This window comes from Terrapene carolina, unplaced genomic scaffold (genome assembly GCF_002925995.2).
Source record: "Terrapene carolina triunguis isolate 2854851 unplaced genomic scaffold, T_m_triunguis-2.0 Scaffold374, whole genome shotgun sequence".
Lineage (NCBI taxonomy): Eukaryota > Metazoa > Chordata > Testudines > Emydidae > Terrapene > Terrapene triunguis.
The window spans coordinates 10,822,326-10,957,419 of record NW_020664725.1 but is presented as its reverse complement, the minus strand read 5'-3'; the positions used below and the strand labels follow the sequence as shown (position 1 = coordinate 10,957,419).

At 44.9% G+C, this 135,094-nt stretch overlaps 1 protein-coding gene across 2 annotated transcripts; it reads left to right on the top strand.

The window, feature by feature from the left end:
• Positions 1-28,760: 28,760 nt before the first annotated feature.
• SORL1 (sortilin related receptor 1) lies at positions 28,761-127,433 on the top strand. Of its 2 annotated transcripts, none has more exons than XM_024196660.3 (48): positions 28,761-29,152; positions 44,874-44,990; positions 47,229-47,354; positions 48,936-49,097; positions 56,420-56,487; positions 58,187-58,367; positions 62,333-62,434; positions 63,841-64,010; positions 64,640-64,832; positions 66,754-66,871; positions 67,406-67,479; positions 70,368-70,456; positions 73,343-73,521; positions 75,736-75,922; positions 77,328-77,456; positions 77,829-77,914; positions 79,689-79,861; positions 80,480-80,611; positions 82,167-82,258; positions 82,839-83,085; positions 83,942-84,080; positions 86,306-86,479; positions 86,667-86,780; positions 87,556-87,678; positions 88,902-89,021; positions 94,749-94,871; positions 95,271-95,378; positions 96,455-96,586; positions 97,783-97,914; positions 98,781-98,915; positions 101,750-101,905; positions 102,630-102,779; positions 104,506-104,634; positions 106,578-106,704; positions 108,618-108,787; positions 109,660-109,772; positions 111,311-111,415; positions 112,773-112,845; positions 114,405-114,487; positions 115,767-115,863; positions 116,861-117,045; positions 118,294-118,413; positions 118,517-118,681; positions 119,466-119,640; positions 120,210-120,316; positions 121,436-121,628; positions 121,721-121,933; positions 123,150-127,433. In XM_024196660.3, exons 1-48 carry the CDS (start codon positions 28,862-28,864, stop codon positions 123,215-123,217), a joined length of 6,645 nt encoding a protein of 2,214 aa, XP_024052428.2. In that variant the 5' UTR covers positions 28,761-28,861; the 3' UTR covers positions 123,218-127,433. The 2 variants fall into 2 exon arrangements, with proteins under 2 accessions (XP_024052428.2, XP_024052427.2); XM_024196659.3 differs by having other exon boundaries at positions 94,746-94,871.
• Positions 127,434-135,094: the final 7,661 nt, after the last annotated feature.

Below are 135,094 nucleotides of genomic sequence, written 5' to 3'. Positions count from 1 at the left end.
AAAAATGTATAAAGAGACTAGAGCCTGCAGAGGCCAACAGTGCTGCAGTGCCTTGAAGATTCAGAAACAGTGTAACATAAGGAAGCTGGCTGTCTTCATTCTGAGTAGAGCTGGCTGAAACTTTTTGTAATGGAACAGTTTCCTGCTGGGAAAAACGCAGTTTTGTCAAAATCAAAACATTCCAGGGGAACATGCCAATTGTTTCCACTTTCTCATTTCCTCAGTGTCCAAAGGTTTTGTTTCAACAAGATAAAACATTTTTGACTCTTATCATTTTGTTTCATTTCGTTTAGACTAATCTCCTATTAAAATATTGCTTGTAATATGTTTATGTGTTTTTTAATGTTTATATTACAATGTTTCAGCATTATCCAAGTGAAACATCTTTACCTTGTTGAAACAAAAGGTTTCAACATTCTCCAAACGAAACAACTCCGCATTCTCAAACTGGAAACATTGAAAGGTTTCCAAATCAACATTTTCCTGAATTTCTCTGCCACTGTCAATTCTGAAATTTGAACTTTTCGTTCCGAATGGGAATGAAATCAAATTTCAAAAGGCTGGACCTAGGGTGACCAGACAGCAAATGTGAAAAATCGGGACGGGGGTGGGAGATAATAGGAGCCTATATAAGAAAAAGACCCCAAAATTGGGACTGTCCCTATAAAATCGGGACATCTGGTCACCCTACCTGGACCTTCCTGCAGAATTCAAATCCCCATCTTCCAACCAGCTCCTCTTATGAGAATGGAAAGCTGGGCTGCTTTCTGGGCTTAGTAACTATTGGTGGTGGCTGAAAAATGCTGAGACTGAGATGAAAGCATTTTAAGTCTGACCTGACATAAGTGATATACAGTAGTGCCAACCTTAAGATTCCCAACACAATGAGAGTGTGTTAAAAAAAAAAAGCTATGATTTTTCAGTCATTAGGGCTGTTTTTATTTGCCTTCTTGTTTCTGAGCCTTTAAGGTCACATACTGGGCATCACTGCCAGGGCTGGCCCTAGATACATGCCCAGCTGTGTGGGTCCACAGGATCCCAGTATTTGGAGGTACAGCTCCATCAGTACCCCATTATGTTGTAGCCATGATCCCCACCCCAACCAGAAGAATGCCCTGATAACCACCCGCTCCAAAAAATGGTTGAAATTCTCTTTCCATAACCACATGGGTAAGCACTCCCTGACCCCATTGCATTGTCAGACTCTCTCAGGGTCCCACATGTTGTTCTTTTTATTCCCCGCAAGGTCAGCACAACAAAGCCAGCAATCCAAGGACTACAAACACACGATTTACGCAGCAATGCCTCTGGACAGGCTCCAAGAAACATGCTCGCGAGCTGATAGACTGCACTGATTCAGTAATCTGAAAGGCTTGGGGGAGTCCCCTGCAGTATAGCATTACTGTTTGTTATTTGTGGCTGGCTCTCTCCATGTCTGTATCACTAAGCGTGTGGAAAACCTGTTTAATTATTAAGAGAGAGTTTAATATTTTATGAAGGGGAAGGCCAGATGCTAAGAATCTTTGACCTCTTTTTAAACAACAGTTTCACAGGATGGACGAGAAGTGGTTCAGATTTTTCCTTGTAAACTCACGCTTGTTACTTAGACCTTTACTCTGACAACAAGATGTTAATGCACAAGTAGAAAAATCAGACACCCCCCGCCCCTCAGGACACTGATTTATTAAGCTGACTGCTTACCTATAAATGGAATGGCATACCCTAGAAGGTAAAGGGCTGGCAGCATTTGCCTGAAACACCCCACCCTGCTTGCAAGTGTCGATCCTGCTGTGAAAGAGGAAGGATGAGAAGAAGGATGGTTCACTGGTTAGAGCACAAGCTTAGGACTCAGGAGACCCCTTTGTGCTCTGCCATAGACCCCTTTGTGACCTTGGGCAAGTCACTTAGGCTATGTCTACACTATGGACCCTACAGCGACACAGCTCTAATGAGCGGCGGTATCAGTTTCTCATCTGTAAAATGGGGCTAATAGCACATCCCTACCTCTCACAGACGTTTTGCAGATAAATACATTAAACATTGTGAGGTGATTAGATACTAAGTACCAAGGATTAAGAAGGTTCTGCTGACTCACTGAGGGAGGCAACTTGTTATTGATATAAGAGAGATGGGAGTGGCTCTCTAGACATTGAGGAACAGGGTGTGGGCTGAGCAGCCCTGAAGGAGGAACTCTAGGAACAGCAAAGCCTGGGGAGAAGGTTTGAGCTAAACTTTGTTACCTTATTGGTGATTTCTTGGTTAATAAAGACAAAGCTCAGCAACAGGGTGAGTGAATTTTAGTGCATGGAATGGATTTTATACAGCAGGTTGTAAAAACCTTGCCTTCAGAAAACTACACCAGTAAAAGCATAACTTATGCCTAGTTGTGCATTTCACCACAGAACATATCTGCAACAATCCTGGTGGAAATTGGACACTTATTCTTTGGCAACATACCACAGCTGTTTATAAAACACATCTCATACTCCACAATGAATAAACGGCCCCCAACAGGGCCACCAATAAATCATATGATACCTTATCTCCTCTAGGATGCCCTTAGCAGAGAATATTATAGACTGTGAAATGCATACGTGGTATTCGTGGGAGAAACTTTGGAAATGCCTGAAGGCTTCTGAACAGAATAATAATTCTAATGGGTCCATGACAGATGGGTCCATGTTTCAGCCTAAGACTATGCTATTCAAATTCCAGGCAGGAACTTATCCATAACAGACATTTTACGAGGTTACTGTGCTTCTCAGTAACTTAAGCAGTAGAATGAGCAAAGAACAGAGAATTAGGACTCCTCACTTCTATTCTCCATGTGGACAATGCGTGCATGTTGGGCAAGTCACATCAGTACCAGTGCTGAGACCGCTGCCTGTCGTGCTGACCCAATATTCTCTCATTGTTTCCTTGTGTCTGCCCATCTCTCTCTCTATATCCATCTGTTGTCTCCTGTCTCATAGTTAGGTTGCAAGCTTTTTCCAGCAAGGACTGTCTTATTGTTCTTTGTTTGTACAGCACCTAGCACAATGGGGTTCCGGTCCATAACTCGGGCTCCTCGGCACTACCACAACCCAAATCACAAGTAATATACGGGGCTGTTTGTAAGGATCCAGGGGTCTGGAATCTGGATCTGCTGGCTCCCGGGTGGCTGCCATGACCACACCGCCACCCAACAGCTCTGGCGAAGTGGAAACAGCAGCCTAGGAGCCTATGGGTTCAAGCACCACTGGATGTTCTGCCCAGAGAGGCCCTGACTGGCAGAGTCTACCACTTTCCCTGATTGGCTCAGGCATGCTATTTAAGGCTAGGGAAAACACCGAGGCAAATCCCTCCCTGGCTTGTGGCTGCAAACAGCCCCTGCTGTGCATTACTGATACTTTGCTTTGCTCCTGGTTCCTGGCCCCAGCCCTGCTCCTCATACATGGCCTCACTCCTCGTCCTGGTTCCCTGCCCTACTCCTGACACCTCACCCAGCCTCAGTTCCTAGTCCCCTGCTCCGCTTCTGATGCCTCGGTTCCACTCGGCTCTACTTCGGCTGGCTCACTTAGCTCCAACCCGTTGTAGCTCACCAACCTCGACTCCAAATGGCCCCGTCGTGCGACACTGATACAGACAGCTGCTGCTGACCTTGCCCCTCTGGACTGAACTCGGGCCACGTTCTCGAGCCCCCTGCAACCCAGGCCCTGGCCTTGACCTGTGCCTCCATAGCTGGGGTCCTGAGACTGCCATCCAAAAGCAGAGTTTCCATGCAATGGTGAGAAACGTACCTCCCTTTGCCCGCAGACTACAGTCCCTCTAGTCCTGCAGGGGGTAGTGGCCTGTGGATCCTGCCCAGGACTGGGGTTCCTGGGAGCTACTGTCATAGAAATAAACAACAATAATACCCAGTGCCTCAGTTTATCCACCTGTAAAAGGGAGATCATATTTGCCTAATTTGGAGTATCTGGAGAGCCTCAGAACCAGCCTGCTAAAGAACTGCAAACAAATCATTCTTCCCTTGCACTAAAGAACGTTTCAGCAGCATGTCCTGAAGCAGCTGCTTGGTTTGGGCCTGATTTGCAAAGATGATGCACACCTGCTGCTCCCACAGACTACATGAGGAATTATGGGAGCTCAGCACCATTGAGAGTCAGGCTCTCTGCCTTTTATGAGGCTGGCTTTGGCTGTGGGTAAGTAGAGCACTCTCTCATCTGGAGAAGAGTACGGTTTCCCGTTGCACTCTTAGAAAAGGGGCCACAATTTGGCTAACAATAAAATTATTCCGGACTAAAATTTGGCCTACGGTCAGTTTGTCAGCCTGGGAGCAAGTGTTTCGAAACAAGGTGGGGTGGGATTGCCGTTTAACGCAAGCTGTTTTGATCCTGAAAGGCCCGAGTTGACAGGCCCCGATTCTGCAATTGTTTGGGAGTGGGTACAGCAGTCCACCCTCGTGCGAGAAGCTACAGAACTGGGGCTTCAAGGCCTCTCCATAACAAGTGTGGCGCAAGCAGGGGCAGTTCAAGCTCCACACTGCATCAACCTTGACCTGAGAGATCCACTGGGAAAGGCTGAGAATGTTTCATGGGCTCATTGACTCCTTGATCCCTTCCAAAGACTGCTGGCAAAGGCCAGCCAGTCCCAGCTGCACTGTGGGTTGTGTGACACCTTTCTGCCAGGACTAAGAGCAAGCAACCATTTCACATCCGCCGCCGAACAGCTGTCGGCAAACTTTCTGCCATCACGGAGCTGAGCTCAAGCGTGGAAGGCTCCATATTGCATTACCAACTTCCTGAACCAGCCAATCCTTCATTTCATGCCCAGTTCCAGGGATATAAAAGGAGTGTTTTGCTGTTTGACACACTGCAATGCTTTAATAACCCAACACTCATTTCTTAATACTGAAATTTTATAGCTAATTAGTGCATAACGTGCACGAACACCTTTGGGTATTTGGAAGAGAAAAAATGGCAACATCAAGCCATTTGGGCTGCTGCACATGCAAAGCAAGTTTTACAAAGATCATCAGGATCGTTAGATGTGCTGGACAACTACATTGATGGGGCCCCTGTGCTGCATAAATTCATGTGTTCCAGGAGAATTACTGACTTGATTCATAAGAACTACTGTATTTGTAAGACAGATTTTTAACACCCAGCAGTCCCCAGAGTGCAACTCAGGTCCACTGGGTAAATATCATCCAATTTCCAAAAGACCAATATGTAAGTAAAGGATCTGCGAGCCACTGCAGTTTTTGCACAACAGAAGAGCCTAAAAGATGTTGCAGTGACATTTGCAAAACACACATCGACTTTAAGAAAATGCATAGTACATAGCAAACAAGTTCTTGGAGTTAACAGCATTGCTGACTGGAACAATCAATTCATTCTCTCGTGCACAGTGACTTTACACTTTTTTAGGCTCACAGCAATCATTCATAATACCAACAGGCAGATGGACTAGTGAGTATTCACACATGGACACAACCTTGCTTTTTAGCATTTGATGCCGGTCAACACTTCCCTTAAAAATAAGAACAGGCTATGAAATGCCAGGGGACCTGTATAACTCCCATCAAGGAGTCAGCATGGGGAATCCACACCAACAGGTTGTTTACAAGTAGAAACACATTTGTCTTATTCAGACACAACCAGTCTGGACAAATGGTGTAATGGCATCAGGGCTGGCCTTTAGTACTTGCAAACCCCAACACCACTTCCAATTTTAAGAGCCCCCCCACTGAAAGAGTGGAAGCAGCTTTCAGTGTTTCTTGGAAGCTGGGAGGGTCCAAAAAGTAAGTACCATTATCTCCATTTTACAGATGGGGAAACTGAGCCATGGAGTGCTGACGTGACTTGCCCAAGGTCACCCAGCAGGCCGGTGGCAGAACTTGGACTAGAACCAGATCTCCAGAGTCCTGGTCCAGTGCTCTATCCACTAGGCAATACAGCCAAATGATGTTGCCCTAGAGTCACTATACCCAGAGAGAGGATGTTGGACCTGATATCACTATCAGTCAGAAGGGTGTCTGCTAGCTGAAGTGGCAGAGGCCTGTGGTTTGGAGTTGACGGAACAAGGTTCTGGTGCCAGTTACCTGCACGGCTGTAATTCCTATAGTAATTGTGGTTATTGTCTACAGCGCATGACTTCACATCCCCGAACAGCAGTACAAAAAGAATGGCCCTCAGAGGTATGCACACCCCCAGCTATTACAGGAAGAGCTCTCTGTGGCATTCCTGCATCTAATCTACAATGGCTTGAAAAAGTGAGGGCAAGCCCTCTGTGCGGATCACTTTGGAAATCTATGCTACGGTGCACAGCCTTCTCTGGCCAGCAAGCAGCAACAGCTCTGTGGGAACGAGCGGCCTACGGAAAAGGAGGACAGAATGGCTCTTCCACCAGAAGCACAAAGAGTGAGGACAATGGTATTGCCCACGTGATCTAACCAAGCCGGGGCAAATGTCAGAATAATGCAAAAGGGGATGGTATCCTGCCACCAATGGGATTATAATAGCAGCTAGGACAACAGCAGCTGCAGCACAGCCCTTTCTTTGGCAAGCAGAAGCAGCCACTGATCCTCTTGGTTTTTGCATAAAATGACACGCTCCAGCCTATGAACTGTGTCTAGCTCTTCCCAGGCCTGGCTCATAGGAGCTTTGTTGCAAAGAAGCACACACGTCACCTGCGGTGGACAACGACACGGAGAGCGTCTGCATCAAGGGTCAGTTTTAAATGGCAGCACAAGAACAAATAGATGTGAACTGACCATCAATAAGGTTAGGCTTGAAATTAGAGGAAGGTTCTAACTATCAGAGGAGTGAAGTTCTGGAACAGCCTTTCAAGGAGAGCAGTGGAGGCAAAAAAACCTAATTGGTTTCAAGACTGAGCCTGATAAGTTTATGGAGAGGATGGAATGAGGAGGTTGTCTACAATGGCATGTGGCCCATCTGCAATTGCTCACAGCAAATATCCCCAATGGGTGGTGATGGGACACTAGCTGGGGAGGGCTCTGAGTTACTCCAGGGAATTCTCTCTCAGGTGTCTGGCTGGTGGGTCTCACCCACATGCTCAGGGTCTAACTGATCACAATATTTAGGGCCAGGAAGGAATTTTCCCCGAGTTCAGATTGATAGAGATACTGAGGGGAGGGGAGGGGTTGTGTCTTCCTCTGGAGCATGGAGCGTGGGTCACCTGCTGGTTTGAACTAGAATAAATGATGGATTCTCTGTAACTTGAAGTCTTTCAATCAAGATTTGAGGACGTCAGTAACTCAGCCAGAGGGTATGGGCCCATTGCAGGAGTGAGGGGGGTGAAGTTCTGTGGCCTGCGGAGTGCAGGAGGTCAGACTAGATGGTCATGATGGTCCCCTGAAAGTCTATGAGTCTATGATTCAGAGTCAGTCTCAATAGCTGCTGGCTCAAACTATGTGTGGGATCATGACTGGGAAGAAACCACTGGTGCAACAGTCACAGACCGAGTTGACCTGAACTTGGAAAGCCAACAGTAAGTGACATTGTAACAGATGCTCCTACTGGAGCACATCATAGCTGAACCCACTTGAAGCTTGGGAAAAGGGATCCAGACTCATCTGTAATCATTACTAGCTCAGAACTATCTAACTCAGATCTATTATTATTCTGCGACTGCTCATAAAATTGAGTAGCTGTACTCTTGTTGCCAAGGCGCAGGACTGGGCCTTGGGAGATGAAGGTTCAGTTCCTGACTCTGCAAGTCATTGAACCAACCCTGGGCCTTTTTGCTCATCTGTAAAATGGAGATAACAACTCTTCCTTTCTCACACCCTCTGCCTTCTTGGTTTAGATTGTAATCTCTTCAGAGCAGGGAGGGGCTCTTGCTCTGTGGCGAGCCCGATGGGGCCTCAGTCTCGGATTCTAGGTGTTACCTTAATGCTACTAATAAAAACGGATTTAGAAATGACGACACTTCAGACCCAAAATATAAAAGCCAATGTGATGTGTTTTAGGGTTAAATCGGGGTCTCAGAATCAGAACTTCCTGGCATCTATTCCTGGCTTTCCCAATCACTCATTCTGTCGCCTTGAGTAAGAGCTTCGGTCTACCCCTCCTGTACAATTGGGAAATGGACTTCTTAACTACAACTGAGGGTTGCGAAGCTTCATTAATTATAGTTTGTAGGGTGCCCTGAGCACCCGGGGGGAAAGGCGTTACAGAAATGCAAAAAGCATTATTTTATTTAGATTGTAAGCCCTCTGGGGCAGAGACCATGTCTTCCTATATGGTTATATGGCTCCTAGTACAATGAGACCACTGATCCGGACTGTGCCCTTTGGATGCCACTGTAATACACTAACAACAATAAGGTTGCCACTGTATCCTTAAGCTACTTCATTAAACCACCACTATTGCAGTAGATAGGGGAGCTACTATCATAAAGTGCTTTTTGGTTTCATTGCTAGGCCAAACACGGAGCAGCATCTTTGGCTCAAATTTTATCTGATTGTCTTTGATGGCTTGTTTCTAAACCAGAACACATTGCTTCAGAATTTTTTTTGGGGGGGGGGGAAGAGGGCAAGGGGGGATTTAATATGTGGTCCTGATACTGCTATTTATAAGGATGCTAAGTAAAGCACCCCTGTTTCTGAAAATGCTAATGCATTGGCTGGTACTTTGGTGTGAGGATTTTAGCTTGTAATTAACCTGAGTGGCGTATTCTAAATGAGGAAACGGCAGCAGACATTGATAATGGCTCTCGCTTCATACGCCAGGAAATCTGAGGCAAGGGCGGGTTATTAATGAGAGTGCGCCAGGCGAAAGGAACAAAATTAATTGCAAGCATCTTCAATTTCCCTACTGGAAATGACAGACTCTAGAGCTGTTCATTTCGGTTCCATCGATAGGATCCATTTGTGCTGTTAGCCATACATCCGCATTTGGCACTTCAACTGTATATCCTGAGCCAGATTCAATTCCTGACATCAGTGGAGCTTTGCTGATTTACTCCAGCTGAGATCTGGCCCTCCATGAATACAGATATGCATGAATCAGCATGTAAAAGTCTGGGCACAATTATCTCTTGCCCCTTTCTCCAATTACTCTATATTTCTTCACACTTCTCACTTCTGTTGGTTCAAGAGCCTTCTCCTCTGCAGCTCCTGCCATCTAGAACAATCTTCTGGATTCTCTCCACTCCACTGACTCTCCAGTCTGTTTTCAAATCTTATCTGAAAACACGGGGATTGGGGGAAGTTCCTGGTTGCATCTCTTATTTTTTCTATCCCTTGGTATGTGAATTTAGATCTTTAAAGTATTTTGGGGTACAAAATGCAAGACAATGCATTGAATATATTTTAAAAACATACCAGTCAAGCAGAATTACAAGTAGTGCCTGGCTTTGATTTCTAAATGCATCTGGTGGAGGGTTTTTTTGTGCACATATTGAGGGGGTTCCAGCTGATGTTTGTGGCATAACATGGGACACATTTGATTAGTGTCCACCTCTGTTTAGAGCTGTATGAGCCAAGTTGCCACACAGGCAACGTTTTCCGTAGAGCTGCTGATGCTCTCAGATTTTTGATTCAGTGAGTTAGTCCCTAGCAGCTTGTAGGTATCCATCTCGTGTTGGTTGCTAGTTTTTTGCTGCTGTCCCATCTGTGTTATCCAGCTCCTTTTGGCCCAGTTTGCTTTATGTCTGTTTGGAACTAGATGGGGCCATCTGGCTAACTTCTAATTATAGACCTGTGGGAGTTATGAGAGCATGGCAAATACTGCTCCACCTACTCTTTTGTCTATGTCTGGAGTAAGCAGGCAAGTTCTCCATCCTGTGAAATGATGAGTGTGCTCATCCTCCTCTGAAATCACATCAGAGTTGAGGGTGCACAGCATTTTGTTGGATTGGGTACAGCTCCTGGAAATATCAGTTGTTTACTTGAAAGGACTGGTGCCAGGAAATTTAGCTGGATAGTATTGCACCATCAAACACCTGTGCAACCTAATCTTCTAAGATACTGCAGTGCTTCCTGGAATGATTCTAGTGGTTCAGCATGACTTGAGTAGATAATTATTTTGGGGGTTAACCTACAAGCAAAGTGAATTGTTAGTATCAATTTAGGACACTCTACATCCAGATGCTCAGATGCTATGGTAATAGAGGCTATAGGGATATCTAGAGAGAGAAACTATGGGGATTAAATTTGCAAGAGAGGCTAGTGATTATGAATGTCTCCGTTTTTGAGTCTCCAACCCAAGAGACCTTCAATGGGCTTAATGTTCTAAGCACTTGCCTTCTGAAAAACAGGCCTAGATGTCTCAAGTTGGGCACCCAAAAAAGGTCTCCAAAATCAATAGGCACTTTTGAAGTTGTGTAGACCAATGGGTCTGACCCTACAGGCCTCACTCAGAAAAGATGTACTTTGAAGGCAATAGATGTTTATAAGGACAATATGACTGGGCACCAACGACACTTAATTCATTCTGTACTTAAGGAAATCAGCCAATGAGGCTAAAAACGATTTACATTAACAAAGCATTTATACAGAGAGATATGTACTTGATTAACAAAGGCACTGGAATCATTTGAACAACTATCCAAGAGGAATCATAGGTGTCTTTTAGATCACACTTGTCTAATCCCATTGGGATCTAGTGCAACATTCTTCCCTACAATATGGTCTCCTGGACTCTCTTTGATCTGGTTTAAAGTAACTCAAGCTAAGAAGCCTCCACACCACTTTCAGAATAAAAGTTTCTTCAGAAATATTTTAATAAACAAGAAGATTGTTGAGGGAATTTTTTTCTTTCATTTCCCACCCCCCCTTTAAATGAAAGAAAATTGAAGGCTCCTGTAAAGAATTATATAAATAGCAAGAGTGAACTAATCCCACAATGTTAATGCTCCATTCTAAGTGACATGCTAATCGCTGACTGAGCAATCTGTGAATAAGTTGTGTTTAACTTTGTCATTTCATAACAATAGGATGCCTGAGATGAGGATAAATTTATCTTCTTGACGCAAAGTGGAAATGTTAATAAGGGATGCAAAAATATGCCCTGCCAAATAGTAGTAGTAAAAATAAATTAAAAGCCAGAGGACTAAAAATAACAAAGGGAAAGGGAGGAAATTCACCCATACTGTAATAATTTGGGAGCGCTCAGGACCTGATCTAATAAGTCTTTCCACTGACTTTATTGGATCAGGCTCCTCAGTCTTACAGAACAGATCAGGATTCTCTGCAAGCCAAATGTAACAATTCTCATCTCCATCTAAGTGCATTAAGGGGCAAATCCTGCCTTACCTCTTTCTTCCTTGGGAATAGCATGCTCCAGACACAGTAGGGTCAGTGCAGTTTCGTTGCACAGGACAAAGCAATAAATTTGGTCAGCCGACAGCCAGTGCACAGAGTGCAGCTCCCCTGTGCACTAAGCAAGCTGCCTGTGTGCTGGGATGGAGGGAAGATAAGCCTCGAAGGCGCGCGCACGCACACACACACACACACTTTCCCTTTCTTGTTGCTCTGCCTAACTCACAGCAGAACTACTCTGGGTCTGGTTTCTCTGCTCTTTTCATCTCTCTCTCTCTCTCTCTACACCTTTAAAGTGGGAGGATGCTTCCAGGATTTCTTAGGATCACTTATCTACCTCTCTCCCTCCACTATCAATTCACCAGCTTCTGGTGCTGGAGGGATGCAAACTGGAATTTACCCATAACTTCAGACAATCTGCACTGGGAAGATCTAACGCATCCTTTACAGAACACATGACAAATTGTATATAGTATCTTTTCTCCTCCTGGTACAGTATCCCTGCTGTGCTGAATACAAGAGACTTCGCTAAAGCCGGGTGAAAATGAATAGTCCCTGGTGTTTACATGATTAAATAAATACGCTATATTCCCTCAAGAACTGACTCCTGTTTTGTTTGGCTTATCTGTTGTCTTTTAGAAACACAATAATACTAGGCCTACATGCCTCATGCAGCAATAACTTCCTCTTGCAATAGCAGAAGGGTGGGCGATAGGGTGACCAGACAGCAAGTGTGAAAAATCGGGACTGGGGTGGGGGGTAATAGGCTTCTATATAAGAAAAAGCCTCAAATATCAAGACTGTCCCTATAAAATCGGGACATCTGGTCACCCTAGTGGGCGATGATATTTTCGGTATTTTTTTCACTCATCTAAGAGGCTCTGAGAGCAGGGGCGGCTCCAGGCATCAGCACAGCAAGCGCGTGCCTGGGGCGGCAAGCCATAGGGAGCAGCCTGCCGGTTCCTGTGAGGGCGGCAGTCAGGCGGCCTTCGGCGGCGTGCCTGCGGGAGGTCTGCCGGTCCCACAGTTTCGGCGGCAATTCGGCGGCGGGTACGTCGAAGCCACGGGACCGGCAGACCTCCTGCAGGCATACCGCCCAATCTGTGTGGCTGCAGACCGCCCACAGGGGTGCCGCCGAAGGCCGCCTGACTGCCGTGCTTGGGGCGGCAAAACTCATAGAGTCGCCCCTGTCTGAGAGCACAAGTTTGCCGGGAAAATGGCCCCCTCATAAAGGGCAAAATATATTTCTAAACACACACACGCTGCTACTTTTATGTGGATGATTTTTTATCGCAGGCTACACGTCTGCACTGACACAGCTGTGCTGAAGCTGAAAAAATTTGGATGCAGATTTGACCTTTCCCGATTTCAGGCTCAGAGTTTTGGTTCAAGCACCATCCCTGGTGAGTTCTAGCAGACTTTTAACCAGTAGCTATGCACAGGAAGTTGTATTACTACAAGGCCAGTAAGTAGGAATCGCTAACAAGACTCTAGCCTCATTATGCCCAAATAAATCTGTTAGTCTTTATGGTGCCACCAGACTCTTTGTTGTTTTGTGGCTACAGACTAACACGGCTACCCCTCTGATACTTAGCCTCATGATAGTGCAATTCTGAAAGCTTCACATTAAAGCAATGCAATCTCTTGCCACCTCTGCTTTACAGCTCGTTCACCACCACAGAAGGGGCAGTGATTTATCCTGGGTTCTTGAAGCTCAGTGAATTGCATGGTGTGACCATGGCTTGATACGACGTGATCATGCAAAAGATATTTTGCCCTCCATTCTGCAGAATTCCTTATAAGCCTCTTGTGGACGTTCCAAAGTGCTTTTATTTCAATTAAATAAAAAATAAGCAGAATGTTTGGGCAAAAAGTGGGTGCCCTTGGCTGTTGAAGTTCTGCCAGGATCCAAAGCCAAACCCTGGATCTGCTTATGCAGCGGCGAACAAAAAAGCAGAGAAGGTCAGGAGGACATGTGATAATGCAGAAGCTCGCTCTGAGATGGATTGTAATGTATGTACCGGGTTAATGCAGCACTAAATCCTGAGACACTTTCCCCCCCTGTTCCCTTCAGAACAATTTGAGCAACAGTATCTTTGTACAAGGAAAGGCCAAACAGCTCGCCCCCATCAGGCACCCCACTGATAGAACTGGTCTGGGCTCTGGGAGTGCTGAGGTCTGGACTAAGCAGGCTTTGCTCTGAATGGAGGCCAGATTACTGCCCACTGGATGTTCTTGGGGTATAACATTTCTCAGATGTCAGGAAGCATTTTGTAACCCATGGGCCCAAGAAGAAGCTGTAACCTGAGGCGGCCTTAAGCACAAGAAAGCCAGGCAGACATTTGGGGACCCTGCTGTTTTTTAAGTGGGGAGAGGGAGGCAAACCCAAAGGAAGGCCCAACTTGGCAGTGAAGCAAGATGAGAAGCACACACCAGCCACCATGATTCCCTGCAGCAGAGTGACCAGATGCGAAGGCAACTCCTGGCCAGATATCTCCATCCCCTCCTTCACTTGCAGCAGGCTGGGGCGTGTGCAGACTGTAAGACCCTGGCTGAAACCAAAAAGCCCTGAGTGATGGCCAAGTAAAGCGTTCTTCCAAACTCAACAGGGCTAAATATTTAAGCTGCGATACCTTTGCATTCCTGCTAGGTGCTGCAGCCACTGAATGGGCCCTTTCCTTGCAGGGCTTACAATTTTTACAGTGATCTTATTCCATTCCTACCTGATCCAAAGTCCCTGGAAAGACTCCCACACACTTGGATGAGATTTGGATCAGGCCTGTAAGATCCAAACAATTAAGGATACCCAAGTTAGACAGGTCTGACTCATCAGGCATCTCGGGACCTGGGGGAGTTGTTAAAACACCCAGCCCCAGCGGGTTGGTTCAGTCACTGGACAACTTTGATCAACCTCAAATCAGAGTGGAAAGAAAAAACAAATCACGTCTCTACGTTCACAGAACCTCCAAAATGTTGACACAATAACAATGCAGGGGGAAAAAAAACAGTCTGTGTTCTTGCAAATAGTGCCGTGGCTTAATAGCTGCTTTATAACCTTGTATTCAAGTTCCCAGCAAAGATATCACTGGGCTTGCCCTTGGAGCCAGTAAAAAAAATAGAAAGGGGATGGAAATCGTTATTCAAACATTTATTTGGAAAGAATTATTTCCTCCAATCAAAAAACCTTACACATTCTGAGCAAGGCCCTATTCAGACTGGCCAGGGAACCACATAAGCAGCTTGAGGGACAGACTGTACTTAAGTCGAGTTTGTTACGGAGATGTGAATACGGAGCAAGCCAGTATGCAACAAGGCTCGCCACCACATTCACCTACCAAAGCCAAGCATATGCCCCTGTGAGAGGTGGGAGTAGGTTGCTTTCAAAGCTCAGGCCTCTACAGTCAGATGGTATGGTTATATCTTGTGATTCTGCCAGATGTACCTAGAAGGCTAAGGGACTTAGGTAATTTCAGCTATAATAATGAATAAATAACTCACAGCACATGGCTTCAAAGAGCTGAACCACTAACAAGAGTGTTAATCCTCTCCCTTCCATGGTGCCTTCCATCTAAAGATGGCAAAGCACTCTGTGATCAATAGTTAAGCCTCACACGGCATCTGGGACGGCTTGAGGAGTAACGTAAAGAGGAGTAACCATGAGAATGGTGTGGCAGGAACACGATTTTAGACTGCAAGCTCCTCGGAGCAGGAAATGTCTTTGTCTTGTAAAGTGCAGAAACAGATCCTCGGTGTTCACAACGAAACAGCAGCCGCCGCCAATCTACTCCCTGCCAGGCCATTTTATTGAAGATGGAGGGGGAGGATATTTTGTGGTTTGTAAAAATGCCATGAACGCCAAGATGGTTAGGTTGCATTATAATAAATGAGGTTTCTTGAACTCTTAGTTATCTCCGTCAGGACATTTATTTTGTAAATTAAAGACTTCTATGTTTAGAGCCACACTGCAGATTACAAAAACCACACGCAGATCCCTTATTGGTCCCACCACAGCAATAAAACTAGATACAATGTCAAATGGGCAGCCACAAAAGTATCAATTGCTGTGCAGTGGTTTTAAGCAGCAAAGCTGGCAAACTCCGATTGTACTGCAGGTCAAAAACAGCAGGAAACATGAGATCGAATATAACATGGCGGGAGGCATCTTACAGAAATATTACAGTTATACAGCAGCTGTTGGAGGGATTCTATAGAAACCCTTGCAAAGAAATATGCTACCAGAAGAGGAATCTGCCCGTGAGTTTCTCTGGAGGATAGAATACTCTTGTAAAACACAATATAAAGGGGCAACTAAACAAGAGGTAGGCAGGTTTTAGGTGTTATTTTATGTGGCTGGATTGTCACAATCCTACGTGCGATAACGCTCCCACCAAAATAAAATTCACTGGCCCTTTAAACACATTCTCAAGGAGGACATTGGCCGTTTCTCAAAGTTTGTGTTGACCAAAGCATCTCACTTCCTTAAAAACCAAACTCTCTGGGCACGTCTACACAGTGATCAAAAATCCATAGTACCGTATCGCAAAGCCTGGATCAGCTGACTCGGCCTATGGGGCTATAAAATTGCCATGAAGACGTTCAGACTCAGGCTGAAGCCTGGGCTCTAAGACCCCACAAGGGAGGTTTCCAGCTCAAGCCTGAATTTTTGTGAATTTTTTCACTGCATTTTTATAGCCCGAGCCTGAGTCAGCTGACCCGAGCCAGCCACGGTTGTGCTGCAGGTTTTTTTTATCATAGTGTAGACGTACCTGCTAAGGTCTGACAGTTCTGATGGGAATGTAAACAAACTGCAACTATGCAAGCAGCTGCTTGGTAACATTTATGCCTATGGAAAAAAAAAGACTTATGGCAGGTTCCACTTTTAAAATGTACTATTATTAATATTATTATTATTTCTATTACAGTAGTAACTAAAGGCCACAATCAAATTTAGTGTCCCTTTGTGCTAGGTGCTGTACAGACACATAGGAGAGACAGTCCCCTGCACCAATGAGTTTACAATCTAAATAGATAAGACAGACAAAGGTTTGGGGTAGAAACAGAGGCACAGAGAGGTGAAAGCCCAGATCTCAAAAGGTATTTAGGTGCCTAACTCCCATTGATTTCCCATTGATCTGGGCTGAAGTGATTTGCCCACAGTCATACAGCAGGTCAGTGGCAGAAGAATCTTCTCATTCACTCGTTTTTGTCCTAAAGATAAGGCTTCCCCCTCCATAGAGGCCCACTTCTCTGTCCACTTCACCACCACAACCTCAGGAGCAGGCATCATGGCCAAAGGTGCCTAGATGTGAACATATTCACAAACAAAACACTTTGGATGATATCCTGGTTCCACTGAAACCTATAATAATACTCCCACAGACCTCAAACGGGGCAGGATTTCAGCGCTTGTTTGAAAGAGAAACCAAGAGAGAGATGAAAGAGTATTTCAGGCAAATCCAGTTACCACCAAAGTATCCTTCTGCAGTGCTTCCTAGATGTTGCCTGCTGGCAGGACCAGATAGCAATTGACAAGGACCTGTTCCAATTCTGTCTGTCATTCTCATTTAGGGTTCATCTTGGTCTCCCTGCCAGAGTCCATCACAAGTTTTGCATATCTTAATTCCCCAATCAGATCCCTCTAGGAGTTTGCTTTACCCTCCTCTGAAATCAGAAGTGGCTTTACCATAGCTCTATGAATAGTAAGATCCAAGACCTGTGGGAAATGATTATATTACATTGGATTTCAAGCCAGGGAATCTTGGCATGAGAGTGCTGGGGGGTGGGGGGGAAGGAGTGAGAGAAGGATTAGCTGCCTGCAGAGCTAGATTTGTGCCATGCTGAAAGATTTGGCACTTGAGGAAATAGGTTGCTAATTGCTCACATAAAAGCTAGACGACCCGTAAAATACTGCATAAGTGGGGTCAAATCTGCACCTTACTGAAGGGTGGGGACTTTGGCACATGGTCCCTACTCTGCTATTCCAATAGTTCTGGTTCTTGTAGCATGTTCCACCTACGCCAGAATACAAACATGCTCACTGCACCTGAAGGCGACATCGCCACTCTTTAGGTTTCCTGCATCCCAATACAAGACGTTTTCTCAAAATTCAACACAGGGAGGCTCTGCAAGGAGCTGGAAGGTTCAGGGATATGGACCCTGTTGCTTCTTGGATGTTGGTTCAAATCCAGTTTAAGCTAAACCAAAATCAACTAGTCTTAAACTGAAATCAGTGTCCACACAGGGGCTGGTTGTACTGGTATAACTACATCCGTTTTATTGATTGCAACAGTTCAGTTGAACTGGTGCAAGTCTGCGTAGAACAGGCCCAAGTCCTGTTAATGTCAATGAGAGTTGGGCAGCCAACTCTTTCAGGCTGCAGGGAAAATTCCAGCGTTGGCAAAGATCTCATTTTCTGATGTGGCACCAAGAAAAGCAAAGGCATATAAACATGGAGGAAGTTGTTTCTCAATCCCCCAAGATTAGAAATTGATGATAGGACATGTTGATACAAGCGATCAAGGGAAAAAAGGCAGGGGAAAGCACTAACACTGAAATTCTCACGCAGAGGTATAATCCTCTGTAATATCATAATCCCTTCTTCCTGTCTCATCTCATAGCATGGACAGAAGACAACTTCAGGTAGGGAGCAGCCAGCTGACACAGGGGAAAAAATGCACTTACCATGCACAAAGAGAAAACAAAGATAGAAATGTCCCATTGTTCATGTATAAAAGGCCATATCTTGCCAACCTCAGTGCAGTGTCTTACTGTGTAAAAGTCCGATTTCCATGAAACCCCTCACAGAATAAAGTGCTATTTGACACGAGGAAGCGTGGAAGAATGTGATCCAAAAGGAGAACTGTTTCTCAATTAAAATGTTTTTGGAAGATGTCATCTGCTCTTTAATGCCCTGTCCTAGAACTGTGTTTGAATAGAATGTTAAAAAATCCTAGAACCTATTAGCAATAGTATCCTAACATCCTATGCTATAGTACTCTGCTGGGTCATGAGTGAAATATTCAGTGGCCTCCAAACAACGCTTGTCTGTGTCACCAAACCAGCTTATTTACTACAGTAGGTCTCTCTGCCGATGGGACTCATAGATTTTTAAGGCCAGATGGGAGCATTATGAGAATCTAGTCTGATCTCCTGCACAACACAGGTGAGAGGATCCTACACAGTGATTCCCCGGCAGCAGGAGCGGCGCCAGGGTTTTTGCCGCCCTAGGCGGCAGCGCTCCTCCTCAGAGCATTCGGCAGCGGGGGTCCTTCCGCTTCGCGTCTTCGGGGCGCTTCGGCGGTGGGTCCCGGAGCGAGTGAAGGACCCGCCGCCGAAGAGCCCAGAAGACGCGGAGCTGAAGGACCCCTGCCGCCGAATTGCCGCCGAGGATGGCAAAATGCCGCCCCCCAAATCCTGCCGCCCTAGGCGACTGACTAGGGTCGCCTAGTGGAAGCGCCAGCCCTGCCTGGCAGGGGGGAAGAATTATTCTTAAGCACCATCTAGCCCAGTGGCTCTCAAACTTTTGTACTGGTGACCCCTTTCACATAGCAAGCCTCTGAGTACAACCCCCCCTTATAAATTCAAAACACTTTTTAATATATTTAACACCATTATAAATGCTGGAGGCAAATCAGGGTTTGGGGTGGAGGCTGACAGCTCGCGACCCCCCATGTAATAACCTTGGGACCCCCATTTTGAGAACCCCGATCTAGCCCAATAACTTGGGGCTGAGCTAGAGCATCCCTCTTTAGCGAGAGATCTAATCTCGATGTAAAGACCTTAAGCGATGATGAATTCACCACTTCCATTGCTAAAATGTCCCTGTGGCGGATTAATTTGTGCCAGAGTTGAGCCCCGGCACCGCTAGTCTTGGTCATTCGTAGCCCTGGCACCTCTGGGCTTGCCGTGTCTGTTATGAAAGTTAAAAAATTGCTTGAGCCCCGGCATGTCTTTCAATACAGATTAAGCGTTGGGATTACCCTCATTAGAAAATCATCTGCACAATGCAGGCCCCTCACTTTTTTTCTTTGGGGAGAGCGGGGGGGTTGTGTGTGTGTGTGTGTGTGTGTGTGTGTGTGTGTGATCGTTACAGGTACGTCTACACCGCAATAAAAAAAAACGGCAGCACCAGATCTCAGAGCCCAGGTCAACCGACTCGGGCTTGTGGGGCTAAAAATAGCAGTGTAGACGTTTGGGCTCAGACTGGAGCCAGGGCTCAGAGACCCATCCCCCCACACGGCATTTCAGAGCCCAGGCTCCTGCCCAATCCGAAACATCCATACTGCAATTCTGAGCCCTAGTCAGCTCACCCAGGCTGGCTGTCACCAGGCCACACGTCTTTTATTGCAGTGTAGCTGGACCCTAAAAATTCTGTCTCCCTCCTAGCACTCCAAGGAGTTTGGCCTCTGACTGCTCAGGGAAAGGAATCATGTTCCATCTCACTGCCTACTTAGAGTGTATCTTTTTACTCTGTTTCTCACCTGCAAGCCACTGCATGCATCCGATGAAGTGGGCTGTAGCCCACGAAAGCTTATGCTCAAATAAATTTGTTAGTCTCTAAGGTGCCACAAGTCCTCCTGTTCTTTTTGCAAATACAGACTAACACGGCTGCAACTCTGAAACCTGATAAGAAAGACGATTGTTTCAATTGCTTTATCAGCTTTATCCTTAAGCCTCTGTAGACTCAACTCTAATAATGGCCGATGCATTTTTTCTTTCTGCTCCGTGGCTAGAATGCAGTTAAACATTCCTCAAAGCACGCAAGTGCCTTTAAGAGACTGGAAAAGGAAGGGGTTGGGGGGAGCGCCTTACCTCAAAGCTCTAAGTGTACATTGTTCATTGCCAATGAAATCCAGATGTTCCTGAAACTCTGTCGTGTTGTCCCCCTCCCCTTCATAATATGGGATGGATTTTAAAACCTGCTTGAGTGAAAGGATAGGCTAGTTCCCTCAGCATTACCATTTTACCAGCACACTAAATACACTCAAAAGGTCCTTGGCACCTTCCCCCCACAGCTAAACAAAACAACCTCAAACAACTAAGTCCTTTAAGAATGAAACAGGCATTCTCGTCTCTCCTCTATGTACAGTGGATGGCAGATAACTTTGTCCACTATATAAAAACCACTATATGGAGCATGGATGGTAAAAGCCAGTTCTGACAGGGCATGATCTAACAACCATTGAACTCAGTGGGAGTCTTCCCATTGACGACAGTGGATGATGGATCAGGCCCATAATGCTTAACGAGATCAGAAACTACTAAAACAAGGGAGGATGGAATTCAGCTAGCTTAGAACTTCCACATCCTTCACAAGAGGCAAGGGGAGACACGTATCTAGACAAAACATGACTAAATTACCCTTCTTCTTTCCAATTAGGGGAACATCAAGCTATTTTAGAAATGTAGAACCTAAATATTGATTTAGGAGCCTACCGTAGGCAGCTGGTTTGAAAATCTTGGCCAGAGCATTTATGAAATACTATGATATGGTGGAAGAAAAGCTCTATCTAACAAAGCCAATCCCTGTATAATTAAGCCAAAGCCTATATAAGCCAAATCATAACAGGCAGAGCTGTTAGTACTGCCTATAGGTTGCCTGACACTTTCCATTATAAGACCCTGTATTCAGTTGTTTATACCTTTGCCAAACTTTAACCATTTGGGCTGAAATACATAATAAGCTAGTTACTGTAGTCTTAATTGATCCAACCCACACATGCAGAGTATGGGTCTTGGTCTCCATATAATGGCTGATCCAGGTGAGAAGTTGAGTCACCTCTAGCTAAGGGAATTACTATTTTAGCTCATAAAGTCTCATGATTTTAGTTTGGAAGGGCCTGGGTTCAAACCTTGACTACGGTCCAAGTTGGGAGTGTTGTTATAAAGACTTCTCCATATTTATTTGTAAAAAAATGGCCTTTTGTTAATTCATGGGAAATGGCCTAAGTAATCAGATTCTAGCAGTGGTTTCCAAATAATGACATGTTTCCCCCACTTTCTCTTATCTGCCCTGCACATTTGTTCTTGATAGGATCAGTTTTATGGATTCTTGCGCAACAAAAATCTTATAAGCATGACAGTTGACTCTGCCCTTATCCATCCTGACCTCTAATCCTCTAGAGAGACATTTACACTGAATCAAGATAGCTAAAAGCTTTATTAGTAAGGCTTATAATTGAATTAACTCAGTAAGTGAAATACATTAACTAGGTTTCTAGGAGAAAAGTACCCCAGGGAAAGATCTGGACAACACTTCTGCTGTTAATATCAACGAAAATATGGGGGACTGAATGGTTCAGGGGTCATTCGTGGGATTTATAGACTTTCAGATGTCGGTTGCCAGTTTGAATCTTTTTATATATTTCCCAGCAGTTGGAAGTCCCAAGACAGCAGCTAGTGCATGAGAAGCAAGAAGGGAAATCTACTATTCTGGTTTCAATCTCCTAGTTGGAAAACCATGAATGGAAAAGACTTCTCCTAGTGGGGCAGCTACCATTCCTGAAAGACATCCGTGGTTTCCCAGTAACAGACAAAAAAGTGCCAAGCGAGAACCAAAAGCCATGGTCACATCTTTTTAGTCATTCAGGGTCACTGATATCTTCTTCTCCAAGTAGGAACACAGAGCGCTGCAGATGGCTAAGTACCTGAGAATGGTTGAGCCTGCCACCCAGGAGCCTGCCACAGGAAAAGGGAAGATCAGCAGAAAGCAAGAGCAGAATCCTAATCAGACTCCAGGACGGTAAGAAGGGGCTGCCAAAGGTGGCAAGAAGGAGGAGGATGAGAGAGGAAGGATGGGTCAGTGGTTAGATCAGTAGTCCGTGACTTCAGAGTGCTTAATTCCCTGCTCCATCACTGATGTCCTATGTGATCTTGGGGAAGTCACTTAATCTCTTTGTGCCTCGCTTCCTCATATGTACAATGGGGGTTGCCCTGCCTCACAAAGGTGTTGTGAGGATAAACATATTGAAGATCATGAGGTGCTCAGACACTGTGATAACAGGGGCCAAAGAAGTGTCTTAGAGAGAGGACGACAGCGATGTTGCAAATTAGCTACTAAAAGGAAATTTTGAAAGGTGACCATTAGCCAAGGCTAAGAATGAACTCCATGCAGATGAGAGTTTTAAAAGAAAAACCCATACAGTAAATAAGTTTTTTTACATTAATTTTGCATTGTGCTAAGTTGATATGTGCTGCAGTTTGGCACTGTACATTTAACAAATTTATATTGTAGTAATTTGCAATAGCTAGGTGCCCAACTGACATTGAAAGTTAATGGCTGTTGGTGGCCTAACGGTCATTTGGTCCTTTGAAAAATCTCTCCCTTTATCACCAGTTACTGAAACAGGGCTTAACTCTATTAGTGAAAATTAAAACACTTGTTTTGTGTGTGTGTGTGTGTGTGTGTCGTGCGGGGGAAATAGTAAAATAAACGTGATGCAAATTCTCCATCTTGGTTTCACTAGGTTAAGACGTTATTAATAAGATGATAAGGAGTGGTTTGAGTGTGCTGATTTGAGTATGATTTAGTCTTATTATTATAACATTGATTACTTGTATTGCACTAGCACTTAGGAGCCCCAGGCATGGACCAGGATTCCTCCGTGCTAGGCGCTGTACAAACACAAAACAAAAAGACAGCCCCTCCCTGCCACAGAGAGCTCACAATTTAAGTTTTGAGTCTCCCTTTAAGCATGCGGGTGAAAATCTACTGCGTGGAGTACCCTTCCTTGCATTCTGCAATAAAGAGTCCAACACCCCCAAATACTCCTACAGTATAAATGAAACCAAGCAATACACACTTTAGAAGCATCCCTGATGGACAGTGTGCTGCCTGGGATATCCCCGGAGGAGCTCTATTAAGTTGTTGGGGTCTCCTCATGCCCCAAGATTGTGCAAGACAACGCTGCTGAGCCAAGACAGGTGGAAGAACCCTCATCTAATGTGCTTCTGTATGTAACATATGTACATCACCATTCTGCTCCTATGTAACCTATGTACATCACCAAGGGCAGGCGGATGAATTCTTTGGCTGTGTGGATCACGTTGCTACACCCAGTCTTTTGTGGTGGCGTATATACCTGACAGAACAGCAGCAGTGCACTGCCTTGTGGTTGGCTGGGTGTTAGGGGGAGTGAGTGCGCTGGGATGATAGTGGCACAATTCAGATGAAATATAGAGCTTAAAAGTGAGCCGGGCCGGAAGGAAAAGGCTGGGTTTCTGATGCATGAGCATACTGTGCCAGCACAAAAGTAGTGGGAGGATGATTAATTGTGAAGGGCAATAGCCTTTTTCATTTCCTCTTTGCCTCTTGGCTAAGATCAACTGTATCAGTTTAATATCTGAGCCCTTCTGTAGCCAGAAATTATATCCTATTCTTGCAGGGCCGTGGACTCCTATCTAGCTGTTCTTCATGATCTTACATCCCTGCTAAAAGGACTCTCTCTCGTGGGTTGCTAAGGAGCAGTCACTGTTCCTACCTGACGTTATGATCAGATGAGGAAAGAAATCATAGTGGGTAATTCTAAAAGAGTGTTAATATTCAGTAATAGAACCTCACGGTATGCAAGGGGAAAGTCAATCAATATAGCAAGTACAACAAAGTTAATCACATTCTCTCCCTCTTAACATAGGAGGAGAGTTTGAGTGCCTCATTCCAGTGATTTTTTCAAACAAGCTAGAGATGGAAAAAATATCTTAGGTCACCAAACATCTCTTTGCCAGGGTGGAATTGCTCCTACATTATCATCAATCATGTGTCTTATTTGCATTTAGGTCCTGATCCAACTCCCGTTGAAGCCAATGAAAAGACGTTGATCGATTTCCTTGGGAACTGGATAAGTTCCTTTACTCCTTACACCCGTTAAATGCCATAGCGCGCTAAGAGGCTGTATCCAGAACTCCCTGTGGAATTCAATGGGGAATTTTGCATTCATAAAAGCACAACAAAACAAACACAGGGCAGTGGACAGACCTAGGCCCAGATCCTCAGATGTATTTAGGCTCCTAAGTCCCTTGAAATCTCAATAACTTTGAGAATGGGGCCCTAACTCCTTATTCACATCAACACTTTCCTATCACACAACTCCGCTTTCAACCAGCACAGCAGCATCCTCTGCGTTTCCATTGCTTCCCGAGCAGCAGCGTCCTTTCCTCCCCGCCCCCCACACACTGTTCAGCTGTGGCACTCAGGTAATAACCATGATGAACGACTATACATGTGCCAGTTCAGTAGGCTAGCAAGCCACAAAAGCAGAAAGCACATTGATTTCTGCTGGGCGGCCTTGGCCTAATTCTATTTTGATACAAATGTTCTAGCCTTCAAAATTATATATCGTTAATGGGTAAAAAAGGAAGGTGTGGTCTTAACTCATGTAGTCATTTTATCCATGTGGGTGAGCAGCTCACACAGACAGATCCAACCCATGGTGGATCTTCTGCTTTGTAGATGGAGAATGGGTTCCTTCCCCCTAAGCATGGGCAGAGAGAGGCTTTGGCTGTAAAAGCTTTCATCAGTAGACAGCCATTTAGTGATTCATATGGTATTCTCTGGTGATAACAGGCTAGTGCCTAGAGAAGAAGTATTCAGGTCTCCTTTAGCAATACTAAGCACCCTCCCTAGCAGACTCAGTAGAAAGGTTAGGGCAGTGGTTCTCAACCTTTCCAGACTACTGTACCCCTTTCAGGAGTCTGATTTGCCTTGCAAAGCCTCAAGTTTCACCTCACTTAAAAACTACTTACTTAAAAAATCACAAATAAAATACAAGTGTCACTGCACAGTGTTACTGAAAAATTGCTTGCTTTCTCATTTTTACCATATCATTATAGAATAAGTCAATTGGAATATAAATACTGTACTTACATTTCAGTGTATAGTATATAGAGCAGTATAAACAAGTCATTGTATGACATTTTAGTTTGTACTGACTTCACTAGAGCTTTTTCTGTAGCCTGTTGTAAAACTAGACAAATATCTAGATGAGTTGATGTACCCGCTGGATGACCGCTCTGTACTCCTGGTTGAGAACCTCTGGGCTAAGACATGTCTACGCTACAGCTGCACCACCATAACGTAGATGCTGCCTACACTGACGGAAGGGGCTTTTCCATCAACGTAGCTAATCTTTCTCCCCAAGAGGTGGTAGCTAGGTCAACAGAAGAATTCTCCATTGACTTAGCCATGTCTACACTGGGGGTTAGGTCTACCTAAGTACGATGCTCAGGGCATGATATTTTTCACAGCCCGGAGCAACATTGCCAGGTCTATCTAATTTTTAAGCGCAGACCAGACATAAGTTCTGAATGGGGCTTGTAGACTTGAGTGCCCTATTTGCACGACAAACAGCAATGGCTCTTTTACCTTGCTATAGAGTCTTCAAATGAAACCAGGTGCAGTCTAAAAATTGGGCTAACTCACACACTTCCATGGATATTTCCTGGCCCCCCACGCGCCCACAAAAAATGGTGAAGAAAATTCATGTACAAAGTAAACTGTGCTAAGAATAACATGATATGGCTGACTTAAAAACTGCCAGAAAATGTAGAGTTGTCACTGCAACCATATTTTAGCCCACTGAGTTTCATCACGTATACGGCTGATATGCTATTCCCTAAAGAGCCTCTAACTCACTGCATTCCCTTCTATCTTTGAGAAAATGCATTAGCTAGGACCTCTTTAGTTATGGTATAGTTCAAACATCTTGTTATTTTAATAATGTATTATGCGTTTGGGGTTTGGCTTAGTGTAAAGAGAAAATTGTCCCATGAGCGGGTTCTCTCATTAGCAATTTCTACTTGAATTCCAGAAGGAATAAGGAATTAAATTTGTGGCTAGAGTAACCGAACTTTGGTAAAACAACTTATACTAAAAAAATGCCAGTATGATGAACCTGCTCAGGGAAGACTTCATGAGTAGCATAAATACAGGCTGTATTGAAAAAAAGTAATCTGCATAATAAACACATCATGTCCTGGCTATTATCAACATACAGTATAAATGGTTACACAGAGAATGACTCAAAGCTTTAAAATACTTATGCATATTCTTAGCTTTAGTTCTGCGAGTAAAATCAAAACTATGTTTACAAGGTCAGGGCCAATGTTTGCAGATGCTCTGGCCCTAAACAGGAGTCAATTTTGACCTGAAATATTCTCATAATTTAATCGTTTATTCGTTTTATATCATCAGACTCTTTTCATTAACTACTTACACATAAGAAGCTACTTTGGTACGAACTAAATTAAACCACTTTATTTATTCAGCTAAGCAAGGAGATGCAAATGAACATACATCGAGGACAAATGTGATTGGGATGAGAAGGTTGTGCCCTCATGAAGTATTTTATCATTTAAAATCTTCCAAGATTTTGCACAAGCCACTTGTAGGCATCCACAGCCCAAGTCTGGGGTGATAGGTGTGCGGGGTGGAAAGGGGACATGGACCCTTCACAGCATGTCTGTGATCTGAGGTAAACGGATTCAAATCTAAATAAGAAACCCACCCCAAATACAGTCAGAGAGGTTTGAACTGTGAATTAATTGAAAAAATTAGCATTCAAATCTTCACACTAAAACAACAACCTTTTTTTTTTAAAAAGACCTGCTGCCACCATGGACCATCCTGAGGTTAAAAAAAAAAAATCATTCTTCCACTAAAGACTTAATGGCCACGTTTTCAAAAGTGGGGAGATTTGGTGCTCAGTATATTAGGCCAGAGTAGCCTTTGATGGTCTTTCTAAGCCATCCATCAGCATGGGTCCTACATGCCATACAAAAATTAAAGGCAGGCAGTAACCTAAGCAGCAATTTTCTCACAGTCTGCATTTGTTCTGGGTGCAGATGTAAGGGATTCTTGCTTTCTTTTTTCCTCACATTTCTTCTCTTCCAGTTTCTCCATTTGTGGATTGGTCCTAGGAATATATTGCCGAGGAAAGGTATTTCCAAAGAGGTGGCCCCTGTCTTTAGCCCCAGATGTACCAATGTTAAGCTTCTTCTAATCTCCTTCTTGTAAGGTGCTCCCCAACTGAGGTTCCACCACTATAAACCTTCTAGCCTCAGCTTCATGACTTACATTTTTCATAGCATCTTTATGCTGTATATGCCTTAGAGCAGCGTGAATGGCTTGGCATTCCTTGCGGTAGATTGGAACATCCCCATCATGTGGGTAGGGAGGTGATGTGTGGCTACCTGCCTTTGTTGGTTAATAGATGTACTGCACAAGCTTCGGTTGCTGCCACGTGGCCTCTACCTTTGCTCACATAACGTAGACTCTGAAATAATATTTGCCATCCTCCCCTCCAAAATGACTGTCGTGTGCAGTAAAATTTTAGATGCAGGCAATTTGAGACCGGTGGGTGTCTAAAAATATTGCACTTGCAGTTTCATGTGGATAATCAATCTTTTGCTGGTGCAAATAACACCTGCAATTTATATGGCATTTAGTTCTCAAAATGCTTTTCAAATATTTTGTAATAAAGCCTCACAAAATCCCTGCTTGATGGGCATGTTACCCCTATTTTATAGACAGGGAAAAGTTAAAGCACAGAAAGCTCCACAGCAACTTTCTGAGTGGCCTCTGATTAGAGATATCATTTTTGCATACTCAGCTGTAGATATCTTGGACATGATCTGCGGAGATGCCATGCATCCATCACTCCAACTGAGTTCAGGTGGAGTTGTCAATGCTCAGGGCTTATGAAAATCAGGTACAAGATGTCTCAAGTTAGCCCTCCCGCCAACAAAGACAACCAACACCAAAGACTGTCTATGATCATTTCGGCCTAAGACCTCACCAGGAAGCCACCCATCTAGTGTCCACGCTTGAGTTTTCGAGACTCACTCGTCTTCTTAAACCATTCTTCAATTAAACCAGGATGGTATAAGATTGTAAGTGTTGGGGTAGAAAGCCGACTTATCGTAGCTAGGTAAAGCACCTTGCATGCTTTTGGAGGCTATATAAAATAACCGTATTTAGATAATTACCACCTCACAAATGCAAAAAGCTTGCACTCGTGCAAACACAGAGGTTACTTTTGAAAGTGCACTCAGACACTGCAGGGATAGGTGGCAGTATAAAACCCTGAGACAGAAAAGCCCAGATGTTATGTTCCATCTGCATCCAGACCCCTTTTCAAATGCACCCGAGTTTGGGGTGCACATGGGGTGCTTTATTGCTCCCCCCAAAAGCGGACACTGCGCCGCCCGGTTAGGCCAACCCACGGCGGGGGGTTTTGGGGGGGGGGGGGGGGGGGGCGAAAAGGGCATTTGCTTCTGGGGCTGCCCTACTTCCTTTGGGTCAAGAGAGGAAGCAAAGAAGCTTAAAGAGAGAGTGTGGATAATACACGTGACTTGCAAGTTGCACCCACACTGCCGGCGCGAGCAAGCTCGGGCGGCGCTTCCCGCCCCCACCACAGACACGGTGCAAGAGGCACCGCGCAGCACCCGGAGCAGCGCGTGCGGACCCCGGGAGCGGCTCGCGCCAGCCCGGCAGCCGCCGCTGTTGCTCCCTCCCGCCTCCCCCTTCCGATTGCACATTCTCTCCTGGCGGCGGCGCCCCACTTTGCAGCAGCCCCACCAGCACCCGGGAGGAGGAGGAACATGGCGACAGGGAGCAGCTGTGGGGAGCTGAGACGACCCTGCCTGGCAGCCCTGCTGCTGCTGCTGCTGCTTGCATGGCCCCCTTATCCGGCCGCCGCCAGCACCCGGCTGCTGCACGGGGGGGCTGCACCCCGGCCTCAGGACCGGGGCTTCGCGCTGCTCCAAGGAGAAGCGCTGAGCCTGGGTGACAGAGGGACGGGCAGGGCAAGCGAGAGGCTGCAGCCGCGGAGGAAGAGGAGCGCCGCGGAGCCGCCGCCGCAGCCGCAAGCGCCCATTAAGGTGTATGGACAGGTGAGTCGCTTGGCAGCACCCTCCGACTCCCCAGCTGCACGCTTGCCGTGCAGTGGTGCCCTCGCAGGACCCCAGATTGCAGGCGTGCCCTGCCACAGGACCCCCCCCCCCCGTGAAAAGGGAGCATCGCTTGCAATTAGGGGCATGTTGTTGTGGGCACGCCTTGCCACCCCAGCTCCCAGCGGCACTGGTTCCTTGCATCACGTTTCCCCTCCAATGGCAAAGGGGCTGCTAGGAATTGTCGCTCTGTGCAGTGTGCCCCTTATAGGGGGTGGTGTTGAATACATGTGGTCATATCCCCCCCCCCCCATTGGCACGCACTCACTTTAAATATGACCGGAGCATCTTGCATTTGTGCTCTTTCACCTCTCCCACCCCCAAGAGCACCAGAACCTCCGTGCACAGTGTCCCGGGGCTCGCCTCCCATTTTTTTCAGGAAAGGTAGCCCAGGTCAAACACAGGTCCCCTTAGAGCTAAGTGATGTGATTCATCGCTCCCTGGTTAGAGAACTCAGAAGTGTTTATTTTAATATTTGGTAGCTAAAACCAAACCAAGCCGAAGGGAGCATTGCATCATTCCAGTGCAAGGGAGTAAACACTGTTCTGCTTCGCATTGACTAATATTAAAATCACACTGGATGCACCCCCTTATCAAATGATTTAAATTGCAACTCTGAACCATTTTACTTGGGGGTGGCTCTGGGTGCTGCAACTGGAAGGGTAAATTGTCCGCTGCCATACAGAGGTTAGGTTATCTTGTAAACAATCAGAAATAGTGCAGGTGGCTTCCTCAGTTAGTGTGTCTTATCAAGTAATCAAACTTCCTCTTGAGGAGCTTCTTAAAAAACCCTGCTGTTGCTAATAAAACAATAGGCTTGGTGGATAAATTCAGGGAGATCCATGGTAGGTTTGTAGTATTGACAATGCCAAGGTGACATTGCACTGCCCACATGTAAACAAATCAATCAAAGACATCAAATTTCAGCCTGTAAATTGTAAGTAGTTTGAAATCAACTGCACAGGCTCTGTTTGGACACTTAGTGCAGTGCAAATGACTTCCACTCCCGCTAAAGTTGTGTCCAGTCCCATTTTGTATATTAAACATACACCTTTTGCCTTGAGCAAAAAGGTGTGGGTGGCCTTTTCCTGTAGACGGGACATGGGCAGGCAGTTATAGGCTGAAAGTTTGGGTGCTGAAAGTTACTCAGCCTAGTAGGTGTCCTGAAACGACAGTTTTGAGAAACTGATGATAGATTTTGGACACAAACATTCCTCTCCTTGCAGCTTGTAGCCCACATCACTCCAACTCCTTAGTTGGCACAAAGTGCATTCGACTAGAGACTGCTTTAGTCACATGTAGCAGCAGAACTTGAAAGAGAACCTTTCGATTTTAGTCATCTAAATGTTAGCAACAGATAAATACACAAGACCATGCCCCTCTAAAAGAGGGTAGCGTCCCCTACAGAATGATCTTCCTAGAACAAGGTAGGTCCCTTCTCTGGGAACGAAGAAGGGGAAAGAGAGGATTTTAGGGGAAATCATACACTGTCTATGTAACTATAAATGCACATCTTGATAGGGTAGAGGTATTTTATTCAGACTGAACATACATTTTAGCTGTGCTTTGTATTATGTGGATGAGTGATGTGCACTTTGTACTTCACTTATCCCACCCTTCTGCCATAAACGAAATTGCATCCTAAGCTGCATTTTACGAGTTTTTCAGAAGCCAACGTGCAACACTTTGAGGCTCTGCCTTCCATCAATGCCGGGTGGGAGGAGGGGCGGGCTTGTTTCTGAATAGTGTTGAGAAAGAGCGGTGTGGAGACTGGAAAGTGGAAGTGTTTCACTGTAGTTGCCTTGCTCCAGTTTTGATACTGAACAAGTTTCACTGCATTGACAACGGATCGCGGAAACCCTTTTTGAGAATTGCAGCAGGGGGTCACTTTAAGCAGGGTCAGGGAAGGAGTGTTGCAGTGCAGCTTGCTTGCTGCCTGCTAGAGTCAGCCCTGACGCTAACATAGCAGCTTGTCCAATTTACAAAAGTGTAGGCCTCCCTCCATTAAGTTATTCAAGCGATGGCCCTTTCTTGGACTTGGCGTTAGCTAAAGGCTGCTCAGGGGAAGTGTAACTAGCCCTCATTGAGCAATGTATTGCTTCATGCTTGGGTCTGGGTTTTACCATATAAAAAAAGTCTCATTTTCCCCCACACAATCTGGCACTTAATGCCATTTCAGTTCATCCCATTTTACAGATTTTTTTTGCTGATATTCTGAAGGGAGAATCCGGCAAAGAAGCAAGATGTGGAATGGGATCTACTGATCCATCCCATTTGAAATAGGGGATAGAGACTCTTTGGCACAGTAAAAGCTGCTTTAATGTAGAAGCAGGAAAAGAGCAGGTTGGGGAAAGGGTGCTCCGAGGTCATTTCCCCCAACGTCTGGTTTCATTGCTCTGAAGAGAGCAGTTCCTACACATCTGAAACGATGCTTGTTGGCTTCCCTGACACTTACTGAATTTAAGAGAGCATAATGAGGTCATTTTGGGAGAACCTGACACTGTCTCTCGCTTTTGGTACCACTGTTCTATCAATTCCCACTCAGCCTCCAGTGGCTTTCGAATATTCAATCCTCCTGAACAGCTCAGGTGGAAAGTTTTGGCAGCAGTCTGCAACGTCAGAGATCGTGTAAAACCGACCACAGTAATTCCAGTACCAACCAGACCAGGACAAATAGGAAGCAGTAGGAGTTGAAACATCAAAGTTCCACTTTATTTGGCCTTTTCTTGTTGCCTTTAATTTTCAAAGAGCGCTTTCCCTGGAGAACGGAGTCACTCTTGCTAACAGCATGATACACAGTTTTGAGGCTTGAGTTTTAACCTCTTGTCCTTCCACTACCGCAGAACAGGCTATGAGAAATCTAAGGCCCAGGTTCCAGATATCAAAGGGAGAATGTCAGCTTGAAACTTCGTTTGAGAACGAAGTTTCCAGTACAATCTTTTTTAAAGTGTTCTGCCCCCTGTTATTTACCCAAACAGAGGGAAAAGACTTGCTTAGTGATTGGGCAAGGGACATTGTAGAACTGGCTACCCCTGAAGTACTGTCAAATGCACCAACTTAAAGGAATACCTCTCCCTTAGTCATAGGTGTTTCTCGTAACAATAGCAGGAAAAGATTCAGACAGAAGGGCAATTTTAAAAAGGGTCAGCATCAACTTTAGACTCCAGTTGAGATGGAGTACTTTGGATTAATCAGTCCAAGACTGCTACACTAAGCAAGACAAACATACTGCCCAGCGTCTGTCCTCTATTCACAGTACCTTCTGACAGCTGCATATCTCGCAAAATCTCATGCAGGCTCATCCAGCAATAAGGTCTTGCTAAGAGTTTGTTTGTCCATTGGTTCCTTTTGACTTGAACAAAAGCAGATGGGCAGCGTGATTCTTGGGGGATACATTGACTAAAAGCCCAGTGTGACAGACACACGATTTGGGGCCTTTGCTAGTGGTCACATCAGCTCTCATATACCCATCTTATTGGAGATACAAAAAGTCCAACTCTGTGTGTCCCACTCCCCCCCTCAGCCCTCTCCAAATAGGAGATAGAGAACCCGAATGAAAATGTAATACTAAGCACTTCTCAGCTCTTCAGGGATCTTTACAAACCTAATCCTGGCTCTGCAAAATCTTGGACAAATCGCTAATCCTTTGGTTTTCCCCATCTGTAACTAGGGGTCAGTACTTCCTGCCTCAAAGGGAATGCTGCAATTAAGGGTTTGTAGAGTCCCTGGCTCCTAGTTGTGTGTCTGCGGATCATCAGGGAGCCAGAGACAGGAAAGGAAAGACCTAAAATTGAGGGCTCTATGAGACGGGGATATAGCTTACCTAGCGCTAGGTGCTTTAAGATCTATCCCTGCTCCAGAGAGCTGACAAGATCGTTTCCGGTCCTTGCTGCCCTTTCCCTTTCAGCTTCACTTGGCTTAATGTGCAAGCTTAAGAATTATGAAGTTCCTTTTCTCTCCCACTGCAATAAGCGACAGTTCCCTGGATGGTTTCCGGTAGCCAGTTTGCAGAAGCACCGAGCACCCATAACTTGAGCTTAACTCAGTAGGAGCTGCAGGTGCTCAGCGCCTCTGGAAGTCAGGCCCTGCGTCTAAGACGTACGACATATTTAACATAGTGCTATGCTCCAAGTCAGATTATCGGGGGCCTTATGTCTTCCCTTTGTGCCCCTTTTCGCCATCTGTCTCTTGCTTATTTCTAAGGCATCGGGCGCTGTGTTTCAGCCCCACAAGCTGCGAGCTCGACTCAGGAGACTCAGTTTCAAGATAAGAGTGGTTTTTGCTCACGGGCGCAGTTGAGACGAATCAACACAGCACAACCCTGGGTTCCACTCAGAGCTCCATGCAGCCTGGCAAGACCTGCCTACAGTTCTGAAGACTGCTCTTTCTACGCCTGCACTGCCGGGGGTGCATCAGCAACTTGGGTGCCTGTGGATAGCCCCTTCCCTGCTGAAGGCATCATCAAGTGGTTGGACTCAAGACATTAGTTGTTAACCTGCCCGCAGCTGCTCCTTTCCGGTCTAACAATTCCAGTGCTTTTAACTCTTGCTTCCTTACATCTATAGTACCCTTGCACCCAGAAAATCCTGAGAGCCATTCGCAGCACACTGTCACAGATCTCTGTTGGCGTCCAGAGTACATTCGAACCAGCTGAAATAAATTTCCCGGGACACCCCAGATGTGAATCGCATGCTCTCTAGGGGAATTCCATTCCTAGTGTGTATTCTTGTGTATGCAGGGGGGAGAACAGAGAAATCCCCACTGTCATTGCTTACCTCTTCTCTGGACTAGCTTTCCTCCACCACCGTGGAATTCAGTATCTGAATCCGCTTCGTGCCGTTGCCAGCTTGGAAGAGGAACCGATGAATCGGCACAAGTGAGATCTCAATGGCTGTCTCCCAACTCTGTTGGAAACAAAGGAAATGGGCACGTTAACTAGTGGAATTTCTACAGCCTTGCTCCTAGTTTAAAGCGATGAAGCTGTGTGTGAAGATTTGACCCTTCTTTGTCCACACATAGACCTCTCTCATCTAGGCCTCATCTCCTGCCTCAGTTTTTGCAGCCTCCTCCGCAGCGGCTTCTGACAACCATGCCATCCTCCCCACTCCAGTTCGGATAAAAAAGAGCAGTGAAAAGTATCTATCTTGCTCACTGACCCCACATTAAACCCCTTTGGAAACGAGCCACTGGCTTTTTCCACCACATCAAGTTCAGACTCTTGCTGTTGGTGTCAAGGCCCTGTGTAATTCTGCCCCTTAAGGACGACCTTACTACATCCCTTGTGCTAGTGCTCCAGCCCTCTTTACTCTGCCAATAACAGCAGCCTCTATTTCCACTCCAGCGCTATGCATGGAGCATCGTCCCCAAAGGGGTCTGCAAAGTCCTTTAGCATTTACGTTAAACAAAAGACACGTCACTAAAACTGTAGGCCTATTGTCTCCTCAGTAACCTTTCCTCTTACTGCACATTCTTTGGGGGACTGTCTCTTCCTTGTGTTTGCATAATACCTAGTGTACTGAGCCCTACTGCAGCCTACATGTAGTAGGTCCCTACAAAAACTAAATCTGGGTCTTAAAGGTGTTAATTTGCCAAGGCAGGCGAGAGAAATCATTCAAGTCCCCCTGCACCCCACATCCAAAAATAAATAAATAAATAAAAATCCAGCCTGCTTTTTAGAGAGTATTTTTGGCTGGGTTATATAGTACACTTGCCCATTGCAAAGCACTATCAGAAATATCGGATTGATAGGTTTCATCCCTGTTTTTACAATGGGGGGGGAGGAGGAGGAGGGGACAGAGGTAAAGTAACTTGCTGAAGGCCATGCCACAATTCAGCTGCCGAGCTAAGGTTCGATTTTAGGAGTCCCAGGCTGGTACCCCGTGCTCAGTCTGCTTTGCTGTATTTTGTTTTGTTTTCAGCTTGATTCCATTCAAGGATTGCCAGGTCACGTTTTGTTAATTTGTTTAAGGGGAAAATAGCCCAGCAGCTGTGGGAACAAATCTTTTCTGGGGAGTGATCTGATTGTGAGGGGGAGAGAGGAGATTCGGTGATGTGGGCAGAGAACATTCTATTTTTGAAGAGTACAAAAATCTGCTTGGCAGGGAAAATTCCATCTAACTCGGTGAATGCAGAAATCAATTTCACTACATTTGAAATGAACCATACTTAATTTTGACCTAATTTGCCAGCCCATCAATTATGGCCCTTCCAAGAACAGAGTTTAACCTTCTAGCGTCCAGCTTCTGTGCTGTGTGTTTGTTGGAGTCTAGTACAAATGATAATTTAACAACTCGAGCATTAGGTAGCCAATCTGCCTGGATTATCAAAGTAACTTTTGTATGGTTCAGACAAGCTTACTTGTAGCAATACAGAAAATCAGCCAAAAGCTCCCTTTTTCTCCCATTCATTCCCAGAAATCATAACTGATTTATATCAGCTGGGTACTGCTAACAAAAAGTATCCAGCATCATCCCCCACACACCCTGCATACAGATGGTGCAATAAAGGCACAAAGAAGGGAAGTGATTTACACAAGGGCACATAAGAACAAATGGCCATACTGGGTCAGACCCATGGGCTATCTAGACCAGTATCCTGTCTTCAACAGCAGCCAGTAACAGAGCTTCACGGGGAGTGTACAGAACAGGGCAATTTTGCAGAGATCTATCCCTATCTTCCCCTCCTGGTGGTTTAGGGTCATCCCGAGCATGGGGTTACATCTCGGACCATCTTGGCTAATAGCCATTGATGGACCTATCCTCCATGAACTTATCTAGTTTTTTTTTAATCCAGTTACACTTTTGGCCCTCAACATCCCATGGCAACGATTTCCACAGGTTAATTGTGCGTTGTGTGAAGAAATACTTCTTGCTTGTTTTAAACTTGCTGCCTATTAACTTCATGATGTGATCCCTGATTTCAGTATTGTGCAAAAGGGAAAATAATAAATAGGGTAAATAGCACTCAGGAGACCAGGGGCAAAGACAGGACTGCAACCCAAGTCCTAGTCCACAGATCTATCCACTGGGCAACACTGCCTCTTATAAACTTGACCATACCATTGCAACCAGCGCTATAACTTTCTGCATTTACATTCTATCCTCACCAGTAGGATTTTGGTGGGAAGAGATGGCCTTATCTCTGCCTCTGATGCTTGCCTCATGCTGAAACTTGGCAGGCGAGATATTTACTTGGGAACAGTGTTCGGTCACAGTGTTTCTACTGTTCCAGTTAAAGCAGGTGGGGAGAAGTATTCAAGGTTTCATTGTATTTTTGTTATGCAACAGCAGGTTTCAGTGTTTATTGTTTGGCTGGCATTTGGGCAAATTCTGCTCTTATTTATACTGGGGGAAGTCAGCAGTAATGCTGGTGCAATCCGTGGTGTTACTCTAGCTGCAGTTTGACCCTGTGTCCTTCAGCCGGAGCACTTAGTAAAACATTTAGCTACAATCCTAACAGAGCGGTCACAGCCCCCTAGTGTGGTGGCTGTTACATCTAATGCTTTCTATGGAGCCATCTCTAGAATACACTGACATCAGCAGAGCCTTAACTTTCCCTGCTCCCATAACTGAAGCCCAGTTATGTTCCCTGGGATTGCACCAACTCCCTTCTCTCTGCTCCTGGAGACTCCACTCTTGTCGAGTAACTGCGGGCCCCAGGAGCGTTGCTTCAATTTGGGAGCGCTGAACTCCCAACAGGCTGCTGCTCCCATCTGCTGAGCTGGGAACCCAGGTTATCCTAACCTTTGTAAAAGCCCAACGTTTCAAGTGTCCACACACCTTAAAAAAGGGTTGGTAGGGAAGGTTTCTTGACAGCAGAGATGTTAGGAGCAAGGAGAAAACAAGTGACTTCACTGTAAAAAGGATTAGGCTAGCCTGATAGTTCTTTGAAATGAATCTTCCATGTTTCATATTCAGGCACTAGAGTTTTCAACCCAAGTGCCACAAGAAGTGATGCACACTGGCAGGGATAGAAACAGATGCTTGGAAGCAAAGCAGAAGGTACAGTCATGGAGGTGATGAGGAATGTGACATGCACAGAAACTAGCATGGAGACTACATTAAAGTTCTCACTCCATCTTAATTCATCCACTGTGCCAAGGTGTTGCAGAACTCACAGGAGTGAACAGGAGGAAGAGGGGATGTGGTATTTACCTACTAGACTTAATGCATGACTTGCATTAAAAGACAAGTAGAAGAGGGTTAGGATGGCCTTGCCTTAAAGCCCCATTGCTTTTGTCAATACATGTCATAGCATAGTTTCACTTCTGACCCACTGGAGTAGCACACAGGGAAATTGCACAACTTTCTCAAAAGGCTGTTTTTAGTTATGAGAACTTCACTTTTTAAAGCATTAACTTGTTTCCTACAAAGTTTTCTCTTGGGATTCACCAATCAAGTTTGAGATATCTTGGGTAACTGCTTAAATATTTGAGGAGGAGCATAATAAAGTGAATATTCCTGTTGCAATGTTGAGAGTATTTTTAAAGGGACATAGAAATCTTGTCAGTTGACAGCTGGAAGTCTAGTCAGTTTCAGATTTTGCACTTGCCCCACTTAAAACCACAGTCTGCTTTTGCATGTTTCTCTCCTGCTGTTGGCCTATGAAAGGTCCACAGAGATGGGAAACAAGGAGAGGACTCTAGAGTATTGCCAAAGGACTTAAGTAAATAAACAGAACAGATTATTATTATTTTTTTTAAATCTGAGACACTACTTATAACAAAGTAAAATGCTTCAGACCAATGATTTTAAGTGATGGTATCCCCTTAACTTGAATGTACACAGCAGTCAGCCTTTTGAATGACTGTTTTGGTTGCATTGTTTTGAAGTCTAGGCGTAACAAAATTTGTTTAAATTCCACATTTTAGAAGAGCTACATACAAGGAAGGGAGAAGATGATCAAATACTTAGACACACATTTGTACAGTGCTGGTTTTTTGATGTGCATAGCAGCAACCTCCTCATGTGTTTCTCTCAGAATTTTCTTTAATAAAGTTGCCTGGGGGAGGGAGGCGGGGTTTGGGTCCATGCTGTTTGCTGATTCATAGCAGAATGAATTCACTGATGCAGATTTAGCTGATTGGCCCATTAAGAATAACTTTAATGGCAGGTATTTGGCCGTCATTACATTTGTATGTTTTTAAGTATTCTTATGCTTGATGGTTTGTAATTCTTTTTTAAAATTAAGTTACTGTCTCAGTCATGGCCTGGAGAAACCCTATAGCATTAGGAGGGGGCACAATCTATTGAGTCCTGCTGCTAAGATCCTCAGCAAAGGGGCCAGTCAGTGCTAGCTGTGGTTGGGTAACTTGCCCTCAAACTAGGTTAAGTTCATCCGTTTATTTCAGAACTGCACTGGTTTCATTAGACCAGGGCAAACCCCTAGACTGGACACACTGGTTCCAGCTGCCCCACACCCGTACAAAATTGCACCCATTTAACATTGGTATAAAAATGACATTTTAGTTAATTAGGTACAACTGTGTGCGCAGAGCAGGCCTCACAACAGCTACACAGTCTGGTAGTAACTTTTAAGCACATAAAATGTGTTGAAACAGCAATGTTTTTGTAGTTGTTGGAAGTACTAAAATTCATTCAAAAATATAAAGGGAGAGGGATGTTGAATCACTGAAAACCTTCTCCCAATCTGAGCCATTCTACAGGGCAAGCCAAACAGATCAGAATCTGGCTTTGCTTATCTATGGAGATATCTGCATTAGAATGCTGGGTGCCAGAGGCTGCATTGGTAGTGCAGAGAATATTACCCCTTTCACAGAAGGAAACAAAATGCAGGAGCAGGAAAGATGCCCAGTGGCTGTTTCCCCAGGCTATTCTGTTGGTTTACATTAGCAATTACCTGCTTGTAAATCTGCATAGGACAGTGCTTGTAGGTGGAGCTGCTGGGGTGGACGTCTTGTTGCTTCAGCTAAACAGCAGTTCCAGTGAAGAGAAAACACTTAAATAGAAGAAAGAAAAAAAAAAAAGCTGGAAAAGACCCAATAGCAAAATACTGAACTACAAATACAGGAAAATCTTCACTGCATTTTGACTTGATTTTTCCCTTCTGAACTTTTCAGTAGCTTCTGTATTAGAGGGACAACAATTAGAATTTCATGCAGATTTCAGACCTACTTAATCACTTGGCAAAGACCAAAACACATCCCCATTAAGTGGAATTGATGCAAATACTGTCTTGATTAAACAGCAGATTTTGCCATTCCCTCTCATTAGGCTAAATCAGTTCCTGGGGAGATTTCCCCAATTAAGCAGAGCACTGTGCACTCTGGCATGTGGGGAGTTGCCAACATTTAAAAGGTTTTTAAGGGAGGCACCCCGAGGCCAAGAGAGTTAAATTGTTAGGTTCTGGGATAACATAAACCTTCCTTTTCAGTTCACTTTACATAAAACATTCAGGTGATAAGCATCAGACAGTACCAACCTGGGGCATGACTCAGACCAACAAACCAAAGAAATAAGGCTCAAAGTCCCATTACTAATCCCCACAGCTATTCAGTTCCTAGTACATGTGTTTCTTAGGATCATAAGACTGTACAGCAACAGATTGGAGTCTCTCCATGGAGGACTTGGAATAATAAAAGCAGAGGCATAAAGAACTCCTAATCCTGAGTCAGTGCTACACAGAAAACTCCCAGGAAGCTTGGGAGTGAAAAAGGGAAAGCCCTTTTGCTGGATTCTCTACTTAATAGCTCAAAGAGCCTACATGCTAACTAACCCCCTAAAACTCTTACTATCCTGCTCAGCTGTATGGTCCTTCTTGGAGACACTTTACCAAGTGGCGGTTTAGCCTCTATATAAAGACTCACCTTTAACAAGCCTATTTAAGGTTAACAGGGTCACCTGGAGGCTGATTGGCTGATGTTAGTAATAAAACTCAGCTGTTTTCCTCCCCCCCAACACAGTCCCCCCTCCCCCCTCCCGAGCCTAGGGTATTTAGGCACCTAACTCCCATAGGTGTTCTGGGCAGGGTATATGACCTAGGATCATTTGAAAGAACCAAGGAGGTTTGTTCCTGTGTGTACAGCAGGGTGAGGTGTTGCACCCACAGGCTGTGGCACATCCTATCACAGTCCTGTCTTCATCCAAATTTTCCCCAGTATAAAGAAAAGGAAACACAAAATGCAACTGTAAATATGAACAAGGGGAATCAAGCTGGGGACAGAACATTTTAAGTGGAGGAGCTCCAGGTAGGGAACACACTCCCAGAGGAAATCAGGTGCATCAGAATCTGACTGTCTTTAGGAAAGGCTGCAAAACTGTCCTCTTCAGAAGGGGCTTTTGGCCATAAGAATGACACACCATTGACACCCCCCTAAAGCCCTTCCAACAACCAATTAAAAAAAAAATCCTTAAAAAATCTATCCCCCAAACAGAAAACCAAACTACTGTACCCTCAGGCAGAGTTGTGACCCTCAAAAGGGAGACCCGCCACAAATTCCATGAAATTCACTAGGGACTTCAATAGGTGTGGTTGATTTTAGGTGGCAGGTTCCCTGATACTACAGTGATGGGTGGTGGTGTACCTTTTTTGTTTATTTAATCCCATAATGGCCCAGTGTGGTTGAGGCTTTTGGGATTTCATAGCAGGCTAGAGCAAAACCTCTGCTCCAAACACTTGAGAGCGTGGGGGGGGGGGGGGGGGTGCATGAGAGCCCAACTTTTAAACTTGCATCCGACGAAGTGGGCATTCATCCACGAAAGCTTATGCTCCAATACATCTGTTAGTCTTAAAGGTGCCACAGGACTCTCTGTTGCTTATTACAACTTTTAAACTTGGCATCATTTAGTAGCAAAAACCTCACTGCGCCTCCCAAATGTTCCTCATCCCGTGAAATGTTGCGCATTTCAGATTTGATGTACCCTCACTTTTGCTGCTGAAAAGTATTGCGCTTGCAAATAAAGCAGCATGGAACTAAGGTCCATAGAGAGCTATTTATGCTATAGGAGGGAACCCAGCATTTCAGGTTTCCTGCAATCGTAAGTTTTTTTGTCTCCTCCCCCTCATTTTGGGTCTCTTCCACATATTTGGGCTTTGGTAGGTTGAGAGGTGTGCCTTGTTGGTGCTAGTCATGGAATGAGACAATAGTTGATGTAAATCAGTGTGGCTGAATTGGGCCCATTGTTGTTGATAGCCCTGTACAAATATTAATCCATGCAGCGCCCCGTGAGCTAGGTATTATTACTTTCCTTGTACAGAGTGGGGGAAACTGAGGCACGGAGCTGTGATGAATTTAAAGTCCAATGCCTCAATGTGCGGCCTTGGACTTGATGGGATTAGACCTCAAAAATTCTGCCCCCCCCCCCCCCCGGTGCACTAGACCACCCCCAGCTCTTTTATTCATTAGAAACCGTGCGAGGCTGGTGCTTGCTTTATTTGTTTGCTGACCTACATCTCCTCAGCATTTCTTGGCACGTTGCTTTGGCTCCGCTCGCCTGTATCAGGGGGTTTCTTTTACTGACAGGCAGTGACTCAGCGAGGGTGCACCAGGGAGTTGGTCACGTGACCCCATGGGTTGCTGCCACCAGGTCAGAGGAACATTTTCATTTTTCTTTTCTTGCATGTAGCTGTTACATAAGTGGCGTTTTTATTTCATTCTTTTTTCCCCAGCAGAGCTCTCGGGATAATGGCTTTGTGTTTTAAAGGCTTATTTTTCCAGTTGCTAGAAGGTTCTCCAAAAGCCTTAACGCAGGCTGCAGTCCTGTGGTGGACAGGGAGCGCTTTCCCGTAGTAAAGAGTGGGAGGAAGGCTTGCAAGTTTGGCCCTGCATTTTTTTATAGTGCCCCAACTCCCTAAGCCCGTGGGCCTGCTTCTCCAGCGCCCTGCAGCGCCTGTGACCATGCCCAGGTGCAGAATGGAAGTAAAATGCAAATCTGACTGGTAACCATTCACATTCACTACACTGCTGCAAATGACAGCACAAGGTGAGTAACTAGGCCCCTTCATCAAGCTGAGGCCTTGTCTACACTCAAAACATGTACCAGTTTAGTTAAAGTGGACTAAACTGCCATCTGGCCACTCTTATTTCAGCTAAAGCGTGGGTTATTAGAGTTCCAGTTCAACAAGGCACTTAAACTTTAAGCCTGGGTGTTGTCCACTAGGCCTATGCTGACGTATCTTGCTGGACTGCGGCCTAGTACTATACAAATTACTGCAGCAAGGTGTAAATTTTTAATGGTGAGAGTAATTAACTGGTGGAATGATTTTACCAAGGGTCATGTTGGATTCTCCATCACAGACAATGTTTAATCACGGATTGGATGTTTTGCTAAAGAGCTGTGCTAAGAATTACCTTGGGGGGAAATTCTGTGGCTTGTGGCATACAGAATGTCCGACTAGATGGTCACAGCTGGTCTTGGAATTTGTGAACTGGAGGGCCATTAATAATCTCAGTGCTAACATCCATGGCTAGAAATAGTCCTAAAGTGCCAGAGCTCATCAGGGTGGTGAGGAATTGCCTGCTTTGGGTGGTGCTGGTTGAAGGTAATGACAGAAGGATCAGTTCTACAGGAGGGCTTTGCTGTGAAAACAGGGGTTTTTACTTTAGAATCATAGGGTTGGAAGGGACCTCAGGAGGTCAGCTAGTCCAACCACCTGCTCAAAGCAGGACCAGTCCCTTATTATTAATATTTTTTGTTGTTGCCCCCAAATGGCCCCCTTAAGAATTGAACTCACAACCCTGGGTTTAGCAGCCCAGTGCTCAAACTACTGAGCTATCCCCCACCTTCTAAGCTGTCTTTCCTTTCATTGGCATCAGGAAACCCCTGGGTACAATTGCTGGCATCCCTCTGACATAATTGCGGTCGGCCAACTTTTATACATGGCCTCTTGAAGAGCAGCAGAAGAATAGAGCTGAGCTACACAATTGAATAGAAGGATCTGGGTCAAAGCAACCTATAGTGACTTTTAGATACAAAGTACTCTTGGCTTTTTCCTTTAAGCTTGGTTTAGAACAATGCACACACTCCACGAGTTCCTAAGGAACTGTTTTCCTTAAAAAAAAAAAAAAAAAAAAAAATTAGCATGTACCTTAGCACTGAAGAGAAGCACTGTACACACAACCTGCTGACTGAATCTAGTTATCCATAGAACAGATAGCAGTGGGGCAAGCTTCCCAAACATTATGCGTCACCTCTGCCCATTGAAGACCCTCCCACACAAGGAAGAGGATGCCTAAAGTCGTCCCAGCTCATTAAGGCCCTGATCCAGCAAAGCACTTAAGTACCCGAGTGGTGCCCTTGAAATCAATGGAACTGCCCATGTGCTTAAAGCTAGGCATGTGCTTTGGGGCCTCAATCCTTTGAGGGGGACCAGTTACGAAGGCATTCTTTTGTGATGCGTAGTACAGCAGTAGAAGGGCACCTCCACACTCATTTATCAGAGACAGCCAAATGGCTAGCTGAGAATTACAACTCCCAGTCCCCACTAACTGGATCTGAATATGAACAGGCAACCTAGAGCAGTGGTTCTCGCCACACATTTTTTGGTGGCCTGAGAGTTCAGCCACCAGAGCTTGCTGGTGGCCACTATGACAATTTCCCCTAAAATAGTGAATGGAGGAAAAACAAATAAATATGCACATACCCAAGTCCAAATCATAGTAATTTATTTATGTAGGGTTTTTATTTGCACACTCGATAATCATAATAATGTACAGTTGTCTCGATTCTTTACTGGACCTAAACAGAATAGAAACACAAAGAGTGTTTTGCTTGTTCTTGTCTTTTTTTTTTTTTTTGGTTTTTTTTTTTTTTTTTAAAGACTTCCAGCTAGTAAGTCTGCTCCTGTGAAAAGTGATATTTGTATATTTGTTAATATCACTTTTCACAGCAGCAGACTTGTTATCTAGCTCTGAGGCTGTGATGAGTGATCTTTACGAACATACACATACCACTTTTCACCGCAGACTTACTTAGCCCTGGCAAACTGAGGGACAAATTAAGCCCTGGATGGGGAGGTGGGTAGGGAGACAGCGGGGGGCCAAGGGTGATGAGTGAGGTGCTGGAGGCAGCAGAAGGGGCCAGCGGTGATGAGGGGGGTGGTGAGCCCAGAGGCCGGGGAAACGGAGCTCGCCCCTGCACAGCCAAAACCCAGAGTCCAAAGCCCCACGGTCGGAGCCCATGGCTGGAGCCTGCCACCCACCCCCCCAGGCCTGAAGCCTGAGGCCCCTGGGAAGGTGGGGAACTCACACCAGGTGTCTGCTGCTCTGGTGCTTGTGGCTCCAAAGGGGCAAGGGCCCAACCCCTCCTTGCAGCCCCAAAGGAGGAACTGCTGCTTTGCCCGCACCCTCAATGACTGCCCAAGAGGATGTGGCTGCAAGAAAAGCCCCTGGTGGTCACAGTGGCCGCATTTGAGAAACGCTGACCTAGAGAACCCGTGCACTATGCCAAAGCACCAGTTCCTGAGCTGTCCAGTCCTCCAGGGGCATAGCCCTAAAACCAAACATCTGCATGTTAGTGTCTGCGTGGTTACACTGAGTGTTTGGTTTCTTTATATGAATTAAATCAGTTACTGCAAACACTTTTCCTCCATCCTTGCACATTCCTAGGGAAGACAGACAGAAATTGACTTGTGTAGGTGCTTTCTGGGTATTTCTCTGTCCAGTGCCCTGGCTAACCATTTTATATTCATTTCATTTGTGTTTCAGGTCAGCCTGAATGATTCTCACAATCAGATGGTCGTTCACTGGGCAGGAGAAAAGAGCAATGTGATTGTGGCCTTGGCTAGAGACAGCCTAGGGTTACTGAGGCCCAAGAAAAGCGATGTAAGTAGGTGGATTTTTTTTATTATTATTACAGAGAGCGCCGTGGAAGTACTTTTATATGAGGTGACATGTCTTAATCTATTCTACCACTTTGTAAGAACATGTCTTTCTGTTATATGCGTGAAAGAAGATGTCCTATTCGTCTGGACTTCAGGTATATGACATTTAGACTTTCTTGCCACAGAGATTCAAATGGTGGTAGGGCTGACTCAACAATGAATCTACCGCGGTAGGCAAATTGAGTCCTAGTGATCTGCATCACATTGCTTGTAAATTTCCTGTACTGTGTGCTATTAATGACATGTAGGGGACAGGAATCTGAGACTTGACTTGGAGAGTTTCCTTAATGTCTTTTTCCTTAGCGGGAAGGGGGATCAGTCTCTCCCCCATGTATCACAAGGTTCAGCTTCTAATGCCGGTGGTTCCTTCCAAGACGCTGTATCTCCATACTTAATTCTAATTCCCTGCGACCTGCTCCACATCCTGGACATCATGGCACCTGCTATCCCCTGGGCTTCCCCGAAGGGCATTCCATGCACTGTAATAGAAAAGCTGAGACATTAATGTAGAAGCATAGGGCCCAGTATGAATACACTGTTTAGCCCTTCCTCTTATACTGTGCCATGTTTATCCGGCCAGCTTATAACCTCGGTGTGTTTGTGGTGACACTCCCTACTTCACTGGCTTGCTAGAAACAATTCATTTCTGTTGCAGTGAATTTGTGCTCGAGAAAGGTGGCAGATGGATAGCCCTAGAAACTGGAGCTCTCTCTTTACCCACTGAGCAAGAACAGCGCAGGCCTCACCAAACTGGCCCCCACCTATGTGCTTCCACCCGGCTCTGGAGGGGAAAGAAGGGGGTTCATTCTCCCTGCCTCATTAAATCATTGGCCTCTCCTCTCAGCCTGCCAAGAGGAGGGAGCAGAGTGCCAATTGTTGTGGCTGTTATTGTAAGGTGGACACCTGCCCAAAATGAACTAACCGGAAGCCCTTTCTGGTGCATTTCACACAGGAATTGCAGGGTGATGACTTTTGGTTTATAGCAGCTCAGGCTTGATTCACATGGGTGCAGCAGATTCAGTACCACTGAAAATAAATTAAAAAACAAAAAACAAAACACAAAATAAACAAAACCCACCATTTACTAATTATAGCTTTTGGGCCAGATTCAGCACTGCCCTGCACCTTGCGTAGCCATGGATGCCTATGGAAAGCAGGTGTAAAACACCACCCCTGTCAAAGGAGTAGCGCTTGATGTTCATTTTGCACGGCATAAATGACTTCCCGAGGTGCAGGGCAGGGGCGAGTGACTGCACTGCTGTGGTACCAGTACACAGAATGGCAGATAACACAATGCCAGTGATAAATTCAACTACTGTGGCAATAAACTTTGAACAGCCCCTCTCTAGAGAGGAAAAGCTCTGCATCCCATTTCCAGACACCTAGACAAGCCATTCCTCATATCACTACAACAATGCGTAAGTAATTGTAAGCTCTTTGGGGGCAGGGACTGTCTTTTTGTTCTGTGTTTGTACAGCACCTAGCACCATGGGGTCCCGGTCCGTGACTGGGGCTGCTAGATGCTGTGGTCATGCAAATAAATAATATTAATGCACGCACTGAAATATTCATGGACGTTGGCTGGAGAGGGAGGAAGTAGATAGATAGCTGCCTCCCTGTTCTACCAGCTGGATATAAACAATTGCAATAGCCTGCTTAGGAAACCACTTCAGCTCTGTCTCGGTGGGATAAAGTGAGTGAGTAATGTCTTTTGTTGGACCAAATTCTGTTGATGAAAGACCAGCTTTCGAGCTGCATGGAGCTCTTCGGGTCCTCATAGCTCGAAAGCGTGTCTTTCGCCAACAGAATTTGGTCCAACAAAAGATATCACCTCACACCCCTTTGTCTAATAGCTTTGGCCCAACATGGCTACAATAATACTACAAAAAATATTGGCTTAGGCTTTTATGGCCTTAGCTTTTGGCACATGGCCAGTGCAGGGTGTACAAATCTCATGATGTTATAGCCTTTCAGTCTTTTCCTTTGTCCATTACCTTTGGTTTCCGACACCGTTGTTGCCAATAGAGAGGAGAGTGGACTCTGTCCCTTCTGCATTGTGTGTTTTTTCCCCCATAGTTGCACAAAACTTTAAGAAGCCGTTGTTCGAGAGGGAGGTATGGACTGCCATCATGGAAATTAAACCCGTGTCTCCATAACAGCAGGAGCTTTTCTTTTGCAGGTTTATGTGTCGTACAACTACGGGAAGACATTTAAAAAGATATCTGAGAAATTCAGCTTTGGTGCAGGGAACACCAGCGATGTGGCCATCTCACAGTTCTACCACAGCCCTGCTGACAACAAAAGGGTAAGAAATGAACAAGCAGAAATAAATAAGGCCTCCCCATCACACAAACATTGTACAGCTTTAACTATCCCAGTGGACAGGTGCTTTATACTGGTACCTCTAGAGCACTAGAACTGCATCCACACTAGGAGATGTACCAGCATAATGGTATTGGTAAAGATTCACACCCCTAACTGAAATAGTTGCACCAGTACAAAACCTAAATAGGCTACATAAATAAAGCTTCCCCCCTCCAGTTTTAAACCCCTCTTAAAAGCCCAGTTCTATAGTGAATCGTGTCCATTTGTATAGAATATTCTTTTTATTGTTCTCTTCTCCAACTGCTATCTGGCCTTAGTCTGTGAGCTGGAACAATAATACCTAATTCTTATATAGCACTAGTAAACAGTAGATCTCAAAGTGCTTTACAAAGGGGTCAGTATCATTATCCCCATTTTACAGATAGAGAAACTGAGGCACAGAGCATTAAAGTGATTTGCCCAAGGTAACCCAGCAGGCCAGTGGGAATAGAATACAGGTCTCCTGAGTCTCAGTCCACGGTGCTGTCAACTAGACCAACCTGTCTGGTTAGGTGTTTTTAATGGGGTAACCTTTACCATGTCATCAGGAAAGCAGTCAGATTGTACGCACTTCTACAACTGCACATAGAAGTAGTTGTCTTAATATAATGTTCTTGGTTAGCTTTTATTTATTTATTTTTTAAAAAAGGATTGCAGGAAGTAGCTCCAAGGTTTACAGCAGAGAGAAAACATGTGTCTCTTGGGAGTTATAAATTGAATTTGGTCAAGAAAATTGACTGTGTTCCGGGGTGGGGAGGGGGGTTGTGAGTTCAATCCCAAGTCAAGTTGTCTGAGTTTGTAAGTGAAAAGATGTGGTTTTCCCCCCCTTAACTTCCAGCCCTGAAAACTCACCTCTGGGATCTGAGAATCAGGCTGGAATCTTCCTGGCTTGTATATTAGCACCGTAAAGCCTCTGTGATTTACACTGGGGACAAGACAGGACCCGAGCATAGGAACTGAGAAAAAGAGAATGAGAACTTAAGTCATCAAGTTCCGGCTTCAGTTACCCCGTGCAACCCCCTTGTCTTCAGTGTAGTTGTACAGGTGTTACTTGGCCCTGCAATTGAAACTTAGCTAACAGTCCTGATGGTGTGGGTGGACGGCAAAGTCTCCAGCTAGCTCTGCTAGAGTGGTCTTGATTCTGCCATGCTTACAGGAGTAAAAAGCAGCTAGGCGCTTCTTTTCCTTCCTGAGTAGAATGGACATTAGCGTGTTTCTTGTGCAGTAGCTAGGCCCGAGACAGTGCTCTTGCCTCTTCCAGGTGCTGTCTTTAGTGTAGGTTGTGTCATATTGAACATCCCAGGTGGCTCAGCTCCAATTCTGCTAGAATGAGTATTGCAGATACAGGATGCATTCTACTGCAGATAGGTTTACATGGTAAGCTCTCCTGAACTGCCTTTGTAGTCTGTATTCCACTGCAGGTGACTTCCTTGTTCTGTACGGTTATATCATCTTCTGCTTAGAATTCCCATTGGCTGACTGATTTTGGTTTTTGTTCCTGTTTCCCCTCCCCCCTCTGCAGTACATCTTTGTGGATGCCTACACCCAGTACCTCTGGATCACCATGGACTTCTGCAGCAATATCCAGGGCTTCTCTATTCCATTCAGAGCCGCAGATCTGCTGTTACACAGTAGGATCCCTAACCTTGTTTTGGGCTTCGATAGGTCTCATCCCAACAAACAGGTGAGGAGCTGCAGTCAGAGACGAGTGCCAAGTAATGCTGCTTCTGTTGCTTTTTTGAGTACCTAAACTGTTACATACATGTTGGGATGTTTGCTGTGAGATATGCTTGATACATGGTTGAGAAGCATTTGACACGAGTCGTCTGTCCATCCATCTGTGTATCCATCCATCATTTTGATAAAGCTGCTATCCATGTGGTATCCATCTTCCATCCTTACTCCGGCGTTACAGTCAAACATGAGTAAGCAATAATACTTCAAGTGATGGTCTGTATGTGTATGCCACACTTGGGATATGCATGCGCACCCTGTACCTGAGTTTGGAATATGTGTGTGTGTGTGTGTGTGTGTGTGTGTGTATATTACAAACAGTGTCCATTGGTCTACATAGGCAGCGTAGCTCTCCTTGTGCTCCGAATGGAGGGCATAAAAGATAGTGTGGGCTGATGCCTCTCCAGTTTCACATTCACAAAATTCATGGAGGCTGGAACTGAGACTCAGAAAATATCTGATGGAAAAGGCAATGAAGCCCCTTATCCCTCCCCCTGTGTAAATCAGTCTCAATAAACAAGCAGCGGCCCTCCAAGCACGAGTTGGGGAATGGAAGCTAAGGCTGTTAAGCCCAAGAAGGCTTCACATGAGAGCAAAGGGCACTCTCACAAGCCATCTTTGTCTAAAGCTGCCCTGAAGAGAAAGGATCCCTCTCCAACCCCATCAAAGTTGGGAAAGCTGGCATGTACAGGCGTCAAGGACTGGGCCCGAGTAAATCTAAGCTGTAGAAGGAGGTGCACTAGGATATGCATCCAGCGGTTCCAATATTGACTCTGATGGTGAAGACTCAAAATAAACAGCTCCTGGTGCTCCGATCCACTTCTAGAGTTGAAGTTGTACTGGTAACACGGCCTGGGGGCAGCTGACTACCATGGTGACCAGGGAATCTCCGGCTCCAATGGTGCCACCAATGGACTCTGCTCTTACTTTAGGGCAGTCTGAGATTGACGTCTCCCCAGAGGACATCTTTGCTCTTCCCTATCAGGACCATCTCTTCCCGAGATGAGAAGAGACTTTCTTCCCTCCCACCCTCAAGGCGTGGCCATTGGTCCATCGGAGGTACAGGATCCAGCTCTCTCTTGGGATGAGCCACAGGCCCTGCAGGAGTCTCTGCGGCATCAGGCGGAGCTGGAACGGGACAGGAGCCCAAGAAGATCGGGGTTCCAGCCTCTGACCAGCCATGATTGTCCAAGAGACAGGTGGTCCCCTATGCCATGGGGTCCTCCTATGCTGGTTGATCCATTCTACTGGCAACATCGGGGACCAGGAGAGTCCTACCCTAGTCACCCAGGATTGGTTCACGAGTCCTATTTGCCGTTGCCTGGCCATCCACAACCGGCCCTGTTTGAGTATTTGGAGGAGGAAGGTGAGCCAGATCTGACCGTTCTGGGAGCAACCTCGTCGTCTTCACTGGATGAGGCAGTAACTCCATCTTCTCTGTCTCCACCGGATGACTACAAGCAATAGCAAGAGCTCATGCACAGGCTTACGGTAGCGCAACAGATTTCGCTTGAGGAAGTCCAGGAGCCTCAGCACAGTTGACTAGACATTCTTCAGCCTTGTGGTCCCTGTCAAGCAGCCCTCTACATCAATGAAGTCATCATGGACCAGCGAAGATGGTCACACTCCTTGTTCTACTTCTGCTCAAGAGAGGGCTGAGAAGCATATTCCATCGAAGGGAGAGGGGGAAGAGGGGGGGAAAATGTTCTCTCACCCACTGCTTAACTCTTTGGTGGTGCAGGCGGCTACAGAGCGGTCCAAGCAACACCACCCAAAGACTAGTCCCTCTGATAAGGGATATAAGCAATTAGATATAGGTGACTTGACTTCCTATGGAGAAAGATCTTCTCTTCCACCTCCCTCCAGTTCAGTTTATTGAATTATCAAGCCCTCTTGGCCAAAATAGGATTTCACCAATTATGCCAAGTTTATGAATTTAAGGACGAGCTCCCTGAAGAGGATAGAGTCTGCTTCCAGGCTGCAGTGGATGAGGGCAGATTGGTGTCCACAGTTCCCTCCAGGCCACAGTGGATGCAGCAGATACTGTGTCTAGGAGGATGGCTAGAGCCATTGTTGTTATGAGAGACTCATGGTTTCAGTCCTCAGGTTTCCCTAGAGAGGTGCAGAGAACCATCCAAAATCTGCCCTTGGTACAACCAACCTGTTCCATGAGAAGACAGATGAGTCTTTCCGGTCCCTTAAAGACTCGAGGACGACGCTTCGCTCGATGGACATTTATACCTCTGTTCTCAAGAGAAAACACCATTGGTGTGTGTGTGTGTGTAGGGCACCTCCTCAGCCTTATCACCAACATCCTCAGGAACCACCACACAAGAGAGACATTTATAGACGCAGGAACCCAGCCTCTGCAACATCCACCACCACCACCACCACCTCGAACTCTATCCCCCAGGCGAAGTTTCTTTTGATGGGATTGTCAAGACCCGCTCCCTTTAGTGATGCCTCTTCATTCCCCTCCTCAGATATTCAGAGGTCGCCTTACCCCATTTGCCAGAAACTGGAGGGCTCTAACTACAGACAAATGCGTATTAGAAATTATTCATGGTGGCTCTCTGATAGAGGTGCTGGTAAATCCTACATACAACCCCCCCTTCCCGGTTCCTTTTCAGGGACCACTCTCACAAAGAGATTCTATGACAAGAGGTGAACTTCCTTCTCCTCATGGGAGCCACAGAAAGGATTCCCTCAGCATCAAGGGAATGGATTCTATTCCCCTTACTTCCTGATTCCCCAACAAGAATGGGGGATGGAGGCCAGTTCTCTCTGTGTCCTCACCAGAGAAGGGCAACATAAAGGGCAAGGTGACAGTTCTGCCCAAGGTTTTGGACTCTCTTATCTGGTGGACAAGACTGGGAAAGGTTCCAGTGGGGATCCCTTTCTAATAGCTAACACCAGAAGAGTCACTGAGCTGGTGGCACTCATGGCAGACCCACCACATACTATCTGCTACAAAAAAAAGGTCTCATTATGCCCCCACACCAGATTCATCCCTAAAGTAATTTCTGAGTTCCATATGAGTCAGGTCATTCACTTACCTGTATTTTTCTCTAAGCCTCATGCCTTGGAAGAGGAGAGACAGCTGCATTCTCTGGACGTCCGAAGGGTTTTGGCCTTTTTTCTACCAAGAACAAAGGAATTAGAAAGACATCTAAACTATTTTTTTCCATAGCAGAGTGATCAAGGGGTCAAGCAATATTGGTGCCGAGGTTTTCAAAATGGATCTCGCGGTGTATTACCCTCAGTTACCAATTAGCTCGTGTTCCTCCGCCCGGAAGGGATAAGGGCTCATTCCACCAGAGGGCAAGCTGCCGTAGCTGCATCTCCGAGAGACCTCTGTACTGGAGATACGTAGCACAGCCAATTGAAGCTCTTTGCATACCTTCAGGAGACATTATGCTCTGGTCCAGTCATCAACTGAGTATGCAGCTGAGGGGAAAGCAGTACTCCAGTCAGCTATCACTTCTGTGTCCTTGCACCCAGCCCTTGTGTGACTACTGCTTGTTAATCTCCCACCTGTGGAATACACAGCAGAATGTCACTCAAAGAAGAAATGGAGTTTACTTACCTGTAACTGGAAGTTCTTTGAGATCGGTTGTCCCTGTTTGTATTTCACTACCTGCCCTCCATCCGCTCTGCTGCAAATTGTTTGGACTGCAGGTTTAAAAAGGGAAAGTGGCCCGCACCACCTTTTATGCCCTCGACTGAGAGCATGAGGAGAGCTACAGCACATATATGGGCTAATGGACACTGCTTGTAAAAATATTCTGGATGGGGAAATTGAGGCACACAGAGAGCTTTAGAGACTCACCCAAGATCACACAATGCATCAGGGACAAAACCAGGGTGTGAACCCAGGAGTTCTGACTTTCTGGCCCCTTCCCCAGGCACTGGGATAACATTCTTTCGCAGTTCTTCCCAATCTTACCTAATTTAAGAATGGTCAGAGAGGAAGTGGGCTCCAGTTCACCTTAAGGAAGATGTGAGCCTTATTATTTGTACTCTGCCCTGGGAGGAAGAATGGAGGCTAAGAAACACTAGACTGTTGCATGTTCTGCAGGCTTTATGTTTGGCAGTGGCCAAGTGTTTGTCTTGGAAAGTCACATACCAGTATCATGTGGGTTTGTGTTTTGATATCTCCTTGCCATAATTAGTACATGGTTTCTTCACCCAGGGTAGAGCACACAAAACATCTACCATTATCCCAGCCCTACTTAGCCAGGACATTCCCTTTTAAATATATAAATGCATTTTCCCTTGGGCAGCAAGGATAAAAGTGGAGGGGTTGTTGTTTTTTGGCAGAATCAACCTTTGACAGGCTCCCCCGTGCACCTTCCCCCCAGTCCTACTGATCCACTGACTGCATCATTAGTAACTCATGCCAGATCACTGCCAATAAGTCAGGAATGACCTTTGGATCATTTACCCTGGGCTGGTGGTTTTGCATTGCAAAGGTTTGCATTGCAGATGTTTGCAGTTGGCCTTGCTCTGCATGTTGCTGCTTTGGCACAGATAGCATTTTGGGGGTGGGGGGGGGGCCAAAGCTTTTTAAATACTTGTGCATATACCTTTTAAAGCTAGATTCCCCTCACCTAAAACACAAATGAAAATCTAGTGCTCTTTACAGTCCAATCTTCAAGTTATATACTAGGGAGCTGGATTCTGTTCTGCACCATCAGAGGTCTGGTCTACACTAGGGGGGGATCCATTTAAGTTACGCAACTTCAGCTACGTGAATAATGTAGCTGAAGTCGACATACTTAGACCTACTCCCCGCAGTGTCTTCACTGCGGTGAGTCGACTGCTGCCGCTCCCCCATCGACTCTGCCTGCACCTCTTGCGGAGGTGGAGTACAGGAGTTGATGGGAGACCGCTCGGGGGTCAATTTATTGCGTCTAGACTAGACATGATAAATTAATCCCTGCTGGATTGATCGCTGCCTGCTGATCCCGCGGGTAGTGTAAACATACCCAGAGAGACAGCACAAAAGGCACAACTCAGGCATGAGTTGGAGAAAGGTAAGCTTTGTGCCACCTCTGTGTGTTCTGATTCTGGGCTGCTGCTGGAATGTGTGAAGTGAGTCCTACAATAAGGTAAAGCAGCCCCCAAACCCCTCTAACTTAAAGCAGCCTCCTTGGGGTTACCTTGTGCTCACAACCTGCGTAGTGCTGAACTCAACCACGCCTGCACTTACTCTCAACCTGTCTACTCTGCCTGGCGTGCTCTGGATGGTCATTCAGCCCTGCTCTGCTCCTGCACCTTGGGAATTCTCCCCTAGGACTTTGCAATTGATTTGCATACCCTGTACACAGCTGGAAGGATGTATAAGGGTCAAAATTGGCCCCTATGGTTTTTATTAGCTTCTGTCACTAGTCTAGCTGATAATGCAGAGACAGGGTGGATCTTGCAGTTAGCTCAGTTGTCCGAGTAAAAACTTTTGGGTTCTCATCTGTGTTTTGCAGCCGACTTACTGTGTGACTGGTTAGATCATTTCCCTGAATTCTAATTTACCTGTCTGTAAGACATAATACTTACCTTCTTTGTAAGGGTCTACATTAATGTTTGCAAAAGCTTTTGGATATCTGCAGAAGAAAGGTGCCATGGAAGCACAGAGTAATATTTTAGAGGATTAAATGAATGTGCCGTGTTTCTGAAATGGAAAGGACCAAGACTAATGCTCACACATCGCTTCTATCAGGCACAATCAGACATCACTGTTCTGCTAGATCAGTGAAAGGGCAGTAACCAGTCCTTAGTCACTGTACTGCAGACTGTTACAGCCCTGTACTCTTAATTCCGAGCTAAAGAGCTTAATTCTCTGCTCTGTGTGTGCTGAACTACATTGCTAATGGGTGGCAGTGGTGCATTTATAAGTCATGCTAGATTTATTGGTGATCACTGCCTTTTTGAAATCAAACTGTTACACTGAACATTGGGTCTGGAATCTGGCTGGTTCCAGGCACAAACCAGCAAAAAATGTAAGTATTGTGATTTAAGTGCCAACATTGTGGTTGGTATTGTAATAGAAACAGAGAGCAAGACGGCCTCTGCTCCTGAGGTTTCACGCTTGCTATTGCTTTCACATTAGAAGTTATGCCTAATTGTGATTAACCTCCTGCAAGGACATCTCTGCAGGCAGTAATATGGCATCTGTCCAGGCTTTAGGACTGTACATTCACTTGAACCTGGCATCTGACTCCTGCACATTTATACATCTACAAGCAGATAATTGTTGCTCCTGGCAGCATTCATTTGTAGAGTAGTCATGCATGGAGCTGCTTAGAGTGAGAATCCAGGTCCACATGCTAGCCCTGCTTATCTAGTGTATGATTTGGGAGAAAGAACAGATTTCCAGAATTGAGCCCTTTAGTTCTTAATCCAGCTTCAGTAAGGATTTAGGCTCCAGTGCAGGGGTGGGCAAACTTTTTGGCCTGAGGGCCACATCTGGGTATAGAAATTGTATGGCAGGCCATGAATGCTCATGAAATTGGGGTTGGGGTGCAGGAGGGGGTGTGGGCTCTGGGCTGGGGCAGGGAGTTGGGGTGTGGGAGAGGGAGGGTTCTGGCTGGAGGTGCAGGCTCTAGGGTGGGGCTGGGGATGAGGGAGTTGGGAGTGCAGGAGCGTGCTCCAGGCTGGGACCAAGGGGTTCAGAGGGCAGGAGGGGGATCAGGATTGGGGCAGGGGGTTGGGGCATGAGGGGGTGAGAGCTCTGGCTGAGGCCCCTGGGGTGGGGCCAAAAATGAGGAGTTCAAGGTGCGGGAAGGGTCTCCAGGCTAGGGCAGAGGAGGGGGTCAGAGTGCAGGCTCTGTGTGGCGCTTATCTCAAGCAGCTCCTGGAAGCAGTGGCATGTCCCCCCTCTAGCTCCTATGTGGAGGTGCGGCCAGGCGGCTCTGCATGCTGCCCTGGCCACAGGCACTGCCCCTGCAGCTCCCATTAGCCGCAGTTCCCAGCCAATGGGAGCTGTGGGGGTAGCGCTTGGGGCAGGGGCAGCATGCAAAGCCCCCTGGCTGCCCCTAAACATAGGAGCTGGAGGCGGGGACATGCTGCTGCTTCCGGGAGCCTTGGCATGTACGCGCCGAGTGGCCTCAGACCCCGCTCCCCGGCTGGAGTGCGGGAGCAGGGCAAGCCCCAGACCCTGCTCCCCAGTGGGAGCTCGAGGGCTGGATGTGGCCAGTGGGCTGTAGTTTGTCCACCCCTGCTCTAGTGTCTAGAGTATCCAAGTCCCACCTGTGTCTCTGACATTTTGTATTGCAGCTCTGGCAATCTGATGATTTTGGGCAGACCTGGATAATGATTCAGGAACACGTGAAATCTTTTTCTTGGTATGTATTGGATCTTTGAGTCTCTGTGGAACCTTTTCCCCTTTATGTCCTCCCAGGCCTCATTACTTCTCCCCCGTCCTTTGCCAAGAACTCAGGCATAGAAGACACTGGCAAGTATTAAGATACAGAACTCCATTCTCCCCCAAAGTTAACTCTGTAATAAGTGGCTATCATAGATCACAGCAGTTTACCATGGGGATATGGGGCAGAAGCATGACAGAAGAAAGCTAACAGTACTTGAAGCTTCTCCAGCTTTTCACATATTGTGTCCCCACAACTTTCACAAGCTAAGCATTATTAAGCTGTGTTGATGTTTGGATAGTCTGCGAAGGAAAAACCAACATATAGCAAATACTGGTGTTGGTGAGACAGTACATTGCCCCTGTCAGTTGGTTTTAAACCATGAGTCTAAGGGACATGGACTGTCTTTTTCTTCCATGTTTGTACTGCACCTAGCACCTGGAATACTGATCTAGGACTAGAGCCCCTCGGCACTGCAGCAAAATGTGTAATACTAAGAGGCACTTTTAAAAAAACATTTTTAAAACTTACTGTTCATGAAAGATCTTGTAGCAATTTTTAGCTAGAGTAGGGGTGTCTTGCCCGAAAATCTAACTCATGTGGTTATTCTGCAGTTTCAAGTAGAGACCATGTTCTCCTTCACTTCCTGTCCTAAATGGTTGTTGTGCACTGTTAAACAGCTGCAGCAAAATATCAGAATCAAGATCTGTTGTGTGGGTCTGAGGGGACAGTTTTACTCTAAAGCTTAAAAGGTCTTTCATTCAAAAGACTTGATCCTGCTCTCATTGCAGTTAATGATTAAACTCCTATTGACATGAATGGTACGGGATCAGGCCTTAATAGAGCTAATGAAAGTCCCTTGAGATCAAAACTACTTACATCCATTTCATGCCATCAATTTGCAGTGAAACTTGCACTAAGGGCCCCATTTCCAATTGGGAGGTGATTTTTTGCTGGTTCCGTAAGTGGTCACTATAAATAGATTTCAGAGTAGTAAACAAAAAATAGCACCTGCTATCCAGTTATCGATTGCTCTGCCATTGTGATTATTTTTGTTGTCCAGTACAAGAATCTATCAGTTTCTAACTAGCAGGTTTTTTACATTCTAGTGATAAGTAACTTGTAACTTGCCTTGATAAATCTCTAAAACAGGCACATGGGACTGAACCAAAACCATCTCTCTGTACATCTTGAACATTACTTATTTATTAAATTGAATAAAATACTCCTCTTATAACTTGTATGGGGAGAAAATGATCGACTTTCAGACAGATGACGATGAAAGAACAAGGAAAAAAATAATAAAATGTTAGCAATTTCCTTGTTTTTCAACCAGCTGTTGAGCTGCTTAATTGGTCTTTTCAATGTCTTTTGAACATCAATTAAAAAAAATTGATGGGGGAAAGGTCAGATATTTTTGAAGTTGTCACCCTTTATTTTGACCAGCTGTTCTGTGAGTGGTTTGAAAATACAAATCAGAATTTAGATCCAAATTTTGCAAATGACCTCTCTTTATAATGAGGTGAACCAAAAACCCCAGATCTCATCATCTAACTGTGGGGTGTTCAAAATTCTGATCCAAGTTTTGAGCCCATCTCTTGTTAATAAATACCTGGTGCTATCTTGATAGTGGGGTGAGCACAAAAATAATATACCTGCTTTCTTTCTTTTATACAAGGGGCATTGACCCATATGATAAACTGAATACAGTTTACATAGAACGACATGAGCCTACAGGATCCTCAACTATAATTCGCAGCACAGATTTCTTTCAAACCAGGGAAAATAAAGAAATCATTCTGGAAGAGGTTGAAGACTTCCAGCTCAGGGACAAGTATCTGTTTGCCACAAAGACTGTGGTAAGTAGCATGTAAGAAGAATCACTGTGTAGGTGGATGTATTACATTGATCTGCTGGGTGACCTTGGGCAAGTCACTTCACTGCCTCAGTTTCCCTGAAACACAGGGATAGGGATACTGACCTACTTTGTAAAGTGCTTTGAGATCTATAGATGAAAAGTGCTATATAAGGAGCTAGGTATTATGATTATTGAATCCCATCTGACACCCTTTGAAGTCAGTGGAAGGACTCTGGTTTCATGGAACTGAATTGGGCTCTGAATATTCAGTACAATAACAGATAATACTTCGCTAGTCAGGCTCCATTAGTGACAGAACAAAAGTAAGGGAACATACTTTAAGCCTTGAGGCAAAACATTAAAGATTGCGTAAGGTCATTGTCAGTTTGAGAAGGAAAAATTGGCTGAGTTAGTGAGCTGACTTCATTATCCTTTAGCGATTGGCACCCAGCCTTGTGCTTTCCAAGAGAAATACAGCTCCTGACACCAGGGGTGAAAATAAAAACCCCACAGCATATTAATATACAGCACCCTGGACATGCCAGTCAGTACTTCTGCTGAGAGCTGACACACATTGGAACGAGTCATCTAGAGAGATGATTAGAGCATTTAGCAGGGCTAAAACTATGCATACTGCTGCATCAAAGTACTTTGAGATGTTCTATTGAGTCCACTGTAAAAGCACCACCATGCTGTGTGGATAAATACAGGAGTCCAATCTCCAGGGCTGTTCATCTGGCATCTTACCCTAGCACACATGAACAAGAACGGCTAAATGGCTCTGTTGGAAAGACACAGTCTAAAATGACCGGATAGACCAAGTGTCAGTATTTTTCTTTAACAATGTGCAGTTCAGGGTTGATAGGAGATCGGCTTGGAACAGCAGTATTTTTATATATTTATTTGATTTTAGTGAGGTAGGCAGAACTAGGTCAGGCTGCAAAGGGCTGGAATTCTGGCAAGAAAGAACTAGATGCTTATAAGTAAAGGGAAGGCAGAAATTGATGATAGTGGGGTGGAGCTAGGGAAAGAGGATATATGCCTGCAATAATTTAGTTAGAAGGACACAAGTCAAATAATTAAGGCCACTAAATTGACTGACTTCAAAATTATTCTAATCTGATCTGAAAAGCTTTATTCCCCCCCCGCCCCCGAATATAAATACATTATGTTTTTATCCAACCACTATCAAGACATTTTTAACAATCCAGCCCCTAGTCACTTTTCTGTGGTTCCCCCAAAATGTTTAATGCTTCCTGTGCATTAAGTAGCGAGCATACACCAGAGCTGGACTAATGTTTACCCTTAGCCATGTGAATACTCTCAACAGGTAAAAGCATGTCTGAAGAGAATGTTTGAAGGACACTTTCAATTGCTAAAAGTTACATCCTGCAAAAACTGAAGCCCTCAACTTTTTGAATATACCGAGCTGGCACTGGGTCTGTTCCAAAGCGGGATCAGGCCCTGAGTCATCTGAGAGAGTTAAGATATTCTCGTTAGCTTTATTGTCAATGGGAGCTGCATGCTTTTTGGTGCTAAATTAACCCAAATAGGAAGCAAACATTGCAAATTTGTACTCAGAGTTTCCTCGTTCTTCTGTGAGATACAGGCCTTTGTCCCCCACGTCTTTCTTATATTGCCCCCATTACCTTAGTACCTAAGCTCCTCATAATCTTTAATGCATTTTTCCTCACAATGACCCTGTGATGGAGGGTAGTGCTATTATACCCATTTTACAGCTGGGAAACTGAGGGACAGAGAATATAAATGACTTCCCCAAGGACATACAGTGAGCCTGTGGCAGAGCAGGGAATTGAACCTGAACCCTAGACTAGTGCCTCAATCATTGGATCAGCCTTCTTACTACTGTCGAAGTGGCATGAGATCAGTCCCCAACGTTGCAGATTTGGGGAGAGAGGTTTTCAGGATGTCCCCCTGCCCATTGTTCCCCTTTGCAATATAGTTATAACAATCTGAGCACTTTTGAGTAACAGAGAAGAAAATTTGCTATTTTAAAATATCCAACTTGGGAGCATGACGTTTAGCAGCATCGCCAACCCTAAATGTTCAAAATTCCCAAATCAGGTCCTAAAAAATCATGAGATTGGCTTAAAAATTATGATATTTTAAACAACCTAATAAAATGTAAGGTTTTTTTGGTTTGCCTTCTGGATTTTTAGCCTTTAGGGTTCACTGAGTCACATTTTCAAGTTTTCCTCAGCAACCATAAAGGTTGGGGTGGGGGAAAAAGTTGAGTCTCACATAATCCCATGACTCCTGGAGCTGGGGCTTTAAGTCAAACAATAACTACTGTGAGAATTGCAATAAAATTGGGTGAGTTGGCAACATTGAGCCCCTGTTACAGTGCCTAACTATGGATTTAGGTGCCTAACTCAATGTGTCAAGTGGGGCCACCCTCATTTGCCCAGTGTGGGGTTGATACACCCCCTCACACAGTTGTCAGGATTGCCTGTTGAGTCAAACAGTCATGATCAAGGGGCTCAGGACTCCTTGCAGGACTGAGCAAACAGTCAGTCTGCAGCCCCTGAGCCTCCTGGCTGGGGCAAATAAAAGCAGTTGGGGATCTGACCCTCTGTGCAGGGCAGAGTGAACAATCAGTCTAAATCAGGAGTCCCCAGTAGCCATGCCTAGTGGTAAGTGCTGTGGGGAGGGGAACCCTAGGGCACTGGGTTCTGACCCAGGGCCCTCTGAAGCCAGTAAATTCCCCATTAAGCATCAGCTCCCAATACATTCCCTGGGTCAGTTCCTACCATAAAGCCCATCTCAGGCATCTCCTGGGCTAGCAGTGACTCAGCATCTATCAGACTCTGCAGTCAGCTGGTCATCTGCAGCATAATTCAGCTTCATGGTCCCAACAGCCTGGCCAGTCAAAGGTTCCTCTCCAGGAGCCTGCAACACATGTCCCTTTTCCTCCTCCACTAGCCCCAACTGAGCTGGGCTGCCTCCTTTTATCTGTCCCCTCCACCTGGAGCATGTGCAGCGGGGGAAAGGGTGTGGTCTCCTAGGCCCACAGTGATTGGTCAGCCCCTGTTTGCTCAGTGGGGGGTTGATACATTTGGTTACAGGCATCTTCATTGCCTGGGTGCCGAGCACCCTTGACTCCATTTCAGTGGGAATTGTGGGTATTCCGCAACTCAGAAAATTAGGCCACTTATTTTGGAGCCTAGATACAGATTTAGGTGCCTAACTTAGACATCCCATGTTTGGAAATTTTGGCCATGATTTTTATAACACGATACTCATCCCTAAAACAGTAAACATCAACATTAAAGCATTGAGGCTAGTCTGCAAAGGGCATAAATAAAAACAGACGTGAATTTCATGCAGTCTAGTTGGAAGAACTATGGGAGGAAAACATCAGCCTTTGACAGCCTGGCTAATCAGTTGAGAGGTGGGGTTGTTTCCAGCTTCCAAGAGAGTGCTCAGAACAATGAAGAATCTAAAGCCTCGATGCTGTGCATTTGAAAGGGATCTCACTCTTCTTTCTCAAAAAGACCGAGAAATCCCCAACAGGTTCAAGCTAGTTTTCTGGCCATATATCCAATCTATGTGATTTCCAAGGCTCCTGTTTCCTTAGTTAGCACTGACAGTATATGGGGCAAATAGATGAATAAATTGCAGAGAGGTTGCTATGTTACCAATAATAAGATCTCATCTGCTGGCATAGGGGACATACAGTTTTCAGGTTTCACAATCACAGGGAACAGTTAAGTCATTTTTATGTTTTTAGTATCCTAGTACCTCAGGATCCCATCCAAACTAGCCATCAAGTTACTGTGTTGTGGGTTTTTTTGGAGAGTGGGTAAGGTATTTGCTTGCTTTTTCTACTGTTGAGTTTGTTAATTTGTATCTGCTCTGTCTTTAACCTGTTTTATAGGTATATTATTTTATTGTGAATTTAGGAATAAAAAAAAGATTCCTAACATTTTTTCCTCCTCTTCATAGCATTTATTGGGCAGCCAGCAGCAAACTTCAGTCCAGCTCTGGGTTTCCTTCAACCGCAAGCCAATGCGAGCTGCGCAGTTTGTAACCAGACATCCAGTAAAGGTAAAATGGAGTTGATTTATGGCATCTACTTATTCCACCCTCAGCCAAAGGCACCTTCGCTGTGTATAGGATCCGAATAGCATTTTTACTCGTTAACTAGGAACTGCAGTAGCTAGATTGGTAGCAAAGGTAGTCTTATTCTATACTTAGTTCAAAACAGTTTGGCCTTCTCATGTTTGGAATGGAATGGAAGCAAAGTGTCACAATGATCCTGCTGTTTACACAGGAGTAACTTTACCCATGCGCATGATGCCTATTGATATCAATGGGGCTACAGACAAGAGTAAAATGACTCGTGCATACGTGTTTGCAGGATCGAGGCTGAGAGAGCCGAGAAAAATAGTTCTGACCATTTTTTTTAGGCAGAGGTTTTTAAATTAGTGTGATCTAGAGAGGAATGGCCTCTGGATTCTAAATACTGACAGCACTGGTGTGTCCCAGAATCTCATTGTCTCGGGGGGGCCTTCTCTCCCCTCGTGCAAGGGCCTGTCACAATAACCCTGGAAACTGGGGGGGTATGGGGGCTGCTCCCTGCTAGCACCATTGTGGATACATCCCAGCCCAAATAGAATAGTGTCATGGAATAGACAGGGAATAGAGTAGTGTCATGGCCCACCCACCTTCTACACCAGCCTGTGGAGCTGGCTGGCAGCAGATGGGACGAGCTGAGCTTGCAGCACTTTGCAAAAGGACCGTGCAGTGTACACGTGTCCCCCCTCAGGGGTAGGGGGGGAAGCTGGGGAAGGATTGTGCCTCCTGAGCGTGTGTGTGTAAGCTCAGTGTGGGCCAGTGCTTTTGACAGAACAGTCTGGTCTGGAATGTTTCACGCTCTGCCACGCAGAAGGGGCACAGTGGCTCAACCAGGGTTTCAAAGACCCCTGTGATATTATCCCAGCAAACCCAGAGATGGGCTGGCACCGCTGATTCTGCCACTTCCCAAAGCAGGAGCGCACAGACAAGCGCCCTGCTGCCTTCGTGAGATTTGCTGAGGTGTACGCACAGCATTCGGCAAATAAGCGGGGCATGTTCTGTGCTCGAGGCGTTGACAGCCTTGTTCAGATCTGAACCGAAATGGGCCAGGCACAGATACGGCTTGGCGAACCAGTGTGAGCGGGATGAATTTTAAGAATGCTGCCGTGCTAATCTTTGTTGGACTTCTTTGTGGACAGACTGCGCTTTGAGGAGGGGTTTGGTGGAGGAGGAGGGGGAGGGAGAGAGAGATCACGTGTGCGAGAAGCAGAGGGGAGAAATTTGTTTGCCAAGTGGAAAAGCTGGAGGGAGGAGGATTTATTTTTAGGCACCTTAGAGGAAACAACAAACAGTGGAGAGTAGGAAAACCTCCCAGTGTGTGTCTATGTAAGTGATGGATAGGCTGAGCGAATTAATGTCTTTGACCGCCCCCTAAGGAATACTACATTGCGGATGCATCCGAGGACCAGGTGTTCGTGTGTGTCAGCCACAGTAACAACCGCACCAACCTCTACATCTCAGAAGCAGAAGGCCTGAAGTTTTCTCTGTCTTTAGAAAATGTGCTGTACTACAGCCCTGGAGGGGCGGGCAGCGATACCCTGGTCAGGTAAGGAGGGCTGGGCCGGCTTGGTTGGACTCCCGTGGCTGGGTGGCTTGAGGAACTCAAGATGGGGTTCATCTGGGAGAAGATGCAACATAGTGGGTAGCAGGTAATGAGCATTTAACCTCACAGCTTCCCTAAAAGGTAGGCATTATGCCCATTTTACAGAGGAGGTGGAGTTGTTAAGTGGTTCATCCAAGATCACAGAAGAAGTTAGTAGTAGAGCTGAGATTAGATCTCAGGAGTTCCGGGCTCCCACTCCTATGTTTAGACCAGGTCCTTAGGTGTAACTCCATTGTGTTATTGGCGTAAGACCAGCATGAGTGAGCGGAGCATTATTCCCTGTCTCAGTCTGAAGAACCTACACTGTGAGGAAGGTACAGAGAGATTGGGGCTTCTTCTTACTGGGGGCTTTGAGGTGACTCAGTAGAAGCATTTGATGAAAGGGCTCAGTATAGTCGACAGAGGTAAATTAGTCACTCTCGTTCAGTAAATTGGCTTTCCATGCGTTGTTTGATCTGGATATTTCTCTGAGGAGAGAGGCCCCTGACGTTGAATGTACCTGTGCGTTCTCCCCCAGAATCCCAGCCCTTACTGCAGTTAACCAAATGACCCACACATGCGTTCCGTTGCAGGTATTTTGCCAACGAGCCTTTTGCAGATTTCCACCGTGTCGAGGGCGTGAGAGGAGTGTACATTGCCACCCTGATAAACGGCTCGTTCAGCGAAGAGAACATGAGGTCTGTCATCACCTTTGACAAAGGTGGAACCTGGGAATTCCTGCAGGCTCCAGCATATACGGGTTATGGAGAAAAGATAGATTGCGAGGTAACAATGAGTAGAACCCGGTGTTTGGGGGGGCGGGGAGAGAGGGGGAGGCAGGGAGCGTTTTTAACCTCCTTGTTTCCCCTTTGAAGAATTGTTGGGTCAGTCATTAACCATTTGTTCCCTTGGAAGGATCAGCGCAGGAATAAAAAGGAAAAGAAAGGTGACAAAAATGAAAACGTAATCTGTTTTATGAAATGTCGGGTCATCAGTCCCTGTGGTACAGCCTGTGGTTGAATGATCATTTTAAAGGGAATTAGATTACAAACAGGGAGGATGGAGACCAGGGTTAAGCACCCTACAGTACTAAAAGTGTCAGAGGATCTTGGGAGACAGGACCTTGGTTTGATGTAGCGGTCAGAACGATGGCACCTCCAGCAGCCCCCTGCATCATTCTGGAGCACTAGGTCAGTACTGGGGCAGGAGCCTTTCCACTCATTTCCTTAGCCGGCTGGTTAGAGGAGGCCGATATTAGCCTTGATTGTTGATGAAGCTTCTGTGTATCTACTGTAAAGAGAGGAAATGCCAGTTACAACGGAGTCAGTTGAAAGGATCTGGGGTGGTACCAGTTTGAAGACATTGTGGGTGAACTCCTGGCCCTGTTGAAGTCAGTGACAAAACTTCCATTGACGTCAGTAGGGCCAGGATTCCACCTGTTGTCTCAATATCAAATCACACAGATGCTAAAAATATAGGGCTCGATTTCGCTTAGCGTGGGGTAAGAGGGTTTAAGGAGTGCCCTATCTTTGTGGATCCCGCATATGGATGTACGTTATCTTATCGGAGACCACTAGCCCTGCTCCCCGGCCGGCTTCACTGCCAAGTCTAGCCCCCCAGTCGGGGGCCAGGCACAAGGACCTGGCATGGGGAAGTGGCTTGATGCACTGAACAAGCATGACATATTTAAAAGGCCTCCTCGTTGTGAAAGTCTCTTAAACGTTAAGCAGATTAATCTGGACAATAGAACACTTTCTGCGTGTCTGTTAGTGGCTTTTTTATTACAATGCTGGGAGATTTTTCCCTTGTGTTCTTCAGGATTTTTTCCCTTCCAAATGTAGCTTTTAATGAACGTTTTGAAGGTCACAGTTTTTCTAGGCGTTGTAAAGATTACAGTGGAGGCCCCTTTTATTTTTTTTTTATTATTCAGAAAAAATAAATGATACATTTAGTTGCATTTTGCAGGGCACTGAAAAAACCCAGGACACATTCCCTGCAAAAGGAATTTCATCAGAAGAGTTCACTATAGGCAGATTTTACATCATATAATCTTATTGGTTTCTTGGCTTTTCTGTGGTGGGGTCTTTGTAGTATCTGAGCACCACACGTAGACCTGTGAATTTATCCAGTGAGGTAGGGAAGCATTCTTCTTCTTCTAGATGGGGAAACTGAGGCACGGAGGTTTGTTCCTGGGGGAGTTCATTGCACAGTCTTGGGCCAGCTCTCTCTTCTGTACCGACAAGCTTTACCCTTATTGAAGAGATTTCCATTTTGCCAGAGGAGCAAAAATTTCCACCGTGGTCTTCATGCTGGATCCTTAGTGGGTCCTTTAGATATCCTGGGCCCAGGCCATTGCTTGCCTTGAAGGACCAAGACCATGAACTTGATTCGATAGTCTGTGAGAGCTCAGTGTAGGGAGAGGAGGGCAAGTGTGATGGGCTCATGGTACCTTCTGTTGCTGAGGTGACACGCTGCAGCGGGCTGTACCAGTTGGAGTTTCTGAAACGCTGAAGGCTTTATGCGCAGGTACATCACATTGCTGTAGTCCAGCTCAGAGGTGACCAAGGTTTCTTCTGTACCTTACGGGGGTGTTGGAAGGTTGAATTTACAAAGGTTTGGGAAGCATTTTGAGATGCTCACATAGGATCATGGCACATCGATTGCCTTTTACAATGGCAAGTGGCATAGTGTGTTTTTTCTATTCCAGTTTTCAAAGGGCTGCTCTCTTCATCTGGCCCAGCGACTGAGTCAGCTGCTTAACTTCCAGTTGCGTAGGATGCCCATTCTCTCCAAAGAATCTGCTCCAGGACTGATCATTGCCACAGGTATATTTTTCTCGAGAGCCTGATCCTGTGAGTTCCTATTGACATCTATTAAAAACATTGTTTGTTACAAAAAAATCAGTTAAAATATGAATTTTGCAATCCTTTGTCCTCAGCACTCCTTATACAATTATTACTACATATAAATTTCACCACCCTATTGCTGGAGGTAGAAACCCATTACACGCTTTGTAGTCTGTTCCTGCCTCTCTCAAAATGAAGGCTTTTTTAAAGCATACAGGGACTAATATCTGACTCACTGTTTTATTGCAGAAGGCTCGCTCTATTGAACATTTCAAACAGAGCCGATTTCATCTGGCCGTACTTATCTTGATGTCGTTTTCCTGCTTGCTTTTAAAACCTGCAATCATCTTTTAAAACTTCTTATTTAAAGGAACTCATTGATAGTATGAAAAATTAACTCCTCCAAAACAACTCATTTGATTACAAATAAAAAAAAATAGCTCAGAGGGGGCTGAGTTTGTTTTAAGAAACCCGCTAAGAAATATCAGGAAAAATGATGCTCTCATTTCTTAGGCTCGGTGGGCAAGAACATGGCAAGCAAAACGAACGTGTACGTTTCAAGCAGTGCAGGAGCGAGGTGGAGAGAGGTAAGGATACCATTTGCATTGAACTTGCATGGTGGTTTGCTCTGTGGGGCAAGCATTGCTATATTAGTCTGTAACTATTATATACAGTACATTATGTATTAAAGGTGGCTGACACATCCTTAATTCACACCCCCAAGCACAAACCAAGTAGCTTTCGTTGAAATGTGCGGAATACCCTAGAAACGGAATTAAAAAGGGCTTTGAGCTTACAACCAATGTTTCCTGGTCCTACTTACTCTGACAGATGCTACAGTATGTGTTATTCTGGCGATGCCATTTCATCCATAGAAGGGCTTGGAACCGTGGAAAGCACCAGTTTTCTCTTCTGTATTGCACGGTTCTGCAAGACATTTTCCAAGTGTGTTAAAGATGCCTGTGTACATAGATATCCACATGTATGCAAAACATCATTTATTAAAATAGTTTAAAACCATTTAAAAATTGGCAAAACTAAGCAATATAGAGTTAAAGGTGGCACAACATACATCTAGAGCCTTCTGGGGCTAGACTAGAAAGACCAGCTTGATGCAGCTGGACCATCAGTCAGAGTGGGTGGTTAGGAAGTTTGGCCTTGTGTTAAAGGCAGTGAACTCTAGCTGAGGAGATCTGCATTCAGTTCTTAGCTCTGCTACAGACTCCTTGCTTGCAAACTTGGGCAAGTCACTTAGTCAAGAGAGATTAAACTTCAGTCCCCATCTGCAAAGAGAGACAGTATCATTTCCTCTGTTTTTCTTGTCTCTCTAGATTGCAAACTCTTTGGGGCAGTACCTAGCACAGTGCAGGCCTGATGTCAGTTGGCACCTCTAGGTGCTATTGTAATGGAAATAATAATAATAGCACATACTGGGGCATCCCTGAGGATTGCTGAATTCAGGGGACCCAGGGAAGCGAGAATAATGTTTACATTTCTCTTGTGCTTAATGCTGTTTTCATCTGGATTTTCAGAGGCATCAGACATGTTGGATTAAAGCTTTCGATGTACCTATTTATATGTCTTCTATGTTTGAGTGTTGCCCTCTTAAAATGCAGACAAAACTCAGAGAAAACTCAGGGCTTTCTGCCTGTCTGAGTGGCTGAGAAGCCCCTTGGCATCTTCCAGTGGAATGAGATGTTGTTCTCAGTTTACGGGTGTTGAATGTTCTTTACTAACTGGGTGTTCTGGTCTGTGGCATGGTTTGTGGTCTCTCTGTACATTTTGCTGTTAGTGTAATATGGTGTTTCAACATCTGTAAACTGTTTAATCCTGTGACTAAAACGGCCTCCTTTTCCTCCCAGTAAATGCTGTGCGGTTTGGTTAATGTTTGGGCCGCAGTGGGAACACGCCGCTGTTTTTGTTACTGCCGAGATACAACCTTGTCCAAAGAACCCCTGTCCTTGAAAGCATGTACATATCAAAGATTCAACCTAGGAAAGGCAATGGGGGAACCGTGTTTCTTCACGTAGGAACTTGTGGGGTGACTTGGAAGTGTTTGATCTTAAAAAGCAAGACAGCCACATGCATTCTTCCTGTTTTGACTTGACCTTGCACAGGGAGGGCTCCATGTAGAAGTACAAGGTAAAAATGTGATGAGTAAGAGAGGGAGCTTCAGTTCACAAAACCCTGGCTTCTGAGTTACTCAGTGGGATTGTTTAAATCTTCCTCTTTGTGCAAAGAGGGGAGCAGAAGGGAAATGACTGAGCACTTTTGAGTTTGCAACTGTGCAGGAGTGACCTCAGTTTCTGCCTCTCGTTTTTGGCAAGCAGCTGTGTGAAAATCATCTGCTCCAGCCTGGAAAGCGCAGTGGTCTGTAGAATGCTGATATTGTTTCAAAACAGAGCTCCGGGTGGGTCTGACGCATGACAGTGCTTCTTCTCGTGATGGATGTGTGAACTGGCTGTTGGACCATTTAACATGTGGTTTCCAAGCACCCTTTGGCTTCTTAGTATTGAAGAAACATCACAGACTCGAACACAAAATTGGCTGAAATCCTGGGAAACCAACCAGTCTCCACTCAGCTCACCGGAAGGTTTGCAAACACAACAAACTGCTCTAGATTCAGGGGGCTTCTTTCGTTTACACTAGTGCAGCTCCTCTCACTTCGGTGAAGTTATTCCTGATTTTCACCAGTTTAAGTGAGAGGAGAATAAGGGTCCAGGGTCCTATTCTGCTCTTAGTTACAGCTGTGCAAATTCAGAGTAACTCTGCTGCGGTCTAGATAATATTTAGTCCTGCCATGAGTGCAGGGGACTGGACTAGATCAGGGATTCTCAACCTTTTTCTCTCTGAGGCCCCCTGAACGTGCTATAAAAACTCCACGGCCCACCTGAGCCACAACAACTCTTTTTCTGCATATCCAGTAGATTAAAAGCTAGGGCTGACATTAGGGGGTAGCAAGCAGGGAAATTGTCTGGGGCCCCCGCAAAGCTAAGTTGCCCGGTCTTTGGCTTCAGCTCAGGGTGGTGGGGCTCGGGCTTTGGCTTCAGCCCCGGGCCCCAGTGAGTCTAACGCTGGCCCTGCTCTCTGGTCTGTTTTGGTGGCCCCCCCACTGGACTAGATGACCTCTCGAGGTCCCTTCCAGTCCTATGCTTCTATGATTCTAGGCTCTCAGTTGACCCCAGACCACAGCCTGTAAACACTTGAGTCTCTATTGCTGCAGCCCAGGAGACCTGAAAGTCAGCATGGTTCAAACACCCAGTTCTTATAGAGCGTTTTTCATAGCAAGGATTTCAGCCCTGATTCAGCAAAGCTTCAATTGGACTTCAACACGGGATGAATACACTTAAGGACGCAGATGAATGAGAACCTTTGTGGTTATATATTATGGTTCATGTGATGCTTTATAACCTCACATTCAAGCCACCTCAGCATTCTCTCATTAAGCTCCTTGTGTCCATGTTTCTTTTCTCAGGCGCTGTCCGGCCCCCATTACTACACTTGGGGTGACCATGGTGGCATTCTTGTCGCAATAACACAGGGCACAGAGACAGACCAGCTCAAGTAAGTTACTGGGGTGAATAGGTTTTCTTTCAAACTGCCTGACAGAAGCAGATGACTTCCCAAGAGATGTGAGCCAAAAAAAAACAATAGAATAGCAAGTGGCCCCTTGATTTTGCCCTTAACCTATCCATGATATGCTAATCCATCACCCTCTCCCCTGCCCCTTTCTAAAAATTGTAAAGAAACTTCTCACTAGTGGAAAAGGAATAGGGTGAAGTATACAGGATATCAGTCTGTGTACAGTGGTCGCTCTGTGCCTTATTCTTCACTGTTCTCTCTTTGTCTTGGTGCTTATATGGACCCTATAGGCATAGCGTCTGAGTGCGTGACCAACACTATGGGCTTTATCCTCACAGCCTCTACAAGGTGAGGTGGCATTATCCCCATTTTACAGATGGGAAACTGAGGCACTGAGTGATTAAGTGTCCTCCAGGAGATCTGTGGCAGAGTCAGAAATGGAACCAAGGTCACCTGAACTCTAGCCCAGTGCTTTAACCCCAAGTACATCCTTCCATTTTGCAATAGGGCAATTCCATTGACTTCAGTGGAGGTATGCTGTTGCAACGCAGGGGCGGGTCAGCCCCCAGACAATAGAACTGGAAGGTGTATGAGGGTTTGTAGCACTGCTACACTTTGGACTGGGATAGATATTATTTTAGGAGGGGTTTTTTTTGTTGTTTTTTTTTAAACACACATCCCCAACTTCTCAGGGACGGAGCTATATATTACGCTAGAACCGAGGAAAGCATTTTTTTATTATTTTGATCTTACACATTCTGAATTTTCTCCCCTGTACAATCCCAGTCTCCCCTCCCCTTTACATGGGTGCTCGAGACCCCAAATATTTAACACCCACCGTTGACCAGTGGTGGCAACTATGCTCCAGGCTTTCTTCCTGCAGCATCCCACCTATTACTCCTTGAATGCTACATCCCAAGGTATTTGGAGCCCTGGCAAAATATGATGCACGAATCCAATCTCTCATTGATCCATGTGAACAAGAAGCAAACACTTGGCCTAGTCAGCATGGCTCCCTTGTGATTAGAGAGCCCTTTTACCCAGAGGGGAGGTTTCTCCCTAGCCCTGTCACTTAGTGGTTAGTTTATTCCCTGAAGCATAAGGCTTATATCCCCCACCAAATGTAACTGAATTTTCCTATTGTCCATGTAACTATCTGATTCTTTTCTTTGTTTAATCCCACTGGGCCATTGGCCTTAATTATTGCTTGTGGCAATGAGTTCCACAGGCTAATTATGTAAAAAAAAAATAGGAGAGTCCGTGGCACCCAGTGCTGGGCTAAGGCGTACACCACTCCATCACATCATCTCCCTCTCCAGTAAATGTCCACAGCGTACATTGGTGGGCAGCCTCCTAGTTGAGGCCTGTTTAGATAGCATTTATTTTCATGATGGGATTCCTTTGTATCCATGTATATATTCGCCTCCTTGCTGTCTCTGTCACAGCCTCCTCCCCTTTCCTTTTCCATTCCTCAGGGCCTCTGACTAAGCCCTGCCCCCGTCCTGGGATTCCATCCGCATCAGCTGGATCATTGGCCAGTGGTTCTGAAGTTTAAAATAGCTTTTCAACCAATTTTCAGGAAATGGCAACTATGTTTATTGCCTTATGTGCTCCCCCACCAGATTCACACACTGCGCAGCAATGCTGTTAGAACACACTTAATGTCAACGGTTGGATTCTCTCTTGCAGCTTTATAGGTCTGGGGTAATTAGCTTCAAGTGGGTCATTGAGCATGTAATTACTTTGCTTGCTCTACCGCCAAAGGGACTGATCCTGCAAGCATTTGCTCGTGTGTGTGTGTGGTCCGTCAGAAGCCCTTGGGGGCAGCTATCATGAGCATGCGTTACTTGCACGCATAAGAGTTTGCAGAATCAGTTTACAGCCCACCATTTTGGATAACTGCAAAAAGAGGTGGGAAAAGACTGCCTATTTTTTCCCAAATGCCATTAAATGCTTTGGCTTAATTTCCCTTTTTTTCTTTTTCCTTTTTGCACTGGAAGGGCTGCTTCTCTCAGCTGTTCTGACAGTGAACTAACTTAAGAGCTTAATTTAAACTTTATACAGGAGAGGTTTCAACATGACTAAGACCATGGATTCCTACAAAAGTTAAATAGGCTACAGAGATGTACATTGAAAGGGAGCATCCTCTCTGACGTAGCTTTGGCGTCCAAAAACTAAGGCCCAAAACTTAGTCTATGATATGAGCATCACTGCTGTGTCAAGGAAGCCCATGTGCTGCCTCATACCAATGTCTCTTGGCCACTTCAGGGTCAGTCTCTCTGAAAAAGGTCAGAGAGCCCTGCAGGGAATTTTCATATGTTCTGGTTCACATTTGTGGTGTTGGGAAACCAACTGCCATCTACAGATCAGCTTCTGCCACGTTCTTCCTTTTGTGCACAGACTCTCACGAGCTTTGGCTTTTCTCATGGACAGAATTTCAAGCCACATTGTTGCAGGCAGCTGTCACTGTCCTATGACATACGTGTGCATGTGTATCTATAAAAACCAGCTATCGTCCAGATAAATGATGCAGCTGCTTGTTTCTGCTTTGTGATAAGTGTGGTCCGGTAGACTTGGAATCGGGAAATCTGGCTTCTAATCCTGGCTCTATCACGGACCTTGAGCAAGTCACATCGCGTTGTGCCTCAGTTTCCCCACCTGCAGCAGGGGGCTGATCTTTCTTTGTAAAGCACTTTGAGATCTACGGATGGAAAAGCCAAGTGTTATTAGTCATGACCATGACCATAGGAAGGTTTTGAAAGGACCTGGTTTTGTGTAAGTTTAGAAATGAGCAAATGAATCCCAACGAGGAGGCCACCAGGAATTTTATTTGCAGCAGTCCCATTGTCCTTGGCTCTCCCCCTCTAGGTACAGCACAAATGAAGGGGAGACCTGGAAAACGTTCACTTTCTCAGAGAAACCAGTATTTGTGTATGGGCTTCTCACTGAGCCAGGGGAGAAGAGCACAGTGTTCACCATCTTCGGCTCCTATAAAGAGAACGGCCACAGCTGGCTGATACTGCAGATCAACACCACTGACGTGCTCGGTAAGGGACCTGGCGTATTCCTGTGGCATAGAGCTTTGCCCGTACGGCGTCTGTTTATCCCACCCCCTTGCTTTTCAAACACAGGGGTGTCCAGTCCTTGAAAAGCAGCAGATCCCTGCAGCTTCTCCCATTGAATATTAATTTGGGGACAGGTAGGGCCTTTAAAAGTTCATGTACTCATGGGCTCCCATTGCTTGTCTGCGGAGAGGGAGAAAGAGGAAGTGCAGCCTGGTCATCTCCGATAACATTTTCACAAGCACCTCTTTGAAAGGCAAGTCAGCTCTTCAGCAGGGCTCTGCAAAGCTCGAGGGCTCCACCCACGCGGCCCTTTTGGCAGGCTCAGAGCCTAAGGGTATGTCTACACTGCAATAAAAACCCTTGGCACCAAATGTCAGAGCCTGGGTCAGCTGACTCGGCCTCACGGGGCTTGGGCTGCAGGGCTAAAAATAGCAGTGTAGACATTTAGGGTTGGGCTGGAGCCTGGGCTCTGAGACCCACCCCCCCTTCGCGGGGTCTCAAATCCCAGGTTTCAGCCCAAGCCTGACAGTCTACACTGAAGTTTTATAGTCCCGTGAGTCTGAGTCAGCTGACCCAGGCCAGCCGCAGCCCATGCCTCGGGTCTTTCATTGCAGTGTAGACATACCCTGAGAGAGACTCACCTTCAGATGCCAGGAACTTCAGTGATACATAAGAACGGCCTTACTGGGTCAGACCAAAGGTCCATCCAGCCCAGTATCCTGTCTACCGACAGTGGCCAATGCCAGGTGCCCCAGAGGGAGTGAACCTAACAGGTAATGATCAAGTGATCGCTCCTGCCATCCATCTCCACCCTCTGACAAACAGAGGCTAGGGATACTGTTCCCCTTCCTCAGGTTCTGTGTCCCTTAATGTCCATTCGTGGAGTTTTTAGACAGAAATGCCAGCCAAGGACATTTTCCTCTCTAGCTAAAATCTCCTCTCAGGTAATCGAAGGATTTTAAAAAGGGAAAACAACAACAATAAAACACCCCAACAACCCACTTCTGAAAGCCAGGCCAATGAATGTTTTATAACCAATTTCAGCTCTGATTGCGCAGCAGCATTTTAATCAAAGAACAGTTACACTTGGCAGAGGAATTTGCCTGACTAAAAGTTATAACCGATTCCCTTGATGTTTTGTTATAAATGGATCTGTGTGGGGATCAGATTGACTTCATTTAAGTAAGTCGTCACAAATGCACTGTCATTGCTTCGGAGTCGTTTATTGCCTTCTGTCACCGAACGTCTCCCCTCTTCCCTACGCTGTGCGCCTTGAATTGGAATAGTGTCTCTTTTTCTATTTGTTTTGGGCATGTGGGTCCTGCTCCACTGATTCCCCCTGGTGTGAAAGAGAGGGAAAACTGGCTCCATAAGAGGATTTCAGCCACTGCCAACTTTGTCCAGAACTGAGCAGTTAACGTGGGGGAAGTGGAAAGGCTGCATTGGCCAGCCTTTGAGTAGCCAATTCCCCCTTTTAAACCCAAGGCATAAAAGGTATTAACATGCAACTCTTTCCCCGCAGCACCAGGCCTGTAAACTGGGCTTGGAATCTGGGGAACTCGGCAGGGCATGGTGGAGAGGAATCCCACTGCAAACTGCAGAGTGCCACCGGAGCACTGAGACCTGGGAGTTGCTCCTTCCCCCTGCTCGCCTGCTCTGTAGGGCGAAGCCTCAGAAAATCCATGTAGCAATAGATCTTCCAGTCCATAAATCCATGCTTAAGAGCCTGCTCTTCAGCACACAAAGTGTGCTCATATCCCCTGCATGGGCTTCTGGGAGCCCTTTATATTGTGAAATCCCAGCACCCCAGAGAGAGGGGAGGAGCATGTGGGAATCAGTGAGGTTACCCCGAGGTGCTGTTCTTGGGATAGAAGCGGCAGGGAATTTGCATGTTCATACGATATAACTCATGCTCCTGAAAAGACAAAACATTAGGCCTCATTCTCCACGGCTTTGCACCTTGTGTGGTTATTGGCAGCTGTGCAAAGAGCAAAATGCTAGCAGAGCAACTGGCTTCCAGAGGTGGTTAGCATCTTCAGCCCCCCAGCATCTTGCACCCATTCTGCACAGGGGTAAAGGACGACTCCCGGTACAAGGACAGAGGAAAATCAGGCCTCCTCTTTTTAAATCTCAAGTCTTGGGTATGTAGGTCATGGTGAGTTTTTTTATTTAACCCAAGCATATCATTTATCATAGGCGTCCCTTGCACAGAAAACGATTACAAACTGTGGTCACCCTCCGACGAGCGAGGTAATGAGTGCTTACTGGGGCATAAGACAGTTTTCAAAAGGAGGACTCCTCATGCGACCTGCTTCAATGGGGAAGATTTTGATAGACCAGTTATGGTCTCCAACTGCTCATGTACAAGAGAAGACTTTGAATGGTAAGTACCAATTAATTCCCTTTAGTCTGGGTTGTTATTCAGTTATAAATATCAGTAACTAACAACAGTGAGCAAACAAGCAGATCCAATTTATTTCTCTCTTTGTATCTATGGCCTGTTTGTATAGCAGAGCAGACTAAATAGACTGAAAACATCATTTCATTAATAGGAGGCAAGAAGTTTAATTCATGTCTTTGAAGCACTTTGAGAGACTCTGAAAGGTGCAGCAGAAAAGCAAAGTATTATTACCTCATTATTTCTCCCTTAAAATGGATGAGGATGATTTCCAAAGACAGAGAGCTACTATAGAAAAGCTAAGAGACCATTTAACCAGAGGGATAGGATTGGCACTGCTACGTAATTTTATTTTTAATTTAGACTTCAGTGAAACTAAACAGCTGTCAAGATAAAGGAGCTTTGCTTTGACAATCACATGTAAAGGTTATTCGTTAATGTGTGAATTATTGGGTAGGGGCCAGATTTTTATAAAGAGTTCTGCTCCCTGTTAGGCACTTAAATAAGGAATAATGATGAATTTGGTTACAGCTGGTCAGAAGGGGAATAAAGGACTGCGGGATTGGTTTCCAGTTTTGCAATTAACTCGTGTAACCTTGGACAGATCACTTGACCAGTCTGTGCCTCGGTTTACCCATCTGTAAAATTAAAATAATGTAACAGTGATACTTTTATCTAGCACTTTTTATCCATAGATCGCAAAGGAGGTAAACATCATTACAGTAGAACCTTGGAATTACAAACACCTTGGGAATGGAGATTGTTCATAACTCTGAAATGTTCATAATTCTGAACAAAACGTTATAGTTCTTTCAAAAGTTTACAACTGACCATTAACTTAATACAACTTGGAAACTTTACTATGAAGAAGAAAAACGCTGCTTTCCATTTTTTTTAGTAGTTTATGTTTATCACAGTACTCTACGGGATTTGCTTTTTTGGGTGGGTGGGGTCTCTGCTGCTGCCTGATTGCGTACTTCCGGTTCCAAGTGAGGTGTGTGGTTGACCGGTCAGTTCCTAACTCTGGTGTTCGTAACTCTGAGGTTCTACTGTATCCCCATTGTACAGTTGGGAAACTGAGGCACATGGACTTGCCCAACATCCCCCAGTAATCCTGTGGCAGAGTTGGGTATCCGGAGTCCCAGTCCAGTGCTGGCACCCATGCCCTAATGTATTTGGTGATTGTGAGGCTTAATTACTTAATGCATATAAAATGTTTTGAGGTTTTTCGATACAAGCTGCTGTCTGATTTCAAAACATTGTTATTAATTTGAATGTTACAATTAATGGTCTTCCCAAACACTTTGTGTTTCTAACACTGTTGCAAAGAATACATGAAAGTAGCAATATAACATGACAGGATTTCCTTTTTTCCCCCCTCTACCCTCAGTGATTTTGGTTTTAAACTGAGCGATGACTTATCATTAGAAGTTTGTGTCCCTGATCCTGAATTTGCTGGGAAACCATATTCCCCACCTGTGCCTTGTCCCGTTGGCTCGACGTATAGAAAGACTAGAGGGTACGTACTGCACATGGGCAAGAAACTTGACTTTTCAAATTATTATTATGTATTTGCATTACTGTAGTTCCTTGGGCCCCCAAGTCAGACCCCATGGTGCTAGGTGCTGTACGAACGCAGAACAAAAAGAGGGTTCCTACCCCGAGGAGTTTACAATCTAAGTGTATGAAATTTATTTGAATGGTATTAAAAGAAGGATCAGATTAATAAATGATTAAGGGGAATGCACCCATGGAGTACACAATATAATGTGGTTTAACAACGCCCTTAATTCTAAATCCTACGAGAACCAGTTGGTTGCACTGGTTGCACATGAGAGTATGCTAGCTTTTTCCTTTAAGAAATGAATGTGTGTGTGTATATACATTCCAGCTACCGCAAGATCTCTGGTGACACCTGTTCAGGAGGAGACATTGAATCACGGCTAGAAGGGGAGCTGGTGCCATGCCCTCTAGCAGGTAAGTCTCCATGGGAGCACTGACATCCTGGTGGCTTCCTAGCAAAGTATGTGTTCCTTTGGCTGCCTGTTTAGGAAATATCCACAAATTCCCACGAGGCTCTCAGAAATCTGAGAAAGGTAATGGAACTGCAGCTGAAATATCTGAGCATGTAAAAAGTCATTTCTTCCTTCTGGGTCCCTTACATAGTTTTTGAGGGTTTAATCTTGCTCGCATTGGAGTCAGTGAGAGTTTCTGACATGGGAGCAGGTTTGAATTTACACTGTTAAGTGACATGGAGTTCAGATGCCCCAACTCCACTTGATTGGGTGTCAGAGTCAGGGCTCAATTCCACAAGGTGCTGAACACCCTTTGCTCACTGAGGGGAGCTGAAGACATGAAAATAGGTGATAATTGGGAACCAAACTCCTCCATGATTTCCTGACTCATACTGTAGTAGGTGTAGAATAAGATTAAAACAGAACAAATAGAGCAAGAATTCTCTCTCTCCATCCCTTTTCTCATTCACCCATGTGCTGCCAACGTAATTTGCATTCTGCTCATTAGAGGCCCTAATTGAATCTTGCGTCATGCGCAACGTGATTAATGTGCAAGAGCAAGAGGGGGAGTGGTATCTGCAAGGGAGCAGATAGCGCATGAGCCAAAGCAAGCCAAAATCAATGGGAGTTATTCTCTTGGCGTCAATCAAGATCCCCTACTCTTTTCCCTCCCTCCAGCCCCCAGCCTGATTGGTGTTTTAGGGAAGGGCCGAGTGGTCATCAGAGGCCTGGTCTACACTACGGGATTAATTCGGATTTAGCAGCGTTAATCCGAATTAACCCTTCACCCGTCCACACTACAGAGCCAGTTAATTCGAATTAAAGGGCCCTTTAAATCGATTTCTGTACTCCACCTCGACGAACGGAGTAGAGCCTAAATCGATTTTGTTAATTCGAATTAGGGTTAGTGTGGACGCACACCACCGAATTACTGTGTTTAAGTTAATGGGGTAGTGTGGCCGCACACCACCGAATTAATGTGGTTAAAAACCGAATTAAGGTGCTTAGTGTGGCCGCGCACAATCGAATTTATACAACCTGTTTCCCAAATTCGAATTATCTAAATTCGGATTAATCCTGTAGTGTAGACATACCCAGAGAGGCATGAAATGTTCTCTACAAGAGCAAACCTCACCTGGTTTGGGATTTTGGTACAGACTCCTGTACCTAGGAGTCCCAGTCCTGGGCCAGGACCCCGTTGTGCTAGGTACTGTACAAAACAGACGGATGGTCCCCAAATTCTTACATGATAAGTATTTATGTTACATTAGACCCCGAAGACTCCAATCGGGATCTATCGACTTAGTCACTTTTATGGCTCACAAACATTAAATGCATTTAGGCTCCAGAGAAAGCACTTGTTTTTTTTCTTTTGGGCAAATGTTTTCAGCTGGTTCATTTTTTTTTTAATGTTGACAAAATATAACATTGTAAATAAAAGAAAGGAATTTCAAAACCTACTTTTGCAATTTCCACCCTCTTTTTCCACCGACCCGAATAAATAATAGCGGTAATGATTTCCTCTCACTTTTGCATGTGAGTTACAGAAATCTCTGGCTACTGACAAACACCAATTAAAATCTTCTCTCTCCAAAAACAAGGGCCTGATTCTCATTTATGATAAGGTCCTAACTGTGTGGTTTTGGTCAGAAATGAAGAAGACCCATTTGTTCACCTTATCCCCAAGGGAACTCACGGGAAAAGGCTTCTACATAAATATTTCTCTGTACCTCTAGAAGAGAATGAGTTTATTCTGTATGCCACGCGCTACTCCATCCACCGGTACGATCTCTCTTCTGGAATCAGCGAGGAGTTGCCTCTGACTGGATTGCGAGGGGCAGTGGCTCTGGACTTTGATTACGACCACAACTGTTTGTACTGGGCGGATGTGACGCTTGACATTATCCAGGTGAGCGGGGTTCTGGGCAGTCCCTGCCTAGCACAGTGCTCTGGGATGTTTTCCTAGAAGAGCGAATACCTTGTGTGATATAATAGCCTCGTGGACAGAGCAGTGGACTGGGATTCAGGAGACTGGAATACTAGTCCTGCTACTGGCCTGCTGGGTGACCTTAGGTAAATTGCTTCACGTTCCCGTGCCTCAATTTACCCATCTGTAAAGTGGAGAGAATGAAACTGACCTCCTTTGTTGAGTGCTTAGAGGTTTGTTGATGAGAAGCCCTGTATAAGAGCTAAGCATTCTTATTATTAATGAAAAATACAGCCGTAGCACCTATCTTCTGCTATGAATGGAAATGAAAGATGGCACATATCACAAGAGGAGTATTTTCCCCTTTAGCCAAAAATTTCTCCTATTCCCTCTCTTGTGCTGGACACCTGTTTATCTCCTGGCCTCCCCTCCATCCCAGAAATGGATGTATCTCAGGGGAGCTGTAATAGATATGCTTTGCAATGCAAATACGGCTGTTAGGTTTTTCTCATTAGTGGCTCCTTTGCTAATTCCCCACCTCAAACAGCTGAGTGCACTAACCTTGATGCTTAGAGTTTTCTATTTGTTTGTTTGTTTTAGCGTCTTTGTCTAAACGGCAGCTCTGGACAGGAGATAATCATTAGCACTGGCCTAGAAACAGTGGAAGCGTTGGCCTTTGAACCTCTCAGTCAGTTGCTTTACTGGGTGAATGCTGGTATTCCAAAAATTGAGGTATGTCTGCAACCGATCTTCATGACAGCAGGTAGCTGTAGCCGTGTTGCTTTGTCTTTACCAGGCCTTCAGTCCGTTGCACCATGTGTAGCTGTGAGTCCCCATTCCTGGATGTTGGCTGACATATTAGGGGCGGTAAGGCCATTCAGCCTTCTCATCCAAGGGCTTATTGCCACTACTCATGCATAAGGCAGAGTAGGATTCAGCCTTTTGTATTTAAGATGGAAGATCAGTGAATTACAAAATGCATTTCCCAAGGAATGCCGCTCCACCATCAGTAATCATGTAGGCGCCAAAAGCTGCAGTAAGATCGCTAGTGAGGGACATAGACTGGATATCCAGCCAGATTGTCTTATGAACCTAGGTAAAGATCGATCTGCTTGGTGCTCGATCTGCAAGGAGACTACATCCCGTTAGGATTTGCTATGATGATGATGATGATGATGGAAGAGGGCTTACACTGTAAATCAGTTTGACACTTTCAGATCCATATAACACCTTCAGATCCATATGACACGTTCAGGGCAGGCTGAATGGTCCAAAAAGGGATTCACAGTATGCTCATAAATAAACATGGCAAGTTTGCTCTGTTGTTGTTCACCTGTATTTGGAGAACTGCTGGTTCCTTCAGGAAAATAGCGGTGAACCGTGAAAGATGCACGAACGTTGTCACAAAAGCTTACTCCCCCCAAATTTTGTGCCTCACTTGAATAGAATCATAGAAGATTAGGGTTGGAAGAGACCTCAGGAGGTCATCTAGTCCAACCCCCCCTGCTCAAAGCAGGACCAACCCCAACTAAATCATCCCAGCCAGGGCTTTGTCAAGCCGGGCCTTAAAAACCTCTAAGGAGGGAGATTCCACCACCTCCCTAGGTAACCCATTCCAGTGCTTCACCACCCTCCTAGTGAAATAGTGTTTCCTAATATCCAACCTAGAGCTCCCCCACTGCAACTTGAGACCATTGCTTCTTGTTCTGCCGTTACTCACTCTTCCTCTTTCTCCTAGTTAAAAGTTATACTCATCCAGACAGTGAGCAGAAACAATATCATGTGGTTTATGATTGGTGACAAATTATAGACTACAAATGGTTCAAATGAAGAGTTCCCAGCAGAGCCCATAGGCTCAAATTTGCTTGCATAAGCGGTTCTTCAGCTACAGCCCAATAACAAACACACTCATCAAAATTAAGGACAAGTTGTGAGCGGCTGGCGAACATAAGGGATACATTTGTCAAGTAATTTACCTGCAACAGGTTATTTGAGCTGCATTAAATGGAACAATTTCCTCTCTGTAATGTGGCGGGATAGGATTAGCTGCACATAGGGCATTACGGCAGTAAGCAATTTGTTCAGCAGTGTGGAAATTACATAAGTAAATGAAGCCCATAAACTTTTATCACTTGCCTTAAGATAACTGTTTGTCAAGTATGTATGCATTGAACTGTCATTTGCTATATGGTTGTAATTAAATGCTACAGAATTTCATTTAATTTTAAACAATGCAATTGTTCTTCATATTGCAAACAAAACCCATACCCGCTACATCTTGTGCTAGGTTTCCAACCCAGATGGAGACTTGCGATTTACTGTTCTGAATTCCTCTGTACTCGAACGACCCAGAGCCCTAGCTTTGGTGCCTAAAGAAGGGTGAGTAGGACTTATCTGTGAATAGTCGTGTTAATTTGTATTAAAATCAACCAAGCCAATCCAGCACTTTTCATCAGTACTAAATTCATACAAGATCAAAGTAGTGCGCTCCTCCATTTGCTGTTTTGAAAGGTGTTTTCCTGCATGGCTCTTTCTCACCTAAATACTATGATCCGGGTAACTGGGCTTCAATTCGATGGAGATTGGGAGCAATTTTCCATCTTCCCTTGGTAAGAACCTCCATAGCTGCCACTGGTTATGCAGCAGAGGAGGCAGAGCGCTGGTCTCTTCAGTGGATGTAACTGTGCTAATATGTGAGAAGTTGACCTCTTAGAAACTGACTGTCTGCTGAATCACTGCTTTACGTGTGGTTCATGTGATATTTAAATACAGTCCTGGAGCCTTGATATTCCCCCTGCCAAGTGCAGTCCATTGAATTCCATTGAGTTCCTGTTAAAAAGACATACTCTTTCTGCGAGATACGATTTAAAGAGTGGAGTTCACGGTTTTGTGTGGACACCTGTTTAGATGAGGCCTTGTATTATTATTTTAAATTAACTCTGCTTATGGACATAATCAGGTTGATGTTCTGGACAGACTGGGGAGACTCTAGACCTGGCATTTACAGAAGCGATATGGATGGTTCGTCGGCCAGTTGCATTGTCTCTGAGGGAGTGAGATGGCCAAATGGCATTTCTGTGGATGATCACTGGATCTATTGGACAGAAGCCTATATGGATAGAATCGAGAGGATTGATTTCAATGGGATGCAGAGATCTGTGATACTGGATAGTCTTCCTCATCCCTATGCTATTGCTGTATTTAAGGTATTTATACAGTGCGTGTGGAGATAAGTATAGTAGATATAGGGGCTCAGCCCAATCTGCGATAAACGCTGAGCTGTGTTGAGTGGCCCCAAGCTCACCATGAACTCTGACCCAGTTCACCAAAAGGTTTGCAGCCTTAACGCACACACATGGCTTTTGTTTCAGGTTCTGCACAGGTCCAGTTTTAAGCCTTTGTTAGCTTCTTTCCTTTGGGCTTAAGAAACATTCTGACAATCCTGTTCTCCTGAGATTCGTAGGTTTGAGAGCCGCAGTAGTCTGGATAACCTTTGGCTAATGTCTCAGATGCCTGCCTGTCTGTCTGCTTATCTGAACCCAGCTTCATATCTGTGCCTTACTAATTCTTGTTTGTACTGTTCTGTCCATATAAACAGACATGAGCAAGTAGGAGCTGGGGGTCAGAAGACCTGGGTTCTGTTCCAGACCCTGCTGTTGACTCACTTTGTGACTCCATTGGGAAAATCACTGAACCCCAATACAATCCTACTTTACCATCTATAACATGGGGTAGTGACACTGACCTAGCCTTGCAGAGCGCTTTGAAGCCACCTGAAGAGCAATATATAAGTGCAAAGTGGTATTAGCGGTATATGAAACCTTAGCGGCACAGGCAGCGTCTATGCAAAAAATGACCCTCGGTTTTCGGTTGAAACTGACTTTATGAAATTGGTCTTCTGCATTGGCTAGTTTGATGAAAAAAAATCAGGATTAACCGGGAGTTCCTGATCTGTAGATCCTCCTTCAAATCCTGAATTTGGAAAAGAATAAGTTTGCAGAGGTCATAATATTTGCCTGTCTCCACCAAAGCATGGACTAAGGAACAAAGCTTATGTTTCAGAATGAAATCTACTGGAATGATTGGTCGCAGCTGAGTATTTTTAGAGCATCTAAATACAGTGGGTCGAGAATGGAGATTTTAGTTGGCCGATTAAATGGGATCATGGATATGAAAATCTTCTACAGAGGAAAGACAACAGGTAATGTGGAGTGTGTGTAAAGACCTTTTCTAAGTAGACTGTAGGCTGAGATTTTCAAAAGCCAGCGAGGGTGTTTGGCTGCTTAATTCCTATTGAATGGGATTTGGGAGTTTGTCTATCTTAACTGCTTGTATGGCCCCCCATCATTATAGTATCTGAGTGCCTCACCGTCTTTAATGTATTTTATTCCCAGAACACCCCGAGGTAGGGAAGTGCTGTTATACCATTGTACAGATGAAGAAGTGAGGGAGAGAAATCACTCACGGGGGGCTGGCAAAGCAGGGAATTGCGCCCCAGTCTCCAAAGTCCAGGCTAGTGCTGTAACCACTGGGCCATCCTTCCTCAATTTTTTTGAGCCCAGTGGTTACAGCACTAGCCTGGACTTTGGAGACTGGGGCGCAATACATCCAAATTCCTTAGGAGACTTCGCAGCTCTCAGCCATAGTACTAAACGTTGTCTGTCTTTTGTGAATGGTGCTTGCTGTCGGTAAATTTCAGCATGATAGATGTACATCGCGATCTCTTTATCACACGTCCGCTTTAAACTCCTAAAATCTCTCTGTCACCTCGAGGTCGCTGGTTTGAGTCCAGTTCAGGTCTGGTTAGGTAGCAGTTGTTACCATCCGATAGCTCCTTAGTGACCTCCGTGAAAGGAATTGTTGGGTCTCAGGCTAAAGGGCAGGTGTGCACTCATTAGAAAACCACTGGCATTGCTGGAGTTCCAAGCGGAGAGGTCAGGGACTGAATGGGCTTTGAGAGTGAACTGTCTTTAGATGAAACGGTAGCACGAATATTTAGAGTTCGGAGCCATAGATTTGATAGGCCTGTAACTGAGAGGCCTCCAAATGGCTTAGAATGAATGTAAAGTAGCATCTTAAAATGAGCCCACCCAAACAGAAAGTCACTGACCTCCTAGTTTCCAGGAGATGCTGTGGACTTCATCTGATCCTTCTGAAACAAAAGGCTGTTCAGTTGTGTTTAAGAAAACAAGTGCTCAGCCTGATCAGAAGGAGGCTGTTAAGTGCCGATTAACTAGCCCTTAGGTTGCTGTGTTCTGAAATGCTCTTGTTAGCATGGAAGCTGCTGATGGGAAGCCCCTCCTTCCGCTCTGATTATTTAATGAGGTTTATTAGCGAGCCTTTGGAAGGTAATGCTTTCTGGGGTTGCCTTCAAAAAGGTCTCCAGGACGGTGCTTCTCAACCCTTTCCAGGCTGCCGCAACTTGTCATGACAGGAAAAAGTTTTGGGACCCTCTGTAAGGTGTTTTGCCTTCTCTCTGCAGCATGAATCATAGAATCATAGGGTTAGAAGGGACCGCAAGGGGCATGGATTGCTTGCCAGAATCATCTGGGTTTATCTCAGTCAGTTTCCTGCCATTGCAGGGTCCTCAGGCATAGGTGCACCTTGGTCACTCCTATTCTCTGTCTGTGACACATAATAGTCTAGGCACCTGTGGGCTGTAATCCTTCAGTCCCATTTTCGCTGTTGAGTTTAGTGTGTTTGTCGTAGGTAGCTTTGGTGGCCTGTGATATGCAGGAGGTCATACTTCACGATTTGGTGGTTCCTTCTGGTCTTAAGCTCTATGACTCTTCCCATGTAGCTCTTAAGAAATGGAGGGTGGTCCCAAGCCCGAGTTGAAACTTGAGTTCTAGGGAATTAAATTAAATCTTCCCCAAGCTTGATGCAGAGAGAGAGAGAGCACTGCAGTCTCAGTGTTGGTTTATTATTAGTTACTATTTATTTGTATTGTAGCAGTGGCTAGAAGCCTCCATTGTAGACCAAGACCCCTTCGTGCTAGGCGCTGTACAAACAAAATAAAAATATGTTTTCTGTCCCAAAGAGCGTGGTTTGACTTCGCCATCTCATTTGAGGAGGGGAAAAAACTCTCCCTTTAATTATTCATATTTCACGACTATATAAGGCAGCGGGGGATCTGCGCGGTGTATCCTGTTTACTTATTAATCTGTAAACCACTTCTCACTAGGATCGAAGGGCCTGATCTAGTGTGGCACTGAGTGTGCATTCAAGCCCCATTGAAGTCACTGGGAGTGGAGGGTGCTTGGCATCTCCCAAGCCCAGACTCAATACATAGCCAAGTGAAGCTGACACCCAGGTGCCCCGAGAGCCTGCGTAGCAGCCTGAATCAAGGGGATGACCGGAGATGTAGTGTCAGGTTCCCGGCCCTGTACTGCAGTGCCAGCTAGTTACTTTGTTCCCTCCCAACAGGGCAGAATGCCTGCATCACCAAGCCTTGCAGTTTGTTGTGTTTGCCCAAATCAAACAACAGCAGAAGCTGCAAGTGTCCTGAGGGAGTCTCCAGCAGCGTGCTCCCATCAGGGGAAGTGAAGTGTGATTGTCCACATGGATACGTGATGAAGAATACCACCTGCATCAAGGAAGGTAAAACCCTGTTTAACTCCTGCTGCTATTTAATCCTGAAAAACAATAAATTCCTTGGTTGGGAGATAGGTCAGCTTGACTTTACCTCTTGACCTGGAGCGTAAAGCTTAGAAAGAGCAAAGATCATGGTGCTGTGCCTAATTGTAGCTTGTTGGTTTGTTTTTTTTAAACACACGCTGGGCACTAGATAACACCTGTCTGCCTAACCAGTATAGATGCTTCAACGGGAATTGCATCAACAGCATTTGGCAGTGTGACAACGATAACGATTGCGGAGACATGAGCGATGAGAAGAATTGCCGTAAGTGTCCTTCTGTGGTCACTTTGTGTGTGTGTCCTGATCGGTAATCATTTATCAAGCCTGGCTGGGGAGCAAAATGCTTCAACTAGTGATGGAGAAGGGATTAGTAATAATGAATATGGTCTTTCCACCCTTCCTACAAGCCCTCGTGGCGTGGGATATCCTAATGAAGCTAGTTCAGATACATTCAAGGAGAAGGCCATCCTCTGAATGAAAATCAGACAAAGAGCCCAGTGAAGGGAAGAAACAGCCATCTGGCCAAGCTGTCCCCAAGTCATAGAGGTGTGGCTCAGCCCATTACAGAAACAGGGCCAGGTTCAAAGTTAGGACCTGGATTTGGGTCCGAATGCCAAGCAACTGAACAATAAGACAAAGTCCAGGCCAAAACATGTCCCTAGGCTTAGCTGCTCCTAAGGTTCCTGACTGATGGCTGCTTAGACTCAAGTGCCCCCCCAGTCAGGCCAAGCCAGCCATGATTCCTCATCTTTTTTTCTCTCCGGCTGGAGGGCACTTTCTCCAGGCTTGGTATTGCAGTGTGGCACTGGTTTCAGTCCCATCTCCAGGTCAGACCATTAAGCCCTTCCTGCCCTGAACCAGGAGAAATTCATCCAGCACAGCCAGAATCTGTAGCAAGAATAGCTCTGAGGAAGCTCTTTCCCTCCATTTGATTCCCCTTGCTTTTATTTTAACATGTGAGTTTGGGTCACGGAAGGAATTATTTAATTGGTGGCCTTGAAACCTCTCTCTTCTCTCCCCCCCCCCCGCCTTGTTTTAGCCACAACAGTCTGTGATAGCGAGACTCAGTTCCGCTGCCAGGGCTCGGGGACCTGCATCCCGCTGTCCTATAAATGTGACCTGGAGGACGACTGTGGAGATAACAGTGATGAAAGCCACTGCGGTAAGCGTGATAAGGAGCGAGCTGTTTGTCTCAGTTGGATGTCCTTTCCCTTCCCCCCCCTTAGGAAGAATATCACTGTTCTCTCCACCAGGCAGGGGGTGAGCCTGCCCGGATGGAGGCAGGGCAAGGCAGCATCTCTGGCTCTCAGGAGAGCACTGAAGGGGACCCACCTTGCGCACTGTCCAGGGCTTGCTAGCCCCTCCCTGGATGCAGTCAGGCAGCTAGTGCAGAAATGATCCAGGGGAGGGGGTGAGATGCAAAGGACAAAGGAGCAATCGAGTGCAATGACAGCCCATATCCACCCCACCCGAGGCGTCACGCCTTGAGCTGGCACGGAGGCTCTGATATCAGATGTTCCCAGCTCCCCTCACCTGCCATGCGCATCTGCCATAAAACAAAAATAATCAAGCAGGGATTGAAAATTGTACTCATGCAGCTTCCGAGACTTGGTGTGTTCGATCTTGGAGCAGGGTGAAAACACAGCTGCCTTGAGGCACCCAGACAGGGTAGACAGCTCCAAGATCTGGTATCTCCTAAAGCCACCGGGGCTACAAATTCAAGTGCTGCGGCAGTAGGTTCCCCTTCACCCTCCCCCAGTTGCTTCATACTGGTAAGAAATCTTTGGCCATGTAGCAGGTTCATGGCTGTCCCTGTGCTGCACGTCATGAGCACAATAATAGCAGGGTTAGGACTCAGCCTCCTTCATTAACAGCACAGGCTCCTAACCGAACGGGGAGTCTCCCATTAGTTGTGTGCAGTCTAGGCTGTATGGCGCAGTGTCGAGCAGTTCCACCTCCATCCAGCAGAGGGCAGTGGTGAAGGCACACACTAGCCAGTTCATTGCAGCACTGCCTAAGGAGCTCAGAATCCCTAATTTCAAAGGAGATTCTGGCCTGATTTTCAAAGGCAGCTGAGCATCTGCAGCTCCCAGCGTCTTGAATGGGTTGTGAGTGAGGCCGTCAACCTCTAAGGCTAATAGTTCCTGAGCGGCAGACTGTTAAATCCACGGCAAGAACAGAAAGTGGGAATCAGAGTGACGTGGTAGCTTTTGATCTTTCAGGGCTAGAAACAATGCACTAAAAATACTTTCAAGACCAGAACAAATTTTCTGAGCTGCTTAGGCTGCCAATAATGAAATGGCAGTTCTTTCTTCTAAGTCAACAGCGTGTGTTCAATCCCCACCCCCAATCACCCCATCTGAACTTTGGGTGCCTTGTTTGTAGAAGCTCACCAATGTAGAAGTGATGAATTCAGCTGCAGCTCGGGGATGTGCATTCGTCTTTCTTGGATGTGTGACGGCGATAACGACTGCAGGGACTGGTCAGATGAAGCGAACTGCACTGGTAAGCGTTGGGATGTGATCGAGAATCCTCTGCTGGACTTGCTCATTGCTAGCTATCAGCTGCTGTGTTTTTAAAGGGTTTGCATTAGGATAGCTCTAAGCAGAAGAACACATGCTGCGCAGGAAGGTGTCAGTTGAACCCTTCTGTTTCATGAGACTGAATCTTCCATTGCCCTATTGCTAATGTATTTTGTGCTAGTGGCTACTGCAGGGAAATCCTGATTGGCCATGGCATAGACGGTAAGATGGAAACACTGAAGCAACTAAAGGACTGAGCCAGCACTGACTGAAGTCAATGGAAAGATACACGTGGGCTTTGGACTAGATCAGCAGTTCTCAGACTTCATTGCACTGCGACCCACTTCTGACAACAAAAATGACTACATGATCCCAGTGCCCTGTGTTACTCTAGATTCTAGAGTCCAGAATCAGGGGGCCACAAGGGACCCCACAAAACTAAGTTGTTTGGGCTTTGGCTTCAGCCCCGGGCAGCAGGGAGTCTAATGCCTGGCCTGGCAACCCCATTAAAACGAACTCTTGACCCACTATTTGAAAACCACTGTACTAGATCCTAATGTAGCAGCAACATGGGCTAGTGCAGGGGTCGGCAACCTTTCAGAAGTGGTGTGCCGAGTCTTCATTTATTCACTCTAATTTAAGGTTTCACATGCCAGTAATACATTTTAATGTTTTTAGAAGGTCTCTTTCTATAAGTCTATAATATATAACTAAACTATTGTTGTATGTAAAGAAAATAAGGTTTTAAAAATGTTTAAGAAGCTTCATTTAAAATTAAATTATAATGCAGAGCCCCCTGGACCGGTGGCCAGGACCCGGGCAGTGTGAGTGCCACTGAAAATCAGCTCGCGTGCCGCCTTTGGCACGCGTGCCATAGGTTGCCTACCCCTGGGCTAGTGGATTGAGCGTGGAGTGAGAACCAATTTCTAATCCCAGTGCTGACAGTAACTTGCAGTGAGACCTTGACTAAATGGTTTAACTTCCATGCCTCAATTTCCTCATCTGTAAAAGGGGGATAATAGTCACCTGCCTTGCAAGGGTGTTTGAAGATGAGCACGTTAATGTGATTTGAAAATAAGGTGCCTGTTAAGTATTTGTGCTAGCATGAACGAAGAATGCAGTGAGAGCCTTAGCCCTGAATCATCTCTCTTCTTATCTGAAGTGCCTACCGTACCCTTACAATACTCTCCTGCATTTAACACATGCTCCAGGTTAGTTGGCAGACAGAAAATGTTGATCATCTCCCCTTTTTACCTTCTTAATATTTATTGACAAACTATGGATCGTTTTGTGCATATGAAATACTGTCTAAAACTCAAACCGTGGTAGGAGCCCAATACTTATGAGTGACCCTACAATAACAAACCAGGGCAAATGCAAGCAATAGAGAAAATAATTTCAGGGAAATAAATTTTGGTTTTAAATTTCTGCAGGCTTATAAATAGGGGAATTTTTTTTTTGAAATTATTAAAAATAAAAACCTCTCACCAGCGAATGCCCTTTTTGCATAAAGCCCCACAAACATGTTGCTACATGTCCTGTTTTTCACAGGTGCTGAACAACCTGTCAGTTGGAGCTGTGGGTGAACCCAGCATGTACAAATCGGGCCAGGAAACTAATAAGATCATATTCCTGAGAGAATAAGCATCTAGCTTACGATCTGTTGATTTTAGCAACTTAATCGCTGCGTTTCTGAAAGTGCTGACTGTTTTTTGATGTGCGCAGTGATTCATTTTTGCTTATATTTGCAAGATTGCACTGATGGAATCAAATCAACGTTGAGGTCATTCATCTGTAGTGCCGTTTACACCTGACAGTGCTTCAAAACTTGCTTAAAAAAATGTATTACCACATGGCCTGCTATAGAAACAGGCTTGCCCTACCTTTGAAGATCTGCAAAATAAGGAGGCATAATTGTACCCATTGGTCCTGAAGATCAAGATGTTAACTAAGAAGAATACTTCTCCCTGAAAAGTGTTCAGTGGTTACAACATGTACAGACTGAAAATAGCCCGGGTGTGCACTGACCTAATTTTACAGCTTGGACTCTGATTGTTTTGTCACAGTAAAACACATTGCAGAAAAGAAGGATTTTCTTTGCAATTTCTAAACGATTTATCTAAGAGAAGGGATGCTCGACTCCAATAGCGACTGGCCTTCAGCATGGCCTTGCCTCTTTATCTAGCATTCCAGCTGGGGCTGTTGAGCTATAAAGAGGATGTAACTTATGCAGAGTCATGCGCTAAGGACCTGATTCCCCTTTCACTGACAACTGATTTACACCAGTGCAACTCAGCTGGAGAAAATAGAGTCACTCCGGATTGACACTGGTTATACATCAGGCCTTGAGTTAGTGGACCTGATTCTCTACTCATACACTGGAGCCAACCCAGTGATGACAACAGAATTTACACTAGTGGATATAAGTGAGAAGAGTCCACACTTTACATACATTACATCTGCTCTGATATTTTCAGTTAAACAGTCTTCAAGTATCTACACAGTGAAGAGAATTCCGATTGGTGAAGGCTATTTAATCTAGCAGAAAAAGGTGTAATGACATTTGGTGGTTGGAAGTTGAAGCTAGACAAATTCAGACTAGAAACAAGGTGAAAACTTTTGAGGGAGGCCGTGGCAGGTTCCCCCCGGGGTGGCACCTGGAACTGAGCCCTCCTGACCCACCAGCCTGGGCTCCCTCTTACATTGTACTGCTGTGACAAGCCCTCCAGCGTGCACTTTCACTAGCATACATACAGGTAGGGACACACCTAGCTGCAGTTACATGCAGGCTCTCTGACCAGCCCCTGCATAGGAAGGCTACAGCTAAAACAACTCCCAGCTCCCCAGGCACACACCCCGTCAAAATTATACCGTCTTGCACTGCACAGGGAACTGTACAGCATAAGCTCATAAAATTCATCCCCTCCCTCAATGTGGAGAGGAATATGCAACAACCTTTGCACCTGAGTTATGGTTCCCACACACTTCACTCCAACTCACTGGTTTAGATAAAGCAAAAATAAGTCTATTAACTACAAAGGACAGATTTTAAGTGATAATAAGTGATAGCAAACAGATCAAAGCAGATTACCTAGCAAATACACAAAAAACGCGAGCTAAGCTTAATATACTGAATAGATTGGATATGAATTAGCAGATTCTCACCCTAAGAGATGATACAAGCAGGCTGCAGATTCTTAAGGGGCAAGCTGCACTTGCTTTACAGCTTGGAATCCCCAGGTGTTTCATTCACAGGCTAGAAATCCCTTTAGCCTGGGTCTAACACTTCCCCCAGTTCAGTCTTTGTTTCTCAGGTGTTTCCAGGAGTTTCCTTGTGTGGGGAGTGAAGAACCCCAGATGATGTCACTCCCTACCTTATATAGCTTTTGCATATGGTGGGAACCCTTTGTTCCCAAAGCTTGGTTCCCAGACCAGTCTGTGGGAAAATACTGACATCCCAAGATGGAGTCCAGAGACATACGGTCTCATCACATGTCCCTGTAGAGTCATAGCAGCCATTACTCAGAGGCTGTCAGTACCATTTTTGGGGAGGCTCCCCAGGTGGGAGATAAGCTTCTCCTAAGGACTATTGTTTTTTCTTAATGGCCCATTGCCCTGAATAGGCCCTTCCCCACCCACTATTTAGACTGAAAGCATCTTGTCTAGTGGGCATTACCCAGGTGTAACTATATTTGAAATAGTTACATAGTCAATATTCATAACTTCAGATACAAAAATGATACATGCGTATAAATAGGATAATCACATTCAGCAAATCATAACTTTTCCAATGACATCTCACATGACTTATCTCGCATAAAATACAGCATAATTATTTTATTATATGATTATGACCTATCACTATGAAGGATATGGGGTGCAGTGTCACGGAGGCTAATTATCTTATTTAGAGATGTGGTGGATTCTCCATCACTTGACATCTTTAAATCAAGACGAGCTGTCTTTCTAAAAGATATGCCCTAACCCAAATAGAAGCTATAGGTTAGATGCAGAAATTACTGAGTGAGGGTCTCTAATCTGGTTATGCAGGAGGTCAGATTTGATGATGAGAATGGTCTCTTCTGTCCTTAAAGTTATGCAGTGTAAATTCCTCAGTGTTTAAATGCAGTTTTCCAAACATATATATTTTTAAACAATAAATGTCCTGGTTCTGGATCAAGTTCTGGAGAACTTACTTGAGGGAACTCCCTTTTATATCAATGGGAGTTATGCTTAAACCATAACCACAGAATCTGGATGTATGTAATTACTAAATCCATTACAGAATTTCATCAGCTTCAGGTACATATGGTTGGAATTGTTTAGCTTGGGGATTCCAGTAGTTGGTATTCCAAGTGTGTGGGTGTGAAAGGAGATATATATTGGTATCGCTGATCTCTCATGACTTTCTGAGCGAGAATTACCAGAGGAAGAAGTGAACCTACTTCAAAAAGTGTATTGGTTTTTTAAGCTTAAAGTTGAAATTATCGATAAGAATCACAATTATTTGAGAAACATGTCTAACTTAGCTGGCTGCATTTATTGCTCTTATCTAAAATAATTACATTTCACAGTGAATACCTAATAGAATATTAGTACCAGACGACTGTAGTATTTTAAAATATCTGGAAGTGCATGTCACTAGCTAGGCTAAAATGTAGTAGCATGCAATTTAATTAAATGTTGCTCTTTTTCTAGATAATGAAGAGTATTCTCTCATGTTAGTGTGGTTTTTTTATTTGAAGAGGTACGGCATATAAATTAGGCTCCAAAATGACTTATTTAAAAAATATATATTTTAGGTGGAGATTTTCAAAGTGGGAGCCTAAGGGAGGTGGGTGCCCAAGTTCCATTGATATCCACTGGGAATTGGGTGTCTAAGTCTCCTAGGAAGCTTTGAAAATCCCATCCTAAGTATAGTTAAGAATAACTTTGAGAACCTATTTCAGAGTAGCAGCCGTGTTAGTCTGTATCCGCAAAAAGAACAGGAGTACTGTGCCACAAGTACTCCTGTTCTTTTTGAGAACCTAAAATACAAACAAGTTCTCTTTTTTGACACTCAGTGCCAAGTCAGACACTTGTGTGCAGATCCTCCTTGCCAGCAGATGGCAACAGTGCTCAAAACCCTTCTGGTGGTATCCCCCATATATAAGGAGGGGTGCCAGCTCACCAAGGTTTGTCAGTTGCTGTTCCAGCAAGGGCCAGACATCATTACCTTTGCCAGCTGACCCAAAGGACTGAAACGATAAGAAAGGGCTGACTCCAGAGATCTCAGAGAGCTTTAGAAACATTCGTTAACCTCCATAGTCAACCTTATGAGGTACAGTAGGTTGGTAAGTACTGTCCCCATTCTACAGGTGGGGAAACTGAGGCACAAGAGGACAAGATGACGTGCTCAGGATCCCAGAGCAAGTCAGTAGGCCGGCCAAATAGAACCCTGGAGCCCTGACACCCATTAGAGGACGATAAATCAACATGTAGAGTGCCTAGCACAATGGAGTCCTGGCCGGTGACTCTGGCTCCTAGATGCTACCACAGTACAAATAATAATTATTAATAATAGTATGTATGTGAACATATATTTAAACGTGTCACAAATAAACTTAACAAAAGAAAAGAATGGTGGTTTATTTACATGGAGCCCAGTTCAATGCCTCTTGAAATCAATGAGTCTGTAAATGCTTTCTTTTTTTCTATTTGTTTTCAGCAGTATACCATACATGCGAAGCTTCCAGTTTCCAGTGCCACAATGGGCATTGCATTCCCCAGCGGTGGGCATGCGATGGCGACGCCGACTGCCAGGATGGCTCCGATGAGGACCCTGTCAAGTGTGGTGAGAGCTCTCGTCTCGCCTGAGGGGTGGGGGGAATTACAGTGGTTATTTTCTAAATCATTGGCCTATCGTCTTATGGAATGGAAACTAGCTCTGTCGCTCTTAAACGGATGCAACAGAACAGCAGCAAACTCGGGGAGCCCTAAAACCACATCATTATTGATTGGTTTATTGTGGCACCCACCCAAGACCAGGGCCCCTTTGCATGCGCAGTCCCTGCCCCAAAGAGCCTCCAATCTAAACAGACTCTATGGACAAAGGGTGCAGCTGATTCTGGGGTTTGTCGAGTGCCCCTGGGATTCGGCCACTCCGGACTAACAAACAGAACCAAACTCTAATTCCGTTCCTATGGGTTGAAATTTTTCCATACCTAAGGCTGCTTTTTCAAATGAATTTTAGAAAAAAAGTGCAACGGTTTCCAGTGTCCGAATGGAACCTGCATCCCAAATAGCAAGCACTGTGATGGGCTGCGTGACTGCTCCGATGGCTCTGACGAACAGCACTGCGGTGGGTACGCACAGGGACTCGGAATTTGCAGCACCAGATGGGTCAGTTGAATAGCACATCCCGTCTGGAACAGGGATGAACACCTCATGCTTCAAAGGAAAGCAAAAGCCCCCTTTATAATGTACACAGCCACCCAGGGCCGGGTTTAGGCTGATTCCCCCAAATCGGGCCCCGCGCCTAAGGGTACGTCTATACCCAGCCACTAGTTTGGCGGCAAGCAATCGAACTTCTGGGTTCGACTTATCGCGTCGTGTCTGGACGCGATAAGTTGAACTCGGAAGTGCTCGCCGTCGACTGCGGTACTCCTGCTCGGCGAGAGGAGTACCGCGGAGTCGACGGGAGAGCCTGCCTGCTCTAAGGTACTTCGAACTTCAGCTACGTTATTCACATAGCTGAAGTTGTGTACCTTAGTTCGAATTGGGGGGTTAGTGTAGACCAAGCCTAAGAGGGCACCACGCCTGCGCCTAAGAGGGCCCCGCGCCCTAAAGAAGAGCGCCTAACTTAGGCACCTTTTTAATTTTGTTACTCATCCGGCAGCGGTCTGGGTCTTCGGCATTTCGGCAGCGGGTCCTTCAGTGCCGCGGAAGACCCGGAGCGAGGGAAGGACCCGCCACCGAAGTGCCTCTGAAGACCCGGACCGCCGCCGGGTATTCGAATCGGGCCCCGCACTTCCTAAAGCCGGCCCTGCAGCCACCTACGTAGCTCTATAGACAGGGTGGCAGGCGATTCCTTCTTGATACCTACTGCCTATCGCTTTCACCCTGACACATGACACAAGATAAGCCTGAATAGCTGCATAGCTTGTACTGTTGGTCATCAGAATTATCCAGCGCTTGATAAGATCTAGCCACTGTATTTGACTCTCTGTAAGCCAGAGAGGGTGGTTAAGTACACAGATCAAACAACAAAATAACTTTGTGTACAGCGTTGTTATTATGTGTTATTTGTATTACCATAGCACGTAGGAGCCTAGTCACAGACCAGGATCGCATTGTGCTAGGCATTGTACAAACGTTTCTTACTGCCATGCACTGAAATGCTGTCATCCCCCCTGCAATCCCTTTTGATTCCCCCAGACCCTCTGTGCACGCGCTACATGGACTTTGTGTGTAAGAACCGGCAGCAGTGTTTGTTCCACTCCATGGTGTGTGACGGCATTGTGCAGTGTCGGGATGGCTCGGATGAAGATGCCAACTATGCTGGATGCTGTAAGTGTGTCAGTAATACCAATAACCTAGCAGTTACCTAATACCTAGCGCTTTTCATCAGTAGATCTCAAAGCACTTTACAAAGGTCAGTACCATTATCCTCATGGCGGGAACGAAGGCACTGGACAGTGAAATAACTTGCCCCACATCACCCAGCAGGCCAGTGGCAAAACTGGGACTAGAAACCCTGGTCTGCAGAGCCCCGCCCCAGTCCAATGTTCCATCCACTAGGCAACACCGCTCTGAAGAGATGCCAGAAGGGAATAAATAAGCGTCTTTAGGGGTTTAATGTGTCATTCCTGGACTGTGTCAATGACATACCAAGCCACTTGTATGTTCCTTTAAATCAGGCCCGTTCTGGATGTTAATGATCTGAGTAGCACTTTGTTGACATTAAAAATCCTGGTTTCTGTTGGTTGCTGTTTCGCGAGCGCTGCCACCAAAATCCAAGCAATTACGTTTTATCCGTGGGATGCTTATAGTCCAAGTCTAATACGACCAGTTGTTTCACCAGCGTGTTTGACAAAGCTGGGCTTTTGGCCCATAGGACTCTAACCTGGCTTTTACAGCCAGCGGCTGCTTTGGGGCCAGTGGGTGCACGCATCCTCCCCCGCAGACCATTCCAGCTGAGTCCGTGTAATGCCACCCAGCTGGAGGAGTGTGTGAACATAGGGACTGCCAGACGGGACCAGTGCTCCATCTAATACTGTATCCTCTCCTCCAGTGGCCAGTGCCAGAAGCTTCAGAGGAAGGTGCAGGGAAGCCCATAACAGACATTTATGGGCTATTCTGCCTGCAGAGGATGTTTCTTCTAAACGCTAGGCAGTTAGTGTTTGTTTGATGTCTTGCTGCTGTATAAGGAATATGCTTCAACTCTTTGTAAAGCTGCAGCGGGTGCTTCCTGTGCGTCAGCCCCATTCCATCTGCCTGGCCGGAAAGCTGCTCCATCTCTTACAGGTTGCTAGCAGCATTGTCTAGGTGAAGCAGTGCCAGTCCTTGCAGGCCAGATGCACAAGGAACCAGGATCTTGGCTGCCTCTGTGCATTCTGCAATGAGGCAAGCTGGATTCTCTGTGCCCGGCCCTCCCCTCCCCACAGCTAGCCACGCTCTGAGCCCTTCGCCTTTGTACTAAAGCTCTCAGAAAGAACAGTTGCATTTGACTTTTTATTTTTTTAACTTCGCTTTGTCCTTTTTAGCCCAAGACCCAGAGTTTCACCGGACCTGCGACCAGTTCAACTTCCAGTGCCAGAATGGCGTGTGCATCAGTTTGGTGTGGAAATGTGATGGGATGGATGATTGTGGGGATTACTCTGATGAAGCAAACTGTGGTGAGCAGAGAGGATCATTAACCCCTCCTACCCCAGCTCAGTCTTATTTTGAGTATTAACAGCATTGCCTTCCCCTAGGATACCGAGTGGTCACCATGGGGAGGACTGCAATCACTTTATAGAGAGAGAGAGATGGATAGCGTTTTTTATTTGTAGATTTCAGTGTTTTAACAAAGGAGATCAGTATCATTATCCCTATTTTACCATTAGGGAATCTGAGGCACCGAGCAGTGACGTAGCTTGCTTAAGGCTACCCTGCAGTCCAGTGGCAGAACTGCAAACAGAATTCGGGTCTCCTGAATGCCAGTCCCGTGTCTATCCACTAGACCGTGCTGCCTCCCATGACCATATCCATTGAGTTCTTGATAATCTGATATCATAGGCCCTTCTCTATACTATGGCTGACTTGAAGCCATATGTGAGCACATTCGCTGCACAGATTCCCAGTCCAGTGCAGACAGGGGTCTTATATCTGAGAGCAGGGTTAGTAATTATAACCTGCAAGCCTTAGGAAAACATGCACAGCCAACCACACGTTCAGACCGTGTTAGCCACGTTCTCCACTCCATTCTCCCCGCCTCAGCTCTTGCCTTACTGTGCGAGATCTGATTTTCAAAGGTAAGCTCCGTGGAGCAGAGGCTGCTTCTATTATCTGTCCATACAGCATCTGGCCCGCTTTGGGTGCTGCGTAAATAACAATGACTAAACCATAGTGGAGATGGTGAGGGATCGGGGGTTTGCTTATCAGGAAAACAGCGCTGCGTAGGTGAGCTATGGAGCACCACTAGTCAGTGTTGAGCTGTAGTGTGGACAGAACCTGTGTCACCGAGGAGTCAGGAATGCTGACAATCTCCTGTCGTTGTTAGAAAACCCAACGGAAGTGCCGAACTGCTCTCGCTACTACCAGTTCCAGTGTGAGAATGGCCACTGCATCCCTAACCGGTGGAAATGCGACGAGGAGAATGACTGTGGTGATTGGTCTGACGAGAAGGACTGTGGGGGTAAGAGCACGGGTGGCTGCTGCCTCAGTTATTTGTTCCGTAGATTATAAAGCCAGAAGGGACCGACTGCGCGATCATCTAATCTGACCTCCTGCATAACACAAGCCATAGGACTTCCCTGAATTAACTCCTGTTCGAACTAGAGCACAACTTTTAGAAAAACATCCCATATCTTGATTTAAAAATTGCCAGTGATGGAGAATCCACTACAATTAGTGGTCAATTGTTCCAAGGCTAATAACGCTCACTGTTAAACATTTACACCTTATTTCCAGTCTGGATTTGTCTAGTTTCAACTTCCAGCCGTTGTTATACCTTTGTCTGTTAGACTGAAGAGCCCATTATCAAATTTTTGCTCCTCATGTAGGTACTTATAGACGGTGATCAAGTCACTCTTTAACTTTCTCTTTGTTAAACTAAATAAATTGAGCTCCTTGAATCTCTCCCTCTAAGGCATGTTTTCCAATCCTTTAATCATTCTCATGGGTCTTCTCTGAACCTTCTCCAATTTATCAACACCCTTCTTGAATGTGGACTCCAGAACCGAACACAGTTTCTAGCAGTGGTCGCACCAAGGCCAAATGCTGCGGTAAAATAGCCTCTACTCCTACCCAAGATTCCCCTGTTTATAAGTCCAAGGATCACACCATAGCCTTAATGGCCACAGCTTCACAATGAGAGCTCATCTTCACTTGATTATTCACCATGACCCCAAGGGTACGTCTATACTTACCTCCTGGTCCGGCGGTAAGCAATCGATCTTCTGGGATCGATTTATCGCGTCTTGTCTAGATGCGATAAATTGATCCCGGATCGATCCCGGAAGTGCTAGCCGTCGACGCCGGTACTCCTGCTCCGCGAGAGGAGTACGCGGAGTCGACGGGGGAGCCTGCCTGCCGCGTCTGGACCCGCGGTAAGTTCGAACTAAGATACTTCGACTTCAGCTACGTTATTCACGTAGCTGAAGTTGCGTATCTTAGTTCGAAGTGGGGGGTTAGTGTGGACCAGCCCCAAGTCTTTTTCAGTCACTGTTTCTCAGGACAGAGTCTCCCCTCTTGTAAGTACGGCCTACATTCTTTGTTCCTCAATGTATAATTTTACGTTTAGCTATTAAGACACATGTTGTTTGCTTGTGTCCAGCTTACCAAGCGATTTAGATGGCTTTGTATCAGTGACCTGTCCTCTTCCTTATTTACCACTCTCTGAATCTCTGTGTCATCTGGAGACTTGATCAGTGATGACTTTGTTCTGTCTAGCCACTCATTTTTAAAACAGCTGATGCATCACAGTTATAGCACTTAGCCCTCTGCTGAGTCCTTATTATTGCCTTGTTCAAGCAGCGAGTTACATTTTTACATGTTTTACATTGATCAGAGCACAAAACAAAAGTGCCCTGACTCAGTCATTTTTACACAGTACGTTTGTTTAAACAAATGATACACAAGCTTCCTGTCCAGCAGAGAATCTTTTAGCGCGGTCTACGGACGTGTACATGCACCGATTTCACATAGTCTGTTTAGAAACCAGGACAGTTAAATTGAAGCAGTTCCCTAGCATGGACGCACCTAAACCAGTTTGAGCACGTCCACACTAGGAGGCTGCACAGAGTTTTAACTGAATTGGTTTTTAAACAGATTTAGTGAAATCGGCATGCATGCAGCATGTAGACCAGGCTCTTTGTATCACGTGCTACCGTGTAAGCTGGTGGTCTCTGTGTCTGTTACAGCTCCTTCCCTCAGGCACAATATTAGTTAAATAGAAAACTTGCGTAACATCAAAGCAATTCCCCTTCCCCACATGGGCTGCAGTCTGTAGAGGTCTTCTCCTTGCCTATTTCTCCTGCTAGGAGGAAAATACACTCTTCCCTTAAATCCCTGCTAAGTCGTGTGACTGACAGGTAAGCCCTTCACCCTTTCCTGATTGCTTTATCTGGTCACACAAGGCATCGGGGCTGTCTTGATTAAGGCCCCAATGCTGAAATCAGATTTGTTTATGGAAAAACTTTGATTTCAGTGGAACCTTGGGATGATATAAGGGTCCTCCCAGGTAGATCTGATTTGCGGGACCATGGCTTTAGCATGTGGAGAGGGTTTCTGTGCCGAGCCAGAATGTATATTTTGTCTATAAAAAGCAACAAAGAGTCCTGTGGCACCTTAAAGACTAACAGATGTATCGGAGCATAAGCTTTTGTGGGTGAATACCCACTTCGTCAGACGCATGGGTATTCACCCACAAAAGCTTATGCTCCAATCTGTTAGTCTTTAAGGTGCCACAGGACTCTTTGTTGCTTTTTACAGATCCAGACTAACACGGCTACCCCTCTGATACTTTGTCTATGTTGACCTACTGGAATTGTCTGCGTTGACCAGTCTGTGGCTTGTCTGTATCCACTTATGGGGAGGGCGCACAGGAGCAGGTCCATGTATATTGGAAGCTGCTACTGGGAAATGTCTGCGGAAAACCTAGGGAGCAGTTGAATAGTCTGCGGGACAGAGGCTACAAAGCTCACCGCAATCACAGTGCACCTTCCAGCACTTAAAGTGGTACTACCCTTTAAAAAACACATGAATACGATGCATCACTGTATTTTCACCCTCGAGTTCCTGTCCTTTGACTGCCGCTTTGTTTTACGTTTAGGTCTGGCTCTGGGAGCCAGCTTTGTGCTGTTAGAATAAAAATACTGCGCTTGTGAAGTATTCCCCATCCTCCCCCCTTTTCCAACCGATATCCTGGGATTTTGCCTTTCAGTCTCCTAGGAACAGAAAAAGCTTTTAGCACATAATCAGACGTAGGAACATGTCCAATAAGATCAACTCTCACTGGTTTATTTTTAGGTTCACAGATCCTTCCCTTTACGACATCTGCCCCAGCAACATGTTTACCTAACCACTTCCGTTGCAACAGCGGCGCCTGCATCATGAACAGCTGGGTTTGCGATGGATATCAGGACTGCACAGATGGCTCAGATGAGGAAGCCTGCCCTACTTTATGTAAGGTTTTCTCCTCCCCTGCCGCTTCGTTTTACGCTCAGTGGTGATTATTCCCTGCAAATGTGTTCCTGAGAAATAAAGCCTCAAATGTAAATGTTAGAAGACTTGGGCCAAACTATATGCTGGGGTAAAGGGCGCCACTCTGTTCACTCACGTGGAGTTGCACCCTCTTGTATCAGGAGAGAATTCGGCTCGCTCACCCTGAGTTCTGAGAATTAATGGAAATATTTGCCATGGAGCAGTGGCTGCTAAGAAAACACATCTCTGTCCCAGCTCAAACTAGGTTGTTACATGCTTGCAGCCATAACACTCTCTGATTGTGTTTAGGAAGAGACACTTGAGACTTTGAGGTAGTCGGGTGGGAGCGTGCCGCAGTAGGTTCCTTTCCAGACTTTGAAGTCTGAGCATATGCCAGCATCCCCATTTGTAGGTTGCCTTTAGAGTAGCAGGCCAGCTTTTGCACTGCAACCCACGAAACATTGAGGCGAGCTGGCCCTGGTTAGGACATGTGGGATTTGGATAAGGGAGGCAGCAGTGGATTTAGTTACTTCTTTATACAGGAAGAGGCTGCCATCTGGTGGAGTGGGGAGATGCGAACTGATTCTGAACTAAAGGAACCAATAGACAACTCAGTCCGTCAGTCACTGCCATTGCCCAGCAGGGGGTTCTGCTATTGCTTGTGTAGTTTGCTGACTATTCTCTTCTTCCTCCTTTTGGTTCCCAGTAGCCAACGTCACTGCGACTTCCACCACCTCCCTCGGCCGGTGCAGCAGGTTTGAGTTTGAGTGTCAGCAACTGAGGAAGTGCATCCCTAACTGGAAGCGATGTGATGGCTTGAGAGACTGCCAGGATGGCACGGATGAAATGAACTGTCGTAAGTGCTCATTTCCCACAGGCTGAGCGGTGCTTTTGCTCTCTCTGAGCAAGGCTTTCTTTAAAGAAAAGACCACAGCAAATCGCATCTGTGCAAGCAGAATCCGTGCTAGTGCTCTGCAATGAATAATGCACTGTAACGCATTTAGTGCAGTACTAATGTAAAAACAGACTCACACTTATTAGCAGTATTACGGTAGAGCCTAAGTACTAGGTGCTGTACAGAGTTAGTGAGAGATGGTCCTTGCCTCCATAGAGCTCATTATCTCTATAGACAAAGTAACAAAGAGCAGAAGTGGAAACGTGCACAGAGAGAGGAAGTGACTTGCGCAAATTCACACAGCAGGTCAATGGCAGAATAAGATGTAGAGCCCAGTTCGTGTGACTCTTAGTCTAGTGCCCTAACCACTAGACAAGACTGCCCTCTATATATGGCTTTAACATCAGAGAAATAGCATTGGTATGTTGGGGAAAGACTAACGCTTGGGTGTCTGTCCCTCACTCCTATTGGAAAAATACGTTTTGAGTGAGACTCAGTTTGTGTCTGTTTATAACATCATACCCCTGACAATGTTATAGGAGTTGATCAGAAAACATTAATTAAAACAGGATGGTAGTTGGTAGCCTCATAGGGCTGGTCCACACTAAGCCCCCAGTTCGAACTAAGATACGCAACTTCAGCTACGTGAATAACGTAGCTGAAGTCGAAGTATCTTAGTTCGAACTTAAAGGTACTTACCGCGGGTCCACACGCGGCAGGCAGGCTCCCCCGTCGACTCCGCCTACTCCTCTCGCGGAGCAGGATTACCGGCGTCGACGGCGAGCACTTCCGGGATCGATTTATTGCGTCTAGACAAGACGTGATAAATCGATCCCAGATGATCGATTGCTTGGCGCCGAACCAGCAGGTAAGTATAGACATACCCATAGTGTGATATTGCTCTCATTGAAGTCGGTTGGAGTTTTGCTATTGACTTCATTGGGGGCAGCGTCAAGTTCTTGCTGGCCAGGTGTGAAAATGTGATATGAAAAACAATACCAAGGCGGACGTCACATTCAGAATTCACTCTGCTGGGAAATATATATGAATATATAATGTACAGACAGAAAGATCTAGCACCAGATTTTCAAATGTGCTCAGAGAACTATAGGAGCTGCTGGGTGCCGAGCACTTTTGAAAATCTGACTCCGTGTTCGAAAGTTGGGCTTAGAGACTCAAACAAACTTGGGCACCTTTTTAGGTGCCCGACTGCCATTTTGCCTCAACTTCCCACATTTGAAAATTAAGCTCAGTCCCTTCATCTATAGAGAGAGGCATTAAAGTTTCTGTTTTTGTGCTAAAGGCTCACAATAGAACCCTTACCTGTCACTTGCTTTTTTAAAATTACTGTTTTGCGCAACTGAAGATTAGTCTCTTAACCTCGGCGTCCAAACTGAAATCCTCCTAGAGCACCCTAGTTACCAACGTGGTTAGTGATGGATACACTGTCACACCGTTCACCGCAAAGGATCTCAGCAAGATGTTCTAATTTGGAAGTAATAACGATAACCATGACAAATTCTACACTGGGATCGCTTTACCCATGAACAAGATGCAGCCACCTCTACATTTCAGTATGGCTGCGGTTTAGCAGTATGCTTGACAGCACTGTGCAACATGATCCGGACAGGAAATGTGTAAACGAGCTCTCCTGCTTTGAATCATGCAATGCTTTTCCATCTTCCAGCTACTCACAGCACACTGTCATGCCCTAACGGTTATAAATGTGAAGATGGGGAAGCCTGTATCATGACAACAGAACGGTGTGATGGATTTCTGGACTGTTCAGATAGTAGCGACGAGAGAAACTGCACTGGTAAGTAAATGCGCTACCACGGAAGTTCTCACATTTTCCATCGCACAGACCACGTTATAAATACAGACATTATCTCACGGGTGCCTGTCCTTCCTTCACAATCACCTTGATCACCCCTCCTTTGTTCACAGTCGGATGGTCCATCTCCCCTCCCACTCACAATCAGACACCTCCCTTCCTGCTTCCACACACATAATTTCCTTCAATGCAGCTACAGCAATTGCAGACGTAGGCAAATAAAGTTAGTCGTTTAGCGTCACACAAATACAGGACGTTCCCTGATTAGCACAGCCAACAGGTGGGTGCATTTTTGCAAGCACCTGCCCTCTGTGTCCTGTTCTAAAAACATATCCCTGGGACCAGAGGCACGGAGCTAAGCTCCCTCGCTCCCCCATTTGCAATTCCTCCCATGCCCTCCATCATTACCCCTGGAGCCAGACGTGATACACTTTGATTGGAAGCCCTGGTCCGTTCTGGGTAGATAATAACAACATCGATCACTGTCTTTTCCCAGATGTGGGATTCAGCCATTTTCCCAGTAAACTGCTCAGGGTACTGAACATCAATCAGTTTGTAGTTCTTTAATTAAATATTGATTCTGAGAAACGGCCCAGACTGGGGGCCGAGGAGTCCCGGGGCTGGAATGCTGAAGTGAGGCAAGAAACCTTTGCTTTATCCTGCTAGACTTGCTGCTGCTGGTGTCTCCCCTGTGGTCTGGCAGCCTCATTGGTTTAATTTTCTGCTGATTAGGAAACTTTATCAGGAGCAGCTCAGAGCTCTCTGTTTAGTTTCCTTAATAAACTGGAAATGAAACCAGTGGGCTAAGTAGGGCCCCGGGAGCGGAGCTGGAGTCCACAGCTCAGAGGCCTGGCAGCTGAGCAATGAGTCGGGGGAAATGGGACCCAGAGCAGGACCAACTGCACATAAAGGGGAATAAGGTAGCCCCGCAGATATAGGGGAGGGTTGTATTTGCAGGGGATCACATACAGGAGCAGTGAGTGGAGACTGTGGAACTACCAGACAGTGGGTAGCTATGATAATACTTCTAGGGCTTTCCAGCTGAGGATCTCAAAGTACTTCGTGAACGGCAGGCGATTAAGCCTCATATGTTTCAGATGGAGAAAGAGAAGCACAGAGACTGGCAGGGCACTAGCTAGAATTAGAAATGATGTCTCCTGGTTGCAAGTCCCCTGTTGCAGCCGCTAGAGCGCGCTGCCTTCCACAGAGCCCAACTGTAGAGCTGATTGGCAGCCAGGCTTACTTGGACATTGAGCCTCGCACACATTCTCCAATAAGGAGAAAGAAGCAGGTGACCTAAAGGAGTAAATGACACTTTCTGAACACTGAGCACCAGCTATCTGTCTAGACGCTTACACAGCCCTCAGTGCTGTATTATCCAGGTGTCCCACAAACATCAGTGATCCTCCCAGCGTGCCTGTGCAGTAACAAAGCGCAATTTTCCTCTTTTTTACAAGTGGGGAAACTGAGGCACAGAAAAACTAAATGACTGGCCCCATGGTCACAGAGGGAGACTGCGGCAAAGTGAGCTATAGAACCCAGATCACCTGAGTCCCACTGCCTTGATCCCAAGACCAGCCTTCTTCACCATCCTCCGTGTTCTAGGCATTATAAAGAAAAGTGTGCAGAAAAGGTCCATGCCCCAGACAGTTCAAAAGCTTCGAAGAGATTCATGACCTAGAGGTGTTCCACAAGTAGAGAAGTGACTTCTTAGATCAGATTGGTGAAAAGGGCCACTCCAAGCCCATTAATGCCCTTCTGAACAATTTCAGACGGTGCTTTGTCCATGGGCATTGATTATTTAAGTGTATGCTTCAGTCTACAGCTATATGCACTGATTGTGCCACGTAACCCTTTACCCCCAATTCTGTAAAGCACTGCTTTCATTTTCCTCTCTAAAATAATATTTTCTATTGTCTGCTTAGATGACACAATTGTGTACAAAGTCCAGAATCTCCAGTGGACGGCTGATTTCTCTGGTGATGTCACTTTAACATGGGCCCGACCTAAAAAAATGTCCTCAACATCTTGTGTGTATAATGTCTATTACAGGTAAATTGCATGAATCTTGATTATTTTTTTATGGGATGAAGCATGTAAGTAGAACTAAGTTCATTGTGACTACTCGTGTATAAAAGCATGGTAGATAAAAATCTATGATTCTCTCATTTAAATCAGGTTTTTTTTAGATTTTGTTATTTAAATTATAAGTTCTCTTTGTTTAAAATGAAATCTGAATTTAATACAAAATATGTTAAGGCCTAAATTTATTATAATCGCTTAAAATATTTAAATACAATTTTAATACAAAATAAATATGGTGAATCCATGAGCTGCTATCAAAAACTTTGATGTAAAGGCTGTTTTTCTATACAAAGAAAATGTGGGGGGAAACACCTAACTTTTGAGGTCAGGCTTTACAAATAAGGTGCAATAGCTCAGGCTAAGTAACACAGGAGACTCTCTCATTTTCAAGAGGCTCTGGAGAGACTAGGCCCTTAAGGGCCAGTCACTTTCCCTTAGGCATATTTGAAAATTTTCCCAGGCTGACCTGAAATAATGTTTAATCAACTGACTACCCAGCTAACCCCTGTGTTTAATAAATCACCTAGTTGTAAATGTGAAACATGTTTTGATAAGAGAAGTTTAGGCATCCAAAATATGCAAGGTTGCTTTGTTTAATAAAAATATTTGTATATACCGTTGTGTGTATTTAGTTAAATTGCAATTACCATCCTCATCATAAGCAAAACGTTAAGTATCAAGTAAATAAGCAATATATCTTTTACCATTTTCGAACATACTAACATGTACAGTAAAGAAGCATCTGAAAATATTAAGCTATATAATTGCTTAAATAAATGTATATAGTTATAGTGTGCCCCCTGGATAGCAAAAAGATGTACCAAATCTAATGTAAAGGCTCTATTTAGTTGTAAATCAACATGTTTTAACGCTTATATCAACCAATGACAATGCACCGCTCTTTAGAAAATAAGTGATGTACAAATGGAAAAGTTGATTAAAATTGATGATTTAAATCACTTCGTTTTAAATCAGTCCACCCTGGTTTAAAGGTAGGCACTCTCTTAAGCACCTTGTGAAGTCAACTTAAAAATCTCATTTCTGTTTTACCTATTATTGTTACTAACAAGACTTGAAACGGCTTTAGCTAGAAGAGATTACAGAAAAATTATTTGTGTCTATGTTTTTCAGATCGTTTACCTTGTGCATTTGCCAGCATTTTCTAAATTCATACTTTCTAAGGCCAGAAGAGACCATTGTGATAGTCTAGTGATACGTCCTGTATAACCCATCCCATAGAACTTTTGTTTGTTTAGGCCAAGGGTCGGTAAGCTTTGGCACGCGGCCCGTCAGGGAAAGCCGCTGGTGGGCCGGGCTGGTTTGTTTACCTGCAGCATCCGCAGGTTCGGTCGATCTCAGCTCCCACTGGCCGCGGTTTGCCGTTCCACGCCAATGGGGGCTGCGGGAAGCAGCGGTCAGCACATCCCTCAGCCTGCGCCGCTTCCCGCAGTCCCCATTGGCCTGGAACGGCGAACCGTGGCCAGTGGGAGCCGCGATCGGCCAAACCTGCGGTTGCTGCAGGTAAACAAACCGTCCCGGCCTGTCAGCGGATTACCCTGACGGGCCACGTGCCAAAGGTTGCCGATCCCTGGTTTAGGCCTTTGTGTGGGACAGAGCAACCATGAGAGAAAAAAGTGTCAAGAAGTTAAGGCAGTGTTGTAAAAAAATTGAGAAAGTGGCAAGTGTAAAACTTTCAATGACTTTTAACCCCTATTTTGAAGCTGACTAGCTTTAACTTAATAGTGTCCCTTTAACAAATAAACAAACAAACAAAAGCAGGCCTTTAAAGTGTCGTTAGATGATGGGTGCTCTCAGAACACGCTAACACCTCCGGCTACAGAAATACTTCCTGAGTTCAGTGGTTTTATTCTCTCCCACAGGATGGTTGGCGAAAGCATTTGGAAAACGTTAGAAACTCACAGCAACAAAACAAACAGTGTCTTAAAAGTCCTCAAGCCAGATTGCACCTATCAGGTCAAAGTTCAGGTCCAGTGCCTCAGCAAAGTGTACAACACCAATGACTTTATTACTCTGCGTACGCCGGAGGGATGTAAGTGGTCTTTGCATGTTCTCTTCTAAGTTCCTGGATGTGTAAAACTTCTGATCCGTCAAGTAGCCACAGCACTGTGCCTGCACATAAGAGAAGGTGGAGGGGTGTTTTCTGAATAGCATCCCACAACTTTTTGCAGAAGGCAAGGGAACAGAGCCTCAGCTGTTTACTGGGGCCAGGTTGCACCCTGTAGTTACAGCATCTCTAGGGGATGAATGGGACACATTCAGAGCCTGGGTCCTCTCCCCGCAGATCTGCACACAGAAGGCAGCCTCCCACATATGGGTCTCCGACTTCCCATGAGTAATAGGTTGTTAGTTGCCCCTTCGGCTTGACCTTGCCAAGGGCACTCTGCTGGTTGAGGATCCATGGGAAGGGCGCGCTCTTACATTGACCCCCCCGCGCCCACTGGCTCTGTGGTGTGACCAAGCTCCAGTAGGGAATAAGCTGCTCACTAATATCTGGACCAGGGGTTGGCAACCTTTCAGAAGTGGTGTGCCGAGTCTTCATTTATTCACTCTGATTTAAGGTTTCGCGTGCCAGTAATACACTTTAACGTTTTTAGAAGGGCTCTTTCTATATGTCTATACTATATAACTAAATGATTGTTATATGTAAAGTAAATAAGGTGTTTAAAATGTTTAAGAAGCTTCATTTAAAATTAAATTAAAATGCAGAGCCCCCCAGACCAGTAGCCAGGACCTGGGCAGTGTGATTGCCACTGAAAATCAGCTCGTGTGCCGCCTTCGGCATGCGTGCCATAGGTTGCCTACCCCTGATCTGGACACTTGTTCGTGACTTTTTTCCCTTATGATTCTGATGAACAAACCCCTTTGGCCAGTCTATCACTAACTCGCTTGTTTCTTTGGTAGTACCCGATCCCCCCCTTCATCTTCAGCTGTCCCTAAAGAAAGAGCTGGAAGGCGTGGTGATCGCCCGCTGGGCTCCGCCCATGTCTGCCCACGGCCTGATCCGAGAGTACATCGTAAGTATTGTTCTGCTACTTGTTCCTCAATCAAGACCCAAAGCTGAATGGGAGCCCTGCATGCGCAGTAGAAGGAAGGATTCCTTCCTCACTGCAAAGGGCCTCGATGGTTTATGGCTCTGGGAATTTGACCCTTCTGAACAAAACTATCTGCAGCTGTTCACTCCTGGTGAAAGTCACATCTGTGCAACGCCTAGGCACCACCTCAAGGTCCACAGAGGCCTGTTGTATGCACTTAAGTGAGGCCGAAGTGGCCAGAGGTATGTTTCGCCCCCAGGGCATACATGTCATCTGCAGAAAGCTTCACTACTCAAGCCCTTAACATGGCCTGTGTGAGCCCCTCTGCACAGAGGTCCCGATTCAGCAAAGCACTTAAGCACATGTTCAATTGTAAGCATTGATTGAATCTCATTTAAATCAGTGGGATTTAAACATATGCTAAAATGTGTTCCTGCATTGTTACAGTTAGTTATTACTTGTATTAGCGTAGCACCTGGGAGCCCTAGTCATGAACAAGGATCCTGTTGTGTTAGGCTCGTTACAAACACAGAGCAGAAAGAAGGTCACTGCCCCACAGAGCTTACAATTTGTAATTGGAAATTAGAGTGAATGTCAGCTCAGGTAACTTAGACTGTGAGCGTGTTCTTTGACAATTACCTACTTTCTCAGTGATGAGAGACGGAGTCCAAACAGGAGCAGACGATACAGTGCAGTTATTGCAGAGATCATGTCAATATTTTTTTCCAGGTCCATTACAATAAGAATGAGGAAGGTGAATAAATGAGATTGAGGGGCGGATGATGGAAAATTGAGTTTTATTGGGGCGCTCAGGCAAAATCGCCTCTATACATACAGTCACTGAAATTCCAGTTCAGAGCTAATAATGCAAGAAAGCCTGCATTTATTAGAGACATATGGGCAGACAGTGATTGTCCCTCTTTCTATGGGGTGGATTCCTTTTTCTTTCAGTTAGACTGTGATAAAAAATAATAATAATAAAAAAAGACAGTTCAAAAAACTTGGCAACTTTAAGATGCAACTGTCTCCTAAACAGAGAATAAATCCAACCTTTATACTTGTCAGAGCTGGTAAGAGGAAGCTTGCATTAGTTCTTTAGTAAAGTATCTTAAGGTTTTATGTGCTTGATGTGGCCCCTGAATGAATAGCCTAGTTGATCATTGAGAAAGACCAGGTTCTGCCTTTGGATGCACAGGGTATAGTGGAGCAGAGGGGACTCTTCCATACAGCCAGTGGTCCCTATACTCCGCAGAAAGGGTTCCACAGAGCAAATACTATACAGACAGTCTCTCTCAATCTCTGGGTTTAGACCAGACAGGTGAAAGAAGTTGCATGGTTTTGATTAGAAGTGTGCTATGTCCCACCCCAGATCTGAGCATTCAGATTGAGGGTTTGAGTTCTAGCCCCTGTGTAGTTTTAATGGCCCATGGTACTTTAAAGCTAGCCACCCATCCATCCCACATCCCACCCTGTTGTATTGTTGATTGTGACCCTCCGATCTCTTGTTTTCACCCTGTTAGGTGGAATACAGTAGAAGTGGTTCCAAGGAGTGGTCCTCACTTAGAGCCAGTAAGAACTATACCGAGATTGAGAACTTGCAGGTCAACAAATTATACACACTAAGAGTGAGTATTTTAAAAGCCGGTGATTCTAGGTGTACTGCCCACATTCTCAAGTGGGTTTTCTTTTACTGGATGATCTGAGCACTGCACGGTTAACTGACAGACTAGTGCCAGGGTAGCAAGTTAAGACACTGTATTGCTAAAAGTACATAGAAGGCCAGCACATTTGCTGACTCCTTCATTGTGTACTGACAAGAAAAAGCAAAACTTAAGGCTCAAATTCTGTCCTTAGATTTTCACCCCATCCAAGAAACCCAGGTTGCAGTTTTAAAAGTCATCTACGGATGGCACAGTTCTGAAGTCACTTTGGTTGCATAGGATATAGGTCAGAGACAAATTTGGCTGTAATTGTATCATGGGGGAAAGAAACAGAACTGATATCAGTCTTCAGATATGTTAAGGGCTGTTGTAAAGAGGACTGTGATCAACTGTTTTCTGTCCACTGATGGTAGGACAGCAAGTAATGGGCTTAATCTGCAGCAAGGGAGATTTATGTTAGATATTAGAAAAAACTTTTTAACTCCAAGGGTAATTAAACCCTGGAATAGGCTTCCATGGGAGGTTGTGGAATCCTCATCAACTGCATGTTTTTAAAAACAGGTTGGACACACCAGTCAGTGATGTTCTAGGTTTACTTGGTCCTGCCTCAGAGCAGGTGGCTGGGCTTGATGACATCTCAAGGTCCCTTCCAGCCCTATATTTCTGTATTTCTAGGTTGGGGATGGGGCAGGAGAGATGCTAGAGAGGGCTAAAGGCTAGATTAAAATCAGATAGGATTTGAGTTTGACAGGCAAGCCTGCAAAGTGAACACTGCGAAGAGTACAGCCTTAACTTGCCAATTTTCCACATGCTACACTCTCATTGATATTAATGGCAATTCAGATAGCAGGCTACAACCTTCATGAATCAAAGTAATTCTTACTGTTACTTGTATAATCCCATGTGTGTGCAAGAAGTGGGTACCTTTTAATATATGCACTATCCCTTCTATATACAGGACACTTTCTAAATAAATTGTGGGGGCCAAAATTGCTGCCAGCATGGATTTCATGGGAGTTGTGCTAGGTTATACTGGGCAGAATTATTCCAGCCCCCCTTACTTTACATGGTTTTTTTTTTTTGGTAAAGATCTCGCCATATACTATTATCTGCAATGTATCTCAATAGATTACTTTAATTAACTCTAAGCAGCTCTGCTTTATCTCTGTTCACAAACCTGATATTACCAAGTAATTAAACGAGCTCTTGTGTTTTGTTTCAAAGTCCATTTCTCATCAGTTCCACGACACCAGTAACCCTTTTCTAAACTCATTCTCTGTTCTCATTATAAAATTTTAACTCGCCTTCTAATTTGAAAAAGGTTGCTGCAGTAACTAGTCGGGGCGTAGGAAACTGGAGTGATTCCAAATCCATAACCACCATGAAAGGCAAAGGTAAACATGTTTCTGGGTTTCAATTTAAATGGACTCGAACAACACAAAAAAACTTGAACATAAGCATTAGCATGAATAGTAATTTCCTGTCTTTTCCTTAGTGATTTAATATCTGTACTGAATTTGCTGTATTTTGTATAAACAGGAGCTATAGCATTTACACCTTAAAAAAAACGTAGAGTGTCAAATTAAAAATCATAGCTCTAGACAACCAAATTCCATACTCCCATTACTAATAAATCATTTGGTTATTTATACTGAAAGAACTTTTATAATCTATTTGGTTGGGGCTAGGTTCTGTTGATTTTTGCCTTCTGCATTTCATGTAGCTTGTAAACATAGGCTAGTCAGTTTCACTCAGGTTCCCATGCATTAGAACAAGGTTGCAATGGTTAGATTGCAGGGTAATGTTTAAATACAACAACAAAACCCTGTTTCTGTGGCATTTTTTTTTAAATCATGAAATCATTTAAATTATCAGATTTTATATCAACTTCTTTGAAATAAAACATATGTTTTCATCCCTAAGCATTAACTAGTTAGATCTAAGTGCTCTCTCCCCATTGTAACAAAGACAGGGAAGAGGAGACGATGCTACTGAAAATGCAGTATCCTTGGTAACACAAAGAGCAACCAGTAACTAATCGTTAGAACTAGTTGGGAAAACAGAGGAGGAATAAATTGCAACAATTTTCATCTGCATTGTTTTCATCTGAACTTTTCAACCAGCTCTGCTTTCTATAACCTCATTCTCCTCTCTTTACCCATTACTCTGAAGTACTGGCCCCATCATGTCTTATCTTAATACATTTGGAAGCAGAAGTCTATCTTTCCTTCCACAATTAAGCTTTTTTGTAGCAGAGTGGACAGTTAGCCTGTCATCTGCTGCAGGGAAGGGAGGCATATTTTACAACACCTAAGGGACACAATAGCAATCTAAACAGATAAGGTAGGGCACCAGATGGGAAGATAAGACTGAACAGAGGTGTTTGCCATGCATCCTGCTTTTATTAAACTTTCCTTCAAGGGAAGGACCAAGATCTTCGGGCCTCTTGGAAGAAATGTGTTACTGATACTTGTATCTTTCTCAATACAATCCTGATTCTGCTTCATTGAAGTCAGCGGGAGTTGCGCCGTTCACTTCAGGAGTTGCAAGAGCAACTAATTGCTTGTTTGAATTCACAAGCAATAAAAAACCTACATCCGATCCACTCTGTCTTCACCCTGTGGTTAGAAAGACAGGGAAGCATAGGGCTGTATTTTAGGATGGCCTGGTGTATAGGATCCCTTGCATTTAAGCAACCCCAGGTTAAAACAGTAACTTCCCTTTAAGATGTACCTATCAAGCGTCAGCACACTACTCCAACAGGATCCTGTAGGAGCAGTGATGGGTGCTAGAAAGATTCTAGCAACTTTTATAGGTGGGGAAACTCTTTGTTGGAAAAAACCTTCAGGATAGTTAGTAACTGAAAATCTGCATTTATCCAGCCCCATACAAATAGGATTGTGTTTTATGTTTTTGATGTTGAATTCATGTCTGTTTCTTCCTTTCCCTTCAGTCATCCCACCGCCTACCATCCGTATTGAGAGTTACAATGAAAACTCCATAAGTTTCACCCTGAAAGTGGACACTAACATTAAGGTAAAGTTTGAACTTCCTGGCTAGAACCAGAGCAGGGGGAGCTAGATTAGAGTCATAAATATTTGGCAGGATAAACATTATATAACATGGCTACAACAACACTGCAAACATAAAAGAGAACGACAATCCGAGTCTTGTTCGGCCAAAAAATTCTGTCCTAAAGCAAATCACCTGGTTAGAAAACAAATACACTGTCATGGACGGTTTTGGGTTTTAAGAATTATTTAATACTTAATGTGTAAGTACCTTGTTTCAGTCTGGTATTTACCATGTAATGAAAGGGTTCCCAGCTCCCATACAAAGGCAGAGGATGCTGGTAGAACTATGTATGCCTTGTAATTTAGAGAATTAATGACGTTTCTTTATGCTGTGGGCTAACACAGTTCATCTCGTATGGGAAGGTAGGTCTACCTGAGGTAGGTTTTTCCTGGAGAGTTTCAGATGAGCCCTAGGGAAAGAGAGAAGTGGGGCTTTTTTTCTATCCTGTACAATCAGTTTTCACTCAGAACACAACGAAGGCGCCTGCACTTATTGCATGGGCTGTAAATTGTATGATAGATATTTGTGTGTTGGAATCCTAAATAACAACAAGCCAGCAAAGCAAGAACAAAAAATAGCTTCCCCTTGCCTTCCCCATTAAAAACCAGAGGGAAACGGTTCCCCCAGCCTGCTAGAGTGAGATTTGGGGGGGGTGGGGGGGGGGAATTGTTCTGTTTTGAGATGGGAAAAAAGTCAAAATATCAAAAAAAATTATGAATTGATAATCTGAAATACCCATTTCAGATTGGGTCAATTGTTTTATTTCAATATCAAGCTTTTGTTATTTTTTAACTTCTTAGAAGTATAAATTAACTAAAATTTTCAAACAAAACGTGAAAACTTTTCATTTCAAAACTTTTTTTTTTTTTTTATTTTGATTTGGGAGATTCGTCAAAACAGATGATTTCTTGCAGACAGTTTCAGTTTCAACAAATCAATATTTTCTGACCAAAATTCCCGACCAGCTCTATTAAAAATACTCAGCCTTTTTTCCACAGTCTGCGTTCCCTGATGCTCCCCCCCATTACAGTGCCTCTGAACCTTAGGAGAAGAAAGATGGGGAATGGATTGAGAGACCCAGAGATAGTGGACTGGGGAGGGTAAATAAGCTCCACTTTTGGATACCAGTATCCTTAGTTACCGGAAATACAATATGAAGACTTAAAACTTTCATTCAGCAGCATATAAAAACAGCATAACAAACAGCTCATCCATTCTGTGTGGTGTTGCTCCTTGACAGGTGAATGGTTATATCGTGAACTTCTTCTGGACCTTCGATACCCACAGGCAAGAAAAAAGGACTTTGTTCCTAGATGGTGAAAAGTCAGCACAAACAGGTAAAACTTCTAGCTGGAGCTATCTTGCCTTCAGACATCCCGATGAGCAGATTGGCATCGGGGGGTTCAGGGCTTGTCCTGCAACAAGGGCTCAACTGAGCAGTCCTGAGCTTAGGATGATTACTCATGTAAATAGGAATTACTCCTGGGAGCACGGGATTTCAGGGCTAGGCTGCAAAGCCTTGACCTTTGTGAAAACCCCAGGTAAACTGGGATGAAGCCACCAGCCTCAGAGCGTCATTGGCACATGTAGCCCCTGCCCTTTCCCTTTACACGGGGTTCTGGCCAGTGGGGCAGGGTGGTCGTGAACCCGCACCCTCATTCCTTCTCCATGCACTGCTCTGCACTGCCACAGTGGGAGCATGCACCCATGGATGTGCAGAGTTCGGCACAGTCTCTGCTGCTGGCTCCATTCTCCCCCGCCAATACACAACTGAATCATCCTAGGAAGGAGGAAGGATTATATACTAAGTGGAAACGAAAGAAAAAAAGATCTGCAGAAAATGCCAGATGACGAGCCAGAGTTTCAGACACTGGTTCCTGCTCGTGTGGACACAAATTGTGAGCAAAGCAGGTGCAATTTTGCACCCCATGAGTATTTGCAGGTGTATTTTAAGCAACACAGATGTCTACAACCTCAGATTGGCCAGATCAGGTTGAACATTTTACCTTCATATTAAGACTGCAGCTTAGAAATTCGTACCTTCTCAGCATTGGGTCAAAGCACCACTGAGGCTAATCAAATGTGTCCCTGCTAATCAGTTAAGGAGAAATCATTGCCATTTACTGTCATCCCAATAAAACAACTGTTTCTATTAAGTGACATGTTCCCAGGTGCAACTGTATTAAAAAATGACTCCTAATGAATGAACGTACAAAACAAATGGCCAGGTGACTGTGTATTAGTGCTTAATCTTTATTAAAGCGTTCATCTACTGTCCAAGTGATTACAAATAATTCGCTTAACCGAATGGCTCAACTTTCTCTTCTTGTTCAGTGGGTAATTTGACAGCACACACACCGTATGAAATTTCTGCTTGGGCCAAGACCGCACTGGGTGACAGCCCTTTGTCTTTTGCACATGTTGTGACCAACGGTACGAGACCTGTGTCGCCAAGCCTCAAAGCCAAAGCCATCAATCAGACTGCTGTGGAGTGTAACTGGACGGGACCGAGGAATGTCGTAAGGCTCCGTTCCTTTCTTACCCGTCATGACTTGTCTTCGGTTTAGCCTTGGAACCTCAGGCCATAAGCCGTTTGACAGAACTGTTTGATAGGCTTGTGGGAACATCCAGTCCCATCCCCTAGGAAAAGCATGGTGAACTTTGCACCATTTATAGTGATTTGCACCATGGACTCTGCAAAACACGTGTCTGAAAAATGATGCAAATCACATCAAGTATCCTCTTAGATTGTAAGCTCTTTGGGGGCAAGGACTGTCTTTGTTTCAGATATTTGTACGGCGCCTAACACAACAGGCCCCTGGCCTCTCGATCAGTGATACTCAGACTGAGGCCCGTGAGCAGCAAGTGGCTCTTTAATGTGTCTCCTGCGGCTCTTTGCAGCACATGATATTAAAACACTGTGTGATTTAATTATTAATCAATCTAAGTTATTAACCAATCAGGATGCTTTTTTCTATGTTATTAACCAATTGTAGTGGATAAAAATAATAATACTTGGTCAGTCATTTTGCTGCGAGAATAATATATATATTTAGCTTTTTATATATATATATAAAAGCTAAATATTTCCCCTTTCGCACTGTTTAAATATGAATATCTAGTACTATAGTAAATGAAACAGCAAATTCATGCAACGGTGGCTCCTGTGCGTAATGTTGATCACTAATTTGGCTCTGGAACCACTGATGTCTGAGTATCACTGCCCTACTGGCCGTGATTAGGTTCACCGTACTATCATATGCAATCTTGAATATGAGTAGCTAAAGTGGACGAGTTCTTTGTAAGGCTACATGGCCATCCTTGCTAGATACCAGAGGCGGAACAGCGCACAGAGTTAAGTCAGGGAGTGAAGAAGGCAGCATCCAACTAGGGCGTTTAGGCAGACTGTGGATGCCCGTGCTGTAACTTGGACAACTGCAATACACACATTTAACTCCCTCTGATGTATCAGAGGTTCCATGGGATCTTTCATGACTCTAGCTGGTCTGGACCAAAGTTTTTTGTCTTCTCAAAAGGACAGGAACACCTCCACCCCAAAATAAAACACCGTGCTGTGACATCGGGACATTATAGAGTCAAAGGAAGGGAGGCTGTGCCACATGCTAAATTTCCAGCACCTCTTTTGTCCTAGACAGTAATACATGACCCTAGATTTAATCACACAGTCTGGGTCATTTGGTAGGTTATATCCCATACAGCTGCAGAGCAGAGCTCCTGAATAGCCTCTTCTTTATTCTTCTCTACAGGTCTACGGTGTTTTCTATGCCACATCGTTCCTAGAACTATATAGAAACCCTCATAACACCACCACTGCTTTACACAACATCACTGTGATCGTGAACAGGGACGAGCAGTACCTGTTTCTGGTAGGCTGCTTTTCTATTTACTCTTCGCACACATACAGCTTGGACTAACGTTTGCTACTGAAATCTTAAGACATGATATTAACCGGCATGTTGTCACTTTAAGGTCCGTGTGATGTCTCCGTACCAAGGACCACCTTCCGACTACATCGTGGTGAAGATGATACCGGACAATAGGCTTCCCCCTCGGCATCTGCATTCTGTGCTCACCAGAAAGACATTTGCTGTCATCAAGTGGGAGTCGCCTTACGATTCGCCTGACCAGGATATGGTAATACCTTTGCGCACATGACTTATGCTGATGGAAAAAGATATTCAACTCTGTAAAGTGCTTTCAGATCTATTTGGGAGATATCCACTCTAACTGCAAGATCAGTGCTCTACTAACGGAGAGCATTCAGCCTCTTAGTGGTCCTGATTCTGATCTCACTTGCTTTGGGGTAACTCAGGACTAACTCCACTGAAGTCAATGCATTTGTAAAGGGGCATTCAGATCAGAATCGGGCCCTGGGCCATTGGCCTGCTGGGTCAGTGACGTCACCTCCCTGTGCCTCAGTGTCCCTATCTGTAAAATGGGGATAATGATGCCCACGTCCTTTGTAAAGCTCTTTGAGATAATGCTGATCTGCTGATGAAAAGTGGTATGAAAGAGCCGGGATACTACTATTGTATATATTATAATACAAGAGCTATAAATCCTCCTTATAAAACTGGTATCTTAAATTGAATGTAAGCATTGCAAAAGATGGTATTTTACATTGAACTACAACACAAAGTGCAGACATGAAAAAAAGAAAAATTATCTTATTCCCCAGCTGCTAGATTTAGTGAGTCAGTAAATAGCTTTCTGGGGTGTTGGTCCATCTGCTGCTAATAATGCACTATAAGAAGTTTGAAATCCCACTTGGCTTCACAGGTTTCCAACACATAGAAGACTTTGTTAAATTTGGTTCTTGCCCCGAGCCTCATGTGCTAACTGGCATTTTATATCACCAGTCACTGGATGGGAAGTAGGAGCTTCTGTCATTCACTGTGTGTCACTTTCCTCCCTGCAGCTGTACGCTGTCGCAGTAAAAGATTTAATTAAAAAAACAGATAAAATCTACAAGGTGAAAACCCGTAACAGCACAGTGGAATACACCATTAAAAAGCTGGAGCCGGGAGGAAAATATCACATAATTGTTCAACTCGGAAACATGAGCAAAGAATCCAGTATGAAAATTACTACAGGTAAGGAAAAAATATTAACATTGGATAGTGTGGCAGGTTATTGCATGGCTGTCAACTAGGGGAACCTAGCATCTTTCACCAAAACACCCAATACCGCCCATAGTTGGAGGCAGGACACAGGGCTAGATGGACCACTGAGCTAATCTGGTATGAGACTCCCGTGTTCCTATATCATCCAGTCCATCTTCCATACTTGAGGCCTGATCCTGAGAGATACTGAGCATTTTCAACTCCCAGGGAAAACAATAAAAACCCCTTTAATAGAGGGGCAGTCAGTCAAAGTGGCAGGCAGGGAATTTTTCACCGGCTTAAAATGGAGGAATTAAAAATGTCCTTTTTGTCAGAGTGAGGAAACAGAATACCTACTAGGCGTGTGCTCCTCCCATTGATACCAGTTACAAAGCTCTCGTTGATTTCAATGGTGCAGGTCCTGTGTGTCATGTCAGTGTATACAGAATACTGGGCTGAATATAAGATAGATAGATATAAACTCTCAGTAGTGAGCTTGTTTATTGCAGTTTGAGACATTATTGATAAGTAACGTGTTTGCCCATTTTCCCCATTTGCAGTTTCACTCTCTGCACCAGATGCCTTAAAAATTATAACGGAAAATGATCATATTCTGCTTTTTTGGAAGAGTTTAGCCTTGAAAGAAAGTAATTTTAATGAAAGCCGGGTAAGTCCTGAAGTTTGCTTTGGTTTTTATTTGTCTATTTTTTTAACTAAGAAGCTGGTTTGGTTAGAGGTGAAATGAGTGACATTTTACAGAATGGTTTGAGGCCACAATACACTAACGTGCGTGTCTGTGTATGTATATGCATGCCTGTCTGTGTGTGGATGGATAGATAGGTATCTCCCTTATTTCCCAGGATACCTTGCCCCACACTAGCTACAATACAGCTGTTCCAGTAAACTTCATTACCCAACCTGCCTTTGTCTCCTGTTGTTGGAGGTGAAAGACCTAGAACCACCAGGAACCAGGACAGTCTCAAGGGAGAGGCAAGTTCTAGCCCGCCCTCCCTGCTTATGGAACGCCAGCCTCAGGACTCAGAGCTAGGGTCAGCATTCTGGTGTTTTTAATAAACTCCAGATTGCTTCTCTGCCAGTTCTTCCCCCTCACTGACCCAGATCCCCATCCTACAGGTATTGTTCCAGGAAAATCTGGAATGGAGTAGCATTGGCCTAGGAGGGGTGTCTTCATAAAATCATTAAAAGGGCAGTGCACCCTATTCCACAAAGTTTTCCTGATATTCCTCCTGCATGCAGGTAGCTTTGTTTATTCATTAATGCTACGAGACCCATTCCATTGGCTTTTGAGGACATCAACCTCCTCCTGAAAATCTCTACTACATGGGGCAATCAAATCGTCGAAGGGAACGGGAGTAGGACACAGAGCCTTTCGCCTGTAGGTCACCACAGCAGTAGTGCCTGAAAAGTGTTATTATCTAAAGACTGAGAGAAGATCTATGGGGAGTGAATTACTGGTGCTCTCAATCCAGTTCCTAGTGGATGGGGGTCCTGGTCACAAAAGCGTCATTCCCTCTTTGGCAATTTCAGGGAGATGCTAAGCACTGAGTAATCCATGGAGGCTGAAATCTCTTAGCTCTAGACTAGTCCCCCTGGGTCAGGTTATTGACAGGGTTTCCTGAAGGAAGCTTGCACTATTGCTGTCAATGGGGTATCAACAGGGCTAAATACACTAGCAAAAAGAAGTTTAAAAGGGTGTCAGAAGTTGCTGAAGAACTGAGTGATCTGGGTTTTATTCTCTGCGGTTTCCCCCCCCCCCGTACATCAGGGTTACGAGATACACATGTTTGACAGCACGATGAATATCACAGCTTATCTTGGGAACACCACAGAGAACTTCTTCAAAATTTCCAACCTGAAGATAGGCCACAACTATTCATTCACAGTTCAGGCCCGATGTCTTTATAGCGGACAGATGTGTGGGGAGCCTGCTACTCTTCTGTACGACGAACTAGGAACTGGTACGTTTTCATTCATTGTGTTTCTACATTGCAGTTACCTGAACACTGTAAAGCAGCAGTGGCAAATGGCCGTTTTTTTCCCCCATTCATAGGTGAAGATGCCTCTGCGTCTAAAACTGGTAAATCCACAGATGTAGCTGCCATCGTGGTCCCGATATTATTCCTATTGCTTGTGACCATGGGAATAGGGTTTGTTGTATTATACATGAGACACAGAAGACTGCAGAATAGCTTCACTGCCTTTGCAAATAGCCACTACAGCTCCCGCCTTGGGTCAGCCATATTCTCTTCCGGTGACGATTTAGGTAAGTAGCGCTATTCCACGTCCTGAAATTTTATGAGAGGTTTGTGAAGCTCTCCCGATGCACTGACCTGTGTGGTTGATAAGCTGTTGAAATTACTGCACTTCTTGATCACATTTCAGTTTCAGGGAGCAGCCTCCAAGCGACGCACAGTTTTACGTGGCCGAAGCAGCATTATTTGCAGCTCCTGTCCCATCTACCCTTGGCTCTAGGCTCAGTCTCCCTCACAGACATCTACAAGGGTGTAATCTGTACAGCATGCGAGCAGCCCCACTGACTGTGCCCTCTCAGCCACGCACAGCTCTGACCAAGAAGGATGTACAGAGCGTGGACAGATGCATTCTGTTTCTCCCTTCTTATCTACCATCTCTTGGCATTTTCAGTACATGGGAGCACAGGTTCAACCCCTAACAGGGCCAGCTCAGCCACTTCATCCTTCTGAGTCAGATACATTGAGAATTCCATGCAGCTTACTGTGTTGGGGTTTCCGCCCTATGCCCATTGGAGACAAGATTCCCATGCACTTCAAAGGTTTAGGACCTCTGGAACAAACTCTCTGCTAGCATAATTCCACTGAACTCAGTAGAAGCCAGCAGAGAATCTAGTCCCATGTTTGTACTGAGGACACTACAGATCACATTGAACGCTCACTGTAAGAATCCGAGTTTACTCTAGTGTCCTCAGCCAAAATTGTCCCAGTTCCACCTCCACCCGAGAGACGGCTGTATTTTCAATGGCAAATAAATTCCTGTGTGTGTATATCAGGCTGTATCCAACTCCTGTAGAACTTCCATTGACTTAAATGGGAGCAGAATAGGCACCTAACTTCTATTTTGGGTTCTGGGGGGCGCTTTGGGATGAGTCTCTGTGGATTTGTTCATGTTCTAGTTGAAGTCTGTTGATAGGGTTTGATCCCATGTGGTGGATCAGGCTCTACATAAATATAAGCTGCTTTTTATTATTGTTACTCCAAGGTCTCCTATTAATGCAAAACTGGTGTGTTTGAACCGAAATCTACAACATGAAGCAAATTGTCCTCTGCTACTTCAGTTAGGGAGGGGAAATTGGCTCAAATGGTCAAGCGCTTGCTTAGCCTGCCCCGCTACATTTTTTCTGGGTTATGCAGGAGGTCAGACAAGATGATGTAATGGTCCCTTCTGGTCTTAGAATGCATGGAACTACTGTAGCTATGTGACAGAGCGTTCTGTTTACTTTCCAGGAGAGGACGACGACGAAGCCCCTATGATAACTGGATTCTCAGATGACGTTCCCATGGTCATCGCATGAAGCGCATTTCTGACTGTAAACCAAATGGTGTAAATATTTTATTTGATAAAAATAGTTGATGGTTTATTTTAAAAATGCACTTTGAGTTGCAATACATTATTTTTATATGGGCCAAAAAATAATTAAAAAAATACACTTTGTAGTAATCAACTGTGAACTGCAGACCAGGTTGATTTAGAAACAAATTGCTTTGTTTTAACATTAATTTAGTCTTACAAGGCTGTGCTTGCTGGGCATGCTTTTAAGTCTGTGAGATGTTTTCTGTTGACTAAATTGGCTACTCTTTTTATTTTTCTAAAACAATAAGAAATTTATTTTAAAAAATTCAGGAGATTATATATATATATATATATGTAGAGAGAGAGAGGGAGACAAGTAATATAGTCCCTGAAGGTTTTACATTTACTTTAAAAAAAATTCTTTGGACTTTGTTTTATGTGAAAATATTTTTGTTGTGTTAATTTATTGGGAAATATGCTTTAGATCAGATTTTCAGAGTCGTCAGACATTGTATACCTTGTATAGAATGTGCGCCACTTTATCTTGCCCGGCAGCAGATTTTTGGTATCACAATCATTGTTACTGCAATAATAATAAAAAAAAATCGTTAATATTAATTCCCCCCCATTATTAAAAAACTGGGTCAAAATTTTAAAACATTGGGGCCCAATTCAGCAAAGCACTTCAGCCCTTTCTTACCTTTAAGCATGTACTTAAATCCCATTGATTTCATTGGGACTTATGCTTCAGTGCTTTCCTGAATCAGACCTGGGGGCCTAAAGTGAGGTCTACTTAAAGACTTAAAATGTAAGTGGCCTGATTTTCAGAAAGGGGACCCACAGCTCTCACTGGCTTCAGGGAGAGAGTCAATCAGGCCACTTTTTGATCCTGAGTCAGTCAAAGTACTTAAGTACGTGCCTACCAATAGTCACGTAAATATTCCCCATGGAAGTCACCACTCATGTACATAGAGTTACGCACATACTTAAGTACATTGCTGAGTCAGTGTCTAATTTAGGTGATTAAGGTCCAGGTTGTGCAAATACTTGTGCACGTGGGTAACTTTACACATGTTAGTACCACTGACTTCCAGAGTACTAGTCCCATGAGTGAAGTTACTTGTGTGTAACTGGTTAGAGATCTGGCCCTTAACATGGATTTAGATGACTAACCCTAAGCCCCAAAGTTTTCAGTTCTAGCCCTTACTTTCTGCCTAACAGAACTAGAGTCCATGTTGTTCTGTGCTTCACCAGCATTGTCCTAAATGCTTTAGGGTTACGTACAGTAGTGGATTTGCTAACCTTGCCCTTCATTTGTAGCCTGATCCTTTAGTTACATATATTATGGACAAAAATTGGAAACTAACAGGAAAAAGTGGCCACTAACTGTCTTTAAAAACACATTTCAATACATGCTGTCAAATCCAATTAGACAAACATGTTTCCTCTATTGAACTTCTTTAAGATGCTAATATATTGATGGGCAGTGGGGGTGGAGGGTGGGGACACGCTAGCTAAAACTAGAGCAAGTGCTTTGATTGCAGGTTTTCCACAGTCTTATGAAGCTATATTTATCTGAAAATCTGAATTCATTTGGGGTTACAAAAGGATACTGTATTCCTTCATTGTTGTTTCCTAAAAGTAGCTGTGGTTTTAACTTCAACTTCAGAAGTAACATATATATTCAGATCACTTTCTGTTATGCACTTACTGTAGACACACCACTGGCTACCAAGTTAAACATTAGCAGTTAAAAACGTCTGGTACCATTGTCTAGCTTTTTTGTGACAGTAGAGTTTGAATCCCACCGCACTGAGTCAAAACTACTTGCCAGCTGGAGAGCAAATGATGTAAGTGAGTGTTCACGGATCACATCTATACATACTTTGTATATGCAAAGCCTATCAGCTCTACACCAGTAAAATATAATGTGTCATCTTGTTATGATATAAATATTTTATTTTAACCAAAAGTATCTTTGTTGTGTAACTTGAAAATATAATTGCAGTCTTCCTATGGATAGAGTGAGAACAGAAGGGTCAACTATGTTTAGATAAACACGTGATTCATTTAATTTCAAATAAGAAAATGTATAAACAGTAGAAGTTCTGTATGGTTCAATACATAAAGAACTACTAAATATATTTTCAGCTACTGACAGAGTGTCATTCCCAAGTGACAAATTGGTTCTTTTTTTTTTTCCTGGGGGACCAGAATTGAATGGGATTTTGTGGACACTGCTTCTTTATTTTAAGCTTGTAGAGTTGTGACTTGCTTTTTTCACATGGTTTGAGGGCCAGATGCTGTTCTGAGATACAACTTTTGAGTAACTCCAGCAAACTTTGGTGTAAATGAAATCACTCCTGATTTATACGAGTGTACCCAAGATCAAAAATCTGACCCTGAGTGACAAATTCCTAGATTTATTGAAAGATTCAAATACTTGAAAAGTGGGGAAACAACCACATCCCTGGGTTCTCTTTCTTTCTTTTGGCCATTATTTCTTATTAAACAGATATTTCTGCACAATCACTAAAAAAATTAGCATAACAGTAACTCAGAAGGTGTGTGTGTGTGTCTATAGAACACTGATATTGGCCAAATCCTGTATGCTTTACTCATCTAAGCAGTCCCATTGACTTCAGTAGAACTACTCACCTGAGTAAGGCAAGCAGAATTTGGCCTATTGCCTTTTGTTCCTATACAGGGAAACACACGCTAAGGACCAACTCCAATAACTAACCTCATGGCCATTTTAAAGACGCTATGACGATTCCTCAGTCTGATGTTTTCAAACTTTTGAAGTTAAAGACCTACTTCAGGTTCGGTGACTGATCATTTCTTGTCACTTAGTCCAGTTTCACTGCATTCACTTCTCAGCTGTACAAAACATAGAAACTGTTTCCAGTTTGAAACACTTTGTTGCAAATGAAAAATACTCCTGGTTAACAGTGCCTCAGTTAATGCAATGTGGGTCTGCACATTTGCCTGAGCATTGCTTTTGCTCGCTGAAGGGTTTAAATGGCACTTAAGCAGGTCATAGACCTTGTGCGAGCTCTCCTGGGGGTGAATTTCACCTTGTGTGACAGGTGCTGTAATGGAGAAATATCCTCAACCCTCAAAACTTTCCCTTACAGCAAAAATAACCACTGTGCTGTTAGCAAAGCAGCCTTACAGGGCTAGTGTATTTTATATAAATAGAAAATTATAAGCTCCGGGGAGCATGAGCAAGATCGATGCAGTTATGGGTAAATTGTATATTTTTTATGAACTTTTGAAGCACAGAATCTTGTTCACAGATATGGGCGGGGGTTGTTGTAAATATGGTACACACAATACAGATCCAGATTTTGTTCTTGGTTTGTTTCAGTAGCTTTATGAAATGTGAAGCGAATTGTTACCCTAAATGTTGGGAGGTGACTGGGCTTTTCCTTACTGTAACAAAACAAAATTATTGAATACTTCAGCTAAAAGGCTGTCAGTTGTATCCTGGTTATGGTGACTCTTCCAGTTATTTAACCCTGATTGAACATTTGAGTCTGTTTTATTGTTCCCGACACACATTAGAAGCAAGCTGGCACTCTTAAGTCCATTTGAACTAAAGACAACAACTTTTAACTGTGTGGCCCTTTAGTTTTTGATATTATATGGTGAAATATACATGGAGATACCATTTCCTAAACTTCAGGGGGGTAGCCGGGTTAGTCTGTATTCACAAAAACAACAAGGAGTCCGGTGGCACCTTAAAGATTAACAGGTTTAGTTGGGCATACGCTTTCGTGGGTAAAAACCCTCTTCTTCAGATGCATGGAGTGAAAATTTCCTAAACTTGAAATCTGAGGGCTCCTTCAGGAAAATGAAACCAGGTCCAGTTTTTCCCTTCACCGTGAACAAATTACTTCAGTTTCTTGTATAGCAAAAGCCTCGTCCATAAAATGGTGATCTGCACTCAGCTCTCTACTGAAAATACTACACTGGTTTCATATGTAGCACCTCTACTAACTGCAGTATACATTCTGCATGTAGAACTGGCACATGAAGAGATTTCAATCTCGCGGTCAGAGATCAAAACTATATTATATATGTAGGATCGTGAAAATCCTGATTGCCAAAACCCATATTTACTCTTCTTGGCTTTCTAGCAGAATGGTACTACGAGTTAATGGAATTTTCACCAGACTGAATCCAGCACAAGTCAGTATTTGGTAAAAAAAAAACAGTACAGCCTTGTGCCACAGATGCACACACAAAGAATCAGCATGTTTTTATCTGTTTACAGGGACCTCAAAAGATTTAAAGAAAGATTTAGCTGATTTGTCAGTACAACTTTAGAAACTGTATTCAAGAAAGACAAGAATAATATTTTCCTATACAAATTCCACATCTCTTTCAAATGGACTTCAGAACGTGACTGGCGTAATTGAATTAGTAACCTTGGATCCAGAAAGCTTCTTCACTTAGAGTGCCAACTTCAAGGGTTTTTTATTTATATATATATATATATATATATATATATATATATATATATATAAAAGCCAGTGATCATTCTAAACTCTCAGCACCCAGTATAGGCAACCTGTCTCATCCATTCCCATCAGCATTAGCTTCACCTCTGTAAGCTCTTAAAGTGATGTTTAGACATTTATCATTTCAATTGCTTTTCTATGTTTTTTTCAGTCATCTGATTTCTGCTGCAGATTTTGGTATCTTATTGCACAATTTTGAAGGATTTTTTTTTTGTCTTTCAATGTCAAACTTTTTTCACTGAATAAATAAAAATTGAGTCAAGAAAACGAATGTTAAAAAAATCTGTTCTACACATGTCTTGAGTTATTTTTTGGAGTACAATAAAAATGTGTTTGATGCTATTTCTGAACACGGATTTTGTTTTTAATTTAAAGGATGTATTTTGTAAATAGAGTTGTCAATGACAGAGTCTGAAATTGACCCACTGTGGCATGCCAGCTATTCTCATTTAAGTGGTGCCTGCTCTCATGGTTTTAATCACAATGCTCATGGTATTTGTTTTCCTTAAAGTTTCAATTCCTAATTATATAAGATTCTCAGCTTTCCTTTAAAAAATAAGTTTCTAACCCTTGTGGTTACAGAGATAAGTTTGTAAACATGACCTCTAAAGAACATAACACTCATTAATTTCTCAAAAACTCACGATTTTCAAGGCAATGTCAAGATTTTGGGGAAACCTGACTTACGGTTTTTGAACTCTTGGGGTTGACAACGCTGCTTTGGGGCTTAAAATACAGTGCACAGCACTGAATCTCACCCATAATGAAGCTGTGATACAGTAGTATGTGCACGTTCGTGTGATGCATGTACCCCATTGTGCCAAGCACAGTACAAACAGAGAAGATGTGTTCCTACCCCAAGGAGCTTAACCCACTGGCTTTCTCCTTTTTCCCCCCACAAGGCCACTGCACCCTAATACCTGAAAAAATGGAGAAGGTGAGCATCTATAGCAGCAGGACAGGAGAAGGTGAAACAGTACATGCATAAGGGCAGAAAGTCTCATAGCTGGAGGCCTGCACGTCTGTTTAACTTCCTGACTGTATTTACATTGCATTTTTATTATGATAATACATGTATTACCCAGCTCTTTTCATCAGAAGATCTACAAGTCAGTCTCGTTACTCCCATTTCACAGATGAGGATACTGAGGTACAGAATGTCTTATTTTTTCCTTACTCTCCCATCTGTCTGTCTCCACCTTTGGCTCATCTTTGGAGCAGGGACTGCCTTTTGTGCTGTGTTTATACAGCACCAAGCACAGTAGGGTCCTGGGACTCCCACCGCAATAAAAATAAATAATAATCCCATTATGCCCATCCAGAGCCCAGCACAGCAAACTAAACACAATAGCTATCGCACCAGGGGCTGTGAGCAGAGCAAAGCCAGAATTGCAAAAGTATTTCCTGTCAGGCATGAAGCATTTCAAGAAACAGTTGAACTCTGCCATCAAGACAACAGCTGAAGAACTGGTTCATGTGTTCCTTCTCTCTGCGACCCAAACTTCTTTTGCCCTGGCACCAGTGTTTGTGTTAACCCCTCTTGGCAGGAAATATGCGGGGGGGAAATAACTCCTAAGCAGGCCTGGAGCTTGGTTTTAAGATTAAGAGAACGCAGCTTCCCACTGTCCCAGTCGTCACTGTCGGTGGGAAGAAAAGGGTCTCCGAGAAGAAAGATGGGTTCAAAAAAATCAAAACCCTGACTCTGGTTATATGCCTCGCAACCCGGCAAACATGAGACACCAGAACACCAGCGCAGGGCTCTTCTAGGATGTGAGGTTTATTTCTTTCCCATAAACTTGAGCCCACATCCCCAAAATGTCCAGTGTCAAGTCCAGCTGAGGCGCCACTGATTTGCACTCACACGCCAAGGTGCCTAGGACTGAACATGTGGTGCTAAAAAGAGAGGATTGTACTGCTTGTACCTGCAGTGGGAGTCACTGTACCAGAGTCACGCTGAAAAGAGGCCACCAGGTGGTGGTAGGAGGCAGAGCACCAGAGGCAAGATGAGGCTACATCAGCCACAAGGGAAAGGAGCTGGAAAGAGGGCTGGTAGCTCACCCCTAGAGAGAAGCAGGTCTGGGCAGGACTGCTGGTTACTGTTACAAAATGTACCTGGGTTAACTTTAGAGGCAGCACCTTCCAGCCAAAGATCTCAAAGTGCTTGACGATCATTGATAAGATGAGCCTCATGACACTCAGAGGCAGACTGTGCATTTCACAGATGGGGAAAGCTGAGGCAGCGATAGGCGAAATGGCTTTCTCAAGGTCAAACAGAGCCACTGGCAGAACGCTGGAGGGCCGAGTCCCACTCCTGTTCCTTAATCTCAAAATCAGCCTCTCTTTGGTAGAGGCCTGTTTGAGTAATTCCCGGCTCAGCAACTGCTTTACACATCTCATAGCTGATCTGTCTAGATATTCAGGTGGTACAACGGCCTCTTCAGCCTAGTGTCTGAGCTGATAGGATGACAGGATAGTTCGGCTCATCTAGCTGAATCCACAGCATCGCTTTCCCCATACACGTATGTAACCTTGCCCTGAGCACTAGCAATGGCTGCGAGCGATGTGTTGCAAGCACAGGTCTTCTGGGAGAATAAGCACGAAGAATATAAGGCAACCAAAGGTGATGAAAGTGAGGGAAAAAAATGGAAAAGGGCCTCAAATGCCTTGACCTTGGAGAATATGCCAAGGACTTGTTAGGTTCCAGTCACTGTAAATAAATAGACCACATTTATTGTCTGGTTTGGCAGACGAGCTCTGGAATGTCTGCGCCAACTCCAGCAGGTGGGGCTAACGAGTGGGATCAGTCCCTCTTTCTGAGCCGAAACAGATGTGGTGTCTTCAGCTCTGGTGGTGTCCTGTGATTTGTGCTGCTGTCACTTGCAGGCAATAGCCTAGTGCTTTGTTAACATTTCAACAAATTAAAGGCAAAGCTCCTTCCATGGGGGTGAATCCTAAGCAAGTGGCAGCAATACAAAACTGAGCTAAGATGGAACTATGGGTCTGTTCCCTTTGCAGCTGACCCACTGGATGCTCAACAATGGAGTCAGAAAAGAGCAAGCCTGTCTCCAACTATACTTATACAGAGCTGGTGACTGGGTAGAGCATATAGAGCTCTGAGTGGGCTACTTCCAAAACAAAACAGGCTGGAGAGCGAATAATCGATTCTGTGTATGATCCAGTCCAAATGGAAATATTAAATGAAGAATTAGTTCTCTGCACCGTAATGCACATGTCCAGTAGATGGCAGGATAAGCCTTATTTTACAGCGAACCAAACTGAAACTAGGTACCTTTCCCCTCTCCCCCTTCTCTTCTCTCTCCTCTTCTTCACTTTTGGTGGCCTCAAAAATTATTAGTTCCAGATGAGCTCTTGGCATTGTAATATTCCATTTAACCCAATCCACTCTGCGCCGAGTCAGTGCAAGTTCAAATGCAGCATTGTCACATGTAAACTATACATCAGAGGCATGTTGCTGAGGGGTTTTGGATACTCCTTATGCAAGTGGAAGGGGAAATATAAAAGGTTGATACACACACACACACACACACACACACGGAAGGGGAAATATAAAAGGCTGACACACACATACACACGCACAGAGCCAATCCATGGTCATCAGTAACAATGGCACTTTGTACAAATGAATCTTGCTAGAGTGGAACTGAATTTATGTATTGAACCAGGAACCTCTGGACTGGGTGTCTCTTTGAAGATTAGTGTTAATAAGCCATACCAGTGGGCATTTCGGTTTATAAGGAAAAAGCATTTCAAGTCACGCATGCTGCTATTGTTGGACACAAAACATGCACTGTCTGCTTGTTGTGATTCTACTGCTACATGCTTGCCTTTTGCTGGGGTTACCTTTATTTGTACACGGTTTAAAATTTACCTCCCCCGGTGTTCTGCTCCATTAGAATCAGTGCCACATTTCCTGCGGATCAGGTGAAAACTCCTGAAAAAGTTACACATAGACTATCTAGATTTATAGCACATGTTTGTGTACTACATTTATTGACTTATTTGAGATTTTTATGCCTTATGTAGATTACAGATATCCAAATGATCATTAAAGCTAAATCTTCTGACAGAAAAGTGTGTATATTCTTTATAAACAAGTTACGTTTTAGGGTTATATTAACTGACTTGAGCCTTGCAAATAAGTAAAATCCTAGCAATATATACTAGAAATTGTACATTTGTTTGCCTGTGTAACTCACTGTACACAGAGCCTATAATCTAAGGATCTCAAAGCACTTGCAGATTTTAATTAAGCCTCACAACTGCCATTTTGGGTTAGTCGATTGAGTATTATTTTACTGATTCTTTGCAGACGGGTAAACGCAGACAAAGTTTTATGCACCAAACAACTTGCATGTCCCCATTCAAGTGATTCCTTAATGTTCTTCCTTGTGACCTCTTCAATAATTAAAGAATAAAACACCCTGTCCAGGCCTAAATTTGGTCCTTCAGTGACATGGTATGTATCTGAACTCTATTACCTGAGTCTGATTTAATTCCTTGGGGCAGGAGCTGTATCTTCCTCTATATTTGGACTGTGCAGAGCCTACAGTTGGCTCTCGATCAATGATACTAAGAGGCAGAGATGGGCTTAGTCTGAATACTTGTGTGGGAATTCCCACACCACTGGCCTCTCTGACTATATACATGGGTCGAACAAAAGCATGGAGCAACATGACCCCATGCTTTGGGTCCGGATCCGGACTCAGCTTTAGCCGTCATTTAAGTGACAGGCCCAAGACCAAAGCCCGAGTGAGTAGTAGAGCTGGGAGTCAGACCAGAATATTGGCTCCCAGATCCCCACTCTCAACCACTAGCCAAGGTTCCCACTCACGTAAGCTGTATAGACACCACTTACACAATGCGCCTATAGGTCAAAACCAGAGCTCGTACTGCCAATCTATGGCTTTCCAACAGCATGCTGGTCAACATTCAACTTCTAACAATCTAGGGCACAGTCGGGTCTGACCATTAATACATTGACAATACCCAAATTATTCAGTATCTGGTGATTTAAATGACCCTCTGTTGAGGGACTAAAGGGTGCGTAGACCTTTTGCACAGGAGTGAATTTCACTGAGGATAGCCTGAGACTACAGAGCACACCAGCGGCAAAGCTGGTATTAGAACTGAGGAGTCCCAAGCGCCTGCTCTTACGCCTAAATCCCCTAGACCACTCGGCTTCCTTAATGGCCTTGGGAATATGCGAGTCGCTAGCTTCGGCAGAGGTCTGAGTAGGTGCTGAGCCAATTCAGCTTTTCCCAACATTGTTTTAGCCTTCGCTGCTTATCGGATTTCCATCGCTCCCTTTTCCTTGTTCCTTCCCCCTCTTCTTTGTAAGCTCCTTTGTTCTAGCTGTTTACAGTAGCATCGATTTGCTGTCAGGCAGCAACATGGCCTTGGAGGTTCTGTATGTACAGTAGGAGTGCAGCCAGCTGGAACCTGCCCCTCTGGCATTTATATCCCGGCGCAATGAAATGTGTCACGTTCAACTGCTTCAGGTGTTGATGCTCTTTCCCTTCCCCCGGCCTCCCACAAGCATGTACGGGTAAATCCTGCCTCCCTTCCCAGTGGCTGTGCAGGGTCCTGGATACTCCAGGGCCAGCATAAGGGAGTGGATGGCTGGAACCCCATGCAAGGGATCTGCAAGTTAGTCTCTGTGAGTGAGCTTGGGGGAAGCTGAAGATGGGGTTACTGAAGCTGAAGAGTCAGTGGGGTTCCAGAAGCTGCTGGGGCCACAGTAGCCCAGAGGCCGCAGAGATGGTCACAGGTGCTGTGTATGAGGGGAGGGTTCCTTCACTTTGTGCCCCCTGCCCCTGCGGAACTCTCCCAGTTTGTGCTGGGATTTTCCCCTGGCAGCGTCAACCCACTTTCTGATACCCCAGAACATCGTTCAGCATGGCCGGTGGGCACGGTGACTTCCACTGCGGCCCTCTCTTGCCAAACACTAAGGGAAATAACCCTTTGCAATGTACATGCTGGCATCTTTTGGGTAAGGATCTCAAAGTCCTTTACAAGCTAGTATGCCTCCGAACCCTCCTGTGAGGTAGGCATTCTCTCTATTTTACAGAGCAGCTCAGGCACAAAGAGGTTAAGTGACTTGCTCAAGGTCACACACGGAGTCACAGGAAGTCCTGGGAGCAGAACCCGGGAGTCCCAACTCCCAGCCCTACGCTCTTACGATTAGACCATGTTCTCGAGTCTCACTCCACATTCAGCTACTTAGGAGATTTTACAGCCTTTTCGTAATGTTTTCCTATTACGCTTTGATACAGCCTCCTCCTTATCCCTCTAAAGGAATGTAAATGCTACGGGAGGTTATTCTCATCCCTTCGGGTAGCTAAATGGTGGCCTTCAAACACAAGTCCTGGGTAAAATGGAATCCATCCCCGCCAATCCAGGCTGCTTTTGAAACCTTTCATGTGATTTGGCCACTGGTGAAAGGGGCCACGTTGACAGCCCTGAAGACTGACCTCCCCTGTGTATCCTCAGAACAGGTAAACATGAGCTGCAGCAGGGTGAGCTTCCCCTATGAACATGCCTCCCTCCTGACCTCTCAGCATGAGAGGGTAACGGAGGGTACATCTACACTACAGGGGGGAGTCGATTTAAGATACGCAAATTCAGCTACGTGAATAGCGTAGCTGAATTCGACGTATCACAGCCGACTTACCCCGTTGTGAGGACGGCGGCAAAATCGACTTCTGCGGCTTTTTGTCGGCGGCGCTTACTACCACCTCCCCTGGTGGAGTTAGAGCGCCGATTCGGGGATCGATTGTCGCGTCCCGACGGGACGCGATAAATCGATCCCCAAGAGGTCGATTTCTACCCGCCGATTCAGGCGGGTAGTATAGACCAGACCTCAGTTTCCCAGGTCCATTCAGTCCTTGGCCTCTCTTGGGGGGCTGCTAACAAGAAGGGGATAATTAGAGCTAGTCCTGGTAGTGGTTTTCATTGCCATAAACCTATGTTTGCATGGACCTGCTTCCCAATAGGCCAAACGTACAGGGGCCAGTAAGTAAGAGCAACTTTCAGGCATTACCTAACCTCAGACGATTCTGCACCATCAGAAGTGACAGGTTCCCTATCCTGTTAACAAGCATCTGGATCATCCAGTCTCCCACATGCACTTTAGGTCCTGATCTGCAGCCCACTGAAGTCAAGGAAAGACTCTTGTTCTCTGTAATTTTCCCCATCGTGTTAGCTATGGAACCAGTCTGTCCAGAACTAAAGTAATAACATATGATTTTGAGCACTCTACTTGGGTCACCTTTTTTGTGATTTTCAGCCCTTTCAAGGCATCTCAAGTCAGGCAACCAAAACCAAGAGTAAAA

Bases quoted from the DNA above. Each gene is read 5' to 3' on its own strand.
- SORL1 (XM_024196659.3), top strand. From the start codon at position 28,862: ATGGCGACAGGGAGCAGCTGTGGGGAGCTGAGACGACCCTGCCTGGCA. The intron at 44,991-47,228 runs GTAAGTAGGTGG...TTTCTTTTGCAG, and splicing joins TGAGGCCCAAGAAAAGCGAT to GTTTATGTGTCGTACAACTA. The intron at 102,780-104,505 runs GTAAGTGCTCAT...TCCATCTTCCAG, and splicing joins CACGGATGAAATGAACTGTC to CTACTCACAGCACACTGTCA.